The sequence below is a fragment of the Cupressus sempervirens genome, chromosome 5, assembly GCF_028749045.1.
Source record: "Cupressus sempervirens isolate cs-2001-9-10 chromosome 5, ASM2874904v1, whole genome shotgun sequence".
Classification (NCBI taxonomy): Eukaryota; Viridiplantae; Streptophyta; class Pinopsida; order Cupressales; family Cupressaceae; genus Cupressus; species Cupressus sempervirens.
In genome coordinates, this window is record NC_143122.1 from 625,194,178 (window position 1) to 625,338,356 (window position 144,179).

Below are 144,179 nucleotides of genomic sequence, written 5' to 3' on the forward strand. Positions count from 1 at the left end.
AATAAACCTATATATTGAACGCTCATGGAAAAATAGTAACTAAGAGAATAAATATTTTGAAAAATAACTACAGTCTCCATATTTGAGTCCTCTTTCATTCGAAAAAAGAAATTTTGAAATTGGATAAATCTATGATAAGTTACATGTGTCAAAATCCACATATGTCCAAATTAGTGTTAGGTCAACTTTAAACTCTAATAAAATATGAAATACTAAGGATAAAGACATCAGATCACCTCTACAGTTTTGCTATGGATGTTAACAAGCTAAATTTGAAAGAATCACATTGATATCTATTGTAGAAAAAAAGTTATGAAAAAAAGTTATGTGTGTCAAAAACAATGTCACTTTTTAAAAATCAGGTTTTTTATAACATAGCAATTTTCGTGGGAGAAAAATTAATTCAATCAAATAAATTCAAAACTAAAAATAAAAAATATATTTAGAATCTAAACATAAAATCCTAAAAGACTCTAATTTACTTCATCTTCAAATTCCTTACCTTTAAATGGAAATTTGCATCTAAAAGTGAAAGTTTTTTGGAAAATTCACAGTTTAGTGTTAGTTTAGGCAAAAAAGTGTAACCCATTTTTGTGGGTCCACCCAACTTATCAAAGACAATATACATTTGATCAAAGATCTCCCTCTTTGGCATTGATGGCAACACAACATGTCATAATACAATGAAATTTTAGAGCAAAATAAAATAAGGAAAATGTACTTAGTTTAATTATGATTCTCATCCATGAGAACTCCCTTTATCAATGTGAACTCCCTCTATCAACAAACTCTATCTTCCAGAACTTCTTCTGATAGAAAACTCTCCCTTTTGATATAAGACCAAGTTCTTCCACTTTGACATCTTCAAACAAAATTCCTTTGATGTATACTCTTTGTCTTTAAAAAAAATATGTGATATGACAACCAAACTCTCCTTCTTTGACATCGTATGCCAAAGGCAATATTTAGTGAATATCATTGTACCTCATGTATTGTTTCATATAGGGGAATGACCCCTAACTTACTTCTTAGATGCAGAAATGCATCCTTAGGTAATGGCTTTGTGAATATGTTTGCAATTTGTTCTTTAGTATTCACATATTCCAATCTCACCTCTTTGTCTTGCACCAATTCTCTTAGAAAATGATATTTTATTGCAATGTGCTTGGTCTTGGCATGCATCATAAGATTCATTGATATATTAATTGCACTATTGTTATCACAGAAGATAACCATTGGATCCTTGATTTCTACTTTCATACCTGCCAACAGTTGCTTGAACCAAACAACATTGGAACAATTAACTGCTTCTGCAACATACTTTGCCTCTGATGTAGACTGGGAAATGCAATTTTGCTTCTTACTTGTCCAAGACACTAGTCTTTTACCAAGAAAAAATGCTCCATCACTGGTGCTCTTTCGATCATCAACACTTCCTGCCCAATCTACATCAGTGAAGGTTTTCAAATCCATATTGTTTCATTTCTTGTACCATAATCCATAGACTTTAGTATCCTTCAGATACCTCATGATTCTCTTGATTTTCATCATATGGTTTTCTTTTGGATTTGTCGATAATCTTGCCACCATAGCAACTGTTAATGCAATACCAAGCCTTGTATGCATTACATATTGCATTTTTCCAATCATTGATCTATATGTGGTCTAATCTACCTCCTTGGAATCATCATTTTTTGAAATCTTATGTCCAATAGACATAGGTGTTCCAACTGGTCTTGAATCCTCCATTCCAAACTTCTTTAGTATCTCCTTGATATACTTAGATTGAGGAATGTAGATACCATCTTTCTTTTGTTGAATTTTTAATCCAACAAAGAATTTTATCTCTCCAAATATGGACATCTCAAATTCCTTACTCATTTCCTCTAAAAAAGCTTTGCACAAGTCATCATTTTCAATAAACAATGTGTCATCCACAAAGATTTCTGCCAACACAATCTTCTTGTCTTGTCCTTCTTTGATGTATAGGTTGCAGTTATCATTTGTCCTTTTAAAACCAATCTTCATAAGATAATTATGAAGTCTTTCATACCAAATTCTGGGAGCTTTCTTGAGACCATACAATGTTTTGTGCAACTTACAAACCATATCCTTTTTGGTCGGATCTACAAAACCTTTAGGTTTCTCTATGAAGACTTCCTCTTCAAGAATTCCATTCAAGAATGCAAATTTCACATCCATCTAATAAACTTTAAATCCATTATGTGCAACATAAGCATTTAAGGTCCTAACACCTTCTAATCTTGCAACAAGAGAAAAAGTTTCACCATAATCAATACCTTCTTCTTGAGAATAACCTTTGCATACTAACCTTGCTTTGTTTCTTGAAACTTCTCCATTTTCATTCATCTTATTTATGAAACCCCACTTTGTGCTAATTAAATTCTTATCCTTAGGTCTAGGAACAAGAGTCCAGGTCTTATTCCTTTCTATTTTTTCTATCTCTTCATTCATTGCTTCAATCCAACTTTCATTATCCAAAGCATCTTTAACTAATCTAAGTTCAAATTTAGTAAGAAAACATGTACCTTTCAATTTGTTTCTTGTCATTGTACCAGTTGACTTGTCTCCAATGATTTGATCAAGTGCATGGTGCTTTCTAACATATCTTGCTAACACAAGTACTTTGGATTTAGAACTTTTTCCACTTGCTTCACCATGATCTTCTACATAATGCTCAGGTCCCACTGTCTGTGACTCGGGTCCTTCAAATTCTGACTGCACTGGTTGCAACTTGGTAGCCTCTAACTGTGACTCAGGTTACACTTGTTACAACTTGGTAGCTTCTAGAGATTTTGGGGACTCAGGAGGTGAAATCTGTTGACTTCCAATTGGATTTGGAAATGTATCAGGTTCAAAGTAAATAAACTTTTTGTAATCTTCAAGTTCTTTTTTGCTCTTTTCTTCACTCTGTTCTGCAAATTCATCAATTCTCACATGTGCACTTTCTATGATCTTATGAGTTGTCAGATTCAAACATTTATATTCTTTACTTCTACTGTAATATCCTAGGAATATGTATTCATCACCTTTCACATCAAAATTACCTTTCCTAGTCTCTTTCAAAATATAAAATTTGCTACCAAATACTTTCAAGTAACTTACATTAGGTTTATATCCATACCATAGTTCATAAGGAGTTTGATTTGATTCTTTCTTCAGTTGTACTCTATTCAAGGTATGCATTGTTGTACTGATAGCTTCCTTCTAGTATTTGATTGCAACATTCTTTTTTGTCAACAAGATTCTCACACAATCCATGATTGATGTAATGCCCTGATCGAAGATCCTTGGAACAAGGATAAATAAAAGCCAAGATTTTTTTTTTAAACAAGTATGGATGCACACACATGAAAATAAACATACGAGGATCACAAAGATTGCAACAGAAGACTTAACCACAATCTCGGCAACTAAGGAATCTCCAAACGCCACAACCAAACTAACACACTCAAATAGAAAATAAAATCCAAAGATGACAACAAAACTTAAAATCTTAGATCTTCCAAAGAAAGGAAATACAAGCAATCCCAAAGGGTACTCAAAACACCAAATTACGTTATCTAAAGAATAGTGGAGAGGCCTCCTATTTTTTGCGCAAGAAAACACAATTGATAGTTTTGTGTGAGGAAGTGTGCTAAGCCACACGAGGAACTACCTTCCTGCATGAAGGGATGCTTGGCCCAACCACCAAAACCTTTGTATTGGTTTCAAGTCTTGCACAAGGAAGTACCAGGAAGCACACGAAGAAATGCAATCTTGTAGGTAAGGAAATGCCAATCTCGCAAATGAGAGTGTACAATCTCATGTAGGAGAGAGTACAATCTCGCATAGGAGAGAGTACAATCGCATGTAGGAGAGAATACAATCTCACATGAGGACTTAAATGGTTAGCAAGGGAAAAACAATAGATGAGAAGATAAAAAGGTAGGGAAAACAATTCCTCCACACTGGGGAGTACCGGATCCACAAATTGAGGCGTAGACACTCGAACACAATAACTGCAAGATGGAAACTGCATATAACCATCCGAAACATATTAGTAAAGGAATGTGTTGAAAGAAACATCACAATGAACAAAAATAGAAAAACTCATGTGCGGTTCCTCCCAACCATAATAGCATCATGAGACCTTAAGGGCCCTTGCCATCCCCCGCGCGTAACATCTGAAACTACCAACTAGATAGTTGGAGTTGTCTTATGAGGATGTCACTACTAAAACATAATAACATCATAACAATAGGAAATATAACTTTCTAAACCAATAAGCAATAGATACTCCAACTAAGAAAATCTCATCATCTAATCATAAGCTAAACATCATGATATAGGAAATCTAACATGATAAACCAATAAGCAATATATACTCCAACTCAGTAAATCTTATCATCTAATTATATGCTAAACATCATAATATAGGAATGCATCAAATAAACTAGCATCATCTAAACATGATATCCAAGCATTCCAATGAAAGCATAAATCACAAGGAAGCATACTCTGGAATCCTAGATATACCAAGTGAGCATCAAGCACTAGTCGCACTAGAACAATAGACTATCATTGTATTCCGGTCCCCAGCAGTGGTATAGGTAGCTATGCCTCCAAACCACATGAAACTCGTAGGTCCACTCCCATCATGATGATGGAGATAATGATCCAACCACAAACACACATAAAGAAAATGTCCATGGCTAACACTCACGCTAGATAGTAAGGATGACAGGAACCAAGATCATGAGACAATGCAAGTACAACAAGTCCTGGTCAAACACTCAATGGGTTACTATGTAGGAACTTTCCTGGAGGGGAAATAGCTTGGCATCAAGTTGCCCAAGCTAGCATGGTGTGGAATCAACTTCCTAATGGAAGGGTCATGCACTGTGTCCTCAAACTTAATCGGGTGCTCACACATTTTATTATCTTAAGTTTTATTACCACCCAATATTTTATTTAGTTATCGCTTAATTAATCCTTTCGCCTGTCAACCTGGGAGTGGTCACCAGGGATGCAGTAGAAGCCCCTCCATGAAGCTATCCTACGCTACCCATACTCATCCAACGATGAGCACCTATAGGCATGCATATTTCCAACCCAACCCCAAAAGACATAACTCAACCGCATTAACACTGGGAGTTCAAGCCTCGCAAGTCACTTGATAAATGCATGCACATGTGCTCGTGAGTGGGCACACCACTATCACAAAAGTCAAAACACAAGGGCTAGATGATAACACAAGAAAAAATACACTCAGCTGAAAACAAGCTCAAGAGAATGGATTCTACATGAATCCCAAAGAACAATAAAACCATACATCATAAACTCACTCAACCGGCCTCAATCCGAGAGTATGGATTCTACATGAATCCCAATGATGCAACAAGACCAAACATCATGAACTCACTCAACCAGCCTCAATCCAAGAGAACAGATTCTACATGAGTTCTACTGTCCACGAAATAATAACAAGGGTCCAAAAGAAACATTAACACTAGGTAAAAAATCACTCAACCAAACACAATACCAGGAGTACGGATGTGGCATGCATCCCAATACAAACATAAAGATGTAACAATGCTCTAACTGACATCGTACGGATGATCCAGTTCCATGACCAACATCATGCCAAGAAAACCCGAGAAAATTGGGTGGTATGCAAATCAAGGTAAAAACTCCAAAACTCAAAAACTTTGAAATTAAAACCCATTTCATCAAATTAGGGCACAAAAGCCACAAATATCAAATAAAAAAAGGGTTTGGAGTTTATATGCAAAAATGGCCAGCATAACAGTGTAAAACTCCAAACCCTCATCCTAAAAAATAGGGAAATGCTCATACCTACCCAATCGAGTAGAGCTAGCATACGAAAATGGAGGGGAACACTAGTTCTCAGCCTCCTAACAAATAGCTACCAAAAACAAAGTAGAAATAGAGTTGAAATAATAAAATAGGAGAGCCCTACCTCACAGCCAAAAGGGCAAAACAAGAATCTGAACCATAAAATAAAAATCTCGTAGAAGTAGCCGAGAACCACATCAATCCAAGGTCTCCCCGAGTTAGATCTAACGAGATTGATCTCACAATGATCTCATGCTTGTATCTCCCATAACGAACAGAATAGTTACTCTCAAAATTTCTAATTCAAAAGTGAGAAGTGAGGAATTAAATTCCTCTTTGGATACTTATTCACTTTTCGAGTGAATAATCGATTAGGGTAAATAACTAGCCAACCTAGTTAAACCCCAAATCAACCCAAATGAAAATAGATTATCCCAAGTAATTGGAATTCATTTATGGCAAAGTTGCCAAAAATTAAAATCAATTAAAATTAAGCCTGAAAAACCCTTAAACCAAAATCACAGAAGACCTTAATAACTTCACAACAATGTGAACCTCTAAATGCACAGACACTCTTACATTTCAAATCACATAATTCAAATGAGTTTGGATTTACTCAAATCACCAAAAGGTTTAATTTAAACAATTAAATAAGATACATCAACCATATAGGGATGACATTGGTAAATATGAATAGTTGAATCACTAACTCCATGTGTCACTTTCAGGGATATAAATTTTGCACACTAAACAACATGATCAAGTGCAATTGTATATAATAACATATCCAAAGCAATAAATGTATTAAATAACCTAATTTAACCATTTATTTAAGTATACTAAAATAATATATTTACATCACTCACTTTCACATAAAGCATCTCAAAGCAAGAATAAGGTAAATAACCATAACATTAAATACAACCTATAAACATAATCAGAGGATATGTCCAAATACCAGATAACCAAATATCATCATAAACATATTGTCATCTCAAACAAAAGGCATCATCATGTAGATATGATCAATTGAACAACATAGTAATCTAACATGGACAATTCATTTCTAATTATTGAAGTATTTAATAATGGTTGATTAAACAACATGAAAAGGCACTTAAAACACATAAGTGAACATAGTCATATACATGACTAACCACTGCTACAAGAACCTAGTCCAATGTAGTAGAATAATAATACACAATACAATCTTTGCACACATCTCAGGGTAATCATGGAACAACATCATGATACCACATCGATCCTAGTAACCACTAGCACAAACCTCAGTGAACCATCTAAGACGTCATAGTCTCGTAAATCAGCCATAAGCATAATCAAAGTAACTAATATAGTAACATAAATCCAATCACCTCAAGGGTGTATACCGTACATGGTCCCAATCATGATCACTCACCAAGTAAGATCATCAAGGTTGCATCCATTAGGATGACTTACAGAAATCAAATAGGAGGCACACTACAATTGATTTGTTCCTTCTTTCTACTATACCATTATGTTATGGTGTACCAGAGGTTAATACTTGTCTTTTGATTCCTCTTTCAGTGTAGAATTCATTGAATTAATTAGAAATGAATTCACCATCTCTATCTGATCTCAAATATTTTAGTTTCTTTCATGTTTCCTTCTGTACTCTTCCCAGATACCACTTAAACTTTTGAAAAGCTTCAAACTTATCTTTCAGATACATTACAGTCATCATTCTAGAATAATCGTCAAAAAAAAGAATAAAGTACTTATCTCCACTATAGCTTTCAATTCCAATACATCCACAAAGGTCTTTATGATCTAGCTCCAAGACTTCTTCAGAATGATAATCCTTTCTCTTGAAACTTGTCTTGCCCATCTTACCAATTTGACAATTTTTGCATAGGCCCATATCAGGTTTCCTCAAACTAGCAATACCACTCATTCTTTTGTTTTTGCTTATCTTGATTAGATTATAAAAGTTCACATGACACAACCTCTGATGTCATAACCAACTTTCTTCTACTTGACCAATGAAACATGAACTTTCACTAAGATCTAGGTAGAAAAAGTTACCTTTTGTTTGGTTACCAGACCCAACTAGATTTCCTTTTCCATCTAGCAGCTTGGCCTTCTCATTGATGAATTCCACCTTGAATCAAATGTTATTCAATTGTGTCACACTCAGTAGATTATGCTGTAGTCCTTTAACCCAATAAGCATTATCACATCTAAGTTCAATGGTTAGTGAGATATAACCTTTTCCCTTTATGTAACATGGTTCATTGTTTCCAAATCTTACACTTCCACCATCATAGTGTTCCATATGTTCAAACTTTTTTTTATCACCAGTCATATGATGTAAACAACCACTATCAATAATCCATGTATTATTTTTGCTAACATGAGAGATAAGTGTCATTTTATCTTCTTCATCATCATATTCATCTTTTATAAAAATATACCATTTCATCATCTTCATTACTCTCTGAATCTTTAGCCATAGAACAAGACTTCTCACATTTGTCCTTGTAGTCTTTGTAGCTTTTGAAATCCTTCTTTCCTTTGTACTTCTTGTCCTTTTTTTCATCTTTGTCTTCTCTGTTTAGACACCTTGCAGCAATGTGACCAACTTCTTCACAAGAAAAATAGATTAAAGGAATTTTACCTTTGTACTTTCCTTTTCCTTTGAGATACCTTCTAGCAAGTAATGCTTCAATGGCTTCAAGATCACTATCACAACTATCTTCTTCTTCACTTTTAGATTGTTTTCCTTTAGAAATTTTGTCTTTCTTCTTGAGTGACAACTTGGCTTCAAATGCAAACTCAAGATTGCTAGAACTAGGAACATAATAATCATAGTTATCTAACTCAAATGTTTGTCAATCTTCCAACTATTGCATCCAATATTATATCATTCTTTGGATTACATCTCATCTCTTGAATTACTGACACTCTGATTGCATATATAAGAAGAAGTTTTTTGAGAAACTTGCTAACCACTATTTCATCTTCAATCTTTCCTCCTAAGGCTTTGATTGCACAAACATTGGCTTTGATTTTGTCACTGTACTTTGCAATTTTCTCATCTTCTCTCATCTTTATTTAATCAAATTATCCTCTGAGAATTTTAGCTTTGGCTTTTCTTACATTATCATCTCCTCCATAGATGCCTTTTAGCTTGATCCACATCTCATAAGCAGTACCACAGTCTTTGACTTCATCAAATTCAGCATAGTTGAGAGTTGAAGCAATATCAATCATCATAATGTTATGATTCTTCTTCTCTGCAATTTCTTCAATAGTCATGGTTCCAGTAGGTGCCACATACTTAGCATTCAAATATTTCATACCTAAATCACTGATGGTTGCCCAATGTAACTTCATAAGTTCCTGCCATATATTGAAGTTATCTATGTTCAACTTGAGGATCTCTCTTCTATAAGACATCGTGATCTTTAGCTGAGGTCCTTGAAACCTTCTCTGCAAAAACCAAAAGCTTTGATACTAATTTTTGGAAATATAAGAGGAGTAATTGAGAGGGGAGGGGTGAATCAGTTACCACAAAAATAAATCTCAGATCCCTTAGATGTCAATACAAAACATAAATTCTGATGAAATTGTTGTTAACACATAAGCACTCAATTAACACTAACAATATGTTGTAACTCGGTAACCACTGGAATAACAACTATTACTAGACAAATATTGAACATGCAGAACTTAATATATTATCTGTGATTAACCTTAATTAACTTAGTTGCATACACATAAAAGTAGCATGAACACAAGTGACACCAATATTTAACATGGAAACCTAATTTGGAAAAAACCACCAATTGCAACTAGTTACTATTTTTTACTCTTCTAAAGTGTTAGGATCTAACCCTATTAAAGATTACAAAACACACTGTTAGGTACAATCATGTTAGAGGATTTAATCACCCTATTAGGAGTGGCCTTGTTAGAGGTCTTTAGACACTTCAATCTAGAAATGTCACCTTGTTAGAGGATTTACAAATAGTTGTTAAGCCAAATCTATTAAGAGATTTGATACATTGCTACAATGGTTAGAGAGTAACAATGATATGACTTGATTGTTGATGCAATTGTATTGCTGATTTCAGATCTCAATTATGGCTCAAATACCTGATCCTCTAAGAATCTCTTATTCTTTCATCCACTTACACACCTCCAATCCTCAACTTGACCTTATACTTATATCATACACAATGTCAAGTCAGCTTGAATACATCTTAGAATAATTAATATTCATCTCCTAAGTCAGCTAGAACCAACAAACAAATCTATTAAACTCAATATGCTAAAACAAGAAAATCCTTTATTAGTCAACCCTTCTCGGTAGACACTAACTCAAAAATAATTTTCATGTGTTAACCAAGTGAACTCGGTTAACACTACATCTTCACAAACTTCCTTTGGTAATCGAGTGAGCTTGATTAGCATTGGTTCCATCCAACTTTCCTTCGTTATAACCAAGTGAGCTCGGTTAACACTCAAATTCTACTAACTTCTCTTCGATGCTCGAGTGAACTTGGCATACACTATCTTCTGAACTTGTCAAACACTGGAATGCTCGGCAAACATAGAAAACTGTCTTCATCACCCAAGTGAGCTCAGCATACACTGACTAGTAAAGATATGATATTTTGTGTAACATCAAAGATAATATACATTTGATCAATAGTTGAGGTATTCATAATATTTTATGTTCTATTAGGATAATTGATCTAAATGGTTATTATAGAAAAATGATTCAACATTCACCCTTATGAGTGGTTATTAATAATGTAAGCGGAGGTAGTTATTGAAATTGGATAAGTGTCTACCTGGTAGGACTAGGTATGATGTAAATGAATTGAGTCAATAATTATGCGAGTAGTGTTATGAGGATATGTTGTTATGGTATGATAAATTAATATTATGGTGTTCATGGGGTTAAGTTATAGTGACAAATAGGATGTACTAGTTTTATCTAATGATTGATTTTTTAACTTAAAATGCATGCATCTTGATTAATCGACATTATTTATCTTATCTTATGATGTGATACCTCCTAATGATATTTGAATAGTATTATTGATTTCCCTTATGTTCAATTAAATTGAAAGGATATTAGTTGTGATAATGTGATGTTATGTTAATTGGAGTTTAGCTTGGTCAAAACTTATAGATGGATTACATCTTGAAAACTATAAATTTTAGAATGTTCTAAATGATTTCCAAATAACTTATATGTTATTTGAATCATGGAAGTGTTTTGGAAGTGAAGGATTATTTAAAATTAGAGTATGTCAATGTTTAATTTAATCATATAACATTATTTTGAATATATGATTTCCTTGGATTACTAACGCTCGAGTTTAGTGTGTAGGGAATTGAACCATGGAATTTAATTGGAGAACCAAGGCCCAAACTTATGTGAACATGATATAGCCAAGGTGAATCTTTGGAAGATTCAAAACCTCATTTTTATGTATTTTATTTCATAGACATGAATTGTATGTGTCTAATAGATTTAAATTCATGTGTAATTAGAGACATGTCATTGTGATGTGTAATATGCTTTAATGTGTCACTTGACACTTGTATTGTCCATGTGTAGATGACATGTCATTTAGGGTTTTTGGGAATGAAGTCACTTAACCTAAATTTAATCCCCATTAAGTATTCAAGTTAAACCAACTTGGGAGAGTGTTAGGATGGGTACCATCATGTTGGATTTCAAATTCAAACTTGGTAGGGACTAAATGTGGTCCCAAGGTTCCATTTTAGTGAAAATAAGTCACCCACGTGATAGTATAACATGTTAGAGGTCTAAATTTCACCATTTAAGTACCAAGATATCTTTGGAGACCCTCTAAACAATCCATTCTTCAACCAATTAGAAAATGAAGATGTCCCATGAAATTTTGCCTCACCCTCACACTTGGTCAAGGTTCTATTTTTAGTAGGGACAAGAGTGTAAGAGATAGTGGGCTTTATGTTTTTGCCAAAAGTGAGTTAGTGGGTGGGATAGTGAGTTGAGGCCTTTTTAGAGGGCTTTTGAAAAACTAGTTGGGTGTTCACCCACTCTCTAAGTTTAGAGACAATTAGGGTTATTGGAGGAGAGAAAGCTAATGGAAAAGGGAGCTCTACAACAACTTGCATTGCCATTGCTTTGGACCAAGGTTGGTGCTTCATGCCTTGAATTGTTCTTCCATTGGAGCTTGCATATTGGTGTTTCATCCATGTTAAGTAGGAATGTAAATGTATAATGTTCTTAATGTTGTAGTTTATTGTGTAGGATTCATGTGGATGAATTGTTGCGTTTTGCTTATTTTTTTGGTTATCTTTTGCTTGCATTGAATATTTTTCTTGGGGTGTGAAGGCTTCACTCACCCTTGGAAGGGAAGAGAAGCCTTGGGTGAAGGGGTTAGTTGGGCTCAACAATGTAGTTGAAAACCTCTTCTCTTGGAGAGAAGAGAGATTTCATGGATTATGGGCTCCATTGAAGCCACTGTCTTGATATTTTTCTTTGTGGGTGATAATGAGAAACTGATGGAGAGATGAATGTGTTGGGAAGGCCTTCTAGAGCCATGATAAATTTTCAATGTATGTGATTGGTATTGACATGGAACTTCGCCTCATGGAGAGCCCACCTTCACCCAACGTTCATGATTACATTTATGAATCATCGTGAATACCTTGGTTGGGGTTGTTAAATGTTGTGTGTTGTGGTGTTCATGCATTAGAAGCTTGTTTGATTGTCACTCATTTGAGCCTTGGTTCTCCTAGCTCGATGGGTGGCCTCTATGAGGCCTAGGATGGGAGTTGAGCCTCCATGGTTCTTGTTTAAAATGCATTGCAGGTTATGTGCTCAATATTTTCATAGGAGAATCTTGAAGATGCTCATTGTGATGATGTAACATAAAGGAGAACTTGTCATTTGTACATTGCATTGTATGGATGAATCTCCATCGTGAAGCATGATTTCATATTAGCAATGTAGGGTTGTGGAGATGTAAATTGACTCATTGTTTAGAGATGTTTATTCATGTAGAGATGAATGTATTTGAAGAAAGAGTTGGACTATAGAAGAAAAAATTTCAATAGATAGTTCCTTGTTCTCAATCCTCTTAGGAATGATTAGACATTGGTTGAATCACGTTCATTCACGAATTATAGATGGAAAATGCATTTAAATATGATTGTACATGTAAAGGTTTCAATAATAAACTTAGTTCAATTAGTAATCTCTTTGAGGTTTTAACATATGAATCAAGCTCATAGATGTTATAATTGATCTTGTTCAAATGTAAGAGATGAAAATGATATAGTGTAGCAAGTAACTTGTTTGAGAAAACTTTAGGATGCAAGTTTATATTCCCATGTTTTCAAGTGATTTTAATAGCATTGTCAATCTTGACATACTCATTAGAGTGTTAAATAATAACATCAAACTAAATGTCAAAATAAAGATTCATGTCATTCTAATGAATAGAGAAAATCAACTAAGTAGAAAACATAGCACCAAAGAAAATGCATAAGAAAACCAGCCTGTAAGTGGACATCCAATTCTCTAGATTTTGTATGATGATCCACTACCTATTACAGACCAATAAAACATTCAGAAAGAATATGCCTTAGAATCTTCTATATAGTGTATTAATTAAATAATATACCCAACTAAGAGGCAAGACTGAAAAATGCTAAACAAATATCTAGGATATTAAGACATGGCTAGTACACAAAAATAATAATCCAAGTGAAATGTATTTAGTAAATCACATGACTAGAGGAGGGTTAAGTCACTTCATCCAAAAAGAAATTTAAAAATAAAAAATAAAAAAAACCTTATAGTTTCCCCCCAAGAAAATCTACCCACCTTTATAATAAGATTAAACTTTAAGATATATATATATATATATAAACACTAGAAGGGACCCCTTTGGGTTGGTGGTCCCATCCATACCTCTTCCCCACGTTAACCAAGAGGAAGTCAATGGTCAGTTGTGATTGATGGCATCCAACCATTGAATGAGGTGGGCCCTTCTCATTGAATGTGTCATCTAAGTGCTCTATCTAAGGTAAGGGAGCTCCCCACCCAATAACACACCTGGCCTCCATCATGTCATGTGAGGGCCAATGAAGGGGGAAGAAAGAACATTTGGATGAAGTGCCCAGCCTAGGCCTTCATGCATGAAAAGGGTTGCATGGAGAAATTAAACGAAATTGGGGATCGGTATTAGGGACACATGACATTGATGGGTTGGAGAGTATGTAAGGTAAGGGACGGGTAGATGATTAGTGGGAGATGGGTGTGGAAATGTGTGCATACAAATTTTATTTGGGACAAGCTAATCTCCAGATAAAATGCACTAAAGACAAAGCAAAGTCAAACTTTTTTTTTCTAGATTCACAAAAACGTAGTGATTTTTTTCCAAATTTTTTGTTGTTTTCGACTACAAACTATGCAGATAATGAAGATCAAATGCTGAAATTTTTAGAAAAATCCATGATGTTTTCATTTTTTTGAAAATCAGTCAACTCTACAATTTGTAGGGAGGATAGCCACGTCCATTTTATTTTCTTGCCAATCATTAATGAGTAGATGGTAAGAAATAGGATAGAGGGATTAGTAATTTCAGTAAGATATTTAGTAGGTAGTCGACTTCATAAATATGCATGTTAGTTAGTAATAATTAGTTGGTAGGTTTTTATTTAGTTTTAAATGAGATGGTATTTTTTGAAGGATAGCAACTAGTTAGGTGAGTAGGTTAGTTAAATTATATTATAATTATAAATTGTTTTGATTAAGTAAAAACAGGTTTTGAAAGGACCTAAAACCTTGTATAAAGGGACAAGAAAGATATAACAATGAGAATCTTAGAACAATTGTAGAAAACTACCCGAAAAACTAGAGGGACACACCAAAGTTTCCAACAAGAGGGGCAAACAACCCAAGAGTCCATAGACCATCAAGATTTACATTTTGGTCCAGTCTATTAATTTTCTTATTAGTAATGAAGATTAGTGTAGTCACATAATAATAATCATTTAGACATTTTTATATATATGGTAACTAGTGAGTGGTAGGGTAAACTAATTAACTAGTATGAAGTTAGTTATGAGGTTACACATATGTTAGTTATCAAAAGGGATTAGTTTAATGGGTAGTGTAGATGTGATTTAAATATATCAAAGAGTACTTATGGGATAGTTTTAGTATGGTTAATTTATATTTAAACTAATTAGATCTAAATAGTAACAAGTAATCTTCTAGATAATATTTATGTGCTAATGATCATATGCAATATTATAGAAAACACAAGGTGTATAAATATAAAAGGGGTTAATTAGGTATGCATACATATATGTATGTATTGTATTGTGAAACCTAATATTATTATTAGCTAAAGTAGTATAGATGAACATACCTTTGTATCATTCAATAACTAGTGAATAAATAAGGGTGTATCATATGATGTAGATATAAATGGACAGAGGAAATGATAAGTTGTTTTCACAAATGACCTTCCAAACATGTCATTGATATTGTCCAAAATGACCTATTTGGCAAGTAAGTTGTAGATTAATCACTTCATGTTATTAGATATGTTATCTTGAAAGTATTGTCTTTCATAGTTGCAAGAGCATTTAGGCAGTGGGTCTATTTGTTTCCTTTCATCCTTTAATAGGATTATAAACTTCTTATAAGGGTTCAAAGGTCTCCTAACACAGTAATACCCTTCATGATCATAATCCTCATAAAGATCAGGTAACCCCTATCCAATCTAATAATGAACCCCTTACATGTCAACTTGGTTCATCAACTTTCATTTAGGTAGGTATACTTTGTGATCCTATTACTTCTTACATACCTCTCACACCTCAAAATAGACGATTATCCTTCTTTTAAAGTCACAAATATCCCTTTGCTACAAATGTATTCCAAAATATGAATTGTGAAGGGAAAGGGTTGGGCATTCATGAACAATGTATATTGAATCGCCTTTAAATAATAGTAATTCATAATTATCATAGCCTTGGCTACATAGATCATTCCTCTATCTAAGGCCAAACATGCACCTTCCCTATCCTCAAATCCAATCTAGGTATTTACATCTTAAAACTAAAACCTTCAACTCTTCCATGCATATAAGGTCCTTATATCACTCCTAATTCATGATCCACTTTTCCTATGATATGTAAAGAGAATAAAAGGAACACATCTTTAAACCATCTATTTAGATGAACTTCTCCAAAGACCTCCACATAATTCTTATCCACTCATTTCATTTCCCTAAGAATCAGTTTGGATGTTAAGAATATAATTTATACATCTAAAAATTTGTATGCATCCCAAAATCAACATGTCTTATCTAATACACATGGGAAAATAAACAAAATATGATCCAAAATCAAAAATAGATAGCAAAAAAGCCACAAACATCCATCAAAAAAAAGGAAAAAGAAAAATAATGTGGGCACCTAAATCCTTCCTTGACAAAGTGCATTCTAAAATATTACAAGGAAAAGTAAAATCATAAACTACGCAGATCACCAAGTCACTTGTACGAGACCTAGACATTAAAGAAAAATCAAAATTGGCATTCAACCTTCCTACCACAAGGATTTTTCCTCTATTCCCCCATCCAAACATCATTTATCATCCCCTTCCTCCATTTGGATCCTTGTGTCTTAAAATATTTTTCTCCATCACAATCTAAAACTTCAAAATTCACTTTTCCTCCATCACTCTACCACCCTTCAAGGTTTGTTCCAATGTTGATATTTGCACCCTTTTCATCTAATTCTACACAAGTCTTCTGATTTCCTATTCATTATTCAATGTTTTTTTATATTAATTCATCCCTCTTATTCAATCATTTGAATAAAGCTTCGTCATCATTTATCTTATCATTCATTTCATCTCCCATTATCCTATCAACATCTTTTAGCATACTTCAAATAGTCATAGTTTATTATAGAAGAGGGGGCCTATCTAAAGAGAAGGATGCTTGAGTTCTTCATTTCCTTTCATGTATTTAAGGCAAAAAAATGAAAGAAAAAGAGAAAAAAAAAGCCAAAATTTTCAAAAGCAATTAATTTTTTTATAAAAGGAAAGAGAAATATTTTTTTCTAGATGTGTGAAAACCATTTGGGTAGTGCCTTAAATAATTATCATATGAAACCTTCGCTAATATGCATCATGCATAAATTGACCATTCTCTTACACACTACACTAGAGGTGATTTTGAGACACATGATCCTATCCACCATTTCTTTTGCTATCCTTCATTTACCCTATCTTTATTGATACCTCTTTTTTACCTTTGATATTGACAAGGTTGAGTACCTTCATTAGCATCAAGCAACCTATATATTTAACCGCATCCACACTCTTTGTTCCTTATCTAAAACTTTATCCATTATATATTTTTTGGCCATCTATTATCACGTTTTGGTCTTCCTTGTCCTATCTCCCTACTATTCATATTGACCATTTGATCTTTGATCAACTAAGGGCCAAAAAATTTAAAACAAGTTTTAAAAGCCTCTTGACATGTTCATTACTTTAGAGTATGTTCCTTTAATTGTGTCATTTCATTACTTTGGAGTGTGTTCCTTACATTTTGTCATTCCATTACCTTTCATTTCCATATCTAATCCCTTAACTTGGAAAATATGTAATCTTATCTTGAGATAGTCCTTGACGATCACATATGCTTGTTCCATCATTCACTTACATGTTTCTAGCCTACTATATCATTCATTATTTCCTAACGTTTTATGCCTTGGTAGACATTAGGGAAAACATCTATGACCTTTGTAAGATTTAGTTGTCAACAATCCTTAAAAATTTACAAAAATCTTTAAAAGTCCAAAAGAATCATAAAAATCTTGCAAAGTCCTAAAAAATTAATGAATTTTTTTTAATATCTTATAAAGTTTTTAAAAAATATTTTAAAGTCCTAAAGAAGTTGTAAAAACTTAAAAGGTCCTCGTAAATTCATAAAAAAATTAACAAGTCTAGGAAGAATCATTAAAGACTTTAAAAGTCCTAGAAAAGATAATCATAAAAATCTTTAAGAAGTTCTAAAAACAATTATAAAAACATAAATCTTAAAATTTCAAATAATTTCAAAACATGTGATAAATTGTCCCAAAGACAAACATTTGAGTAACTATGACAACATTGTGCATAACAAATTTTTGACTCAACCAATACCTAACAAGCTAGCTTGTAATCATGTGATCATTAACCATTTATTTTGTATCTTCATCAAATACTTCCATGGTTTATCAATTATTTTTGGCATGATGAATCCTTTCTAAAACTAGGCATCTTGATCATTATCAACTCTTGAGAATATATACATAAACTGTGACAAGGATCATTTTTACATGAAGTAGGATGGCTATTGTTGATGTAGTAATTCACTCGGATAAAATGTATTGAAAATACAAATAAATACAAATTTATATTAAAACTTGATATTCCAAATTACATTATATAATAATAATTATAAGCCAAATCGTCGAATGACACGATGGACATTACTCCACAGTGGAGTCACTACCATCGAGCACATGACTCCTCATTTTATATTTATGTGGAGTCATATATGCATTGGCCACAAACTTCATATATATTAATCTATTAAAAGGGTTAAGAACTCAATGAGTTAAATTAAATATGATCACCAAATTTAACAGTTATTTGTTTTATGTCTTTGATTGTTTTTTATTTTATCTTTGGTTACACATGTTTTAGCTTTTTTGAGATGTCTCTAACAATTGATACTATCTCTAGGATCTTGATTAGGACTAGGATGGGGCTTGGTTAGTTGTTTATTTGTGGATTGTTCCTTACTAATATGATGACTCATATTAGTACATGATTGTCTAAGATTGTTTAGGATGTATGGGCCTCATGCAAACTAGGACATTCCTTGACTATCTAATTTGTTTCATCATACAATATGTATGTTTATTCATTTGGTCTTTCCATGTCTAGATAAGTTCATTTCATTGTCATAATAAACTTAATGATGATACTAGCACTCAAAAGCACAAGAAATGTTATCACTTTCTTCTTATCATCATATCATTTTCATCTCATTTCCTAAATTCCATTTCTCTCGTTCACCTTCTTTGTTTCAATTCAATTTTCTTCATCTCACTTTTTCATTCATTTTTCTTCATTTCATCTCCCTTCTTTCACATTCATATTTATACTCTTATCATCCATTCCTTCATTATTTCTTTCTTTCACTATATTTTTATCATATTCATTCTTCTTGCTCATCCCAAAGATCAATAGTATGATTTATCCTATTGATGCATGCATCTTCATTTCAATTTCAAATCAACTTGCTCCTAGCTCAATCAACCAATCATTATACCAAATTATCTAGTGATAACATCAATTTCATTATAAATCAAATTAATCATCTCACTAACTTGGCTATACTAATCATCTTCACCACTTGTGTAGCTACACTTATCCATTTTGCATTTTAATCAAATGTACATTTCAGCTTAATCACTTGCACAATATTAATCATGAAATCATTTCCTTGAAATCTATCAATAGATCGATCTTATCATACTTCAGCTTATCAATATTTCAAGGGGGCATATCACATCCATCATTACCCTCACCAAGATATCTCAAGAGCATATATCAACTACCAATTTTTTCTTCGAAACAATGTGACAAACTACATTGTCTCAAAGAGAGGAAAAATATACACATACAAATGTTGTCATTACTAGCTTAATTTGTCTATTAATTAAATATGTAATTATATTTATTTAATTAATTCATTAAATATTTCTTCTATTCTTTAAATGAAATTCTATATTTATTTAAATAAAATAATAATAACTTTCTATCTACCTTGTATTCTATAATAACAAGAGCTCTTTGGAGCTGGAGTCCCTACCTTTGGACATTATAGCGTGTTAATAATAACAAGCCTTCACAATTTTTTTGTCAAATTGTCTTTAAATCAATAATTAATTTTTTTATGGCCAATAGTGGCATGTTGTGATGGTTAAGTTATTGAGCTGTTATCCTTGCCATCAAGGTTCAAATCTTGCGGGGATGAGGTCCCCTGTTTGTGGCCTCACTAGTTCATAGCTCCAGGTCAAAGCGTTTACCCCTCTATAAGAAAATAATAATTAAATTTTTTATAACAAATTTTGTTTCTGAAATACAATGTTCGATTATAGTTATAATTTTCCATCCTCTTCTTCTTTTTTTAACCAACAATAGACAAGTTTTTTCTATCCAATATGACAAAACTTTTTAAATTTTATTTAATATCTTTATACAACACACTTTATTAATTTTTCATGTTTTCTTATTCTTTTTTCATCTAGCAAATACCAAAATAATTCATTAATTTTTGTAAATTTTAAAAATATATACACAAATTTAAAAGTTAGAGAACAAATCTTAATATTTTAATATAGTAAAATAATGTTGGTTGAATTAATTGTACTTATGCACAAAACAAAACAAAAATTAGATTGCTATCCCATTGGCAAAAGCTTTAAGAAACATTGTAATTTAAGAATTATACATATATAACCTCTTTGTCAAATGTCGAACACGTTAAATATTTTGTTTATATTATAAAAATTTATCATGTAATTTGATATTCCAATACCTAAATAAAATTGTATGCTATTAAGAACTTCTCCTCTAATCCTTTTAATAAAATATTCTTCCTTTAAGAAAATTAAATAAAAATATATAAAATATTATATATATTTACAGTTTACTTTAAAAATAATCCAAAATATTTAAATTATTCAATATTATCTTTTAAAATATTATACTAGGCCTAAAAAGTCTTTTAAAAGGTTGTAAAACCAATTGAATATTATTTTTACAGCCTAAATATAATCATTCGGAGCAACTTTAAAGCTAAACATCTCACGATTATGTTCCTCATTTATATTTTCTTGATTCATAAAAACTTTATGGTATATGGAAGCGGCCGAATATTTTTCTAATTTAATGTCTCCATTCACATTCACACCCTGCTTACGTGTAGAGATGGAATTTGTGAAGGACATTTTGCTTTATTTTAAACCCGACAACAAAGATCTGATTTCTCAATCCGCGATGGGCCAAAAATTTGTTCACGCCGCCTAAAAACATTAAATAGCCTCTGCCAACACCACCTTTAAATTCCTGAATTTTGATTGACGTAAATACTCATAAATCCTAGGAAATTATCCTTTGGCGAATCAGAAATTCAGAATTTGTATTCTATAATTGATTTTTGAAATCAAACTTTAGAAAATATCAAATCATGCATTGGTTTTTGGCATAAATTAATTGAAGTGGGAGGGGGTAAACGATTACATAAGTTCCCTGCCTTTTACCAAGGCAGGGACTAATAATACGATTAACATTACTCTTTCAATTTCCATCTCATAAAGCTTCTCCATTTATAACTCTTCCACTGACTAATCAAATGTTGGATAAAAAGCCTCAAAGTACATTCAACCACTTTCTTTATTGCACATCTCCTTCAATTTTTTCTTCTTTTTGAGGGCGGTCATTAATACTTTTCCCCTCTCGTGTTAAGGCCCTTAGATATTTTGATATCATTTTACATGTTGGTTGTCTTATAATCCTTTTAGATTCATAATTTTGTATTAAAAAAAAATCCATTCTCCATTAGCTATCTTTTGCATTATGCTTCTAAGAGCACTAGAAAACTAATTACAAGATATATAGTAGAAAGGGGGTTGATGGAGTAGGTTGTCATTTACTACATTAGTTTGTGTTTAGAGTTTATGTGAGTTGCTTTTATGAAAGGATTCCATTGTTCGAGGTTTGAAGAGGTTTGAATTTTTTATTCATGCTTTTGTTTATTCCATCTGCAACAAAATGTGTGTGGGTGGCTAATTTAAGATCCCAAAATTCTCTCTAGATCAAGTGGCACAACATGTCTTTTGATACAAGAGAAAGAGAAAGGATATGCATTCAAATCCTTCACTAAATAAGAAGCAAAAGATCTAACAAATTTTTAATTATATATAAATTGCACAACTCTTCAAGAACAATTATATAGAGCGAGGAATACAAGAGACAAAACTTAAATAATTTACAATGTTTCTGACCACTTCACAACTACTAGCCTTCAAATCTTCTTGCATTTTCTCCTTAACACTTCGTTTGAAGCATAATACCTTTCTTCATCCAAAATCTTGCATGGTTTACTTAAAAACCACAAACACACATACAAATTCTTATTTCTGTTCTTTCTCAACTCCTCTCCTTTTAACAAACTAATTGCCTACACTCTTCTCTATGCAATTCTCTAGATCAACCTACAAGTTCTCTCAACAACTATATTGATGTGGTTGTTGCTTCTTGTAAACATTGAAGGTTGCATCTTATTGAGATTAAAACACTTGTAAGGCATAAAAAAAAATGCATATAAGTATTTCCTTTCATTTTCCTACAATTGTCTTCTAAATTCCTATGAAAATGTTTGAAATTTGATGTAGCACCTAGATATCTATACACAATAATACATGTTGTAGAATGAAATCAGATGAAAAACCACATATCAATTACACATATTTCAAAACTCTCATGTTTTTTCATTCACCAACCATCCTTTTACAAAGTTTAGTAGCTTGTTAAATAGCTAAAAAATCTTCTAAAATAGGGGGGGGGGGAAAAGGAAATTACCCTTTTTAGTAGATTTTTACAAATTTTGGAATTTGTCATTTTAGGTAACCTTCGTAAGCAACTCCTAGAAAGCTGAAAATTAAATTACACTTTCCTTAAACTACAACAACTAGAACTGCCAACTAGGCTTCAAATTTGGTAACAGCCATCCGAAGTTATTACAATAAACAAACTACCAAAAAAAATGGAAAGTGAGTTTTAGGGGTCTAAATGGATTTTTTGGCACTAAAAAATTAAATTTTCCTAGACATTGTAGAACAGAGCTGAATTGGTAGACCACCTAACTCCTCCTAAAGAAGTTGTAAAAATTTGAGAAAAATCCCACATCCAAATCAAAAGTTATGACCCCTAAAAGTACCTGCATCAAAATTTCTCATTAAGTGCTTCCAGATATGGCACCCAAGCTTATTAAACTTCATCCTACAAATTCATTATTGTAAATACCTTTGAAAAGTGAAAAGAAAAAACAAGAACCAATTTCACCTCTTCCAAAATTTGAAGAATCGTCAATTATTTTTTTAGAAATCTCTCATTTTTTCCTTCATTTTGAAACCCAAATTGAAAGAATTTAATAAGAATAAAATGTCAAAGATTACATTTTAATGAAAATTTTTAACACTCTTCAAGATTCTCTTAAAACTTCAACCTACACCAAGAATGCAAAACATCAACTTGAAAGAGAATATATGATGCAAGACAGATTGAACCCAAATACTCCATCTTGTCTTAACAAATTATGAATTGATTATTTTTCACTTCAAATTATATTTTCATCTACATGTTTTGAATTGCCTTAATAAGATACTCTGAAACTTGCTTTCTAGCTTTTGGAAATCATTTGTAATTAACTTTTGTTTAACTTGTTATATATGAAAGAAAATCAAATTGTAGACCCAAACACTTTTGCATCGCCTAGTAATCAATAAGTGGTAAAATGAGTTCTAACCATTTTGCATGTAGTAAAGCCCAAGATGGAAGTGGCATTTATGAGTTAGAATCAAATTTTAGTTGTCCATTCTCCACCTCCTTCCTCAAATACCACTAACACTAATATTCATAACTTAATCAAAAGAAAATTAATAAAACAATAAATCTCTCAACCACGTGAAAATTGAAATACCCATTCTATAAAAAATTGGAGACATGTCTTTATAGATTATTATAAAAATTAAATATTGAAATATCGTAACACCTAACTCAAATTTTCTTTTGTGTCATTCTTATTTTTGCCTTTCTCTTCTTTTCCATATTTTACCTTCATATATTAGTACATATTAGTGTGCTTTGACAAATCAAATCTACAGGTACCAACACATAGAGAATACAATTTATTTGATCTATCTTTTTATAAACAAACATAATTCAAGGTTTTATAAGATTACAAATCAGTATTGAACATCAACACTTCTTCTTGATTATTAAAATAGTTTTCTTCAACAAAACTACATATTTTCATGGCTTCGTTTCATATGATTATTTAGTGTGTATAAATAATAATCATGATATGATCTATACCTTGATTTAGGAAAGAACTGTGAGGCCTCGCCCCGACCCATCGTAGCATAGTGATACATTATTATTATTTTGATACTCACGACTTGAGATGTCGAGACATTATCAGATACTTGAACATATTATATTATTTCATGTTGTGTGATGTTTACTTTCAGATATTTGAGTTTGTCATTTAACGTTTTATGAACATGTATGTTGATGAAGTAAGTAAATGCAGGATTAACACTTTGATTATGAAATTGTAATGATTAAGAATATGAGCAGGACGAGAGAAACCCTGATTGATTTGAAAGATGTATTTTTTAATTTATGTGATTTCCTGATACGTATATACATATGTGCATGTGATTTTATGAGACTATTGATGTGTGCAATGAGTGTCCAGGATATTTTAGCCGAGAAACCCAACGAAGGAACGAAACTGACCCCTATGTGCCATTCGTGGAAACCTTGTTGTTCCTAACTTAATTATATTGTGAGCTGTATGAATGTATCTTTTTGTGATCAGTAAATGTTAATTTTTTGTAACTGTGTTCTTATAGTGTCACTTGACACTCGTGAATTGCTTATGCATTCCAGCATGCTAGTTAGGGTTATCTGTGTAACCTTTGGACCTAAGTCGGACTAAGTTAGTGACCTTTTCGCTAAATTTTTTTTAATCAAGTTTAGTTACCCCTAATCCGGATTAGTGCTTAATCTATATTTTGGAGTTGTTAGATGGTCCTAAATATTCCTAGCATTTGTTTGGTTCCAAATCTTTTCCTAAGGCCTTAAAAACATGAAATCTTTATACCCAAGGGGTATGGGTATGGGTTGGGGGCATTATCCACCCCCTTAGCCCCCTTTGTTGACTTTTGAGGTCACTCAAAAAGTTTATTTTTGCCTTAGTGCGAAAATTGAAAGTTGTTACCATGAGTTGAATAACCTCAACTCCACTTAGAGGTTAACCTTAGGTTTGGTTGAGTTAGAAACTTCTAGATTTTTTAGGTGAGTGGGGGAAGTTATTGCCCTTTTTGGTGGTTGAGATTGGATCTTATTTAGAGGCCCTTTTTGGAGTAGTTTTGGTTGTTACCCAATCTCTAGTTTTAGAGAGGAGTCTTGGAAGATTGAAGGCAAGGAAGGAAAAGATCTTCTCAAATTGTCCATTTTACCATAACTTCTTTGTGAAGGTAGGATTTCTTCATCTCCTTTGTTCATGTTGTTCATGTTGTTCATTTTCTCATGATGTTTCATGCTTATGCTATTGTGTTTCTTATTGGTATGCTTGTATGTATGTTGGGTATGCTTGGGAAGGATTGAAACCATGTTTTCTTGAATGCTTTTCTTTCATGTTTTTGTTTGAATTTCAAAGTTTTATTGTATGGGTGTTTTGGCATTACTCACCCTTGGATAGGGTAGAAGTGGCCAATTTCGAAAAAGGTATTCAGTTGAACTCCAACAGTGTAGAGTCTCTTCTCAGGACGAGAAGAGGAAGAGAGGGTAGGGTGTTATGGGCCCCTACCTGTCAGCACAAACCACGTATGAGTTTTGGCATGTAAGAATGGAAGAATGGAAGTTCTTGAGTTATAGCCCCGATTGGGCATCTATTTTGGTGTTGTGTCTGACATCTCCTGTTGAAAAAATCCACCTTTCCCTAGTTTTGATTCAATGTTGAATCCTGTTGTGAAAACCTAGTATGGATATGAATGTCTGATTTTGTCTCCTTGTATGTTTGTTTGTCACCTGGTCAGTTTACGTTCCCTCCACAACCTCAGCAATGTATTACAGAAAATGAAATAGGTCCCTTGTTAAGGGCCATGAAGAAAATTTAATTTGATTGTTGTAATTTCGGGATTGGAATCCTATGAAATTTGTATTTAAAACCTTTGTTGTAATGGCAACGATGCCAGGTTTTCTTCCTGGTTCTTTCCCGGTTGAGCCTTTGAATCAAGTTGTCAATAAAATAGTGATTCATTAACATTGCTTCTCATGAGATCTTCATATTTTTCTTTTCAGTTATAGGAATGAATATCAAAATGAGATAAATGATGATGTTCAATTATGCAAAAATTCACTTTTCAAAAATGTTAGGAAAAATTTTGTTAAAATGGGAACTTGATTTGGCTTCGTACTTATTAGGAGAAAATTTGATCTTGTTTTATTATGTTGGCAAATCATTAGACTCTATGATTAATCTAACTTTTTTTTTTTAAATCATATCCCCCGTGGCAATTTTTAGCATTAGCAATTCTAACACTTAGAAAAAAAATTATTCCAAGAGTAAAAACTCTCTTTAGTTTTTGTATGGGAAACAAATTTATTCCCCCTTTGGTAACAAAGAATTTTTAAAGATTCCCCTATTTATTCTTGTTGAATAATATAAATAAATTATCAAATGGATGAATAAATATAAAATAAATAAAAATAAAATATTTAACATATTAAACAAACAAATATCCATCTTACCAACTTAACTTTAGCATTTACGCCTCCTTTCCCTTAGCGCCAGCTCTTGGAATGGGCTTGACAAAGTTTTAAAGCAAAGTCAAATAAATAATGCTTAGGGTAACATCACCTTGGTACTCCATAGGAATTCGCAGCCTTAGCAAATCCTAGGATTTGACATATATTGTGAATGTATTGTGAAAGCAGGTTATTTTGATTAAAACCTCCTCCCACCATTATTAGTCTTGGTTGCCACATCACTGCAGGTTTGGGTCAGCACTTAGTACGTTTGGGGTAGAGCGCCTCATCCTTGGAAAGCACTTGGGAAGCGCCTGGACTTAAGGGATAAGCGCATGGGGTTTGGATAGGGTATTTAATGTGTTAGTTGGGTGCCACATGGAGAATATGACGGTAGGGGGTGTTAGGAATATGGGATGGGAATCACGTGGGTAGATTTAGGATAGTTTAGTTTAATTTAATGTTAGTTTAGTTGTTATTTGTTTTAAGGGTTTTTAATTTTAAAATATATTTAGTAGTTTTAGTTTAAGTTAGTAAAGTTGTACTAATGAAATTTAGTTTAGTTTATTTTCTTTTAGTTTTGATTTAAGTTAGTTTTAGAGTTAAGTAATCTTAGTATCATTAAATAGTATTATTTGGTAATTTTATTAATTGCAAATTATTTTATTATATTAGTTTAAGTTTTAATTAGGAGTAGTAATTAATGACATTTAGATTTAGTTTAATTCATTAGTATTAGATTTGTTTAATATTAAGTTAGTAGTGTAAATGTCTTAATTTTCTATTTTTAATTTCTATTCAATTTAGTTTACATTTTTTAATGGCAATTTTCAATAAATCGATTAGATTGTCAATCGATGTTCGTCTAGAGGTTAATAATTGATCAAAGCTAAATAAAGTATATTTGTGTGTATGATTAAATGTGACATTTCTTTTAATTAGTTCTTGATTGGATATTTCAAATAAATTAAACCCGAATTCATTTAAATTGTTATTCCAATAATTTTAAATATATATTGTAAAAATAATGTAATAACGAAACAAATGTCAATATCGATTTTATAACGAGAGTATAAATTTATCGATTTATCCTAATCATGGTTATAAACCTAGGATGTATTGTAGTGAACCTTTACTTTTCTTTTGAATCAACTTTTAAACCCTAGTGAACCTTATCATTATTAAAAAAAAATTGTGTTGTTGCCCTCGTATTTTGGGCATGACAAGAACATGTATAGGATTCACATAATTCTTATTTGTTTCATTGTTTTTTTGGCATATCTAGCAACTTCTATTAAAATACAAACTTTGTGATGAAATTTTTCTTATGAAGTTTCTCCATGAAATGTGTTTAGCTATGTGATACGGAATCACGAACCTTACATCTGAACCTCTTCAACTAAGACCCAAGGACTACGGGGTATACATTCTGCCAAATTTGCGTAGGAGCGTTCTTAGCATCATCCCTTTTCAATATCGGAGCCTTACATTTAGCAAGACTTTATCCCTTGTTGGTTCATTAAGAACCTTCCAATTTCATCCATAAACCAAAGGCCCATTGACATAATGCATGATTTTAAATAAACTAACAATACAAAAAATAAAGGATAAATTGTGGGATCAAAACAAAATTGATATTGTTGATGTATATAAAGATAGGGGATATTTCCAATGATAAATAGTTAGAGGAGTATATATATATATATATATATATATATATACTAAAACTCAAACATCCACCATATTCCTATAAGAAAATGATATAGAGGACAATTAATTTTCCTCTAGCATGGCCTTTTACAGCACATCCATCATACATGTGCAATGTATACATTTTGACCTTATAGCCCATCATTGAGGAGGCCTACCACCACTCGGCGAAAGTTTACTGCTATTTTGTTGACTTTCGCAAAGCCTTCGACTATGTTCCTCGGGCGGCTCTCTTTCAGCATCTTAGGGACATCGGGATCTCAGAGATTCTCCTTACAACTATTATGAGGTTATATGAGTGCATTGTGGGCAGATTCAAGACTCAACAGGGCTTCTTGGATCCTATCCAAAGCACTATCGAGGTGAAACAGGGCTGCCCTCTCTCTCCCACTCTCTTTGGCATCTACATCGACGAGCTTGAGGCATTTCTCTATGCTTGCTTGCTCCTTGGTGATGGTTGTTATTTACATCAGGTGTTGATCTCTATTCTCCTATTTGTTGATGCTATGATTTTTCTAGCATCTTCCCCTAATGGTCTTTAGCGGCTCCTTGATGGCTTGGCCTCTTTTTGCGACTCACATGAGCTAATTGTCAATTTGAGTAAGACTCAGGTTATGGTCTTCAATTGTTTGAGGACATCACACCTACATTTTTACTTCTAGGGTGCCAGGATCGAGATTGCATCTTCATATACTTATTTGGGGATTAAGTTTTATGGACCTCGGTTCAGCCTAAACCAGCCATGCAGCCCAAAGTCAACAAGGGGCTCGGCTCCCTCGCTATTCTTGAGCGACAGTGCTTTCGACGCCACTTCCAGGACACCATGACTAAGATGTCCCTTCTTGATTCTGTGGTCAAGCTGACTGTCCTTTATGGCTCTACTATTTGGGGCCCCTCCCTCTTGGTGTCTGACTAGGCCTCTATTGAGAGAGTCCAAACTCTTTTCCTTCGGCACATTATTAGATGTCACCGATCCACACCACACAACATCATTATGGCAAAGTTTGGTGCTCACCCTTTTAGATTGGCAGCCATCTTTGATTTGGTTTGGCTTCTTCACCAACTCCGGAGCTTCGCTGATTCCTTCGATGGTCATCACAAACATTCCTACTTGGCTTATTGTTCCTCTATGGAGATTGTGGGTTCGAACTTTGGTCACAAGTCTCATTGTTGGCACACCCAGGTCTCTGCCCTCTTAGGCTCAATCAGTATTAGTTTGGATCGTCTTCCCCCCTTTGAGTTTTCTTTGGACGCTCCAGCCCATCTTCTTCCACCTCAACAAGAGTTTAATGAGCATGTTAGACTTGACATCTACAGATAGTATGTTATCGCGAACTAGAGGAATCCCCCAGGTGGGCTCTGTCCGTGTATGGCATTCTATGGTGAGCACTTCCTTGATATCTAGGACGGGATCATCTTGCGCCCCTACTACTTCACTCGTTGGACTCATGCTCTTCGCATCTCCTTGGGATCTCTTAGTGTGGGATCTCATCGGCTACATATTCAAACTGATCACTAGATCGGCAAGGAGGATAGGATCTATCGACTTTGTCACCTCAGGGAGGTTGAGATCGAGTCTCATTTTATTTTTCGTTGTCCCATTTACTATGAGATTCAAGGGAGATTCTACTGTTTGTTCAGAGTGTCAGTCTCTTACCTCATTTTTCAAATATATTGACCAACATTGTCTTACACTCTACCTTCAGGAGACCATGCGACTTTGCGAGCACACTATACAACTCCAACTTTGCTCGACTTTGACCCCTACGCAACTCATCACCTCTTTCTTCAGTCCCACAATTCTTGCCCATGGATTGAAGCGGCCTCTCTGCACTATCTCAGTTCACACCAGATATGTGAGACCCGGTGAAGATCGCACTTGGCAGCGTCCCTCTAGTAGACCTCAAAGGCAACCTTTCAGAGTACATGATTGCTCTAATGTCCACCTATGAGTTACTTCTCACCTATGAGTTCTTAGCTGTTGTTATTCTTTTTCTAGGTTTTTTTGTTATTTTGCTTTCACGTTCTTTCTGCGAAAACTGTTTGGTGCTTCCCCCTACTAGTATTTGCCCTTTGTACTGTTTCCAGTCCCTTAGACCCTCATTGGTCTCCTGTTGGACATTAATAAATTTATCTTATCTTATCTTATCTTTGCAAGGTCCTTCAAAGCAGTTTGGTCTGAGTCTGTTAGCCTTAATTTGAGTCACCATATTTTAAGCTTTCTCTGGTTTCCTTTAGAGCCCAAAGTCATACATTGAACAAGCCTTTCTCAATATCATGTCTTGCAAATACCATCAAGCCTTGCATCAAGACATTAATCCTATGATGTTCATCGTCCCTCTCATGTCTTGAACCTCTTTGAAACCCTTCGAACCTCAGTTCGAAGTAGTTTATAATAGTTCTACCAAAGGTTTTTTATACTATTTTTTTTGCAGGTGGGACCCACTGAGCATAATGAAGATGTTTGTTTGAACCTCTTTGAACCCCTTCAAACCTCGGTTCAAAGTAGTTCAAAGTAGTTCAATTGTGCAAGATTTTTGAACAAGCATTAATGATTCTCCAAGGACGACCAATTCCTAAGAAACTAATTGAAATGTCAGGAGTAATGATTAGAGATCGTGTCAAATTTAATTCTTGATTGAGATATGGGATCGTTTGTTATCATGATTCAAAAAGGAAAATCTTTCGCCCGAGAGTTGGATTATTTGTTAGAAATTTGTAATCATTGCAAGGACACCCACAGAGGGCGATCATTTAATGAAGGTCTCTCATCATAGTTTCAAGTGTGCAAATCAAGCCGCAACAAAAATCACCATGAATACCTCATAATGAGGCGATACTTTCACCAATATGTCTCCTTTCCTTTTAAAGTATGAGTTTCCTGTTTCATTTGTTTTATCATGCGAAAGGGCGAATTGAAGGAGAAGTAGCAATAAGTGAAGAAAAGAGGTCTAGTTCTTTCTCAGTAGATTACAAGTGAGGATACAAGAAATCCCTTGATCTTCCATCTCTGTGTGTTTCAAAGAACAAAGTAGTATTGGGCTTTTGTTTCCTTTTCTTAAAATGAAATCTGTTCTACATTTCTCCGGGAACATTTCCAGTTTAGAGTGTAGGAAGCCTGTTATTTCTGATACTAATTTGGAAGGAGTTAAACTTGAGAAGTTGCCAGAAAATATTCTTGAACTAGCTAACGAAGTTAATGGTTGTCTAGAGATTTTAACAAGTGGTTTGATTGAAGTTGCGGCTTTTCCCCCTGCCCTTTTCAGTCCTGAGTTGCTCCAGTTATGTATTGACCACTATGATGTGAGGACTAAGAGCATTTTGAATAAAGATGGAGAACCAATGTCATCTATCTCTAGAGAGACTATTTCATTAGTCTTGTGTTTGCTTGAGTCTACCTTTGTTGCCTTTAGCCCTACTCAGTCTCTAGTTGAGTATCAAGAGAGTCCAGACAAATATTGTAACATGATAGCCAAGAAGTGGACAGAAACAAACTATAAAGATAGTTCTAGACTTCCCAAAATAGTCACCAAGGATCATATGAAACCTCATATTCATGACCTCATGGTCTTATTGCACCGGGTTAAGGGTTCTTTGGATGTTTTTCTTTTTGAAGATTAGATGTACTGTTATGTAGAATTCATTCTGAAAGGAAAACAAATGCTAGATTGGGCAAAATTGATAGCTAGTTCAATGAGAAATCAGCTAAAACATGCTAAAGTGTCAAGAGATGATTTCTACATCTCTTCCTATCTAACCTATTGTGTTGCATGTATCAGCAATATTACCTCTCCCTCATGAGACTTGGAATGAAGACGTAACTGTTTACCAGTATTGTCCTTTGCTCCAAAGGGATAGAGTGTTGGAGGATTTTAGAAAAACGCATGATGTGTTAATAAAGAGTGTGCACTTGAATCTTGAGAAGACACCAATGCCGAGGATATCCTCAGAAGCCCAAAGGCTATTTCAAACTTATGGCAGCTATTTTATTCAATTTCCTAAGTTCACATACTTAAGGATAGGGGGATTTCAAGAAGAACCAATAAAACTGCCTCGGTATGCCCTTGATTGTTTTATCATAGCTAAAATTTGTAGACAATTGTTTTAAGTAATTAAAGACAATCTGTCTCAAGAATCCTGGGAGTCAGTTTTCCCTGTTAAACTTGGTCACCTAACCTGTAGCAACATGATTAATGCCTCAGTCATTGGAAGCAATTTGCTAAGTTTCAATCTTGGATCCTACCAAGGAAGGAGGAATTTCAACAACAAAGGTTTCGCGGCTAAAGTACTTGGTTTGAAAGGTCAATCACCCACGATTCCACATTTAGAAGATTTATGACAAGATTGTAATGATGAAGAAGAAGTAATAAAGAAGGATCATTCAAGATTAACACTCCAGCAAATTAGTTCTCTCAAATTGAAGTTTCAGTTGGAAGGGGTGGTTGAGGATGGTTCAGATATTGTTGAACCAGGATGGGAAGAAGCTAGTGAGTTAAAACAATTGGAGGTAGAGTGGAATCAAGAGGAAGAAGATGATATAAATTTGAGGACCAAATCCATTCTTACTCACACAGATAATTGATTGAGAAGAAGGAACATGAAAGTTGTCAATGAAAAACAAGCTGGAAAATCTCCAAAGAAAGTTTCCTTCTCTGAAACATTGACCTTTGACATACCTATTTCGTCTCATGTTGCAGGTGATACTTCAACTCCCAATAAGCGAAAAAGAACATTGTCCCCTAAATGAAGTACACCCCCTAGAACCAGGTCAAAAAGAAAATCCGAGGCACTCATACAGCAAGAGATCCAAAAAGAGAAAATGTTGGCTCAAGAGCAAGGTTTGGGAGAAGAACTCAGCTTCTTAGATACATAGGATGGTGATGTGCAGTTAGTGGAAGCTCCTAGGTTGGATCAACTTAAGTTCATGACTCCTCCCAAAGGAAGTCAAGGGATAACCGCTACTCCTACTATTCTATCATGGCTGTCTAGTTCAGTCAGTAAGAAGCGAACCCTACAGCTTGTGTCTACACCTGTTAAAGACATTATCACTAAATATGCGGCTCGTGGTTCTAAGAGTAAAAAGATGAAGAGTGATGCTCGCCTAATCAAAGATCTAGTGATCGGAAGAGTAATAGTAGAGGTGGCTACATACAAACAAAAAGATGAATCCGGAGAAATCGATGCTAAAGGATTCAAGGTAACCACTATAGAATTAGGAGCCATTAACAGAGATATTGGTAATCATTTCTTCAAATTCTCTATGGACCATATGCTAACTCAATCAGAAAAGGATAGCAAAGAGAAGAAAGAGTTAAAGGCACTGGTAATCACCATGGTGACTTATATAGATTTGCTGATGAATTTAGGCGCCCTTCCTTTGGTCCAGACCCCACAGTCTTTTGACCCTAATTCCTCAGACAGCCAACAGTTGGTCAAACAAATGCAAAGGGGCAAACTACTCTTGGACGCAGTACAGGAATGGGTGACATCCATTATAAAAAGAAGGCGGTAAGTTCATTTTGGATTTCACTACCACATACGCTGAAGGGGAAGTGTTGTTGGGTGAAATTCAAACCCTCGTGTTGGTATGGGAAGCTGATCAGAATCGCTGTTAGGCCATTGTGTTTCAAGTTCACGAAGTTGAGAAGTATGGAGTATTGAAGTTCCTAAATGAAAATCCCATGAAAATTGTGGACTCATGCATGCTTTTCATTCTTAAGAGCAATATGGGATGGAAGGAATCAACTTACAAAGGTGCCAGTGAAGAAATGCAATCAGTAGAAACCAAAATTGCGAGAATGCACAAAGAACTCCTAAAGGAAATGCAAGTTGTTAACCCCACTGGAATCCTACAATTCGAAGATTGCAACATGGACTCCGAGTCTTGATCAAGAACTTCAATAATGCTATGACAAAAATTAAAGACAATGACACACGTACCCCTGGAGACTTCACCACAGTGGCAATCATCGAATCGATGTTATACCTAAACAAGAATCTCATACCGAGACAAAGTCTAAGGATCAAAGAGCTAAAATGGCAAAAGGATGCTTGCAAGTCAAAGGTACTCAGCCTGAAGAATCCTCACTCCCAGGCAATGCAAGAATTCACAAGTGCCTTTAGGAAATAGAAACTGGTGAAGCGGACTATGGTGGATGGAGGGATGTTTGGCGATGGTGTTTAGTTGGAAGCAATTATTTTCTATTTTATTTTTCAAGTTGTTCCCAAACTATTTCTTGTTATCGTAATTGTTTCCAACCGAAAGGCTGGGCTTTGATGGAGGCCTTTTCGAGTTTGTAATGAACTATAAATGCTAGAGCATTTAACTAGTTAGGGGTTAGATTTTTAGAAGCCAAAGTATACTTTGATAAAAGCTAGTACTATCTTAAGTTAATTTTTTGGAAGTAGCGATAGATAGACATTCATATATTTGGGAATGCTTTCTTAAATGACTTGGTGCTAAAGAAGCTATTTTGGATATATATATATATATATATATATATATATATATATATATATATATATATATATATATATATATATATATATATATATATATATATCACTTTTTGTTGTGCTATAAAACATGGTGTTTAAAGCGGATTCAGGCATAGTTACTTCGTGAACTGTGGTGATTAGTTCTATGTGATATCTACTGCTATTTCTTTGTTGTTCATTTCCATTTATCTTCCTCCAAAATTAGTCTAAATTATTGTAAAGTTCAATTTCCTTAGTTAAATTTTGCTCGTTTGTGGAAAGGCTATGAGCTTTTCATTCATTGAATATAAGTATGTAAATGATTACCTCAGTACCCAAGAGTACATGAGCGTTTCTCATACACTTTATGGCAAAAGTGTGCATTTAGTTAATTTTGATCTTTTGAATTCATTGATAAATCTTTTGTAAAGGGAGCTGTACCTGTAAAATTCAGAGGGACAAAAATAATTCAGCGTTTACCCAACTGTTATGAATTGTGTTGGATTTTCCAAGCCTCGGAAATAGATTAAATTGTTATTTTAATAAGAAAAATTCATAACTCAACAAAGTACTAGTTTGTATGTAAAAGCTAAAATAGCAACTGATTCAATCCAAGGTAACCTGTAAATAATTTAATTCATATTCATTCTTTACACTCCAAGCTTCGAAAGCCATTATTACAATTTTTTGCATTCATAAATATATAAAATGATTTAACTTATATTCACTATTTACACTCAAACCTCCAAAACCCATTAATACCATTCGTAAATATATCAAATGTTGTCATACCATGTTACCAGGTTATTACTCTCCGTTGACATCCTGAACTTTTCCCACCAGTTGATAGCCAGCTCTTTAATTGTATCTACAATCCTGAAAATATATCACGCACTGCAAAAGTGGGAGATTCTATCGTCAGTACACATACACATAAATTGGTCTGCAGGTAAATGTGCTTCTAGGCATGATTTTATGGCCAGATTACTGTTTTTATATACCTCGAATACTTCAACCCACTGATATGTAAAGTGCTAATAGCCTAGCATTGTACCTGTCAACATGCAACCATTATTTAGCTAGATTTATTCATTACTTTATTTTTTAAGCAGTTAAAGGGTATTTTTACCCTGGAACATAAATGGGTGAGGCCACAAACAAGGACCTCATCCCCAATAACAGCAGCACAACAGGCTAGCCCGCACAGTAACATAGCAGAGGCATAAAGCCCATGAGCACACTAGCCTGAATCTAGCACAGGCATGAACACCTATCAACCACCCAGCATAAACACTGCATCAGTTTACAATCTGCAAACACAATGGTTTAATGAAGGCACAAAACTGTGATGGCAGAAGCCCTGCGGAGATTGGAACCTCGGTAGCTATAGCAACAATAGTACAACTTAACAAAGAAACCCCATTTACTTGTACATTTTATCCAAATAAAGAAATTGAAAATTTTGTATGGATAGTTATATTATGGAAAATGCACTCCAATTAGTAACACACCTATGACAGTAAAGTTGTAAACCATTGCTTTAGCTCATCCAAGGCAAACTGGTGATGCCATTGCATTGCAGAAAGTAACCTTCACTTTGCAAATGTAAACGAAATTTAAAAACAGAAGGGCACAAGAAAATTAGGGTTGTAGTGGGTAACACCACCAGAAGGCTGATGACGTGTCTTACTAGGAAGAACTGGGGTTATAATTACTATTTACAATGGCATGAAGATGATTAATAAAGTCAAAAAGACATGACAGTTTAAATGTAGGGGTGACACTGGTACAGAAATTTATACTGAAAGAAGCTAATTTAAAGAGAAGGTGAACAAAGTGAATGAACGTGCAATCTTGGCACCGTAGGAGGAATAGAAAAAAAGAAATATGAATTTGCAATAACAACAAATGAGTGTCGACTTAAGTGGGTAGGTTGTACGCAACGTATTCCCGATTTTAGGCTCTGTAAGATACAGAATCCCAATCATTTGCAGTCCACCATCTGGTATTAAAATTTGAATATCTAATGATAAGCTCAGCGATTATTAATCTGATAGGATGCTGATCATATGCAATATTCAGGTATATGACTATGAGATACAATAATATGATTATGTTAGTTTTGAACTATTTGACTCTATATTAATCTGACATTACTATTAGTAGCTACTTTAGTCTTTAAGTACAGTTTTACTATTTTATATTTAGTATTATTTAAACCATTAAAAAATTGCTTCTCTAAATTCCCCTATTTCCTCTTTTCGAATTGAAGTTGTACCACTACCAGTACCAATACCGGAGACCTCCAAGTCTCCCCATCTCCCAGTAACCTTGAATCTATTATACAAGATCTTTACAATATCTAGAAGTCACCATTAAATATAAAAATAATCTAACATCAGAGATATTACTTTAAAATGGAGTGCAGACTAGGTGGATTGCATGTGGTGGTATTTGAAAAGAAAAAAAATCTGATTTCTGCAAATAAGTTCAATCTTCCATATAATTTTTTCCAAGTTGCTCTCATGCTAGCTTAATTAATAAAAACTTAATTCTCTAATAATTTATTGGGCACGCCAACTCTTCATTCACAACAAAGCATTGGATAATTTTGATAAGATAAAATAATCTTCACCCAGATTTGTAATATTAACATGAAGCCCAAATTATTTTTTGCCATGAATAGTTTTCTGTATAAATTGAAATGGTCTGATCCATAAAATCAATCAAGTATGAAGAAGAAAATACTCAATCACCAAATCAACACCCAAAGGTTTCTTGACATACATTTACCTACAATCTTTCTGTTTTGCTCTACAGGAGGACAAGAAGATAGTCAGAAAAAAGGGACAATACTTTCTAATTTACTTCCAAAAGTTACGTATACAACACTATTTCTTGGTGATCTCCCAGATAAGATATTCTACAGAATAGCCAGAAAATAGAGAGATTCACCTAGAAAAAAATTACATCCCATTGGCTAAAAGGAATCATCAATGGCATGCAAACCAAATTAAGATGTTTATGAATAGAACATTTTCATATATCCTCTACTCCCCTATGTTCAAGATCAGTTATTAAATATGCCTGCACTTCTTGACATTTTAGATAGCATTGACTACCAGTTAAGAGTGCACAAAAGGAATCAGCAGATCAGTCACCTGTTACAACAGATGGGCCCACAGATCCATTGCCCATATCAAGCTTGTACTGTTTGTTTAATCATATGCAGACCACTGCTATGCATGCATAAAAAATTAATATTCTCTTCATAGGTTATTGTTTCTTTTCTTTCCAAGAATTTCTATGTTGGAAAAATATTCAGGTGGTACAACACCATTGCGACCTTCAGCCAAAATCACTCCATTTTCAGAACGGTAGAGCTTCATTTTATCTGCAAAAGGAATCATAAATGAATTAAATGCAAAGATTGAACTTAAGTACAACTAGCATTTAAAGCTGATAGAACATCCAAGGAAACTAGAAACTTTACCATTTAAATACTTTGATACATTCATATGTATTGCAACTTCACAATCCTGCCGCACTCCTATCATTACAAATTCACACATTAGCTGAATACATGAAAATAATTGATTGAATGTGCTGAAGAAATTTAAAATATAAAATTTGATAACTTTCATGCCAGAGTATCATCCAATGCTAAAATGCAGATAAAATGGGAGTTGATGTATTTAAACTAAGTTGCTGGTTCGGATTCTAGTACAGATGCAGGTTCGAGATTCGGGTTTGAAATTTGTCCAAATATTTTTGGGGTTGGGTTTGGAGTCATTTTGGGTTCGTCCGTACCAAAACATGTTTTTTAAATGTGTGTGTGTGTGTGTGTGTGTGTGTGTGTGTGTGTGTGCAACAACAAATAAGTCCATCACCACTCTGCTAACAGTAAAACAAAATAGAAAAATACACCACCATATCAATGTCTCATTTCAATAGGATATTAATTGCATCATTTAGCCATACATACAACATCATATACTTGCTTGGTCGCATGCATGGGACATATTTCCATATCAAGTGACAGTTTGAGAATAAAAGGAATCATCAAAAGATAAGTGCAGTTATTTGAAATTTTTTTAAATTGGTTAAAGGATTTCTAACCAAGATAGATCAAAAATTGGGATTCAGATTTTAAGCCCTGGATTCAAAGAATATATCATTGCTTTTTTTAAAAAATTCCTCTATAATCGTCAATTTGGACTTCAGCAATTGTCAATTTGGATTTCCTCTATAAGCCAGTTTTCATTCTCACTCACAAATGCATATATATTCAATAGATATAAACCATCTTTTTTGGCCTTTCAAGTGGTCACTTTTAGGATTGCGGGGATCGAATAGACAAATTAGGCAAATTCAAATTGAAACCAATTTTGGCTCAGGTTCAGCTGCTGGGCAGAAAATTCTTCAAAATTCATTCCTCTGACAGAATTTGCAGTGAATCTGTGGCTATGTACATGAATTTGGGGAGAACTAACAAGGACCATACTTTGTACAGATTTGAACCAGATTTTGAGGGTTGCTGGAGAGAATCTGGTAACTTAGCATTTAAATATCATAAGCAATAAAACCATCATAGCATAATCTGAGAAAAGATCACAAGCAATCCAGACTTGAGAATTTTCCATGCCAAACAACTCACAAATCAAGGGCAAGATTTGCAGTCAAACTCTCACAATTTCAAAAAAAATCCTAATAGTTTTTAAAAATCAGGTTTTAAATGTGTGCTAAGCATATGCAACAATTTTTAGTTATTATCATAAATGATGCCATTTGTCTTTTGAGATTAGCAGTAAAAGTTTCATACATTCAAACCTGCAGTCAAGGGGCGGCTGGAAGGTCCCCAAGCACTGTCCCGCCGCACCCAAGTTTCGCAGCATCCAAAGGGCTGGGAGAGGTGTGTCCACGGTGCAGGGGACCTCCAGGGGCGGCATCAATACACGGGTACACGGAGTACCCGTCCCTCAGGCATCCCCACACCCAGTACTCTGGGCTTTTAGGCCAGGTGTACGTCCATGGTTTTCACTGGTTTATCTCTATGACATGTGCAGAATAAATAAAGGAGTTCGACAAAATAGAAGGATTGAATATTTCACATATGTTGTATGTTTACTATCAACTTTATCAGTTCAAATTCATTGAAGTATTATAGCAGGTCCTGTAGTTGGTGAGATAAGTAATTTTGGCAAATAATATCATGGAGTCGCTGCTTTAAAGAAAATTATCATGCAAAATATTTCTGGGTTGTGTTTTAGTGTTACTGAAGCCAATATATATTAAGTCATTTTATCCTGAATAATCACTTTGGGCCCCAATTCATTGCTTCTTGTGTTTCCTCTAAAGATTGGAGCACGTATTATTGTTGTCAGCATTTTTTCTCACAGCAGAGCTTACTTGGACATTGAAGGCACTTGCGGATTTCATTAGCTATCTAATATTATTATGCCATTTGTGAGCTCCACTAATCTTTATCACGTATACTTAGGATTGTTTTGCCAGTAAGGCCCGCTACTGAAGCTTGTGGATATTGGGACTGGTGGAAGTGCTCACTGTCTTCAATTAAGATTGGTCACTGTTTGTTAAAATGGTTGAAGCTTATTTGGAGCAGGTAGAACAGCAATTTGGCAACAAAGTAGTATTAGCTTTCTAGACTATCTGTGTGGGAAGTTTGTAATTCTGGGCAAACTCCAAGTGAGATAGTCAATTAGCCACAGCAATAAGGTCATGTTGATGTCAGTTTTATTCCCCTACAATTCGCACGATGAAAACATTTAGTATTCTAGGATGAAACCCCAAATACCAAATCATCTCTTGAATAAGGAAGCTCATATGCTAAGCAATGTATCTGGATTGTGTGATCAAATAAGACAATCCCAAAATTCCTTCTTATTGTGGACGGTCACTCAATTTTTATGATGTGATATGTTGGTTATGACAAAAGGACTTACGATGTTGAATCAATGGATATCAACTACTTCAACTTCTTCCAACCAAACACATTACAAAGGGATAAGGGTTTAAAGAATCTAAAATAACTCTCAGAATGTAAACAGTAAGACAATGTTGATGATGGGGTGACCCTCTAACTCGTCATTGTTTTGCTATGTCAACTAAGCATAGCAGGGTGCTATCTTCTAAGGGTGCAAGAATTATTTGCATATCATCAATACAACATGTCCATTTGTCAATGATTTTAGTTGAATGACCTTGGAATATCAACTTGGAGCGCTCTAATTGGTTGAATGATGATTGGACATCACCTCATCTTGCTCACCTTTGATTCTTATTTCAATTCTTCATTATCTTTCTTTTTTAAGAAATTCTCAAATTGAACATGTCCAAATTGCTCTTGATATCTCAATTTTCTTGAAGTGGTCAATTTCCCTCTATTGATCATGGACTTGTAAGTCTTCATATCCTTGAGCCCTTGATGATGGCTATCTTTCTCATTTGTTGACCTTTCTTCCATGTACAATTTGATCAATCCTCGTGTGGTGAAGTCTTCTTCTTTGTCTAGGACAAATTGGAGTCCTTGACGACTTGTCCTTGGATTAAATCCTATTTAATCCTTATGGAAAATTGATGTGAATAGGGACAAGTTGATCTCCCTATAAGATAGTCCTTATTCTTCAAGCATTTAATCAAGCGGAAAGTTGCCTTGCACAGGTACACATGAATGTCCTTGAGTTTGAACTTGAACTTGTCTGTGGCCTCCTTTTTTTTAAGTTCGGACTTATCCACATCCCTACTTGATGAAGGCTTGATCTTGAATCCTCTAAGTCTTCTTATTGAACATATCAAGTTCCCTTTTCTTTGTTGTGGAATTATCCATAATGTAATTGCATTGTTTAATCCTTCCTCTTTCCTCATTTGCTTCCCTGCATGTAATCACCTATGGTGGAAATTTACCTGTCATAGGGATTAATTGATTTCATGTTCCTTATTCAATCCTTGCTTTGATTCTTGCTCATCCTCTTGGTGCAAAACTAATAGGGACAACGATAAAAGTCACTATAAAATGTCCTTTGGACAACTTTCAAGCAAAGCTCTTCAAGTACGATGCTATCATCTTGTGTCTAATCCAACCTCTTCAATCAAGTGGTCTTCTTGGGGTTTACACCCTCTTATTCTCATCACATTATCCATCCGATCCACAACCTGGGCCCTATTTCTGACCCAATAACTATAGAACTATTATGGTCAGTCATTCTTTCCCAATGCTTTATGCCACAATCGTCAACATTTTCCTATCTCGGGAGCTGGATCAGCATCGCATTCATGCTAGGGGCTAGGATGGTTTCAGACAAGACTACCAGACTATGGATCACACATTGACTCTGCACCATCATTGAGGAGGCTCATTTTCACTCCTCGAAGATTTATTGATGCTTCGCTGACTTCTACAAAGCCTTCAACATGGTTCCTCGATGGGCCCTTTTTCAAAGGCTTTGCAATATTAGTATTCCACTTATTCTCTTGACCATCATCATAAGACTTTACGAGGAGGTTCTAGGCATCGTAGAACTCTCATTGGTTTCTCTAGCTTCATCAATAGAAACAATGGTGAGAAGAGTGCCCCTTGACTCCTACTTTGTTTGGTCGAGATTCAGGAGTTTCTTCGTAGTCATCTTTTGGATGGTGATGGGAGCCTTCTTCACTAGATTTTGTTTTCTTTTGGAATCTTCTCCGAAAGGCTTACAAACATAAATTGTCTAGCTTCCTTAAAATTAGTCCTCAGAATTTTATTAGTCGTGTATTTTGTAAATTTTCTGAAGACACGTCTAAAGAGGTGGTCTGAGGAGATGGTCAGCAAACAAGTCATAAACAGATGGATCAGATGTTAAAATCATGACTAAATCGACCCATTTAGACTTCAACATGTAAAGACCAAACCTTTTCATTAATGCATGAATTCTGATTTTTGTAAAGACAAATACACAACATACTTACCTCGGGCATTTTCCTCTTAAAATCAGTTGGTTTCTTTGTCAAAATGCACCCCACATACCCCGCAATGAATTCTGATACAAATTAATCGCTCGAGAATTTTTCACTATTTTTCATAAAATCATACCATTCAGGAAGTTTCCAGACAAAGTCTGAAAACAATGACGACCTTACATGCTTAAGACACTTAGATTTTGGTTTTGAATTTCATTCTCAAACACTCTAATCACTGATCTTTGAAAAATCTTAGTTTCACCTGCAAAATCACAGCTCCCAGGACAAAGTTTTCAGACAAGTGTCTGAAGTCCCACAAGTTTATAGCCTTTAAAGGTTGTGGATTTTGTTACTAAATCAACTCTGAAATTGGTATTGCACTTTGTATACCCTTCTCACTTGTCCTTGGGACTTCTGATTTTTCTCCCTTGCAAATCACAAACTCTTGAAAATTTTCCATACTCGAGTCTGTGGACTTTTCTCCTTACAATCACCTATGTTCTCTTGACCCTTGCAAACCGAGCCTCTTGAGAATATCCAGACTTGAATCTGTGGACCTTACTCCTCACAATCGCCCATGTTGTCTTGAATTCGGATTTCATTTTGTCCGCAGCAATTCCACGTTGGAATTCCTGATTTCTACCTCCTATGCTGGCAACCTTGATCATGGCTGTAGCCACATCCTTTTTCTCACACTTGGGTAAATCTGATTGCTTCTCTCTTAACTTCTTTTCAGCTTCTTCCACCACCCTTCAAATCGTTCTTCTTCATCTCACTAAAGTTCAACTTTCAGCCTTGGATGATTTCTACCAACCTTCAAAGCCCCTTTGAAGTCACCACCTTTGATCACTTAGCCAGCCCTTTGTGTTTTCATGTGCCTGCAGCTTGCCTTTTTTAAGAAAATTTTGCTTGAGTTTCACCCACACAAGCAATGTGGGAAAGAACTCCTACCTTGAAGCTCATACAACTAATTTGTTTCCCTTTATTTAATTAATTTTAATTTTAGTGTCTCTAAAGGAAAATAGATCCATGTAGGGATTCAAATTATTTCATTGAGTTCGCCCTTTACCCTCCCCAAAAGGGGAAATTTGAACTCCATAAGGAGTATCCATTTTTATTTCCTTTCATCCAAGTGGAGGAATTCAACCCATGCAGGGATTAATTTCAACATTTATACTAAGAAAAAATCATTTTCACTTTCCCACCAGTGGGGAAAATCAACCCATGTAGGGATAAATCGAATCCCATACAGAGTTTTCCTTTCTCATCCTTAAGTAGACTCAAGGGCAAATCGACCCATGGCTGGATTGATTCATGTTTTGTTGGGATATCCCTGACTTTAGGACTCAAAATTTGTCTAAGCCCAAGGGAAAAATCACCCTAGAATGGGTTTTCATCATTTTAAGTGGGGAAATTCATGCCTTGTAAGAATTTTATGCATTTTGTTTAAGAAAAAAAAAAGATTTTCCTGAAGAGTTTAAGAAAAACGGCATCAGCAAAGACTGTCGTTTGTCCATGGTCGTGATCTAAAGCAAACTATTGCATTTTTTAAGACGTTTTTTAATAGCAACGTTTTCGTGTCATTTTTCTTTAAAAACGTGCCTGAAACACCATTTTTTGGTGTCTATTTCTTCATAATTTGTGACATTTTGGCAGGAAACCAATCTTTACAGAAGAAATCGGCCATTTTGCTGCCTCCAAATGTTTTTTTCTGCCATTTTTTTGCCTCCATTGCTGCCGACTAGGGTTTTTTCCGAAACCCTAATTTCTGAGCTCAAAAAATATTTTGATTTCAGATTCTTGGTGGGTTTTTCGAGAGCTCAACTGGGTTGTCGTCTATTTTTCTGGGTACCTCAATTTTCAAGCTAGTGGATCCAAAAAAACGACAGCGTATTCCTTTTGGGTTTTCCAAGCTTTCTTCTAGGTCACTCCGAATTTTTTGGGTCTTTGATTTTTTTGCCTCAAACGTGCCCTCACAGCTTTTCACATTTTTCATTGAAAAATGTGCCATGGCATCTTTGACAAACATTCTGCTTGAGTACAACTCCAAATTCAACAATCGAAATTATGGCACATGGAAGCGGCGGATCATCCCAATTTTTGAATATCACAACACTGATCAACTTGTTTTAGGTGTTACTAAGTGTCTGACTTCTCCCGGTCCTAATCAAGATAGATGGGATCTGTATGATCGAGAGGCAGTGATGCTTCTCAAATTATCCGTGGCTGATGATTAGCTTTCTCAGATTCCATCCGACAAGACAGCTGTCGAGATCTGGACACACTCAAAGGTCTTCATGAGAAATCTGACAAAAGTAGAGCTTTCTTTCTGAAGAACACTCTATTTTCTATTGTCATGGATGAGCAAACCTCACTCCAGGCACACCTAAATCAAGAAATCCGTGATCAGTTGCTTGCCAATGGTTGCAAGATGAAGGAAGACGATATTGTGGTTATCACTCTTCAAAGTTTACCAAAGTTCTATGAGCATTTTATCGAGACTCTCAACATCACATCTACTAGTGTTGATTTGAAGTTCACTGATCTCTGCACACTGTTGCTTCAGCAAAATAGGTGGAAGCAACAATTCAGTAGCAACTCCAGTTCCACCTCCACAAAGCAAGCCTTTGCTATGAAATCCTTTTAGAAGGATAAAGGCAAGCTTCAACAACCATCTCACCAAAAGTCTTATGCTCCAGCATCAAATGGTTCCCAAAAGAACATTCAATGCCACTACTCCCACAAGTTTGGACACATGAAGGTTGAATGTCGAAAATGCTTAGCTACACAGTCTAAGCAATCAGGTTCGCAGCCCAAAGCGAACAGTGCAGAGGACACTGATCAGGCAGAATATTCCTTTTACACTTTCATGGCTAAAAGACCTGCAAATCATGTGAAATGGTCTGCCTGGTACATTGATTTAGGTGCCTCTCATCATTTCACTCACCGCAGAGACTAGTTTACTAACTACCAACCTTATTCACACTGTTATTTTTGGTGGCAGAGAGGAGTACACGATTGTTGGCAAAGGCAACATTCAGATTCAGTGTGCTAGGAGGAATATCATATTCCTTGATGTGTACTACGTTCTAGGGATGGAACTAAATCTATTCTCGGTTAGTCAGTTCCTATGACATTCTCCACACTTGGCAATCACCTTCAATTCACATCAATGCACCATCACTGTCGAGCAACTTAGTCTACTGTTGCAGTGGGTCTTGAGGATCATGGTCTTTTCAGACTTACTGATTCTAGTGATTCTTAGGACTTAGCTATGGTTGCTCGGGGGGTCTTTTATCAACACACTTTGGCATCAGCGATATGGACACTTAAATGTGCATTATCTCTCACAGCTTGCTCAGGATGAGCTTGTTCTTGGATTGCCAGAGATTCAGACTCAACAGCTTGGAGTTTGTGATGCATGTCAAGCTAAGAAGCAACATCGCACACCTTTCACCATCGGTGATTCATGGCGAGCTTCTCAGGTACTTCAACTTGTTCATGCTGATACCTGTGGCCCTATGGCCACTCCTCCTGTTCTTGGGTCCAGGTATTTTCTGTTGTTTGTTGATGATTTTAGTAGAAAAATATGGGTGTATTTCCTTAAAAAGAAATTAGATGCATTTCCTGTCTTTCAAAAGTTTACACCTTTAGTTGAAAAAGAGTCTAAGAAATCTCTATTATTACTCTTAGATCAAACAATGGGGGGGAATTTTGCTCTAATGTTTTCTCTAGCTTCTTGGATGCACATGGCATCAAACGCTAGTTAACCACACCCCACATGCCACAACAGAACAGTGTAGTTGAACATTGGAACCAGACAATCACTGAGATGGCTCGATCCATGCTCAAACACAGACATGTTCCGAAGAAGTTTTGGGCAAAAGCAATTAACACTACAGTTTATCTATTGAACCGGTCACCCATAGTGACGGTCAAAGGTACAACTCTGGAAGAGGCCTGGTCAAGTTGCACGCCCAGAATCAATCACCTGAAGATTTTTAGCTCCCTTGCTTTTGTTTGGATCCCTGATGCATCACCCACCAAGTTGGATGCCAAGAGTCAGAAACTCATGCTTGTTGGATATAGCAGTCTTCATAAAGCCTACTGCCTGATCAATGTTGAGACATCTCATCTCATCTACAGTCGTAGCAATCTTTGATGAGCAGCAAGGACCTTTTATGCCTATTTCTCTTGTTCTTGATCCAACAAACCAGCCTATGAAGGCTCGTGATTTGGGAATTCGGCTTCCATTAGGTCCACCTGATGGGAGGGCTCCAATAGCTCTGCAGCTCCAGTTATACCAGTGATACCTGTACAGACACCTCTGACTTCTACAAGATCACCTCGCTTTGTAGATGCTTCACCTGAGTTTGATCCAAATTGTTCTGATGAGGAACCTGATCATCAAGCATCTCCTGATAGTACTGTTGGTCATTCTCTTATCCGGCCTAAGTGGTGGGCTAAGACACTTGTTCTTCTTCATGATGATGAGCTCATAAATGGGAGAACTGGTTGGAAAAAGAGCAAAACTACAAAGTTTGTTAACTTTGCTCTCATGGCCAACACTCAGTGTGTTTGAACCTCAAACATATTCCGAAGCTAAAGGAATTCTAGAGTGGGAACAGGCCATGACATCTGAACACCAGAGCCTGCTAAAGAACAACACCTAGCTCCTTTCTGATCTTCCACCAAGGAAGAAACCCATTGGTTGCAAATGGGTTTACAAAATCAAATACAAATTGGATGGTACTTTGGATTAGTACAAAGCTCGTTTAGTGGCGTAGGGCTTTTCTCAGCATCAGGGCATTGATTATGAGGAGACCTTTGCTCCTACTGCAAAGATGAGCACCATCAGATTAGTCCTAGCCATGGCAGAACAGTTTGGCTAGAAGGTCCATCAGATGGATGTCAAGAGTGCTTTCCTAAATGGTGATCTCCATGAAGAGGTCTACATGACACAACCTCTTGGTTTCAAGGTTGCTAGTAAAGACCATCAAGCTCTTACATTGGTAAAAGCTCTCTATGGCTTGAAACAAGCCCCTCAGGCATGGTACATAAAAATTGATAAGTACCTCAGTGATCAAGGCTTCAAGAGGAGTTCTTCAGACTCAAATCTATACATCAAGACTACTGCCAGTGACATCATCCTTCTGGTTATTTATGTGGATGATCTGATCATCACTGGCAGTTCGACATCTTTGATTTAGGGAATCAAACAAAATTTATGCCAGTCTTTTGATATGACTAACCTTGGGCTCATGCATTATTGCCTAGGTGTTGAAGTTTGACAACAGTCTTCTAGTATATTCATATCTCAATCTAGATATGCCAGGCCCCTGTTAGACAAATTCCGTATGCAAGATTGCAACCTTGCATCTACCCCTATGGAGAAAAGTCTCAAGTTATCAGCAAAGTCCGATTCTCCTTCCGTTGATGGTACTACATACACGCAACTAGTAGACAGCCTCATCTACCTCTCTCCTACTAGGCCTGATATCAACTTTGCAGTTTGCTATATTTCATGCTTTACGATAGCTTCTAAGGCTGATCATTGGATGGCAGCAAAGCGTGTGCTTTGTTATGTGAAGGGCACTTCAAATTATCAACTTTTGTACTCTCGAAGTTCTAATCCTAAACTCAGTGGATTCACAGATTCAGATCGGGCAAGCTCTGTTGATGATAAAAAGTCAACTTCTAGATATGTGTTCAATTTGGGATCTGATGCAGTCACATGGACCAGTAAGAAGCGACAGGCAGTTTCTCTCTCCTTTACAGGGGCCGAATACAGAAAGACTGTTAAGGTAGGATGTGAAGTTGTTTGGCTTTGTCGGATGCTTGGAGATATGCAAATGTCACCAATAGGACCGACTACTCTATTTGTTGATAACGAAGGCGTTATCAAATTAGCACGAAATCCAATCTTCCATGAACAAACCAAGCATGTGGATGTTCATTGTCATTACATACGACAGCTAGTTGAAGACGGGACTATAGATTTGCAACATGTTCCTACCACAGACCAGCCTGCAGAGATTCTCACGAAGCCTCTTGGTCTTGATAAGTTTGTCAAATTCAGAGTGCAGCTTGGTGTTCTAGATAGATTAACCATTAAGGGAGGGTATTACGATAATAGATAGTCATCTATTATTAGTTAATGGTTATCTATTGTAAATATTTACTTAACTTTAGTTTGCTTTCGCTTTTTTAGCTTTCTCTGTTAAAATAGAATATTTCTATTCTTTACGATCGTTTCCTAAAAAAACATCGTTTTATTCTTTTGTATAAATTGACCTTTCGGTCTCTGTTAATAACAAGCAAGTATTTTACCAATTACTTCTGTAATAAAAGGCAACACTAAAAAGTGTAAACTTAATCCTTACGAAAGGTGGTGACCCTCCCACCAATAAAGTACAAAGGAGGATTCATTCCAAATATTAAAGGGAATTTATCAATCATCACTCACCCATACCTTTGGTGAAGATTGTAGCTGTGATAGATATCTTTGTCTCTAATTTTAAGAAATAGAAATATAACAGTTATGATCTTTATGGTCATCTTCAGCTGGAGAAGACATTTGTAATAATATTTGAGATGATATTTAATAACATGTGTCATGTGAAGAGGCATGTGTATGGAAATATTAAGTGTTGAATATTGGGAAATATGAAGTCTTGTATTTGGAATTTGATGAGGCTTTCGTGTGTAATATGAAGAGCCTCAATTCAATCTAACATGTGAAGACGCATGCATATGGAAATACAAAGTGTTGAATATTGGGAAATATGAAAAGTCTTGTATTTGAAATTTGAAGAGACTTTCATGTATATGAAGAGCCTTAATTCAATTTATTTTAGTGATTACTTGGTGTTTTGTAATGCAGTAAGGTGAAAAGCTTTGTACTTGAACATTTCTATATCAATAAAAGAGATATTTTGCTGGTGTGGCTGGGTTTTTCCCTTCAAGTGGAAGGGTTTTCCTAGGATAATTTCTTGTGCCTTTTGTGCCTTCTTTCTCTATTTTCCTTAAGTTTATTTATCTACTTTTCTGGGCAAAACATTAACATAGTATCAAAGCCAAGTTTGGTAACAACAATATAGGAATGTTCCGAGTTTTTCAGAGTGCTATGTGTCAGATCCTACCTTGTGATTACCTCTGTAGTAAAAAAATTTCACATCTCATCATTGATGTTCATTCTTCATCGTACTGCTGCTCCATTATGTTTAGTGTTATATCTCTATTGTCTTGAGATTGCATCACTATCTTCTGTGTATTTGCACTGATAAACTCTTTGTAATGGCTGATGTCAGGAATATTTATTTGAATTAAAATCTGAGACCGTCATCGATACCTCCTTTGTCGCCATTTCATTTGGGGTTAGCGCTAGGAGTTGTTGGTGACGATTCCAATGACAGGATTTCGATAGGGGAGGATATCTTTTAAAAAGTGCTTGTGCCGACAGTCATTAGGGGATTTCGCAGTGAGATCTTGTGGTCATGTACTTATTAACAACCTTTCGTTCATTCTGTCTCAAAGGATTGTCCTGTACATAACAGGGAGGAAGTTGATAACAAATCTGAGTTCCTTCTTTCAGGTAGGTAGATTTGTTTATTATACCAGAGCTACAGCGACATCTATGGAAGAAATGGGCATTTCACATAGCAACTTTGATCGTCTTTTATCCTTTGAAACATCATGAAAGTTTGTGTAGTTCACCTTTGTCTAAATCCTTTTGATTGATGTGGAAGAGCACTTTTGAGCTATCTCAGTTTCAAAAGGGTGCAAGTATGTGAAAATGGTCAAAGATGTAGTCGTTCTTGTTATTACTCTTCACCACTTGAAACAGAATTCATCATGGTTGCTCGATCTGTAGTTTTTCTTAATATCCTTGAATATTGATATTGATTTGTTACTGGTAATAGTGTATGCTATGTAATAATTTTATGAAACTGCAAAAAGAGAATGATGGATTGCTATCAGCTCAGAGATAAATATTCTATATATTTCTTGTAGAGATCATGAATTATTTGAAAATAGTATGCTTTTAGCATTGATTTCTATATTTGATCTCTCCTAGTTGCAGGACTGATCGATGGGATAATGAGAGATTATTTGCAAAATTATGTAGAGTCTTGGACTGAATTCATAATACAGATAACTCAGAAAGTATCATCAGCTTTAAAGGGAGCTTATGTGACAGAGGGAGATGACTAACCCTTTGCAAGCTTATTGGAATCAACTATCTTTTTTGGTGATCAAAGTTGTCCCTGCTGAGAGGGAGTCTTTATTGAGAGAGAATCTCAGCTACTCTTACATGTTGTAAATACGTTCTTGTCTGGGAAAAGTTTGAGGTGAAAACCCTCACTCCATCCTCTGTAAGTAGGCATGGTGGAAATGCATTCTTCTCTAGGAGAAGTCTAAGGTGAAAGCCCTCGTTCCACCCTCTGCGAGTAGGTATGGCAAACCACCTTCTGCAAAAATAGCCATGTTACAAATGTATTCTTCTCTAGAAGAAGTCTAAGGTGAAAACCCTCGTTCCACCCTCTGCAAGTAGGTATAGTGGACCACCCTTCATAAATAGGCATGGTGGAAGTCATTTTATGTGCTAACTAAGGTGAATTATGTTATGCTGAGATAACATATTTTATGTGATGAGAATTTATTATCAACATCTTTGGTTGCAGCTGTGTACCTCTATACTAAAGATCTCTCCCTTGCTAAGAGGGAGTGTTGAAGATTGTAGCTGCGATAGAGATCTTTATCTCTGATTTTATGAAATAGAAATATGACAGTTATGATCGTTATGGTCATCTTCAGATGAAGAAGTTATTTGTAATAATATTTGAGATAATATTTAATAACATGTGTCATGCGAAGAGGCGTGCGTATGGAAATATGAAGTATTATTTAATAATATGCGAAGAGGCATGCATATGGAAATATAAAGTGTTGAATATTGGGAAATTTGAAAAGTCTTGTATTTGGAATTTGATGACACATTCGCATGTAACATGAAGAGTCTCAATTCAATCTATTTATGTGATTGATTAGTGTGTCATAATGCAATCAAGTGAAAAGCTTGGTACTTGAACATTTTTATGTCAATAAAAGAGATATTTTGCTAGTGTCATTGGGTGTTTTCCTTCAAGTGGAAGCGTTTTCCCAGGATAATTTATTGCGTCTTTTGTGCCTCCTTCCTCTATTTCTCTTTTAGTTATTTATCTAATATTCTGGGCAAAACATTAACAACCTTACGACATCAATCAAGGAAGATCGAACCACTAAGTAATAACACTCATCCGAGAGAGCAGCAATCGACATCCAACAAGAGAAAGGAGACTCGATATTTACAAGGTGCCTAGGAGTAATCCCAAAAAGGGGAACATTGCAATTGGTATGAGAGCTAAGACAAGATGACGTATGACAAGATTTAATGGACAGTCATAAGGATGTTTTATATAGTTATGAGAGTATTATAAGTGATCTAAATCATGAAGTTAGCAGTGGCTGATTGAAGCAAATTCAGAAGACATGTAAAGACATTGGAGAGCATATGAAGAAAGCATTATAAAAGTGAAATACAAACTAAAACAATTAGGAAGACAAGACTGTGATAGGTTTAGAAAAGCATTGCAATGTGAGGTGTACAATAAAAAGGGTAAGAAAAGGATAGCTGGTTGGAGGTCCCCGCCATACTCATTTGAATGTCAAGTTCATTGATATGTAGTTGTATGATACAGGTGACAGGAAAAGATAGCAGCCTGTATGAGTATGAAGCCAGTCGTCTCCTCATTCATGAAAAGGAAGACCATATAATGTATGAAAGAGACAAATGTTGTGGAGCCCAACAATGAAGAATTGTCGTTGCATTTGCATCTTCAAGGTATCAAGATATTCAAGGCAAAAATATAAACTAATTGCCTTTGTTGTGTATCATGGTGGGCCTTGCTTTTGTTGTAGTAATAAAGTTGTTGAAAGCTTTCATAACATTGTCCTTCTAGCCGGAAAAAAATGATAAACAAATGCATAACACGTGCAGAAAATACCACTTGAGACTTAAAATTCTTTAATTTATTTTGCATTTTTTATTTTTAAGTTTTGTTGGTCATCAACAGGTTGCAAGTTCTTCTTCTGCTGACAGAATTGGAGTACATACTCTTTTATCACCTAAGTGAGGCATAACTGGTTGGCTGCTAAAAAAGGCAAAAAACTTGGTTTATATTTACTGCAATTTGCATCTTCCATCACATAGGGAACACCACTACAAGGATGGGTCAATGAAGCATTAAAATGTAACCCCTAAGTGTACCACCTTGAATGAAATTATTGAAGATTTTGCTATGGGTTATGTTAGCGAGATACTTACACATGATGCACCTAGTAGCACTGCTTTGGGTTCAAATGATCTTGAATTTGAAGCAAATAATGATGATCATGATCGAACATAAATATCATTTTTAGTTGTCAATTTCGCAACTGTAGTGATTCTCATTTGAATCATGACCCTAAACATATATGATATATAGTATATGGCATATGGCATAATATTGAAATCACAAACAATCAAATGGCATTTGTCATTGATCAATGATGAAGTATTATACTATTATGTGTATTTAGCTTTAGAATTTTGCATATTTCTATAACTAATGTATATAATTATATGTGACATGTGTGTGTATACAAACATGTATGAATGTACCCAAGGGTAAAGTTGCCTGTACCCTCATAACAAGTTCTCATACATGTACCCATGCCCATACCAGTACCAGTAATTTAGTCATTTTCCTTTCACTTTTCACTACTCTGTTTATTAAAAGTTAACTGGAAGAATCTAGCAAACTTCAAAGGTTACAATTAAAAACGGCAATTTGGGAACATAAGACAAACTTCACTCAAACCTGTGAGGTAGCTAATATACATCCCAAAAAATAGATAGCATAATAAAGAATACATACCACTGATTACACCATCCTGCCCATAGTAACCTGTTGCAAAGTGGATATGATTCCTCGTCATACGGTTGAGGCCCTCCCTTTTTATTGACTCCAAATATTCCATGTAGGTCCCATGTATGCAGACTGCATTTTGTAAAAGCAAGGAGCAGCAAAATAAGGAGTTGAATAATTGAGAATGAACATAATAATTCACAGTATTTTGCATAGTCATCAGATCCTACTCAAGTATACCATATGTTATAGGTATTTTGAATTTTCTTGGTGAAAAGAAATCACAATTGCATTCCATAGGGCTTACAGGGCTTTTCTTAAGGTCTCATCCATAGGGAATGTGTTACTAGATTTGTGCAAAGAGTTTGCGTAAACAGAAATGAAAAAATTGTCTAAGCTTGCAGACAAAGTCATAAAGAAGCTGTCACGGTACTGTTCAATATTCAATTGTCCTAATCATCTCTTTCACCCTTTCAAATAGGATGCTCTTTTCTACCATATTATTTTAAAATAGATTTTTATCATATGTCAGAACCCTGATCTTATACAAAATAGTTCACTCAAATAAAATAGAGTCCAATTGTGCATAACCACAACACAAAACAGTGTCAGACAGCTTGAATGCAGACCTCTCCTCAAATTACCTAATAAGGCAGTCGGTAAAGCTTTGAAAGATTTAAGAAACAAGAAAAGCAAAACACAAAACTTTGGTAGAAATAAAGTGTGTTATCTTTAAAATTGCCTCTAGAGAAATAAGTGTAATAGAATCATACCTGGAACTTCTTCAGCTGAACGGACTTCTTCTAACAACTCCACCGAATTTATTGTCTGAGCCATAAAACAATAAATACAAATCAAAACATTTGAAATTAAGAAGTTAATGAAGAACATAAATATGACTAATGTTTACCAGTGTTAAAAGACTCTGGGTATTAAGTTGAACAATAGCAATACATCACAAAACATCAAAAACCTGGTAGAATTAAATCAAAAGCTGTAAAGAAAGTTGACAATTCAAGTATGATAAGAACCAATAAGAGACTAAGGTTAAATTATACCGCCAGGCTATGGCCTTGGTTTGCCCTGATCAATAGTTTGCCATTTTCTTGAAGCAATCCAAATCGTTGCTTATTGTCCCTCTTAACTGCCTGTAAGATCCATTGCCATCATACACATTAAAACCATATTAAAATAATAAAATAAACATAAATCCTAAAGTTTAACTCATTTATGTCAAATGGGATGAGTTGAGATGCTATGTCATTGGAATTTCCTATTACAAGTTTGTTTAATTGAGCAACTCTAAGCTACAACATCCAATGAAGGTGAGTAGGTGACTTTGTTGGAAGAGATACCCCAGTAATGGCATCTAGGCTAAGCTACAATACGAAGGGAATTTATGAATTTTGAAGAATAACAGTTAATACATGTCAAACAAAAATGTACAATATTCTACATAAACACAGCTGATGAATCCATCTCAACCAAATAAAACATTCCAGTGCTAATAGTTTGAGTAGAGAGAGAAAGAACCCTCCAAAGTTGTATGCATAAAAATGTAGTGCAAATAGCAAAAAGCATAGTTATCGAAAAACATGATGTACTCTAACTACAAAATGGAAAACAGAAAAAACTTGATCTAATCTCTATGAAGCTCCAAAATATAAGTTTGACATCCTCTAATCTCTAAACAATGGAGTCTTGAGGCCAAGTTGAGATCTAGTAAATCAATACGTCTTCAAACATAATGGCCAAACCACAACACGTAATAGCATCTATCATTCTTCAATTTTACTTAAGTCACCCAAAATGATAAGAAAAGTTTCTCTATGGTTGTCACTAGTTAAAAGAGAGTTAATATAATGCATATGCTTAATATGAATGCTTATTCACCTCTCTTAAATCATCAACAGAGTGAGCCTTGAGAGGCAGTCCCGCAAAAGTCTTTGTATTCAAACTTAACAAATCTTTTACTACCACATATCCATCACTTCTAACTTTCAATCCCAACTGAGGAGCCCTGTGTCGTAAAACACTTGATCTGTAAACATAACAAAGTATGAGCAAACCCTGCTGATTATGAAAGAGTAATCATAGAAAACTTCAGCTCCAAGACACAAAGAGCAACATTCTTGAGCAACAGCCAGATCAATAAATAAACTACATATGCATGACATAATCAATTTCAATTTCAATTAGCATTCTTTAACATCAATTACAGACTTCCAAAGGAAAATGAATTCTAAAACACATCCTAAAACTCCAAGTAGGAAGCATAAAACCCCAAAGAAACTGAATTCCAAAACCCAGCCTACAGAAGCTTGGAGGCCTCCAGAATTCTTAGAGAAGCAAAGGAAAGCATTCTTTTGGAGAAATCATCGTAAGTTCTTTACAGATATAATGTGGAAATAAGTCCAAAAAAAAGAAACAGAAAAAAAATCCAAATTCAGAGGAAAATTCAAGAAAACTCACAAGAGCAAAAGCAGAACTCCAAACAAGATTGATGATACAGCATTGTAAAATGAAATAAAAAAATAATCCATCCGGAAGGGAATTCAGCTGCAGGAATTGGAATAGACTGAATGAGGTGAATCTCAGAAAAACAGTCAATAATTCAAAAACAAAAGAATTATCTGGGTTATGGAGCTTATAGTCCTAAAAGAAGATAAAAAGAAGATAGAAAGAAGATACAAGCTTTAAAAAAGGAAATCTCAAAGGAGTTTTAACCAGCATTACAACAAAACCAGCCCCTGAGATAAAATGTATTTTATATCCTAATAAAACAGTAGGGAAAGAAACTAGCAGCTCTAGCCAAAATAAGTAATAAAAAAAGAGAATGAGCAGCTAAAAACTATCACAGCTTTTCTTGGCAGTGTAGGAATCAAAACCCCCAATAAGAAATATAACAAACTTCAGAGGAAGTGTTGTGAGAATGGACAAATGGAGCTAATATTTATTTTTATATGCAAAGATCTTTCATTACAGTTGAGGGTTTTCTGGTTTGGCCCTGTGGGGAGGTACAAAAAATGGAGAATCAGCAGTTAAAATGTCAACTCATATTGTCACCCAGCATTTGGCTAGTCCAGCTATGTAATCCTGCACAACAGTGTCTTTTCTGGCACATACATATGAATATTAAACTTTTGGTAAATAGTTTGTTGCTCAATTGTTTGCTGCATCTAGAGTCACTAACTCCAAGCAAGTATAGCCAAAAACCTATCCTAGTCTAAAATTAATAATATTAAACCATTATAGTTATTTTCTTTATGTTTTTTTAATTAACGCCTGGTAAACTTCTTAACATGATCAGTGACACTAGCATGACATGCCCTTTGGCTCCACAAAATGCTTGACTTGGAGCTATGAATTGGTGAGGCCACAGACAGACAAACTCAACGGTCCAGGGAAGGTACAAGGCCTGCAAGCACAGTAACCCAACAGGGGTTTGAACCTTGTCGCTGCTTTGCTGAATACTTAAAGCACGACACCATGCGTCCAAAGACAGCCATTAAACTAAATCACTATTTACATAGCCATATGATAATTTTAAAGTTAGTATTGAATAAGAGCAGATTGGGCACCATTTCTCTACAACTCACCCCCAATTTTTTTGCAACTCGCATCCAAATTTGTTTTTTAAAGTGATCGTTTTTGCCTATTTGGAGTCTTCTAGGTGTTTTACAAACCTTTGTTGTTTATTCACACCCAGATTCTGCAATTTTCTCTGGAAATCTGTCATTTTCTAAGCTTTTTTGTAACTAGGCCGCTTTTCTTTGAAACTCTAAATTTTTGTACTAGATCAAGATAATAAATTACAAATTCTTGGTGAGTTTTTTGAGAGCTCAACTAGGTTGTCTTGTTTTTTCTAGGTGCCTCGATTTTCGAGCCACCGGATCTAGAAACCAACAACATATTCCATTTGGATTTTTCGAGCTCTCTTCTGGGTAGCTCTTCTTCTGCTTTTTGCCTCAAAGTACATGCCTTCACAAATTTCCATGCTTGTTCACTGGAAAACATGCTATGGCATCTCTAACTAATATTTTGTTCGAGGGAAATCAGAAATTCAACGGTTGCAATTATGCCATGTGGAGACAGCAGATGCTAACCATCTTCAAATATTGCGACAGCGATAAGGTGGTTTTGGTTCACAGCAGTCTTCTCAGCAAAGGTCCTCTACTCCAACTTTGGACAGCTCCGGGAAAAAGAACATTCAATGCAACTATTGCCACAAGTATGGGCACATGAAGGTTGAATGTCGAAAGTGCTTAGCTGCCCTATCTAAGCAATCTGGTTCCCAGCCCATAGCAAAAAGTGCGGAGCAAACTGAGCAGACAAAATTTGTTTTTTACGGCTTTTGACAGCTTCATACTCTGGATAGATTAACCATTAAGGGAGGGTATTACGATAATAGATAGTTTCTATTATCTTTGTTTAGTATCTAATGGTTATCTATTGTATTCTCTTGTATATATTAGAAAGTTTCTAATATTTAGTTTCTTGTTTTTAGAATAGAATGTATCTATTCTTTACAATTGTTTCCTAAGGAAACATCGTTTAGTCGCTTGTATAAATTGATCTCTTGATCACTGTTAATATCAAGCAAATATTTTCCAATTACTTCATAATAGTGCGAGCAATCCGAGTCACCAAGCCCAGCAGACTTAGGCGAGTTCTTTTATCTCGATCAAGGCCATGGAATATGATATATAATTTCACATATATGTAATTATCATTTCAAGGATTATTTCATTTTGCCGAGTATTCCCAAGTCGTTGCCAAGTTGTAGACGAGTCGTAATTTGAGTTGGACTTGCCGAGTTCGAATTTGGAACTCTGCTTAAGATGTTTCTCGTGTGTTACAACTAAAATGAAGATTCAAATTTCCTCGTCTTTTACAAAAATTTGCTAAAGGAAAGCTCTTTGTTGTTTCTTTTGTTTATTTTTTCTTCTTCAATACACCCACCTACCTCTCACAAGTGCAAACCTAATTCACTTGTATCCATTTCCTCAATAGTTGATTGTTTTGGATAACTGCCTCAATTAAAAGCTTGCTAGTAAGCACAACCTTATATCATTTTTTTGCAAAAAAATCTTCCCATCTTGAGTCCCAAACACAACCTTATGCCAATTTGAAAACAAAATATCCCTAATCAACAAGGACGTCACAAAAATGCCACGAGGACAACCGCCCATCCTTAAGACATTGAGACATCTAGATGCCCCTACACTGTCTTAGACAGAAGATCACCCTCGTAGGGGTAACAAGAACTTATTGCATACAAACAAAAAGAAGGTATTCAACCCAAAATATATCGAGAAATCATAGCATTTTATTGATCACCATATACAAGAATTTATGACTAAGAAGAAGAAGGGGGCATAGGATGTCGATCGGTCTACAGTACAAGAGACGGGTTGCAACATGGAAGGTCCCAATTAAGTACATAGCTCTATAAAATTGTGCACTCCTCGCCTCCAACTTACTCTCAGCAACCATTTGAAGATCCAGGGCGAACTTCACCATCATTGCAACCTCTCAAAGTTCTTTTTCCTTCTCATCGACATCCTTCCTAACTCGAACTAGGCTAATCTCTAAAGTTTGTCTCTTAGTACCAGTCGCTGCCAACTACTGCTCAAATGAAGTTGTCTCTCTAGCCAATCTATCCTCAATAGCCACGTGTGTTGCCTTCTCGGCCTCTATCTACTGGGTACGCTGACTGCTCACTCCACTACCTCCAATCTGGTGGTTACCTCCTCTCGAGCTCTCTAATTATTCACCAATGCAACCTCATGTCCAATCGAAACATACTTTGAATGCCTCAAGGCTTAGTACCCCTCACGGAAAGCCTGCTCTGTTTGGCAGATAAGAGCCTGTACCTCACTCTCAGCCACTGTCATGGGGGCAGCCCATGTCTGCAACATCTTTGGCATCTCCTCAGCAAGCCATGACCCCTACTCAAAACATTTCGCAAAAGATATGGTACAATCCTGTCACACAAAGGTAAGTCCACAGTCACACCTCTCAAGGCCGAAGTCTTTGTGCTAGCCACTATCCAACATCCTCTGGTAACCAAGTCTCCCAAAGATGCCTCTACCTCATCTTCCTCCAACCGCATCCATGTCGCGACCAAGTGCACAACCATACCCCTCACCAGGATCTCATTTGCCTCATGCACTTCTGATTCGGTGACCAACTCTTCTATCTTGTCCTCCTTCTCCATAGGCAAGTGCGCAACCTATTTCCCACCTGGTGGGTTTATGGCCTCTATGTCCATTATTGTTGGAGATTCCCCTTGTCGTGGTGAAAGACTTGTTGCGTTGACTAGTTCTAAAAGTGACATCATGAACCATTGTTTAAGCCAAGAGCTCATGGTCACCTTCGATGGACCTACTGGAGATGGGAGATCATCTAAAAGCTCAATATCAATAGTGACTACAGCATCGGACCGTACTACCTCTAGCTGAACTTGGCCCTCTAGAATATCCTGGTTGCTCTATTGCTCTCTACCCATCACATTCCCCTTCCCAATCCTGCTACTCCAGACTCCTCTACCACCTCTGTCGCAGACACCTCAAAAGGTCCCACAGCAACCCCTTGTGTAGGTGGTGCCTCGCCCTCAACGGCCTCAGGTACTCCTGAAGGTGTGACAACCTCTGCTCCAAACACTGAGACAGACATGTATGTACTTGTCACCCTTGTGGAAGTCAAGTGTGTCGAGGACAATAGAAGAGGCAGTGCGAAATGAACTAATGGGGTAGCTTTCATCTACGTGGAATCTGCCATAGACTCATCCTTTGTTGTATCACTATCTTTTTGTCCCTATCACTATCAATGTCTTCGGGGTTGAATTCTTCTACTACTTGCCTATGCCTCTTTTGACTTGTCATCATCCCTCGAGTATCCAAATACCACTACTAGAAGATTGGAAGCTCATCGACTGCCAATTTGCTCTAGGGCACCAATTTCAACTCATCCACCAGAATTTGCCACAATGTAGCCTCCAGGAAATAAGCCAATGGTGTGGTGGGGCATGTAAAATGTGTGATGTTGCGGGATAATAAATTCGTACATCCTATCTACTAGCATAGATGCCTAGTCATATACAACTCCTTTCATGAGGCCATTCATATGAACTATCTGTTGTAAAGCAATATCTCAAGCCCGACTTGCTCCAACATCACCACAGACCCTCTGCAACAAATTCCTTTTGGATGCCTCGACCCTTGGTTGCCTTCACTATGGACTCTAACTCTACCACATGCATTAATGAACTCCAACATTCCTCAAGAATTTTTTCACCTCATCAGTTCCAAAGGGTTTCTTGCCACCACTTCCGGCAATCTAGTCGGTTAAGTCCTTGAAATGTAACGGTCTGATACGTAACATGTTCCTTTTGTTTCCCTCTTGCAATGGCAAAAATAATGTTACCAAACTTTCGATGCCACTTTCTCCCTAATTTGTACCATTGTGCACCGAACACCATGCTACTCCCATCTATCTCACATTTCCAACTGTCATCTCTAAGATGTCGTCCCTTCATTAAAATTGTTTCAAGAACTTCAATTGTCTCTCGGTTGTGCCCTAGCTCAAGGACCTAAGTTTGGGGTTCATAATGAATTTCAAAAATAATTTGATATAATGTTAATATATCAAATATCAATAACATTGGCATCATTTCAGTAAGCACTTTGGTGCTTTACTAATGTTTTTATAACATTATTCAAGTTCATTTGCCTTACACATTGTACAATGCTGACCAAAAGGTATTTGCCTTAAAACATAAACTTTGATGCATGTTTGAACATACAATATGATCCCTTTTTAAGTTTCAAATCCATGGAACTCCTTAGTCACATATAGTGACTAATAAATTTCAAATGTAATTAAATACAAATAGCATATAACGAATTAAAATACATTGAAGATTTAATTCAATTGACGAACCACTATCAACCTGATATTTTCCATGTTACTCTGCCATATCAAGTTCAAATTGACTGTGTATGTGAACTGATTATGTATCAAACTATCTTGTAAGTTATTCACAGTCACATAAGGTCATACCCATTTTCCATGTCATATCCATATCATCAATTAAACTCAAACTAAGATCATATCCATTATCCATAGTAAGTGTTATGTCATCAAGGACAAGAAAGTCAAGTAACAAAGACAACATTAAAAGGAAACCTCACCAATTAAAATCATAGGTGTGTGTCATGCTTCTAATCCTCATCTTTGGATTCAAAAAGTACACCCTTGCTCTAATTCAAAGAAATCTTCATAATGTCATTTAAGCAAAATGAAATGTCTTAGGATTACAAAACTTATGATGTTGAGCATTAGTACAAGAACTAGTATCAGAATAGAACAGCAGATGCTAATAACATTACAATTCAAAAGGGTTAAATTGTTATTTGTTGTTACCTGTTGTGAGGTTTTCACACCATTACCCCATTAGGAATAGGGACCACCACTTTTTGTTGTTGTTGTCATTGTTGTTAGTAGGTGTAGGGTTTAGATTAGATTGGCGACATTTTGAAGTCTTACAGGTCTCTTGAAATTGAAGTTTTGGAAGGGGAATCTTAAGGAAGGGTGGTATTTATAGCTGAAACCTCAAGTCAAACCTTCATTTCAAAGATTTTGAAGTATCCAAGTCGTAGGAAGGGAAAAGCAATTGATTTTCAAATTTGATTCAAGCACAAACAAAGACCATCAGATTTTGTTAAGTTTATAAGTCTAGTCAAGGAAGAGCTAGAGGTTTTACGAAGTTGGGTGACGATTATCTTGACTTAGCCATTAATGAAAATATTTATGCCAAACCCTTGTGCTCTCAAGTCAAACCTTCATTTCAAAGATTTTGAAGTATCCAAGTCGTAGGAAGGGAAAAGCAATTGATTTTCAAATTTGATTCAAGCACAAACAAAGACCACCAGATTTTGTTTAGTTTATAAGTCTAGTCAAGGAAGAGCTAAAGTTTTTACGAAGTTGGGTGAGGATTATCTTGACTTAGCCATTAATGAAAATATTTATGCCAAGCCCTTGTGCTCAATAAATTGAACTAAGTAAAGAATTAGAGGGCCCAAACTTAATCCATGTGAACCATCAAGATTTGATCCAATTTGTAAACATCATATTTGAACATGAGGAACAAGCCAAGTACTATGAAATGCATTGTATTTTGCCCCATATAGGGGTGATTTCCAAAAGTTCTAAGGGACTTTGCCCATTCCTTAAGCTATTTCTCAGTTGCATCCAAGTGTCCTTGCCACAAGATCATGGTAATTCCAACCTACCTTCATGGACTTGCCATGTGACCTTACAAGATACAACTTGATCTTGAGGGGCTTACCACATAAGTTTGTGAATTCTGATCTGACTTTGCCATACAAACTAGCAGATTTCAACTTGCTTTGCCTCAGAAGTCATTTATTTCTGAGCATGACCTTGAGGACTTGCCACATACCCCCATGATTTCCAATAATGATCATAGAGATCTTGTCAAATGTGAGTCAAATCCTTGGCGCCTTTCCACATGACCTTGTCAATTCTGACCTTGATATTATACCTTAGCCACATGACCTTGCTAAATCCGGAAGTCTTCATGAGATCTTGCCACACAAACAATGGATTTCCACAACTCCCAAAAAGGCCTACAATTTCGATGATAAGTGGCTAAGTTGGCTATGGGCAAAAATGAAACCATTTAGTGCTGATGTATAATCATTAATATGAATGCAAACCATTAGTTGACAAAGTCAGCCTGCTTATCATAATAAAGAGGTGCAAACTTAATTAATTTTGTTTTGTTTATTTAAGGCCAAGTCAAGCTACATGAAGAGATACACCCCCTTGGAATTATTGCAAATATAAGTTGTGTATTGAAATCATTTCAACATCCAACTCAAACTCAGTTACACGAGCTGGTCGAATTGGAACAACTGCAGATCGAATTCCTTCAACAAGTCAGCAAATTTAGCAAGACAAAATTGAGGGTTGGGGATATATCCAAGTGCAGATCAAATTCTGACTTGCTGGACATCAAAGAGGTAAACCAAAATATCAAAATAAGCACAGATTTTGTTATTAGAAATCAAAATTCCAAAGATAATTGAATTACAAAGCAGAAAATCAGACGTTTGTTAGCGCAAACCACTTCCAGATCTGAATTTTAGGCTCGGATTTTTATCACAAACTGCCAAGTAAGTAGAAACTTTTATGGCATTTCATGATTGATAGGGGCTGCAAATACATCTTAGATGAGGCATTCAAGTAAAAATCAAGTGATGGTCAAATTGTTTGAATCTTAAGTCTTCATTTCATTTGAACATGATCTAGTCATTACAATAGAAAATTCATAGCCCATTTAGAATTAAGGGATAGGTGTAATCATGAGTAAGATTATTATCACTAACATCACCTTTGATTTAAGATAAAATTAAAAAATCCAAATGTGTAATTGGTGATGTTGTATGGCAGGTTAGATATTGTGGGTATCACATCCCTCTTGTTTACCATCACTTTATCATTATTTGGGTTTGATACTATAGATTTTATATTCCATGCATTTCATTATAACAATGTTTATGTTTTGGTTTGTTATTACAGCTGTTCATATTTTGTGTACGTTATTGGAACAGTGGTCCAGAATTGTTAAAATGAAATGATATTAAGTTATGTTCTTAATCTTGTGTTCTGATGTGATTTACTACACATTTAATACGAACGAAGATGATTATGGACTAACTAATTTTCTTTGAGTGAGTGGTTGCAAGAGATGCTCTATTACGAAGTAATTGGCAAATATTTATTTGATATTAACAGAGAACGAGATGTCAATATATACAATAGAATAAAACGATGTTTCCTTAGGAAACGATCATAAAGAATAGAGACATTCTATTCTAACTAAAAGAAACCTAAAGAAGCTAACAGGTAACTACAGACTAATTAATATTAGAAACATTCTTATTTACAATAGATTACAAATAGATAGCCATTAACTAATTATGGAAGCGATAATCTATTTTCTATGAACTTTATTCAATGTCCATTCTTCGAGTGATGAGGGTTTTTTGAGTGGCACAGAACTTGTAATTTGTTTTGAGAAACTTAATAAGGGAACTGTCTTTTGGTGGATTGGGTTGTTTCCCTTGGTGAAGAGGGTTTTTCCAAGGATATATGTTGTGTATTCTGATCGTTTTGTAATTTGTAATTTTTTTGCTGCTATATTTATTTCTAGATCCTAAATATAACATGGTATCAAAATAATGCTGAGGAATTGATCCAGAACCAAAAGTATAGTTATACTCACAAGGTTTGGCGATATTGCCGAATGTGAAACTTGCCCAAAAAAATCATTAAAATCCTCTGTTGATTCGGCTGCTACAAACGGACTTTCTAATCAGAGTCGAATGCATTTAGAAATTTCCGTTTGCAGAGTTTGTAGGGTTTTGGCGTGCAGAAAAAACTATAAAACGCGGTTCGAACCCTCAAACAAAACACCATGCGAATGAATTTTCCTAAGCGGCGAATGAACCAAAACACCCTCTCTCGGCCCTTTGTCATGCGCAACGCGTTCTTTGGTCTTTGTCGTGCTCGGCAGTCGGCAACACCTGTGCTCTTTGTCGTGCTCAGCAGTCGGCAACGCCTGTGTAAAGCTACAACGATTTTTTTTTTCCATTCGTATAGTTTAGAACTCCAATTTTATATTACATATTATAAAGTATAAACTGCGATTCATTTTGTAATAAGCTTTTGACACGATTCAGTTTTTTTGAGATTCATTTTGTAATATGTAAAAACTTTTCTATAGTTTGACTTTGTATTTACATATTACCTAGTTTGTTTGTATTTTCTATAATTTTAACTTTTCAATATGTATTAATTTTATATTTTGTAATCAATTTAATTTTTTAATAATTCTTTGTAATCTATTTTGTAATAGTTAATTAAATATTAGATTTATTTTTTAAAATTGATTTAAAATAGTGATATATTAATTTTTAATTAACATAGTTCAGAAAACTTTTAAAATATTAGAGTCCATTAGATATATATTAATATGTCTATTTTGCTTTGTAAGTTTATAATTTTTATTATAATTTAATAAATAAATAGATATATTATATCATGTTTAATAAATTATAATTTTATATTTCAATTTTTAAATAATAGAATTATTAGTTTAAAAAGTTGACATTTAACATGCTTAATTTTCAATTAACATTTTTAAATTATTTATTGAATTATTTTGTTTTAAAGTTTGAAATAATAATATATTATTTTGTTTTTAATTCTATAGATTGTAATATGGCTCCCAACAAATCAACTTCAGAGGCGTGGAAACATGTGACTAAAAATGGTCCTAATAAAGCTCAGTGTAACTTGTGTCCAAAAGTTATTACTGGAAGTTTAACAAGGGTCATGGATCACCTGCTTGGTATTAAGGCAAGTAAAGGTGGAGGTGTTACTACATGTCCAGGTGCGACCCAAGAGCTTAGAGAGATTTTAGAGAAAGAGCATTCATCTTCTATTGCTCAAAAGATGAAGAATGCATAAAAAAAACAAAGAATTGAAAATGTGTCTAGATTCACATCCACTATACCTACATCTTCAAGTCTACCCCAAGTTGTAAAGCCAACAAAAGAGAGCGGAACTCTGAATAGCTTTTGGAAACCATGTGAGAAACAAGTAGTTGATGATTTACTAGCTGATTTATTCGATACTAGTGCAATTCCATTCAATGTAACTAGAAATCCACTTTATCGTGTTGTATTTCAAAACGCTGGAGAGTTTGGCAAAGGGTACATACCTCCTCCTTCTGAGGCTTTGAGAACAACTCTCTTAGAGAGGTCAAAAGATAGAGTGACTGATAAATTAGCTGTGGTCAAAGCCTCTTGGAAGGCAACAGGATGCACTATATTGAGTGATGGATGGTCAGATATCTATCAAAGACTATTGATTAATGTTTTAGTGTCTTGTCCTGAAGGTGTTGTATTCTTAAAGATTATTGACACTATGAATCATAAAAAAACTTCTGAATATATATTTCAGATATTAGAGGAAGCAATTCTTGAAGTAGGGGTTGCAAATGTGGTTCAAGTGGTTACTGATAGTGCAGCAAATTGTGTGGGAGTTGGCAAGCTGATTATAGAGAAGTACCCAGAAATTTATTGGAGTCCATGTGCAACTCATTGTTTGGATTTGTTGCTAAATGATTTGGCAAAATTCCCTTGGATACACGAAGTAATTCATAGAGGAAGAGAAGTTGTGAATTTCATACGAAATCATCGTCTCACATTGAGCCTTTACAAGCAACATGCATCTAGAGAGTTGTTGAGGCCTTGCGATACAAGATTTGCTTTATTTTATATCACTTTGAGAAGAGTGGTTGAAGAGAAAGCAACTTTAAGATTTGTAATTTGTTCCAATGAGTGGGAAAATTCAACTCTCTCAAAAAGTGGTAAGGGGAAGATCATAGAGCAAATTGTTTTAAATAGTAGCTTTTGGGAAAGTGGGGCAAAGGTTTTAAATATATGCGGTCCAATTGTCGATGTGCTCCGCATGGTTGATGGTGACACTGCTTGCCTTGGAATGCTTTATGAAAGCATGGACCATTGCAAGGAAGCAATTTAGAGAGCACTAAATAATGTGGACGCAGAGTACATAGAGATATGGGAGACTGTTGATTGAAGATGGAAAATGATGCACACTCCTTTACATGCAGCAGCTTGCTATTTGGAGCCTAAACTGTTTCACATTGATAGACAAAGTGATGCTAAAATTATGGCAGGGTTTTATGAAGCCATTAGTAGATTTGAACCAGATCCAACAATTGCATCTCTAATTAGAGAACAATGTTGGAAATACAGAAAAGCGGATGAGATGTTTGGAATAGGAGCAGCCAAATATGATATGACACGAAATGAGGTACCTGGTTATAGATGGTGGATGAGCTATGGGGCAGAAACTCCTGAACTTCAGCGATTTTCCATTTGAATTTTGAGTCAAGGAACAAGTTCATCAACTTGTGAGAGAAATTGGAGTTGCTTTGACTACATCCATTCCAAAAAGAGGAACAAGTCGTTGTCTGGAAAGTTGGGAGATCTTGCCTATGTTTGCAGCAATTTAAAATTGCTTATGAAGAAATCAACAAATGAGTCATCTTGACAACAACAGACTTTAGAAGACACAACACTACCACACACAAATGAGCTTGACTTTTTTGAGGAAGAATTGGGTAGTGATACTCATGATGATGCTACACCATCTAAGCCAAGTGCTCTTGATGACTTCGAGCTTTCTTGAAGCTATGAAGTCTTGACTTTTGATTGTACCTTTGCAATAAAATAATATCTTTGCTATTGTGATTTCACATGTTTCTTATGTTTTGTACTTAATAAATGTCTCATCAAGCTTATGAAGTTGTGAGATCTATTTAGCAATTTTTACTATTTTGATAAGATATATTACATACATCTAGAAAATAATTAAAATTGTATAAGGCAAATTTAATTCGAATTATTCCCCGAATTTTTACTCTTTCCCGAACTTCATTCGAATTTTATAGTTGCCGAACTCGAATTCAAATTCGAACCTTGTGACTTAGGTTATACTTTTTTATTTGCTCTGCCTTCAGTTAAAAGTTTGCAGCTATCATCTTGGTGAATGGTTTGAAAGTTGATATAGATTAGATGGCTCCTCAAACTTGTCTTAATGGAAGTTTAAGATTTTGATTGCACTTGAAGAAAGTGACCTTCAGTTCTAAAGAAGCTGAGAAAGGTTGATGGAAAAAGAATAAGATCATGGCCAAGAAGATTCTGATTGGTTTGGTTAAGGATCATTTGGTTCCCACTATCTCTAAGTTGAGTTCAACCAAAGAGATGTTTCAGAATTTGTAGGATTTGTATGAATTCAACAACACTAGCAGAGCTCTAGCCTTGAGGGAACAACCTCTGCATGTTAAAATAGCTACTAGTGAATCAGCAGTTTCATATTTTATAAGGATTACAGAGTTAAAGGATCAGCTTAGTGCAATTGGAGAATCATTTACAGATAAGGATTTCATCATGCTTGTCATGAATTGACTTCCCCACTCTTGGAAATCCTTTATTCAAAGTGTCAGTGGGATAGATGATCTTCCTAAATTTGATAGGTTAAGAGCTAATTACATTTGAGAAGAATGTAGTCTTCAAGTTAGAGGAAGTGGGCGTAAAAATCATCATAAAGATGATCATATACTTATTACGATAATCTAAGTTGCACGGGTACCTCCCCCCCCTCCGGACCACGTACCGGTTCGAACCAGTTCGTGGTTCTGGGCCGGTTCGACCTGGGTTCGTTTTTGGAGGCCTGGTTTTCCACATTACAGCATGTTTTAATTTAATTTATGTTGATACATCTTGGGTCTAGGTTGGTAGGCATTACAATGCCACAGTTTTTAGTGTTGAGTAATCCCTAGCTGTAAAACACTTTCTATTTGAATCAAAATGCTACTAAATTTGAGACACCCACAAGAGAAGATGCTCAACATGTGGCGACCACCATGACCAATTTCGAGGAATTTCAGGGCCTATTTGAGTAGCAATATGAATTTTTCAAACACTAAACAATAAACAACGTTTTATTGGGAAATGTTGCCCTGCAAAAGAAAGTTACGGTCACATGAATATGGTCAGGTGGGGCAGCTACTTACCACATTGTCTATCACTGTTTGGCTGATTATTTCTCCTCTAAGTATATTAAAAATTATATTAAAGAATATTGAATCTGGGACGTCAGACTGTGTTATCCAAAGGCCTCCATGAATGGTCTTTTTCCAGTTTACTGTTGTTGATCAGTGCTTGGGAGATTGTGCCCAAAGAGATTGAAGAATATTCAGCTGGTCAAAGGGATTTACCTTCTGCAAGCTAGACCTAATTAGTTTTTAACCACGTTCAATCGATTATGTTAATCATAATAAGAGTTTGGTAAATAAATTTATGAAAAGAAGAAATTTTTATTAAAACTTACTGTTGATCTGCATAAACTAATCAGATACAGTTATGAATTTTTTAAATGAAAGGGAAGAGATCTAGTCGCTAGGGGTTCCAATGATCACTGTGGTTTGCTACTATATTGTTTATGCTGTTTTAAAGTTTTTTGTTGTTCAAATGTGTTTATGCTACTATGCTACATTCTAATTCTAACTCATGCTTCGTAAAGATGTATATATATATATATATATATATTTTTTTTTTTTTTTTTAAATTTTACATGTTTTTGTACTAACGAACCCAAACGAACCCCAACCCCTTTTCAAAATTTTGTCGAACCAGCGAACCGGTTCTCATACCCGAACCCGGAACCGAATCGCGAACCGGCAACTTAGACGATAATAGATAAGCTTCTAGCATTAGTTAATGGTTATTTGTTTGTAATCTATTGTAAATATTAGAATGTTTCTAATATTTAGTTAGTTGTAGTTATTTGTTAACTTTCTTTAGCTTTCTTTTAGCTAGAATAGAACATCTCTGTTCTTTACGATCATTTCCTAAGGAAACATTGCTTTATTCTTTTGTATATATAGGCCTCTCGGTCTCTATTAATAACAAGCAAGTATTTCCCCAATTACTTCATAATACAGTATCAGAACCAATACTCTAAATTTTTTCGAAAATAATTATAATTTCTTGGTTGAAATTATCTGCCTTTTTTTTTTAAATTAATTACATGCATATTTGCTTCCAACTCTCTCTATAATCCAACTAGGGTTTCTGTTCTAAGAGATATGAATCGGCCGACTTCTAGTTCAGTTCTGCAACCCAATTCCGTCCAGATCCGTCTGTTTTTTCTGCACATTTCCACCATTTTTTGTGGTTTTTTGCAGCAGACCGTTTTTGTTCAAGACCCTAATTTTCAGTTTTTTCGTAACGGATTCTTGATGGGTTTTTTGAGATTTCAACTGGATTGTCGTCTGTTTCTTCTGGGTACCTTGATTTCGAGCCAACCGATCCAAAAATCGAAAACATATTCTTTTTGGGTTTTTCGAGCTCTCTTTTGAGTCACCCTTCAAATTTTCTAAGTCTCTACTTCTTGAGGGTTGCATGTACTTGCATGTTGTTTGCATGTGCTGCTTTACCATGCAAAGTCTCGTGTTTTGCCTCCCTTAAAAATTCTAGTGGGTTTTCATAATTTTTTCCCTCAAAAGAAAAAATTCTGATGGGTTTTCATTTTTTTTATGGGTTTCTATAAATTTTTCCTTAAAAATTTCTGATTTTGTAAATCACAAAGTTGTGTGGGATTTTTCTTTGTGAGTTTATAATTCTTTCTTCAAAAATTATCTATTGGGTTTTATCGTTTTTCTTAGAAAACAAAGCTTTGTATTATCAAGTTTTGATTGATTTTTCACCTCAAAAATCATGTTGAGTTTTGATTGATTTTTCACCCCAAAAATCGTGTTCGGTTCTTTTGATTTCCTCCTTAAAATCATGGCTTGTTGTGGTTTGTTTTGGAACATTATGCTCATCTGAAGAATTTTGCAGCGTTATCCAAAGTACCATCAACAGTCTTCTCAGTAAAAGTCCTCTACTCTAGCTTCAGATGGCTCCAGGAAAAAAAAAAATTCATTGCAACTATTGCCACAAGTATGGGAACTTCAAAGTTGAATGTCGGAAGCACTTAGCTGCTCTATCTAAGCAATTTGGTTCACAGCCCACGGCAAATAGTACGAAGTACTTTAAGCAAACAAAATCTATCTTTTATGCTTTTTGACGAGTTTGTGGTCTGGATAGATTAACTATTAAGGGACGATAATAGATAAGCTTCTATTATTAGCTAACGGTTATCTATTTGTAATCTATTGTAAATATTAGAATGTTTCTAATATTTAGTTAGCTATAGTTATTTGTTAGCCTTCTTTAGCTTTCTTTTAGCTATAATAGAATATTTCTATTTTTTACGATCGTTTCCTAAGGAAACATTGCTTTATTCTTTTGTATATATAGACCTCTCAGTCTCTGTTAATAACAAGCAAGTATTTTACCAATTACTTCATAATAATACTTGCTGCTCACACTTCATAATAAAAAGGGAAGAAAGGGAGTTTCAAAAGATTCAAAGAAAAGAAGAGGGATCTTTCTAAGATCCAACACTTCAGATGCCACAAATTTGGACACTTTGATAGAGATTGTACTTCCAAGCCAAAGCCTTAAGAAGCTACTACAAATGTTGAGAACTCTTCTCCTCAAAGAGAGTCAAGTGAAAACTTTTAAGGATTATTATTTCTTTTTGCACCCTCTAGCAATTTACCTACCAAGAGTGATACTTTGTTGATGGATACTGGAGCAACTCGTCATATTATTGGTTACCGAGAGAACCTCTTCAACTTGAAAGAAAAAAATTATCATCTACAAGCCAGTATTGGTGATGATGCAAGTTATTCTGTTAAGGGTGTTGGTTCTACTTCCTTCCAATCCGATTCTGTTATTCTGAGTGATTTTTTTCTCTTTATTCCTAGCATTAAGAGCAATCTAATTTCTATATCAACATTAGAAGACAAAGGTTATCGTGTTGTCTTTGTTGATGGAAACGTTCTTGCATGGAAGAAGAACTCCAAGATTCAATCAGCCCGTGAGATTAGAGTTCGTCATGACAGTCTTCACAAGCTTTCAGCCCGTCCTATTCAAGCTTTAGCTCATGATACTTTATGTTCAAGTGAGCTTTGGCACAAAAGATTTGGACATCTAAATTTCATAACTTTATCTTCTATGGAGAAGCGTGTAGTTAGTCTTCCGAAGCTGAACCAAAACCATGAAGGAATTTGCAAGGGATGTGCTCTCTAGGTAAGAATATTAAGAGTAGTTTTCAATATGGTGAAAGGAGCAAAAGAAATTCTACAATTAATTCATTCTAATTTATGTGATCCTACGTTAGTTGCTTCTCTTAGTTAGTTCATTCTAATTTATGTGATCCTCGTCATATTCTAGACAACATGATTCTAGAAGAAGCTTTTACAAGTACTAAACCAGGTATAAGTTATTTCATAAACCTTAGATGCCCTGTTTAAATTCATGTTTCAAAAGAGAAAAAAACAAAGTTAAAACCATTAGGAAAGAGAGGCATCTTCGTTGGGTACAGTGAATCTTTGAAAGCATATATAATCTACATTCTAGGTCAAAAGCAACTTGATATCAGCAAGGATGTTTCTTTTGATGAATATGTCATTTGTAAGAAATCCAATAAAGAAGACTTTGAGCGTCCTCAACATATACATATGGCTGATTTGGATCCACCTTCAAAGATTTAGAAGGAAGAATACAAAATTAGTAGACCCTGCTGATGCAGTTGATTCTAGAGACACTTCAGCACGTCCAAATAACAGTTTAGCTAATGAGAAAAGACCTTTGTGGGTCAGGCACACTATAGAAGAGGGTCAAAAAAATGCAGCCCCTCGTTGTACTTTTAGAGAGAGCAAAAGGTCGCATAAGTTTTCTAGTTATGTAGCTTTGATGACTCACATTACAGCATGTGAGCCTTCCAGTGTTGAAGAGGCTTCAATTCAGAAGTGTGAAAAGATGTCGTGATGGAGGAGTATCATTCCTTCATAAAATATGATGTATGCAACATCATTGCAAGGCCTAAGAATAAATTTATTGTTTCTTCTACGTGGCTATTCAAAATCAAACATGCAGCTGATGGGAGTGTATTAAAATACAAGGCTAGATTTGTAGCTAGAGGTCTTTTACAAAAGGAAAGCACAAACTATGAGGAGACTTTTGCACCTATAGCATGCTACATTTCCATCAGTATCAAAGTTGTTGCAGCAGTCAAGAGTTGAAGTTTCATTAAATGGATGTGAAAACAGTATTCTCAAATGGTATTATTGGAAAGGAAGTATACATTGAAAAGCCAAAGGGCTATGTAAGTCATGAGAGACACTCACATGTATGTAGTCTAAAGAAAGCATTGTATGGCCTTAAACGAGTCCCTCGTGCTTGGTGTGCGGGGATAGACTGTTATCTTTTGAGCTTGGTCTTCCTAAAGAATGAAGCTGATCCAAATTTATACTTCAAGGTATGTGTTAACGAAGTGCTTTATTTTAGTGTTGTATGTTGATGATTTGTTTCTCACTAGTAATGATGATTTAATTGTTAAATGTAAGGAGTTAGCCTCTTATTTTAAGATGAAAAAAATCTTGGTTTGTTGTATTATTTCTTGGGGCTTGAGGTATGTCAGAGACCAAATGAAATCATATTGAGTTAAGAAAAATATGGAATTTATATTCTGAAGAGATTTGGCATGTTAGAGTGTAAACCTCTGGTGACCTATGGAAGAAAATTTGAAAAAGCTACATGAGGATGCAACTTCTTCGGATTTAGTGGATCCTACAATGTACAGGAAGAAGGCATTATATATGTTATGCAGATAATACCTTGAATCAATTCATGTGTAAACCAAGGCAAATTCACTTTATAGCAGCCAAACACATATTGAGATTGTTTGAGGTATAGTGGGATATGGCTTGATATATTCTTCATGTGTAGTGTTGAACTTGCACGGATTCCCTGATTCAGATTGGGCAGGGTGTATGCCTGATAGGAAGAGTACTTCAAGATGTTGTTTCAACCTAGGTTCAGCCATGATTTCCTAGTGCAACAAGAAATAATCTTGTGCCGCTCAGAGTACAGCTGAAGCAGAGTATGTGGCAGCTTGTGTGGCTGCATGAGAAGTTGTGTAGCTTCGGAAATTGCTTAGAGTTTGTTTGGACATCCTTTTGAACCTATAGCGATTATGTGCAATAACCAAAGTGGTGCGAAGCTTTCAGTTAATCCAGTTTTTCATGATAGAAACAAAAAAGTGAAAATTAAATATCATTACTTGAGAGATACAGTTCAACAAAAAGCAGTCGAACTCAAGTACATTTCTTCAGAGATGAAAACTACAAACATTTTCACCAAGCCACTTCCGAGAGTTTTATTATTTCATTGGATATTGCTAAAGAGTTCTTCTCAATGAGAGAAGTTTGAGGTGCAATCCCTTGTTAATGAGTTCTCCTTTGTGAGATAAATTTGAAGTGCAATCCCTAATTAATGAGTTTTTCCTTGTGAGAGAAGTTCAAGGTGAGATCCTTTGTTCCACCCTCTAGGAATAGCTATGGTGAATCAAGCCTCTAGGAGTACCCATGGCGGAAGGCATTTGTGTGATTCCATAACTTCATTTTTTTTGTTGATCCAACCTCTAGGAGTAGCTATGGTGAATATTGTTATGCAGAGATAACAATTTTTTATTGAGAAAATCTATGATGAGAAATTTTTTGTTGATATTATTTTCAGATGCAGTTATGTGCACTTACCATGAGATGGTACTCTAAAGATCTCTCTCTTGCTAACAGGGAGTGTTGAATTTAGTAGTAGTTGCAAGACAGATCCTACCTATTTTGAACAACTCTGCTTCTTTTTTGGTTTCTCTCTATGTCATCAGTTTCTCTCTCCAAGTTCTTCATGTTTTTTCTCAGTTTGGATGATTCTCCTAAATCTTTCGAAGGCTTCTATGTTCATCTATATTATTATTCATGTATTACAGTTATGTGTTGTGAGTTGGAGGCTACCTATGTAAGTGACTTCATTATTCTAATTGGCTTCGTCTGTCTTGGCATCATACTTCTGATCATCATGATTACTAGTCAGTTTCACTCTACAAGTTCTTCATGTTGTTGATGTTCATTGCCTATGTTCAGCTGCTCCTGTTCATTCTCAGTTTGGATGATTCTCCTAAATCTTGTGAAGGCTTTTATGTTCATCTCTATTATTATTTGTGTGTTACAGTTATGTGTTGTGAGTTGGAGGCTACCTGTGTAAGTAACTTCATTTTACTGGCTTTCTGTCTTGGCATCATAATCCTGGTCATCGTGATTACTTGGCATCCACGTCCTTCTTGATGTTCAATTCATCACTTGTGTTGCTCATTTACATGTTGTATGTACTGTTAATGCTCGTTGTGTAACAGCTGATTGTTGATCTTTGTATTCACCTCTTCTTTGTCAAGAGGTGATAACGATTACAGAGAAAATAGTGTCTTCCGCTAATGATTATCGGGTTCTTAATTACCACACTGTAAAAAGAGTTAGGAGATGCTACATTATGGAAGAGTTGAACAATTCATTCTTCCTGTATATCGCCATTGTCATGGACAAGATGGATATGCATTTAATGTCTCAAGCTTGTTGAATTTTCTATCATTGTATCATACTTAATATTGAGCATTGTGAATGGTCTCAAGTACCATGATTATTTATATTGTTCTGACTGTTGTTCCTATGTGTGTATAAGTTCAACCAGAGATTTTGTTTTGGCGTGCCGTGAGCTGCTTGAAGCTATACTCTATTTTCTATGAACTTTGATCAATGTGTGTTCTTTAAGCAGTGAAGTTTTTGAAAGTGACAGAATTTGTAATTTGTTTTGAGAAAATAAGGGAACTGTCTTTTGGTGGGCTGGGTTGTTTCCCTCAGTGAGAAGGGTTTTTCCCAGGATATATGTTGTCTGTGTTCTACTTGTTTTGTAATTTTGGATTTCTTTAGCTGCTAAATTTATTCTGGTACCTAAACTTAACAGTCTCTATATTCTTCAATCCTCGGACTCTGTATTCTAAACAGGATAAATAAATGCTTTCAACTTCAATGGCCTTGACATATGATTAGGCTTGTTAAGGGTCAGTTGGATTAATCTAGGAAAAAGAGATGTTGAAAAAGTTAAGTGGATAAGGCCACGAAAAGGATGGATAAAGATAAGTTTTAAATGGGCTTCGAAAGGAAACCCAGGACCCTTTGGGATAGGGTTTGTGGTTAGGGATTGTAGAGGAAATATATTGATGATGGGGACAAAAAGGATCAAAGAGGGAACTAATATTGAAGCTGAAGCCATGGCAGCACTTCATGTTGTCGCGTTAGGGAAAAACATGGGTGTGAAAAATTTACACCTTGAAAGTGATTTCCTCATTATAGTAGAGGCAATTATTTTAGATGCATCACAAGCATGGCATTTGTATAAGTTTGTCCTCACCATCCAAAAGGAGCTAACCTCTTTTGAGAGGTTTAAATTGACCCGCATTCAGAGTCAGGGTAATGAGGTGGCCAACACTTTGTCAGAATGGGCATTTGTGTTTGCATCTATGGAGATAGGGTTGGAAGATTTTGGTAATCTATCATTTGAGAATTGACATCATTTCAGATTGTGGTGGCTGAATAAAAATTAAGTGCAAGGAATGGAATGTGTTGATAATTGGATGGGAGTTTGTGTGTTTCACTTTTAAAAAGGTGGCAGGTGTCTTTGGAGTTACTACAAGTTTGGCAAGATTAATGGTAGACTAGTAAATATGGAGGCGACCTTCACTCTGCAAATTACTGGACAGCAGCAGGGATTTTTTGGTTCAGTGACTACCAACTATGAAACGGCTCCTCATCAGTAAAAGGGAGGATGTGGTACTAAGTATGATGGACTTATTGGGGCAGGAGTTTGTAAGAGCAATACACAGGTATCAAGTGGGTACTAATTTGTTTGGTGGAATATACAATGCTTTACGGGCTCAACTGTGTGATTGAATATGTGGTCCCAGGAATGGGGTTCGATGTATTAGAAGGCACTGGAGGCTCAATGATAGCAAGGGAGGACAAGATCATCTCGTTTGTTTAATGGCCAAGCAGAACGAACAAAGATGAATACAGGAGGCAAGTGCTCACGGCCTAGGAGGACTTGAAGTTGGCTCTACAACAACAAGAAATTAAGGACAGTCAGACCATGGTAGCAATATCATGCAGACAAAGGATGAAGAAGGCAAGACAGATTGCCCCTGAAAAATGCGAAGGTACAGGATTAATAAAAGAGGATAGAATAGAGAGTTTTGGTGGGTAGGAAGAGTATTTGTTTCTTTTTTGTCATTAGGCACTAGTTTCTCTGATTTTTTTTCATAGGGAGGGTGTTCAAATTTTGATGTGTGCCTCTGGTTGGGTGGTGTCAAATTGGATGTTCGAACTGTGACATGGTAGTCAAAAGGAATTGTGGATGGGGATTAGTGATTCGGATGGGTTTTGGTCTGTGAAATATGGGTATAGATTGTGATTTTTTTGATGGAACTCACCATTTTGGGTGGTAATATGGGGATGTTTGGGTGCTGGTTGGAAGCACTTTTGTCAATTATTAACATTTCTCAATTATAAAGATGTATATTGTAATCTCTTTTAAATGATAAATAAAATACAAACTATTACCAACCAAAAAAAATAACCATATGTAACTTTTAAAAGCAATATTTTAATATACTATATTCTTATACTTTCATTGGAATCGAATTTCATTTGGGATGCATATGAAATATGAATATGAGTAAATATTACATCTACCGCAATAAGGAAGTGGCATTCAAGGAACCAATGATATAAACCAATTCCTTGAGTTGTTATCAATTTGGCTAAGAAGACATTAATGAACAAATCTGCTTTGGTAACTGTTGCAACCTCTTCACACCATTGCCCCATTACAAATGGGGACCTCCTCTTTTTGCTTGTAGTCATTAGGTTATGGCAGTTGGACTGACAATTTGGAGCTTTAAAAGACTAAGGGATGATTGAGAAATCAAGTTGTCAAATTGCAAGTAAAATTTGGAATGTTCAAATTGGGGTTCCTCTCAACCAAGTTGTAATAGGTTGGGGTAAAAATTCTAAGTGCATCAAAATTTCAACTATTCAAATAGTCCAAAGCATAGATGGAAGACTCGCCGGTTAGTCGACGAGTTTTAAACACTCGCCGAGTATTTTGGGACAGCGAGTAAATCGCCCAAAAACTCGCCTGTCGAAAAACTCGGCATGAGTCCAAAAACTCGGCAAGTTAATGTTAAAAACTTGCAATTCAAGGAACCCACAGCCAGTGACGCCTAAATAGGTCAAAATGCATTGTTTTTTGCATTGTTTTTTTCATTTGTGTGGAACAAAGAAGGTTTTAGCTGATTGCAAGTGATTCAAAGCAGATTGGAGTGAATTTTGGAAGATTCTAACCGGATTTAGAAGAGAAATTTCTTTCTAGATATGTTCATCTTATCATTGTTTGAAATCTTTTTATAGTTTTAAGCAAAGTTTTTATTGTTTTTGTTGTTGTTTGTAAATGATTTCAAATCATTTGAAAGTTGAAACCCTAGTTGTTCTAAACTTCTAGCTTCTAAGTTCTAACTTTGTTTATTCATTTTTCTATAAATTTAATTATTTATGTGTAGGGCAGCAAACAAGCATTAAGAAAACATGACAAACCTGCAAGAAGAGTGGCCACAAACACCATACCCATCTAGATATATAAGCACTCGGCCTGAAAATGCAAGAGATAAGACATGGCGATATGCCTATGAAGCTCCAAATGATGTTGGGAAAGTGATATGCATTCCATGTGAGAGAATTATTTCTAGAGGCATAAACCGCCTCAAATACCACCTTTTAGGTATAAAGAAACATGATACAAATCCTTGTCTCAAGGTAACTGATGAAGAAAAAAGATTCATCAATGCCCTACTTGCAGCTGCTGAAGAGAAAAAATTGAATAGAGAGAGGACAAAATTAGCTATGAGGGCAGCCATAGCTGAATCTGAAGGAGCTCCTTTTGATATGCAAGAGGAAGAAGAAGCACTTGAGAACATACCAGGATCTCTTCGTGGCCCACGGATCCGCAAACAAAATATCTCTTTAACCGGTTCCACTTCTTGTACATTTCCTACTTTTTCATCACCATCCACATCAGGGATAGGGGGTTATTTTGTGCCCAGGAACACACCTGGAGCACAGCGATCATTAGAGGCCACTGCATGGTTCAAGGAGGTGCATGAGCAAACTGATATTGCAGCATCTGATTTTTGGTTTTTCAACAATATCCCAATGAATGTAGCTGATAGTCCCTATTGGGTCAATATGGTGAATGCAATGACAATATCGGGCAAAGGGTACAAGCCGCCTAATCGCAAGGATATGAGTGGAAGGTTAGTATTTTACTATTTACTTATTGTAAATAATTGTGATTCACTTTGGTTCATTGTTATATTTTAAATCTTAATTGTTATAACTTATTTCATATTTTTTATTAACACTTTATTTAATATTACACCTAAATTTTGTAGGTTGCTTGACAAAGCGGTTGGTAGGGCAACCGTATTGATAGAAGACCAAAAGAAAGAGTGGAAGAAGTATGGCTGCACCATTTTATCTGATGGGAGGGCAGATGGAAGAAGTAGAACCATCATTAATTTCTTGGTTGCTTGCAAAGATGATGTGGTGTTTTGGAAATCTGTTGACGCCTCCAACAAAGTGAAAAATGCAGCCACATTGGCTTTAATGTTGGAGAATGTTGTCATGGAGTTGGGAATAAAGAATGTGGTGCAAATAATCACAGATAATGCAGCAGCATATGTGGCAACAGGTAAATTTAATTTTTTATGTTCGAATCAATATGAATCATGAATGTAATGCTATGGTATTATTCAATTTAGATTTGATGTAATTTGTAAATACTAAATATGGAAAGTTCGTAACTAATTATTGATTTTTTGCTAATCTTTTAGGTAGAATCCTCCAAGAGAGGCATCCCACACTTTTTTGGTCACCTTGTGCAGCACATGTGCTTGACTTTCTTTTGGAGGGCATAGAAAAACTTGATTGGATGAGTCCAATTGTGGAAGATGCTAGACGGGTCACCAAATATATCTATAATCACCCATGGGTTCTCAGTTTGATGAGAAAGGCCACTAAAGGCAAAGATTTGATCAGACCTGCTATGACAAGGTTTACAACGGTCTTCTTGACGTTGCAAAGTATTCTTGACCACATATTGGCTTTGAAACAAATGTTTGTGTGTGCTGATTGGGTTGCTTCACCTTATTCGAAGAAGCCCGAAGGAGAGTCTGTGGCACGAATAGTCTTTGCTGATAGTTTTTTTGCAAAGGCTATGGAGATTGTGGAGGTAACTTCAACTTCAAGAATCAAAACATTATATTTTTAGTTTATTCAAGTTTCATTATTATTTCATAACTTACTATGTTATTAACTAATTTGTATTTTTCAATTTCAAATATAGATGTCTCTGTCCCTAGTTCTAGTCTTGCGCATATGTGATGGGCAGCAATCCCCAATGGAAGGTCTTTATGAGGCCATGGATAGGGCGAAAGAGGCTGTTAGAAGTCACTATCATGGGGACAGTCTCAGATTTGACCCCATTTGGGAAATAACTAATAGGAGGTGGAACAATATGCTCCACCAACCCATTCATGCAACAGGCTACTTCCTCAACCCCAAATTCAGGTACTATGATTGTCTTTGAAGTTGGGATTTTACTAAGACTTTATTTTACTCTACTTTTTAAGGTTGTGTAGTAAGACTTGATATCATTTTTTATTTGTTTTAAAGCTAATGATTCCTACTCAGATCCTAATGGAGAGGTCATGGAAGGGCTCTCTAAATGCATTGAGAGAATGATATCCAGTGAAGCGGAGAGAGACCTTATTGTGACCGAACAACAAATCTTTATGGAATCGAGGTGTCCTTTGTTCTCTTCTATGTTAGCAAAGAGAGCAAGATCTACTCAAGCACCAAGTAAAGCATCAAACTTTAATACTTTTGCTAATTGATAAGTTGTGCTTCTAATTATCTTTTTTTATTGCTTTATAACTTTTTATATTTTGTTTTGCAAATTCTTGGTGGGCAAGTTGGGGTGGCAATACCCCCAATTTAAAGAAATTTGCTCTCAGAGTCCTATCCCAACCTTGTAGCTCATCCCATTGTGAGCGCAATTGGAGCTTATTTGAGTCCATCCACACAAAGAAAAGAAACAGAATGCCTCAAAAACGGCTTAATGACCTTGTTTATGTGCACTATAATCTTAAGTTGCACATAAAAAAGGCACAGATCTCAAAACTACCTGGTCCACTTGATCTAGATGAGATAGATCCTTATTCTGATTTGGACAGCACAGGAGCCAGGTCCATTGTTTACACCAGATGAGATCATTAATTTGGAGAGGCAGGCCATGGAGGGGGATGCTGAAACTGATTTTTAGTTCACAATGGATGACATTGAGGATGAAGACGAGGAGGATGATGATTCAAGCTCAGAGGATGAGGCATTACCATTAAGAGGAGATGCATCCTCGTCCAAGACCCCGAGCCAATCGAGCGAGAGGGCACAGCCACAGAGTTCACAGTCACGCAGCTCACGCCCTATCCCAGTGCGGGGCACTTCTTCTAGGACTAGACCCCCTCGCTTTCTTGCTAGTGCAAGTGGAAAGAGGAAGATGTGATTGTATTGATCATTGATGTATTTAGACTTTTAGTATTTACTTCTAGTTTGACAGATTGAAACTATTTACTATTTTGCTTCCTACCATGAGCATTCCGCATGAGAATGCAATTTTGTACGTACTATGCATTTATATATATCTAAAATATGCTTGTTTCTTTTGGATTGTCTTTAATTAACCTATTATATGCATCTTCTCATTTAATTTTGCAAAATAAATATATTTTTAATTAAATTTCAGCGGTTTTTTAGGTTCCCGAGTTTTTCCTGAGTTTTTTTTAAAAATCGCCGAGTTTTTCCCAATTAAACTTTTGGGGGGCTTGGCGAGTTTTTGCCTTTGGCGAGTTTTCCAACTATGGTCCAAAGTATATTATAAACTTAAAGGCATATTTTAAGCATTAAGGTCTTAGAATCCTTATAAAATTTGATTTTTCAAACTTAAAACATGAATATTCTAAATTCTAATAAAAAATCATTTTTCTTTATAAAATGATGAAAATTCAGATGGAAATGGAATTTCCCCACTTAAATGATGAAAATTGGAATGGAAATAGAGTTTCCCAACTAAAATGATGAAAATCTAGATGGAAATAGAATTTCCCCACTTGAAATGATAAAATCTGGATGGAAATAGAATTGCCCCACTTTAAACAGATGTTTGTGATGAAAAAACTAAGTGTTGGAACATGTCTTTATGCAATTCGGAGATGTAAAGACATGTGTTATAGGTTTAAGTTGCCGAGTTTTTTGCTGAAAACTGGCCAAGTTTTCCCCGAATTTATTTTTCAGACCTTGGCAAGTTTTCAAACAATGGTGTTGATTATGTGGAAATATGAAGGGTCTTATTTTTGAGACTCAAAGAGACCTTTGTGTGAACGATGAAGAGTCTTATGCACTCTGTTTATGTGATTGCTTGGTATATTGTAAATCAATCAAATGAAAAAGCCTTGTACTTGAACATTTTTCATTATTAATAATAGAGATATTTTGCTGGTGTGATTGGGTGTTTCCCTTCAAATGGAAGGGTTTTCCTAGGATAAATCTTTTGTTTCTTTTGTGCATTTTATTTACTTTTCTTGTGCTATTTACCTAATATCTGGACATAAACTTACCATGGTATCAGAGCCAAGGTTAGATAACAGTAAATAAAAGTTTCTGACATTATTGTAACCTCTTATAGCTGAGTCATCTCTACTTGTTCATGAGCACTTTTCTGTGTGCAATTGTAGCTGATTGAAGGGCCAAAGATTATTGGTTGGCCCATTTGGTCTCGTCTGAAACCTTCACATGGATTTTTTATGATTGTTGTTCTGAGTTGTCAAGATTTCTCAGTAGATCGAATGTGGCAGAAGCTCCTGCCTTGTTAAGGTTTTTAGATATTAGAGGAGTTTGTAATGATGCAGAGTAGATTGGATGGTTCATGAGACTATCTACATATATTGGAGTATTTGAATATTTCAATCAGTTTGTGTTTCACAATCTCCATTCTATTTCTGACAGTGGCATAGGCGCTCTAAAAACACAGTGCCAGAGACTATGTTTATGCATTAGATATATGATGAGGATTGTCCACATGTCAAGGCCAATCATTTGCAGGAGCTCCATAATCCTGTCCGCTCATCTCATTGACAAATCTAAGGACTCCTGAACGATGGAAACATTTGCTGACATGCACAAGTGATCAAATTTATTTTTCTTGAATGTATATGTCGATGCTGAATAACATTTCACTATTCATAATGGCAAAGGATGTAATATATGCATTAATTTGTTGCTCACAAAGAGTTAATTTGTTTCTACTAGAACATCATTTCAGGTGTCACATTCGCAATTCTCTGCCACCATGTCAGGGACTCTTCTTCCTCGCCTCTCTCTTGGACGAAAAAAGAGGCATGTTTTAAATGGAAGAAGAAAATCTAGTATGCTCATCTCCCCAGCAATCTCTTCCAATATTTTGAGAAGAGAAAGAGGAATCTGTCTTTTACAGCTTCACAATATCACCTGTACTTAGTCTTTGGAGGAAGCACAATGTCTCTGGAGGCTCCGCTGCGTACACTTGTCTCTAACAGTCAAGCTTCATCAAAATCAGATTTGAGGAAGTAGGACAGGAGATATCCTGTAATAGTCGAGTTAGATCTCATGTCAGAAGTTTTTAAGAGCAACATCAGAGTCGTCATGGTGAGTTTTTCAATTAATAGACGACTTAGATTATTATATTTTTCTTTTGTAAAGTGGTCAAATTGCTCTCAGATCTGTTGTAATCTCTCTGTGTTGTGATGACCTGGCTTTGTCATCTCTTTTCTCTTCATTTTCTTCCATCGTCAGTTTCGTCTTTATATCATTGGCATTGAAGCTTTATTTGGGTGCTTGCGTGATCAAACTCTTCATTTTTACTGTGAAGAAGTCTTCACACGACATTATTAGTTTATCTATGATGTGAAATCTTAGGTGGCATCGAGATATGATATCAGGAAATTTCATGAACTGTTGATGATTTTTGGTTACAACCAAATTGGATTATAAATATTTATAGAGTCAGAGATAAATATAGAGACAGTTTACACAGCTGGTTTCAGAAATAAATTGGTCAAAGGAACATGACTATGATGCTTCAGTTTTTAGCCGCTGCTAAAGTAACAGTTTGGAGTTAATGCTAATGTATTACAGAGGAATGCTTCTGAGGATTACACTTGTTACAGTTTCAGCAGCACTGATTCAGTGCATGTGTCCTCTTCCCGTTTATTTTGTGATTTCTTCAAACATTGATCATCATTATGTGTCGCAGAATATATATTTTTTCTTGCATAGTTTTATTTTGGCAGAGTGATACAGGAAGATATCTGCGTGATTGGTGGACAGTGATTCTACAATCATTCATCCAAGTGCATTCTTGTAGTTATTGACCTCAAGGTTATTTAATTATGCATCAAAAGATTGTATCTTGTTAATAGCAGAGTATTGTCACATATTTATAATAAATTCATGAGATTAATCTATCTACGTGTGATCAAATCTCTTCATTATTCTGAGCATCTGGGGAGCATACATTGGTTCTGTAAGAGATTCAGCTTTTATTTTCCTTTGACTGCCACTGTCAGGCGTGGATTGGGAGAGAAGAGCTTACCCAATGCACTCTGTTGAATATGTTTAACATGCTGTCTTTAAAGGGGATGAGCTTGATGGAATGAGCAGAGGCGCAAAGCTGTTTGATTATCGTGGAGGGATGAGAACCTTGTTTTTTTTCTCAGGGGGGCATTTTAGATGAGCTAAATAGTAGATGAAGGATTTAATTTGCATGTGTCATGCTTCTCATATTGAAGGAAGAATTCTCAAGGAGTTGTTTTTTCATAATACTTTCATTTTACAATTATTTTATAGTATGAGATAAATTCTTGATTCAGTCAATGTAGTTTTACTAGTTGCAGAGGTAGCTCGTTCATAGCACTACTCTCAAATACTTTTGGAATCTACGCATTGTGTGCAATTAGGTATTTCAGTTATTGAAGGACTTGTTTTGTCAACTGGGCATATTTCTCCAGTTATCGGCATATATTATTTTTAATTCTCCTCGTTCTTGCATGGAAGCAAAAGAGTTTCTTACAGAGTTTCTTTTGAGCAATTTCTTTTCTTTTCGGGAGTGTAAAAGGTGGGATTCTAACGAGCTGTATAGTTTGGTGCTAGAAATTGGCTATTGTGGAAGAGCGTGAAGATACGCCTCAGTTTGAGAATTTTGTATGAAGTGATTGCTACAGGATATATTCTGAGCTGAAAGCATTGGTCCCTTAAGATTGTCACTTCTTGGTATCAATTTGGTGTTCTGGCTCTTGATTACTGATTGGAGATTGGTGCTTATGGAGAAGTTTTCATATGATAAGTATGTTCTACTAGATAGAGCCCATAACATTCAACAAAATTATGCGCGGTAAGGTGTCAGGTCAGATCCGAGATTTGTTTTCAGCTTTGGTTGATTGTTTCTGTTCTCTTCCTGTTAAGAGGTATGTATATTCTTTTATGTTCTTGCTATGTTAAATTTACATTTGCAAGCTAATAGTTTGTCAGTATGTCTGGGAATAAAAATGATCATTGAAGAGTGAAAATGTTTGGAATGTTTCTGTTAGGAAGTCTTTTATCTGCAAGACATTATTGTTGGTTAAGGTCTGATGTTTGAAGTTTATGGGAAGAACAATTATTAAAACAGAAAGTAACGTTGTAACATTTTGGTGCCGTGTGTTCTCTTATCCAGTTACAGCTAAAGAAGGCTATTTGAGTCCTGTTTGTGTATGTAATTAAAGAAATAAATTTTCTGCAAATTCAGGTTAGACCTTTTGTATTATCTTCTTAAGTATGTTATACTGTATAAGATTCATAAGGTTTTGTTCGGTCATCTATATTGCTTTATATATTCTGGAAATACTTGGGTCATGTGAGTCAAGAAGATCAATGTTGCCTAGCTATCTGTTCAGTCATTTCATATATGTGCATACTTCTTTTGACTGTTAAGAGTTATCAGCTGGAACAGTTTGACTAACAGTGTTTTGGGGTCGACAACATTCTGAAGAGTTCCAAAGGGAACTTCGCAACACTACAGACATCTACAGATATTCAGGTTCTGTTTTCTGCATGATGTGCTTTGTAAATAATAGTCTATTTTATATTTTGATTATCTTAGAGTCCTTTTTATTCTTAGCCTCTTTCATATTGGTATTAAAAACTCCTCTTATTGTAGAACTCTAAATTTTTCAGTAGCAAAGCCTCTATGAGTTGGCTCGATTTCTTGGTTGGCCTTGTGTTTGCAATCGGGAACTATTTTTTGAAGAGATAATACCTCTATTTGCCTGTTCTTGGTATGGTTTAACAGTCGGTATTATAATGTGAACTGCTAACATGTGTGAGTACCAGGAGTTTTTGTATTTTTTATATATACCTGATCAACACCCTTGAGGATCATTACTCTTGTGTTAGGATCATTAATCTTCTATACTGAAGGAGGATCAGACTTCGAAGAGATAACTATTCTATGATTTTTGTATCTAATTGGTAAGAGAGTGTATCTTTGCATTGATCTCTACAATAAATGGATCTTATGGGTCATTATAAATTTTGTGGTTGTAGGGTGCAATGGGATAGTGAAAGATTTTGCAACATTGTTTTCAGTCTTGATACTAAACTGGTGGCACATTACCTTCATTAAAAGAGGAAGGTCATGTTTAGAGAAAGACTATTCAGCTTCAGAGGGAGGTTACGTGATAGAGGGAGATGTCCAACCCTTTGCAAAACTTGTGTGACAGTAAAATAGTTAGAATCAACTTCATTTTATGGTGATTAAAGTTTTCCCTACTGAGAGGGAGTCTCTATAAAGAAAAAATCGTAGTTATTAATGCATTGTTCTCTGGGAGAAGTTTTGTGGTGAAAGCCCTCATTCCACCCTCTACGAGTGCCCACCCTCTGCGAGTAGACATGGTGGAAGACATGATGGAAGTTTATTCTTCTCTGAGAGAAGTATGAGGTGAAAGCCCTCGTTCCACCCTCTCTGAGTAGGTCCAGTGGACCACCATCTGCAAGTAAGCATGGTGAAAATGTATCCTTCTCTGGGAGAAGTTTTGAGATGAAAGTCTTTGTTCTACCCTTTACAAGTAGGCATGGTGAAAGTCATGGGTGTGACTCCATTCTATGTGCTTATGAAGTAACCTTGGTGGACTATGTTATGCTGGGATAACATATGTTATGTGAATTAATCATCTTTGGTTGCAGCTATGTGTGGATCCCTGACTAAAGATCTCCCTCTTGCTAAGAGGGAGTGTTGAAGATTGTAGCTGCAATAGAGATCTTTATCCCTCTAATTTTATGACATAAAAATATGTGTGTTATGACTATTACGGTCATCTTCAACTGAAAGAGATATTTGTGATTATTCTTAAGTATATATTATGCAAAAATACATGAGCATATGTTATGTGAACAGACATACGTATGCAAATATGAAGTGTTGATTATGTGGAAATATGAAGGGCCTCATTTTTGAGACTCAAAGAGACCTTTGTCTAAAAAATGAAGAGTCTTATGCACTCTATTTACATGATTGCTTGGTATATTGTAAATCAATCAAGTGAAAAAGCCTTGTACTTGAAAAAATTTCATTATTAATAAAAGAGATATTTTGCTAGTGTGATTGGGTTTTTCCCTTCAAATGGAAGGATTTTCCTAGGATAGATCTTTTGTGTCTTCAGTGCATTTTATTGATTTTTCTTATGCTATTTATCTAATTTCTGGACATAAACTTAACCAGATGAATGTAATTGCAAATCAAACTTTGTTAAACTCACATAAACCATACCACTAACAGCTTGTTAAATAGCATATTTATAAGCTTAACTTCAATTATTGCTTACACATTGATATGCATTTATGGATGGTGTTTGTGTTATAGTAATAGTTCGAAAACCTTTAATTTAACTTAGAAGAATGCACTAGTTTGGTGGAGTTGATGACAACACCAAGTCTAGTATAGTCACAAAGACATTCATTATTCCTTGGATTCTAGTAGTTATTTAGATTCATAAACCCTTATTCTTGTTTGCACTTTATTTCTTAACCTATCAGAAATAGTTCATTGCACTCATATTGCCATATCATTCACATGTTAAGTTGACAAACCCAAGTGAACTAGCATAAGTCCCTTTGTGATACCAGCATATCACATCAATAAATAAGTGAAAGTCCACAAATAGAAGGAACCTTGAAGTTGATATATATATTATTTGCAATCTTTAACATACATAGTGTCTTTATTCAAGAGAGGATCTAATATTTAGTATCCTATACTAGGATACCAAGTGTTCATCCTGCATGTGTGGTGACACAACCAACATCAACAAGATTCTCAAAGCAGGAAAAGATTCAATGGACAAAATAAACCATCATTGCTTGAGGACGAGCAATCTTGAGAGGAGTGGACTATCATGTCCTCACCACTTTATGAGGAACTGTTTTCATAAATCTTATTAATAGGCATTTTTTCCCTTAGCAGCCTACTTATTGCAAGAAGGGGCAGCAATTAAAAGATTATAAGTAGCACTGATTATGAATGGAATAGTTGACTTATGAACTGGCAGCAACCAAGCAATCTGTATGTACAAAACAGTGAGCGGCAATCTAATAAATGAAAAACAATTTAAACAACTTATGATGATGCCATATGCCGAAGTAAAAGACCATTTAAGGATGCATGTTGACTTCTTTAAAAGGTAGATATAGCAATAGTGAAATGACATATTAAAGAAGCACCCAAGATAAGATTGGGATTTGCATATATTTTTCAGCAATTTCATTATGATGAGTGATTAGATAAATAAAAGACAATAACTCAAAAGGTATCCAATAAAAGAAGTGATCCAATAGATATATTATTAATACAATAGTTAAAGTACGGCAGATATGGAATATAAGTCATCAATGTTTATCATTGACAAAGTGCAGCAATTCATTATAAAAAGGAAGTGATTGTCATCCTAAAGGCAGTGAAGGAGATTAAAAGACAACAAGTACAGCAGTCATTATCACTGACTGATAGTGATCTTTATTAGTAAGGGCCAGCAATTACTAATTTACTACTAAAAGGCAGTAGCTACGTTGGGAAAGGCTACGATCAGTTTTGAAGGTGCAATAGTTAATCATAAGGAGTCATAATTGTTTTGAAAAGACATCACTCTTCCAAAGCATGTCCCTCTTCATTAGAGAAATAATGCATAAATAGTGAATGGTTTGTGAAGGACAGAAATTGGGTGGAGAAGTAGAAGATCATATAGTCACTAGAAAATTTGTATATGAAGAGAATATGATAGATCATTCAAGAGGATAGTGTTGAGTATGGAGTTACGAGATCATCATCCAGCAATTAAATACATTCAGCAGTTCATTGCAACAGCACATATAATCATCAAGGATTATCTAAGCAATCAGCATGAAGAGTACACAAACAACTAGGATCGATTCATAAAGATTGATCAGCATTTACATCCAAGACATTATCTTCAGATCGACAGGCAGATATTTATTAGATTGGCCATCTTCAGCATCTTTTCTTCATACAAGTAACTTTGGTATAATTAAATCCACGTGCATATCAATAATAGGTGATACTTAAATGAATGCTCATATAGAATATAGGATGTGCTTGGCTGTCTGCAACGGATCTCATAGGAAGGATCTGAAGTGTAAAAGGAGGGTAAAGAGGGTCATGTAAGGAGGCCAAGAAGGTATTACATAGGACCAATAAACCACCTTACAAGATCAGTTCAACTCCAAAAGATGGTGTGTGACTTTGGCAGGATAAGACATTGATAGGGAAGGCAGGTACAAGGAAACCTCTAAGCAAGGAAAGAAGAGGGCTTTGGAAGATATACACTCTTCAGCTTAGTGTAGAAATGGCTTTTGCCGGACCTATCATGCTTCTTCCTCCAATCTTTAATATGATTACATGATGTCATTCATAGAATTAGTAAATGATTATAATGTGATCTAACCCTGGTCATTGAATAGATAGGTCCGGCAAAAAGGTCATGTAAGGAGGCCAAGAAGGTATTACATAGGACCAAGAAACCACCTTACAACCTCTGCCCAACTCCACAAGGCGGCGTGTGTCTTTGGAAGGATAAGACATTGATAGGGATAGCAGATGCAAGGAAACAACTAAGCAAGCGAAGAGGAGGGTTTTGAAAGATATACACTCTTCGGCTTAGTGTAGAAATGGTTTTTGCCAAAGATATCATGCTTCTTCCTCCAATCTTTAATATGATTACATGATGTTATTGATAGTATAAGTATATGATTATGATGTGATCTAACCCTAGTCATTGAATAAATATGCAGATACATAATTGCATATATTGTACTTGTTTATGTTATGATACCAGGATTCAAATCAAGGATCACAATATTCATTTGCAAAGATAAAGCCCTAACCCTAATTTGTTGCAATTGCGACTCTAGGGCAAATTCTGGGGCAAATTAGGAAGGGGACACCACATCAGATAATGTTGTATGTAGGGCTGTGCAGCCCAGGGATATCAACTTTGAGAAAGAAATCTTTATGTCCTCCATTTCAAGTTTGGGTTTGAATATATTTTCTAAGGGATTTTAATCCTCTTGTATTTATCTTTTGATTAATATTGTGGCTACCATATATATTGAGTGTACAGCCCAGGCTTAATAGCGTACATTCAAGTATGTCTAGTTTACTCATATGCTGGAAAATATACCAAGTTGCTTAAGCACAGTGGAAAATGCAGAGGACAGCAGCCAATGTTAAAACTGTAAAGGAACTTTAAGATTTATTTATTTTAAGAATGTGGACCAAGGTTTCCTCAAGCTATACTGAAAGCTTCCTGAAACCGGCACTAGATGAACAAATCCACACAAAAGACAAAGACAGTGTACACAAGCAACAGAAAACAAAATACACCTGACTTGGAGCATTTGATGGTAACGAGATGTTTTTGAAAGAGAGAAACTGATGTTCAAATCCCAGTCTGTGTTGAAACTTGAGACTACCTACAACCCAATGGACTCCCAATTGATAATATGGTTAAATCTGTGGGCACATCCCAAAAGAGCCCAGAGTCGAGCTAGGGCTCAATGATTTCAGTAGGTAACCATGACCAAAAAATGGATGATCAGGCCCATCCCAGAAGAGCCCTGTTCCAAGCTAGGTTCCATGATTTCTGTAGGTAATCTCAACCAAGAAAAAAGGATGATCAGAAGCCCCAGAATCACGAAAGTACAGAATCAAATCTGAGGTCACCACCTAGTTACGCTCAGCAGATTTTCTTTTTAATCATAAGATACCTCAGAAACAGGAGAACGCGCAATCAAAACAAAGGGCACTCTCAATTGCGAAGAAAAGCATACTAAATTTCAAAGCAAAGCCCCAAGTCGAAACAAAAAACGTAAAACATGGACCAATTGTGTGAACTTTGGCATCAGCCACTCAAGCAACAGTCAACACTTGTTTAATTTTTGCAATGAAAACCCCTCACTCGGGTCAAAGGAAGCCAAATCTTAGAGAAATGAGAACTGGGAGGATAAAACGATATCACTAAATGCAGTTTAAAATGAAGCCAATGATTCTAAAAACAAAACGGAACAAAAAATTACAAATGAAAACCCCTTACAAGGCTCTTCCAAGGGCATCGATGCGTTTGCTGTCGCTTTCATTATATCCTCCCAGACCACTCGAGTGGTTTTGATAATACCCAGGTCGCCCTCCTTGTCTAGAATCGTATCCTCCGTAATTTTGCGATGCAGTTGAATTTCTGCCATTAAAATCCTGTCTAAAACCCTTGTTCCCAGCAAAGCTCGAACTTTCATCCCTTTGTTTCTGCTTCGACTCTAGCTGCGACGGCCGCAAGCTTACGGTTTCTTTTTCCCCAGAGTTGCGCGAAGGTCCCCTCTCTCCACCATCTGATCTATCCTTGGCTATTTCAGCCGTACTCTTCTCAGCTCTTATATCCTGCACCACTGTAAAAGAATTAACTTCAGTTACCTTCTGGTGTTTGTGTTCTCCCGGCCCCCTCTCGCCGCCATCTAATCTCTCCTTCCCAATTTCAGCCGTACTCTTCTCAGGTCCCTTGTCTTCGATTAGCTTCTGGTGTTTGCGTTCTCCCGGCCCCCTTTCCCCGCCATCTGATCTCTCTTTCCCAAGTTCAGCCGTACTATTTTCAGGTCTCTTGTCCTGCACTACCTCCGAAGCATTACTTTTGGTCACATTTTCATGGTTGGTTTTTCCCGCCGCTAAAACCCTCGTTTCTCCTCCGCTGGCTACAAGGTGAGAGCTTGGGCCGCAAGCAGCGGAATTCGAAGTAGAAGCAGCATTATCATTATTAGCACCATTAGTGCTCGCCTTAGACGCTTTCAAGGCCAACGCCTCGGCCTCGTCTTTGGCTTTCCGTGCATCTTTCTGTGCCCTGGTACGCCTCGGCATGGCTCGTTGTACTCTGCACAGATTGACAACTCTGAAAACCGAAATTTTGGAAACTGAAAATTTTGGAACTGAATTTTTTTGTGTAGATCTGAATAAAGTTGCAGATACAGCAGAGTACAACTGATGTTTCAAAACGTTTCAAAGTTGAAGGCTCTTAGGGCCCGTTTGGTTTGGTTGCTCCAATACAACCTGAATAGGAATAGGAAATTAGAATATAATTTGTATTTCTTGTTTGGTGCGTGGAATAGGAATGGAGAATAGGATTTTAACTCTAAAATGAGCTTTTGTCCATTCCAAAAAATACTTGTTATTGGAATGGGCCATTTCCATTCCTAATTCGATAAATCCAAAATTTATAAATCCGTCGGATCCAGGGATGAAAATACTGTCGCTCATAAAAAAATTCTCCGCTTCAAAACTGCCTGAATTCTATGACATCAAATATTGCGGGGAAATATTCGAGACGTTTGAGAAAAGTTCAGGTGGAAAAAGGTTGTCATCGAATTCTATTCGCTGTCATCAAAATAGCTATTTGAATAAGCCAATCGACCACAGTGGGAGTCGAACCCATGACCTTTTGATCCAAAGTCAAACGCGGACCCTTTTGTTGAGCTCTCCATTGTTTCCCACTCTCTGCAGCAACGAGATTGAGGGGCCGATAAAAATAATTGGATGAGGCAAAAAAACCCCCAAATTGATGGAGTGACAGGAAAAGAACATAATAACTTGTCCACAACAGACCCAAATTCATATCAAATCTTCTTCACAAACGATGCAAAGTACATGGATCCAAATCTAGGCCACTCATTCGAAGTAATTGCAGAGAAAGTGTTCAGATCTAACACAAATTTCAGCTGCCCAACAATGTCTGGATTCACACGTGGATTTTATTTTTAGTGTTGTTTATCATTTTCATGAGGATTTATTTATTTGGTCTCAGTGTAGTAGGATTTGAGAGGTTTTGAATGAAAAAATTAGTTGTTTTGATGAGTTTCATCATCTGGGTCTCATAGTAGTAGGATTTGATAGTTTCTGAATCAAAATTTCCAGTTGATTTTATGAACTTAACCTTATTCTAATTTCAAGTTTGTATAACCAAACAAGGGATCAACATATTCCCAACCAAATTCTAGGTGAACCAAACGAGATCAGGATTGTCATTTTCCATTCCCATTCCCCATTTCTATTCCTATGCCCATTTTCTATTCTAATTTTCAATTCCTATGCCTGCAACCAAATGGGCCCTTAGAGAAATTTTGACTGCGCTTTGTTCGTGTGAAGGTCGTTTCCCAAACCAATGATGAAAAACGTTGGCACATATGCTTTTCACAAAGTCTCTTTATAAAGGGTTTATGCATCAATTAGGGGAGAGGATCCACTAGTTGTGCACCCTAACTTCGTGCTTCTCAAAATCTTATGTGGAAATTTCAAATCACTCATTTTTTGGTAGTAGCTTACTTGGCAAGTCCTTTGCTTATAACTAAGGTTTCGGAGTCACATCATCAAATATGATGCCACATCAGCATGCTTTTTGTCAAAGTGTCCAAAACAGCCCCAAAAAAAAAAGTGAGACCAGTCATAGTGCATTGGAGACCCCCATACTTGTGTGATGGGGCATCACACTATTGGTTGTTTTTTGGGAAAAGGGACACTTTTTATTCACTTATGGGTAATTATCATTAACAAGAACAACTTTAAAGTCACATCTATTGGTACAATCTTGTCAAAAATGTTGGAGGTTAAATCAACTACTGTCACAACCATTGGTACGCGCTCAAGTACTGGGTCCTCTCCCTTATGTTTGTTTTTATTTTTATTTTTTATGGAAACAACCGAATTACGTAGATATCGGCATCTCTACTATTACATAGCTTATTATAACATTATGAGTAGGGGTATATCTAAACCAGAAGTAGTCCATTTGTTAAGCTGCCACGTGCAAGGGGATCCAGTCCGTCAAAGTCACCCAAGGGTCGAACTTGGCCCAAACACGCCTTTGGGGGTTTGAACCTTGGTGGATGGCAATGTCATTCGTACCATCATCCTCAACAATTGTATTATGTGTTTTTTTAATAATAGGAAGGACGTTTAAATTTTTTAAATGTCAGTCTTTAATTAATTGACAAGTAATTATTAATGCGTTCATGAAATGCAATATATTATTTAAATTAGCTAGCTAATCATTATTCATATATATGTATATGTGTGAGATTTCAGAAAAAATAAATATTAGCTTTCTCCTTGGCTGTCAAAGGCAATGAAGGAGAAAAAGTAGAAAAAAGTAGGTTATTGACCAAAAAATAATAAAATTATAATTATTTTAGAAATGTACATACATTGTATACAAGTTACATTAAATGCATATTAATTTTACGAACTTTCTTGATTTTGATATGTGCTTCTTTCTAGATGTCACGTTGTCAAAATTTGTGCTTGACGACAGTACTATAACTATTATTTTGAAAGTTTCGTACAAAATTGCTCAGCCCAACAATTTTTAGGTTTTTTGGATCATTTCTAAATAATATTTCAAACCTAGGCCCTCATGCCCACCTTTGTCACAATATTATTTCAAATATTTTTTTAACTCATTCCAGCATATCAAGTATGTCATTATAAATAAGCATTTATAATTTTAAATATATAATATAACTTTTTTTTAATCCTGACATAAGAATCCTAGAATACATCAAGATAATTCATCTTACATAAAATCAAAGACATCAAGTATGCCATACATCAAGAGAAATAAAGGATGTCAACCTGCACATCAAACATAAAATAAAACATAGATTAATGAGTTCATCAATAAAGCACAAGATCATAAAGATTGAATTGTTTTACTTGAAACAAATATGTCATCAGACCTTTGTCCATCTACATATTCCACACAACCATTAATTGTTATTCTACCTACTCATAGAAATCCCAACCCTGCAACCATATATATATATATATGTCCATCTATTATCTTCAGACAGAAGTAGGGCTCAGGTACTTTTCCACACAACCATTAATCCTTACACTTCCTTGGGATTCTACCCACTCATAGAAATCCCAACACTGCAACCTTATATATGAAGTAGGGCTCAGGTACTTTTCCACACAACCATTAATCCTTACACTTCCTTGGGATTCTACCTACTCGTAGAAATCCCAACCCTGCAACCTTATATATATATAGAACATATTCACGAATGTGGTAGGGAGATGAAACATAGGCAACACTTTAAAATATATATATGAAAATAGCTTTGGCCAAAGCATTTAATAATAGACTTCTATTGGGAACTATAGTGAATCTTTTACCCTTCCCTATTTTCCCCACATTGAGCACCCCTCACAGAAAGGTAACCTTTCCAATGCTCGTACATAGTAATTAATGATGCTATCTTATGCATACCTTTTATTATTTTCTATATTATAATGTATTAAAAAGAGCATTGAAGTCATGCAACGAATCAACTAATCAAAGAAATATGCCTTATGTTAGGATTAAACCATAGACAGAAATAACAATTACATGCAAATATAAACAATATCAGAAAATATGCAATCGCACAAAAGAAAACACAAGACACCAAGATTTAATGTGGTTCACCAAATCCCTGGGCTATATCCACCAAATAGCAAGTCCAATATTATTATGATCCAGTGATTACAACCTGATTACAATCTGTAATCCCTTACAACTCAATACATAGCGCCACAAGAAACAATAATCACATCACACTCTATTAAAGATACCTAACCCTAAGCCCTTTTATACAAGTATTTTTGTTGATTTAGGGTTATAATTAATTACAACATGTCGGCCCAAAATTCTTGATTAATTACCCCAAAGAATTATGAAGTATGTACAATACTTCCCTGATCAGTCATCAACACCTTCATCATGAGAATTCTCATTCATGATAGGAAATCACATAATTTGAGTTATCTAGTCAAATAAACATACACATAAGAAGGAGATGTCAACCACTCTGTCAAGAATCCTAATGGTGCATCATTACAAAAATATGTTTTTTTAATCTATTTTCAACAAGAGGTTATGATCTACTTGTTGGGCATCCATGCAATACGTAGATCATAACATCAAGCGCACATCCCTGGCATATTTATCAATGAACGTTATTTCACGCACTACACATCTATTATGCACAATCATATTTATGATGAACTACTTGATCATTTCATAATTGATAAAACATATTTCAAGAAAACTATGAATGCAAGAGTTTGAATGGTTTGTTCTTCACAATGTAGTGTTGGAAACTACATGTCACTGATGTCCAACCTATTGGTAAGGCAGAGTGTCAAACCTACTAGAGAGGCATTTTGCTAATAATGTAGAGTGGCATATCATTTGATTGATGAAGATGATTTGAAAAGAAGAGATCATGAGATGATCCAGTGAAAGGTTGAGTTGAGATGTATTAACTATAATGGAAATACAATGGGCACTTGATAAGTTAGTCCTTGACAAGATAATGTGTTGTTCAATCAATAAATAGAGTGAAGAAGATAGTTGGATGAAGCTAAGAGTTGAAACGATCCAAAAGGATAAGCTTGATCAAGTATCAACTTTACACGATCAATAAATCAATTGAAGCAGAAGATTAAGGAACTTATATAGAAGTCGAGTGTTAGTTATTTTCGAGCAAATGCATGAAGAAATATAGTTGCAACCGAGCATAGTATTGGTTGAGTGAGCATGTTGATGTCGAGTGAGACAATACAGTGATTGCTAAGTTACACAATGATGACCAAGCTGAAGAACACACAGTGATTGTCGAGTGACAGAAAATTTTACAGTTTGAGAAATATTTGATTTAGAGGCCAACACAATTGGGATTTTGAAATAGTCAAAATGCATGGAAGATAAGGATTGACGACTTGGCATATTCAATGCATGAGGAGAGTTTGTTATGCAATCAAAGGTAAGGATTTGATCAGAAGTTTCTAGAAGAAGAATAGAACAAAAAGATGGAAGGATTTGATGAATTTGACCTAACTTTAAGATGAACAATGATGTTTAAGTAGAAAAGGATCTAAATTACCTATTTAAGGAGGCATGGGGAATGAATTTTAAGGTTGGTTCATTGTTGATTGGTGATCTTAAGGAGTAGTTGTGAAGAGGTGAACAATAGAGGTGAAGTGTGGAGAGTTTGTGAAGTGTGATTGCTTGAGGAGATGTCAAGCAAATCAATGATGGAGATGTCAATGAAGTCCAATCAATGAACCAACATATGAGCAAATGGAGATCTAAATTTGCAAAGTGAGTTGTACTCTATAGATCAAACCTATTGTTACATTCTAACCATTGTATCGGTCCAAAATCCTTTAATCAAGGTTGACCTAACAATTATTTTGTAAATTCTTTAATAAAGGTGACATTCTAATGGAATGTTCTGAAGTGCTCTAACAAGGCCACTCCTAACAGGTTGATTAAATCATTTAACAGGGTCACATTTAACAGTGTGTTGTATAACCTTTAACAGGGTTGGCTCTTAATTGAGCTCACTTTAGAAGAGTGAAAATTTGGTAGCATACTACTTGGTGGTTTTACCCAAATTGGGTTTTCACATTAAATCATGGTATCAAAGTGTTATTTTTATGTGTGGATGTTATTATTTTGTATGTTATATTTTATAGTAGTTTATTTACCAACAAACGACACATATAGAGATAGTGAGTTAAGATATTGCATGAAATGTTAAATTGTTGATGATATGACCAAGTGGGTATCTCAATTTATTTAAGTTGTTTGAAGTTATTAAAGGTTGAATTGGTACATATGGACCTGGGGATAACTAATTCACCCCCTACCTCACCCCCCCCCCCCCAAACCCCCTCAGTTATTCTAAATCTTTATAATAATTGGTATCAAAGCCTAAGTGCTTGTTAGGAAAGTTTGAAGGACTCAAGCCAAAGATCAAGATGTACAAAACAGAGATACCTAAGTTGAACAAGGAGAACTTCCCAGCATGGAAAAGGCTGATGAAATTGCACTTATCTAGTATTGGAGATTCCACATCTTACTACTTGGAAAATGGATACATTAAGGTGCCTAGACCAATGACAATTGAACTAATGAAAGAGAAGCATGAGCATAACCATATCATGATTGAACTTGCAACAACCCTCAATTATGCAAAATTTGATGATGTGAAGGAATGCACCACTGCAAAGTGAATGTGGGACAAGTTGGCAAAAATCCACGGTGGAGGAAAGAATGTGTTGAGCTAAGGAAAAAGCTTAAGAGGAAAATTTGATGACATGAGAATGTAAGAAGGTGAGCATATTGTATAGTATTGTGGTTGAATCAAAGAAGTGGTGAAAGCCATCAAAGGATTTGAAGGACATATAACTAATAAGACTATGATAAGTAAGGTACTGAGGACTTTACTTCATATCTATGCAATCAGAGTATTTGGAATTCAAGAATTGAGATGCACACTTGGTAATGATTTGACCTTGGATAGTCTAATTGGAAGACTTACTGCATTTGAATTATCAAATTTTGATAATTACTCTTTGTTAATGTTGAATTTGAATTCAAAGCTCCACTAACTCTTAATGGATCTAAGAAAAAGAAGAAAATAAAGTCTATAGGAAGTGGCAGTGGATCTGATGATGACCTTGATGAACTTGAAGCATTGTTGGCAAGAAGACTTATTTGAGGGAAAGGCAAATACAAAGGTAAACTTCTTATTATATGTTTTACATGTAACAAAGTTGTTAATATTGCAATTAGATGCCCTGACATAGATGACAAAGAGGAAAGGAAAGACTTCAAGTACAAAGGAAGGAGAGATGATATAAGAAAAAAAGATAATAGAGACTACAAAGACAAAGTTAATAAATCTTGTTATATTGCTAAAGAAGATGATTCTGATAGTAATTATGATGGTCATGATGAAAAGGTAGTTTATGTTATAATGAAAGATAATTCTGATGAAGATGAGAAACGTACTTTGGTCTCACATGCGAGTAAAAATGATAGATGGATAATTTATAGTGGTTTCTCACATCATATGACCAGTGATACAAGTAAGTTTGATAAGTTAGAACATTATAATGGAAGTAGTGTTAAGTTTGGCAGTGATGCACCATGTTATGTGAAGGGTAAGGGATCGATCAAACTGAATGAAAAGATCAAGTGTGACAATACATATTGGGTTGATAGTTTGAAATATGACATGTTGAGTGTGGCACAGTTGATAAGTTCAAGCTGCAAAGTTATTTTCTAGAACAAAAAGGCAAAGATCTATGATGCTACTGGTAAACTAGTTGGAAGTGGAGAGCAAACAAGAGGTAACGTGTTCTATCTAGCCATATCTGAAGATACTTGTCTATTTGCACAATGTGAAGATTTTTGGTTATGGCATAAGAGGCTATGTCATGCGAATTTTGACAACTCAGTAAGCATTAGTAAAATGAAAAGAGTTAGAGGGTTACCAAGACTAAGCAAACTTGATAAATTGATGCGCAAACAATGTCAAATGGATAAAATGACAAAATTTAGTTTCAAGAGCAAGACCTATTCTTCTGATGATATTTTGAAGTTGGTTCATACTAACTTGTGTGGTCCTACTGGAATACATAACTATTATGGTGATAAGTACTTTATTATATTTTTTGATGCTTTTTCTAGAATGATGACTGCAATGTTTCTTAAGGAGAAATCTCATGCATTTAAAATGTTTAAGAGATATCTTGCTAGAGTTGAGAAAGAAACATGAAAGAGTCTAAAATGTTTTAGATCAAACAGAGGTCATGAATTCATATAAGATGAGCTCTACATATTTTGCAATGATAAATGAATCAAAATGCAAGTGAGTGCACTAAGGACACCACCACAAAATGGTATAGTTGAAAGAAGGAACATATCAATAATGGTTTGTGCAAGAACACTAATGATGGAGAAAAAATTTCAGCGTAAGTACTGGAGAGAGGTTGTTAGTATTATAGTCTACACTTTGAACCGAGTTCAAGTGAAGAAAGTAACAAACAAAACACCTTTTGGAATATGGTCTGGATATGCACCAAGTGTGAATTATTTAAATATTTTGGAAGCAAATGTTATATATTTAAAGATGCAAGAAAAGGTAAACTTGATGGTAAGAGTGATGAAGGCATATTCCTAAGTTATCCCACTAAGAGCAAAGCTTATAAGTATTTGAATTCTAACACTAATAAAATTGTGTGGGAAGTGAAAATGTTAGAGTTGCTGAATTTGTAGAGAAAAATGAAGAATAATGCAAGAAAGAGCCTAAAGATTATAGAAAGTTTGTCTATATCTATGAAGGTGAACCTAACACCTTACCTAAACCAGAAAGGGTTGTTGTCAAGCATTAGCAACCAGGCACTACCAATCTTTTGCAAAAAAAAAATGTTGAGCATGAGGCTACAGGAGCCAAGTAAGTCACAGACTATGATTGTTGACCAACAGACAGAGGAAACTGGGTTGTAGTCAAAGACTACAGAGGATGTTTAACATGTAGAATCCAGTGAACAACAACAAGAGGAACCAAGACATGAACCTATATTGACACAGTATGTAAGGAGACATCATGCACCAGATCAAATTATTGGAGATAAAGATTCAGAAGTCATGACAAGAAGAAGATTGAAGAATGACACATGCTTACTATGTGAGTTTGAGCCCAAATCTACGAAAGATGCTTTAGAGAATAAAGATTGGATCAAGGCAATGAATGAAGAAATTGAGAAAATTGAGAAAAAGAAAAACATGGACATTGGTACCCAGACCTAAAGATAAAAGTGTGATTGTTACTAAGTGGGTGTTCAAAAACAAGTTGAATGAGAAAGGTGGAGTCATAAGGAACAAAGCAAGACTGGTTTATAAGGGATATGCACAAGAGGAAGGGGTTGATTATGGTGAAACTATTTCCCCAGTTGCAAGGTTGGAAGGAGTGTGAACTTTGATTGCATATGTTACTTAAAAAAGATTCAAAGTGTGCCAAATGGATGTAAAATCTACATTTTTTAATGGAATTATGGAGGAAGAAGTCTACATTGAACAACTTGAAGGATTTGTTGATCCAAACAAAAGGAATATGGTATGTAAGTTACACAAAGCTCTATATGGTTTAAAGCAAGCCCCTAGAGCATGATATGAAAGGTTACATAATTACTTGGCAAAAATTAGTTTTGCAAGAACTAATGACAACAACAATCTATATCTAAAATGTGAAGCTGAAAACAAGATATTGTAGCTGATTTTTTGTTTTATGAGATCATATTTGGAGGAAATGATTCGTTGAGCAAGTCATTTGTTGATCAAATAAAAATAAAGTTTGAATGGTCGATATTTGGAGAGATTAAATTATTTGTTGGTTTACAAGTTTATCAGATGAACAAAGGTATTTTCATCACTCAATCAAACTATATCAAAGAAATCTTGAAGACTTTTGGTATGGAAGACTCAAGACCAATTGGCATAGCTATGGTGACTACACACAAATGATCAAAGAATGATGATTCTGCTAAGGTGAATCAAACGTTGTACATGTCTGTGATTGGGAAACTACAATATGTTGTAAATATCATACCTGACATTGCATTAGTTGTTGGAATTGTTGCTAGATTCTTTACTAATGCCAAAAAAAATCATATGATGATAGTAAAGAGGATATTGAGATGCCTGAAAGGAACATAAGAGTATGGTTTATGGTATAAGAAAAGTGATAAGTTTGAACTAAAGGTGTACATAGATATTGGTTGGGAAGGAAATGTTGATAATAGAAAGAGAACAAGTCGAGGAGCTTTCTTGTTGGGTAGAAGATTGATTTCATGGACAACTAAGAAGAAGAATTGTATTTCACAATCAACAACATAGGCTAAATATGTTGTTGCAACAACGAGTTGTTCAAATATTGTATGGATAAAGCAATTATTAAAAGGTATGAGGAAGAGATCACTAAACCTATTGTGATTTATTGTGATAGCACAAGTATTATAAAAATATCAAAGAACTCTATGATGCATACAAAGAATAAGTATATTGAGATCATCATTACTTGAGAGAGATGGTACAAGAGAAAGAAGTGAAATTGAAATACGTGAACACAAAAGAGCAGTTGGCTACCATATTCACTAAGGTATGACTACCTAAGTATTATTTTGAGTATCTAAGAGGTAAGTTATGGGTCACCCCCCTACCTGGAGAAAACTAAGCAAAGATGTTTCACTTCATCAATTGTTATGAGCAGAATATCTTACATATTGATGCATGGAGGTCACACCTTAGGACCTTCCTAGAGTTGTGAAAAGGAAAAGAAAAGAATTGACATATCATTAGTTGAAGCTACAAGGAGTTAATGTTTGTGAGGACATTGTTGTATCAGTTAGATTAGTGATGTGACAATGTGGTATGGTAAATCTATGACATTGTTGTCAAATAGGGAGATGATGTGTATTATCAAGTTACCATACAAATATTTATAAAGAGGGAGAGTATAACTAAGTATTATTGATGCATGAGTAAGACAGAGAAGTTACATAGAGAGAATGATTGTTTACATATGTATTAAGTTGATAGAAGAAGCATCCTCAGATTAAATGGATGAGAATCAGGATGAAACTAAGAAAGAGAGAACACAAAACAAAGAAGGAGAAGACAATACAATATTGAATCTTTTTGGATTGCATGGTAACCAGTGAAGTATGAATGGTGTTGCCATCAATGCCAAAGAGAGAGATTGTTGGAAACTACAATTGGAGCAATTGTTATGTTGTCATTGATGTCCAATCTATTGGTAAGGCAGAGTGTCAAATCTACTAGAGAGACATTTTACTAACAATGTAGAGTGCCATATCATTTTATTGATGAAGAGGATTTGAAAAGAAGAGATCATGAGATGATCTAGTGAAAGGTTGAGTTGATATGTGTTAAGTATCATGGAAATACAATGGACATTTGATAAGTTAGTCCTTGACGAGATAATGTTTTGTTCAATCTATACATGAAGTGAAGAAGACAAATGGATGAAGCTAAGAGTTGAAACAGAACAAAAGGATAAGCTTGACCGAGTATCAGTTTTGCATGGTCAATGAAGGAGTTGAAGCAAAAGATTAAAGAACATAAAAAGAAGTTGAGTGTTAGTTGTTGCCAAGCAAATGTATGAAGAAGTTTAGTTGTGATCAAGTGTACTATTGGCTAAGCAAGAATGTTGATGTCAAGTGAGACAGTATAGTGCTTGTTGAGTTACACAATGATGACCGAGATGAAGAGCATAGTGATTGCCAAGTGAGAACAAAAGTTACAGTTTGAGAAAGATTTAATTTTGAGGCCAACATAGTTGAAATTTTGAAATTAAAAAAGCACATGGAAGGTCAGGATTGATGAGTTGGCATACTCAATGCACGACGATAGTTTGTTACGTGATCAAAGGCAAGGATTTGATCAAAAGTTTCTAAAAGAAGAAAGATAATAAAAAGATGGAAGGATTCAATGAATCTGACCTAATCCTAAGATCAACGGTGATGTTTAAGTGGCAAAATATCTAAATTAGCTATTTAAGGAGGCATAAGGAATTGATTTTAAGGTTGGTTCATTGTTGATTGGCAATCCTAACAAGAAGTTGTGAAGAGGTGAACAAAAGAGGTGAAGTGTGAAGAGTTTGTGAAGTGTGATTGCTTGAGGAGATGCCAAGCAAATCAGTGATGGAGATGTTAATGAAGGTGAGTCAATTAACTAACAGATGAGTGAATGCAAATCTGAATTTTAAAAGTGAGTTATACTTTACAGATCAAACCTACTATTATATTTCTAACCATTATATAAGTCCAAAATCCTTTAATCAAGGTTGACCTAACAACCATTTTGTAAATCCTTTAATCAAGGTGACATTCTAATGGAATGTTATAAAGTCCTCTAACAAGGCCACTCTTAACAAGGTCACATTTAACATTGTGTTGTCTAACCTTTAACAAAATTGGCTCTTAATTGAGCTCACTTTAGAAGAGTGAAATATTGGTAGCATGTTACTTGGTGGTTTTTTTCCAAATTGGGTTTCCACATTAAATCATGGTATTGAAGTGTTATTTTTATGTGTGGGTGTTATTATTTTGCATGCTATATTTTACAGTAGTTTAGTTACTGATAGACGACACATATAGAGATAGTGAGTTAATATATTGCATGAAATGTTAAATTGTTGATTATATGCTATAGAGACAGAGTGGATATCTGACTTTGTTAAGTTGTTTCAAGTTATTAAAAGTTGAATTGGTATATCTAGATTTGAGAATAACCGATTCACCCTCCCCTCTCAATTATTCTAAATTTTTATAGCATGTACTCCCTCACACAATCTATGAATATTTCACATTGAATATAATAGATGACATCACTTCATATCACATGAATAGTGACATATAACACAAATCCTAGCCACCTCAAGATTGTAGGAAGTCTCAAAAAATGAAGTTCACAAATTGCAATTCAATATCCTAAAGTGATGCAAAACCAATAGAAAAAAAAAGAACAAGAACTCCAATTGATAAATAAACCAAAAATTTGGTGGCTAAATGGTCACTAGAAAACTTTAACAATTCAAGTTATCCCTTCATTACATTTAGAGTTCATCAAAGCTAAGAATAACATAATCATATGAAAAATCAAATTGCATATATAAAGTGACTAACACAAGCCATGATGAAACTCCAGAAAAACACCTATCTCAATATTACACCACTATGCAATGACATGACATTGGTTCATGCAACATATACTTGATAAACCTATATTTATTTTTTTGTAATCTCATGCATCCAAAGTGAAAATAAAACACACAAGCATTTTTGACAAAACTCCATATATTTTTGTTAGAGTAATAAAGTTTTTTCTTAATAACTAAATCATATTAATTTAATTATTAAGTCACTTATTATCTCTAGTTTACTTAAGCTATACATTGGCCATATAATAATTAATTCTTTTATTAATTATTATCATGCAACCTAGGTTAGTTACCTGTTAGAGTTTTGATCTCCTTTATAAGGACAGTCTCTCTTTGTAATTATACAATTGATTCACTTTTGATCATAGCAGTCTCTCTTTTTGCTCATCAAGAATGTCTCATTTATGGATCTAGAAATCAAAGCCTCTGTAGCTTTTGCTTCTCTCTTTATGTGATAGGTGTTTGCATGTAGGTGATTCTTGGGAGTTGTGGGGTTCATCTTTCATCAACTTCAACATGGTATTAGAGCACTAGATCTTCATGCCCCTATTCATTTTGTAAGAGATTTGGCATCAATTTTTAGATCTGTGGCTTTCAGAGGATTTTGTATTGGATCTAGGGGAGACCTATTTTTTGGAGCACTTTGAGCCCAAACAAACATCATCGTCAAGCTTAGAGCGCTTGAAAACCCCTAGTTCCATATAAAATACATCCAGTTTGGACCCTATTGAAATCTGTGGCAATTTTTTTTGCACCCAGGCCATATTGACTAGGGCATGCAAAATGAAGCAACAACTATTTTTTAATTTTATTTATCAAAAAAATTTCTCCCAATGAAAGGAAGATGGAATTTTCTTCTAAAATCTTATTGCATGTGGCTTGTTTTAGGAAAGGTGTAGACAATTTTGGGCCCCCCGCCCTTATACCTTATGATGACCTCGTATCAACCCCTGTGCATTCTTCAAAGCAATTTGAAGGTGCGAATTTATTTGGAAGAAGAAGGGCCATTTTTTGGCCACATTGGCCTCCAACTCAAGACACAGAAGACCCCATGCCCATTTTTTTCTCTTGACTTGGCATTTTTTGATGGAGTTGGCAGCTCTTTATTTTTGGTGATTGCTGCCAAGATTGGTGGACCAACACCCATGCACTTTGCTACTATTGTTTATGCATCTCTTTTGCAGATTTGGAGGATACTTAACAGTTTTGCCGATTTAGAAGTGATTTTCTTGCACAATGTTTTTTGGAAAATATTGGAAATTTGACCTGCGGTTTGGAGGGTTGGCATGAGTGTGGCTCCCTGCCACGTTGAACCTGGGCTATCTCCTATGTAGGCCCCTTTGTCTGTAGGCCCCTTTGTCTTTCATGCGTTGCATTTTTAAAGAAATTTTGTGAGTCATTTGGAGAACACACTTGGTGTTTTGGCACCTCCAACACATTTTTCCATTGGGCATACCTACTGCATCAACGCCTTCAATAAGTCAACGCATTTGATTTCCAATACAGTCAACAAATTTTGGGACTTTTTTTGGGGCATGATCAGTGATTCTTAGTGATCTCTAACGAATTTCCTATTTAGCACCATTTTGGAGACCCCATTGCATGGTTTTTGGTGCCTTTGTTGGCATGTCTATGTCAATGATGTCAGACCCGTGCATCTCGGGCTGCTCGTCACTTCTAAGTGATTTTTTAGAAAACCCCTATTCAAAGGCACCTTTTTTTTTGGAAATCACACTCATCATTTCTTTTGTGAAAGCATAGATTTCATTGGAGGCCAATTTTTCCTTGGTTAGCATGCGCTTTTTGAGGCGGTTGTTTGGTGACCCCATCACCTCTCCTCGGACCCCCACACCTTGCCACGCGGCCCTCTCAGCATTTTGCATACAGATATGGTGTTCTTTTTTGGCACATGCACTTTTTGACTTTCTTCATTGGCCACTACATTTGTTTTTTCAACACCGACCCTTTGATCTGGCACTTGTTTCTGGCAAGTGGATTTTTTTTTTCAATAGAGGTCATTTTTATGGCATTTTTTTGCCTTGACATCCATTTGACCATCAAACTTATGCTTGTCACTTGATGGTGTCAACATTGCATCAGCACTCATGTCACCCCTGTAGGCCTTGTTTGGACCTACCTTCAGTTGTTTGCTCATATCTCGAGCATACAGACTCCATTTTCTACAAATGAGATAACACCAAAAAGATGGTTCTAAGCCGTCATAGTAGTATAGGTAATTTTCAGTTTTGATGCTTTTTAATGGTGTTTTTTGTTGTCAAAATTAGGGGTATAGTTTTGCACTCCTAGAGACATATCAACATCCAATCTTTGATTTGAGAATTTTTTATCTCATTGGAAAGGTATTTTAGAGCTCTTTCTAGTGATGTTAGTTATTTTTTCAGATTCTACTCTAGGCACATTCTATTCAATTTTTTGCATTTTTGCATTCTAGTGGATGTCTTGGTTGTTTCAAGTCTGGGGATTGATTCCATTGCTTCAAATGATTTCTCATGGATTATACTATCTTTTATATCGGCCCTTATGTCTCTTTTGGTCTGTTTAGACATCATTTGTATGCATTCCTTCAAACGTACTGAGATAAAATGTCATATTCCATATGTATTTTCATTTCAGTTGTTTTGCCTTGGTTTGCCTTCTTATTCGAGCAGTGTCATCTGAAGACACTTGTACAAGTTATTATATTCTTAGGATTTACCATATCTTATGTCGTGTTGTACATGCACTACTCTGATTAAAGTGCCATTGGGGGTTGATGTTTTGCCTTTGTTTTCCATCTTCCTTTGTCCAGTGAGTTTCCATTCTTTGACATTAACCACATGACATCTTTGAGATTGATCACATTGGTACACACATATGTACTATTTTTTGCATCTTGATCGTGGTTCCTTGACATGCAATTCTTTTGGCCCACTTTTCTAGTTTCTTGTCACCTCACCCTTGTCTGCATTAAGGAGGGTTCTTATGTTTTTTCTCATGCTTCCTTGGTTTGATGGAGTGAGCCATGTATTAAGTATTTGTTCCTATGTACTAGGTAGATGTAGTGGCTAGGTATCTATGCATTTCAGTGAGATGGATCATTCACCATATAGAGACTCTTCTTTTTGTTCCTACTTTATATGCAACCTTCCATGTTTAATTGATCAACTCTTCAAGTTTTGGTGTTCCATGCCATTGGTATCTTCGAGTTTAGTTGTTTGCCTTTGTGTGCCTCCTATTTTGATGCAACTTATAGTCTTCTTTACCTAGTCAAGTTCTATTTCAGTGGAGGTTCTTTAGATCAACAGTTACTTTTGACAGAGCTTTGCAGCTTCTACATGCTTCACTAGTGTTCTTCATGATCATCATTTGTTCCTATCTTTTGGGACATTCCCTAGTTTGGAGGCTTCTTCAGTCCTTCACTAGTTCTTTTCAACATTATTTCCATCTCTTTTTAGAGTAGGATTTTTCCCATGTGGTTTTCTCTATTTCTCCTCTTTTCAAAGATTTGGTTGTCCTTGGGTACCTCATCAGGCCTTTTTTTTAGGGCCCAATTCCACTTTCAATAGTAGTTTTTATGTTTTTAGCTACTCCCTAAGTTTATCTTAAAAGGGGGTGTTAGAGTAATAAAGTTTTTTCTTATTAATTAAATCATACTGATTTAATTATTAAGTCACTTATTATCTCTAATTTACTTAAACTAAACTTTGGGCATATAATAATTATTTATTTTATTAATTATTATCATGCAACCTAGGTTAGTTACCTATTAGGGTTTTGATCTCCTTTATAAGGATGATATCTCTTTGTAATCATACAATTGATTCATTTTTTATTACATTATATCTCTTTTTGCTCATCAAGAATGTCTTGTCTATGGATTTGGGAATTCCAACCTCCATAGCTTTTGCTTCTCTCTTCTGTGATAGGTGCTTGCATACAGGTGATTCTTGGGAGCTATGGGGTTGATCTTTCATCAACTTCAATAATTTTCTTTTCTTACATGACATGGTAGATTCTTTTCCCAAGAACCTAATGAAGATCTATTATCATAGTCCTCATATCACACATGCAAAATGCATCACTTGCACAGTAGAAAACATAATTCCATCATTTATGACAAGTGACGTCTTCGTTTATGGAAAGTAGTCATATCCTTAGTGTCAATTAAATTAAATACACAACTAAATCATGGAAAATTTTCTTATTTTTTGCTTCACACATGCAAAAAAATAAGGCATTTAAATTCAAGTGAATCATACTCATACTATATATCATAGTTCTAGTTTTGAGAAATATAATTATACCAATATGAGGTACACAATTTTCCAAGAAATTCAAAAATAAGAGGATAACCAAGATGCCTTACACACATAAGAGATAATTCCTTGGAAATGATAATTCTCACTTCTTTAACTCAAAGCAAGAAACATTCTCTCCTTTGTTATCAAGAGTATAATAACTAGGAAACACAACATTCAACCACATAGCCAACACAAATACACATAGACTAAGCATATTTGAGTTATAATGTATGCAACCAAAGGCCACAACTAAGCATGGTGAACTCATGACCCTAGAGTGGAACCTAGAGTTCTAATACCATATGTAAAGACCACACTCTCGACAACGCATACCACATCAACAATATGGAAAAGAGGAGGGAGTCAGTCAACTCAATCAAAATTCCAAATCTAAATATAGACAAAACCAAATGATTTCTATTACAAATTAAATGAAAAAGGTACATGGTTTGACCAAACTTGTTGAATAGAATATATGTATCTACAACATAGAAGAATTTTGACCATATTTTGGGTGCACTAATAGAACATCAACATGAGATATTATATGCAAAGTCAATTATAGCTTTCGACTAGTTTGTCAAAAGTGTTAATGTATGATAACAACGATAGACTAATCAATAATTGATTATATATGCAACACAATAGAACACTGGGTTGATTACACAATTATTAGTATTTTAAATGAAGATGATATATGCTAAGTGGAGGAACTTTGTAGGCTTCACGAAGAAAATTTTAAGAAATAATTTATTTAAATGAAGGAGATTTACAAAGCTCTTTTTCAAATGATAGTAGAGATCCCCATGTTTATACCGAAATCATTTGCAAGTTATGAAAATCTTAAAAAAATGGAAGAAAAATTTCAACATTGAAAGGTGTTGTTAAGTCGAGTACTCACCAATGACCCCAATCCAATACATAAATCTATGGAAGAAATGGCAAGGACAAAGAAACATTTACAACAAATGCACTAAAGAAATGACATAATAATGCCAAGAAAAATAGGAAGAAATACTAAATTTTTGGGATCTATGGACTTTGAAGTGGTGAAACAACTCCAAGTTGTGGGTTATCACCAATCCACTTGCTCCATAAGTACAAAACAATGGGCAATATTGAAAGTAGAGGAATCCTTGGAAGAAATTACGATGAAGCATTATACTACGAGTCAAAAAACTCAACCAGTTTGTAAAACATAAAAGAATGTTTGTAATTTCTCATGATGTTGTAGTTTCTGCTCATTGATGGACTGCGAGCTTCAAGAATTCCATAATTTGGACACAAAAACCTATGAGAAATGGTTAATCCATTATCTTCAGAGCTACATCATTCTAACTATAGATGTTGCTTCAAGATTCCTCACATTTTTGCTGTCAATTCCCGTAATCTTCATAGGCATATGGCTAGTTGTCTAAGAAAGCACTGACTATGAATATTTCTTATTGTGGCTAGTCATTTATTTAGGGATCTTTTTAATGTTCATCTCTGTGATAGAATTTGGTGCAACATGCTTTAGGGTTAAATGGATGCCTAACATTTTAACTTGTTTGTATGCTTTTCCTCATAGTTTTGTTGCTTTGCTTCACTGATGTGGCATTTGTGGTCACCAGAAAAGGGGTTGAACATTCTATAGAAAATAATTTAAAGAATACTAATTGGCGGGATTACTCAAAGTGGTTACAGAAGCATGTGGAGAAGAGCGACAATTGGAACAAGACCAAGATCTGCATTTGAGATTCGAAAGTATGCAAGAACTTTGCAGTGGATTCCAAGAGAAAATTATCGTCAATTCAGGTAATTTCTGGTCTGAAATGATTTAAATTTTACTAATGTACATTATTCTGTAGAAGTCATTTCTTCTGCCCCTTCCGTTTCTCCTTCACTGCCCCCAAACCTTTGTTGGTGTCACTAACTACGGTGGAGCTTTGGAAAACAAGTTGCAGAGGCTTGTGGAACTTTCTAAAGACTTATAGATTATTTTTTAAAACATTTTTTCATGCAAAAAAATCATAATAAACCCTAGGAAAATTAAGATCCATCAATCAAAAAAAGAAATTGTAGATTAGAAATTAATTTAAAAATAATTCAATTTTTAAACTTTAGGAGTGAAGTAATTTTGGTAGTGAAAATTAATTGTTGAGGGACAACTGAAAACATTAGTTCCTTACCTATAAATAGGTAGGGACTAATAATATTATGATTCTAAAGCAATAAAAAGCAGACACACATCTATTTATACCCCAAAAACAAACTCACAATAGGTGAAGAAATTAATTTAAGAATAAAACCCTTGAATATGCAATACTTTTGCATAAATAGCCAACACAGTGTGAAATCCTCACGGATGTGACAAGTCAATTAAATTATTAATTTGTATTGAAGTTCATCTTAGTTTATCTTCACAGACACATAATGATAGAGTTGAAAACATTGGTAGGAGAATTAAAGTTGACAATCATCTTTATTTCTTGTCTTTTATGTGGGGCATGTCCCAACTATATAATTTTGACTTCTCTTTTAACAATGGCAGAAAATGTTCACTCAATGATTATTACTATGTATTATCATTGATAACAATAAGGGTCATGACTTTGTCTCAATTTCCTTGACAATATTCAAATTATCATACCCACCTGATCAATAAATGTATAGCTTCAATTTGAAAGAGAATATCAATAACGACTATGTAGTTAAATGTTGATTGGATAAGAGTAAATGTTGATATTGTCACTCTAAAGACCTTTGAAACTTGGTCTGAAGGTGCAGATTAATTTCCTCTTTCTTGACACCACTTTCTTATTTTGTGGTGCAAGGCTATCGAGAAATCTATAAAATATGGTGGGCATCTTACAAGGAGTAAACCTATTGGATTAATTATACATCTCATCTAATTTTAACATGTCTATGTATTTATTCAATAAAGAAACTATACATGCACTCCCATATCTAAATAAACCACAAAATGGAGTCATGTTATAAACTATACCTGCACTCCCATATCTAAATAAAGTCATGTTGGTGCCCAACTTGAGCATAAGAATCTTTGTCATCAAATCAAATCTTACTAAATTCAAAAAATAAAATTGTATGGTGTATTTTGAGGATTTGGGTGATTTGGTTCTTAGCTAATAAATATCAAAGATCAGTTTGGTTTGAATGACAATATCTTCACGTTCTCTTTTTATGGTTTCTCATATTTTATTGTTGTATATTGGTTTTGAGGCCCCACTATGTAATTGGGTATGAGGAGGGTTGTTTCTATACTTGAAGATTTTATTATTGGATTCTATGTTTGATGATGAGTTGGCTTTGTTAGTGATGATTAGATCCAAAGGGGCCATATGCATGTGTTGTATTGAGTTATGGTTTATGTTTTGGAATGTAGAGAGGTTCTTATGAAATTATCAACACAAAGCATTCATGATTTGATTTTCATGTCTCTTCAATTATGATGGATTTTATGAATTCTATTTATAATTTTGTGTTTATTCTCCAAACTAGATAGTTTTGAGACTTCTCTCGAAAAGACATATCTATGAGGACATCTTTATGATTATTTAGTCTATGATGTTTTCTTTAGGTTTTTAATTTGAAACATAGTGGAAAAGTGCTTATATTTTGAAATCATGTGTACTATGTTAAATATTACTCGTGTTAAGGAGTACACAATTAACTTAATGTAGGAGAATATAATTCACTCTTTGTTACACTTTACAAACACCACAAATCCAATTTTGTAGTTTTTTTTCAAGTTATTAGAAAAATCTTCCTCTTGCTTTGTAATCTCTTCTTAGAAAATTCCTTTGGAGACAATATTTTCCATGGAGCAATCCTTTCTCACTATTTTGTTGTGGATTTCTTTTGAGACAATGCTTTCTTAGGGGAAATCTATTTGCACCATTTTTTAGTAGGATGTAATTGCATTCAATCTTTTTCTTAGTTATTCTTGGGATGGGTTGACTAACACAACAAAACATTTTGCACCATCAATTATATCATTTGCATCTATCTCTCTATTCACATGACTCATAGCTTATTCAACCTTACTAGACTAGTATTGTCATTTTATTTTTCTCTCTTTGTGTGTGGATATTTTTTTGTCTTGGTTTCATATTGGTAAGGACCTAAGTTATTTAAGGGCTTGGTTTTTCCTTATCTCGTTACTTCGATAAAAGTATGAACTATGCTTCATGCTTTGATCTACTTGTCTAGACACATAGTCCTACTAAAGTGGGCATCTCTCTCTCTCTCTCTCTCTCTCTCTCTCTCTCTCTCTCTCTCTCTCTCTCTCTCTCTCTCTCTCTCTCTCTCTCTCTCTCTCTCTCTCTCTCTCTCTCTCTGGATATTCTTTTATCTCAATTTTATATTGCTAAGGACTTAAATCATTTAGGGGCTTGGTGTTTCCTTATCTCGTTACTTCGATAAAAATTTATGAACTATGCTTCATGTTTTGATCTACTTGTGTAGATGCATAGTCCTACTAAAGTGGGTAATAAATGTAGTCTCATAAATTTTACACGCTTCTTAAAGTGGTACAATTTCATGCTTACAGAAAACCCATTTTAGAGTGTGTTTTCCTGTTCATGAATTACATTCCTATCCTATGCACTTAAATAATAGATATTTAAATAGGAATCTCATCTTGATTTAATTTCTATAAGGGCCCTTAATTATAGTTTCATCCCTTTATTTATTTCACCTCATTCATTGCGACTCACTTACATAGGTCCTGTTTTATTACGGATATCCTTTTGTATTTTTTGTATATTAAAGTTCACTTTCATGCACATTTATGGAATCCCCATATTCTAATTAAGCAGTGACTCAAATATAAACCTAATATTGTCAGTATAGGATGAGTTAAATAGTATAGGGTGAGTTAAATTCACCCATACTTAGGGAATCACTTTATACTTTGTAGTTTGGACCCAAATTTGAATTCGAGAAAGGCCCTGCGATCTTAATAGGATTCTTAAATCCTCGTCAATGTTTTTAGAGCTCTAAAATAGCTAGGTGGGTTATAAAATCAAGGCTAACTCCCTTATTCTAGAATCCATTATCAATCCATTCATTTGATTAGGCATTTGTGGTCTCAAGAGAAAATGATTAAATTTAAGGATTAATCAAGCTAATATATTCCTATTGATATTCAAGAATGGAGAATGGGAAAAAATGAATAATATCTAGAGAAAATCATATATATAAGCATCAATGTTCTTCCTATCCTAGATCAAAGATTGCCTTCAACCATCTTCATGATCAATTCAACAATACAAAGGTTAATGAATGTATTGCATCTTATCAAGCCTCTACTAATATAAACACACTTCTAATTTTCAAGAATTTTCAATTAAATTTAAAAGTTAATTCCTAAATAGGTACAAACTTCTTAAAGTGGTACAATTTCATGCTTACACAAAACCCATTTTAGAGTGTGTTTTCTTGTTCATAAATTACATTCCTATCCTATGCACTTAAATAATAGATATTTAAATAGGAATCTCATCTTGATTTAGTTCTATAAGGGCCCTTAATTATAGTTTCATCCTTTTATTTATTTCACCTCATTCATCATCACTCACTTACATAGGTCCTGTTTTACTACGGATATCCTTTTGTATTTTTTGGATATTAAAGTTCACTTTCATGCACATTTATGGAATCCCCATATTCTAATTAAGCAGTGACTCAAATATAAACCTAATATTGTCAGTATAGGATGAGTTAGATAGTATAGGGTGAGTTAAATTCACCCATACTTAGGGAATCACTTTATACTTTGTAGTTTGGACCCAAATTTGAATTCGAGAAAGGCATTGCGATCTTAATAGGATTCTTAAATCCTCGTCAACATTTTTAAAGCTCTAAAATAGCTAGATGGGTTATAAAATCAAGTCTACCTCACTTATTCTAGAATCCATTATCAATCCATTCATTTGATTAGGCATTTGTGGTCTCAAGAGAAAATGATTAAATTTAAGGATTAATCAAGGTAATATATGTTAGAATCTGAAAAGATTAATAACCCAGAAAACTAGTACAAAGAGTAAATATCTAAACTATGAATGCAAATGATACAAAATCAAAATAACATCATAGAGTTAGTCTCCAAGAGAGTAATGCAAATGTTGGAAGCAAAATAGCATTAAGAGGATGCAAAAACAAGAGATGCAAATACAAGCCAGGTAGCATGCTTATATAGGCTAGGAAGAGGGAGGAGGTGGCAACACCAACCAATGAGGAGCAACCATCTATCGGACTAAAGATAGCAAAGTATCTTCCCAAGATAGCTAATGGATGCTCACATGTAGGAAGGTGACACCTCACAACCATTCTCCTAATAAGACATGCTTTATTAACCTAAGCGAGATTATTAAAAGTGTAGGAAAAACTTAGCAAAATAAGAAAAATAAAAAACTACACTAACACCCCCCATAAGCGAAGCTTAGGTGGATGTAGAAATGGGTCCCGGCAAGTCAAGCCTGATGAGGTACCCATGTACATAAAATTCCCCCAAAAGAGAGAGAAAAGAGACTCCCCAAAGAAAATTAGGATTCCAAGTGAGAGGAAGCGGGCCCCCCAAAAGATGAAGCATCCCATACCCCTAGCAAAGCTTGCAAATTTTGTCCGGTAGATCCACTTACATCGAACAATTTTTCTTCCCTTAGAAAAAGGGACAAGATCACAAGTGTGGTTCCTCATCAAGGAACTATACTCTTCCTGCATAGTTGTATCCCACTCAGAAATACCAGAAGCCTCATGAAAGGACTGTGGATTTGAGGCAGTAGCAATGAAGATATGTAGAGCATCCTGGAATTGTGAACGAATCTGCTTGGTGTCTGATGGATCCCCAACCCAATCACCTGCAAATTGCAAGGTCTGTCTAGCCCAAAGTGGACTAGAAGATGAAGAATCTAGAGGAGAATCATCAACCTGTGAATGATGACTAGGAGAGGAAGGAGGTGAGTCCTCTGAATCACTCTCTACATCAAAAGTGGAGGTAGAAGACTGCTCAAGTGAATCTGACCCATTAGAAGATCTATCATGTATTCCAAGTGACTCCAATGTCAAAGTAGAAGGCAACCCTGTGACCATGCTTTGCTGGTTAAGCTGATGCGAGTAGTGGAAGTTAAGATGGCCAAACCGCTCATGCCATAATCTGCTCACATCATTAGAGTGAGTGAGTGAAACAATCAAAGGAGGATTAGGAACAAAGTGAGAAAACATATAGAGTCGTGACTGATGATCTGCTCTCCCAACTGCAATTGTAGAATCATTGTGCAACTCACATATCTCCACTGAATCAGGAGTGAACTCAACCCGCTTGCCTAAACCTGTGTGAGTGATTTGGTGTACCAATAGGAGATTAGTTGACAATAAGGGTACATAAGGAACATCATGGAATGTGCCATCCCCCACATCAACAGACCCTCTCCCACTCACCTCAACAAGAGTGTTATCACCCATCAAAATAGAAGGCATAGTACACGGCTCCAAGGATGCAAGTTCTTCCTTAGATGAAGCCATGTGGTGTGAAGCACCCGAATCAAGAACCCAAGTGGATGGTGAGGAAGCAACTGCAAAAAGGGCCTTGCCCTTTCCTTTCCCCTTGCTGTTTTCTTTTTCCTTGTTAGACCCTTCATTAGAACTTTGTTTCATAGACTCAGGAACACTGATATTATTCTTCTCAAGAATGTATGTCAAGTGATCAAGTTGTTTCTGCAAACATTTATGTTCATCATGACCAAGTCTTTCACAATAGGCACATTTGACCTTTTCTTTCTTAGGCTTATCGCCCTTGGAAGATGGTGTATCAATAGTTGTTTTTGAAAAAATCGATATCTGATCCTTCTTCTCTTCGCTATTCTTTTGTTTCTTATCCTTACTATTGTTGTTACTACTTTGTCCTTGTTGTTCTTTTGTGCCTTGATTGGCAGCCAAGGCATGTGACTTAGAGGACTTAAGAGTGCCCATCTGGATTAGCTTGTCCTATTCTCAAGTGAGATTGATAGCAAAATCATCTAAAGATAGCATGGTGAATTGAGTACCAAGTGCACCCTTAGTAGCATAGAAGGTAGAGACAAACACAGAATATTCTGAACTTAGCTTAGAGAGAATACTAAGAATCAATTGTTCATCTTTCTTTTCAATTCCACATTGTTTTAACTGCAGCCTTAGTGATTTCAATTTGGTGAAGAAATCTTGGATTGTGTTGAAATTGCCTAGACTCAAACTAATTAATTCATTTTCCAACATATGACCCCTCATTGAATCGTGTGTGCCAAATAGTGTCTTTAGCTTTGTCCATACTTCATTTGGTGTATCCAAAGACTCAATGTGAAATAGCAAGTCAGGAGAAACAAACAAACACAATGTTCCATATGCCTCATCACATTTGTTAAACCACTTAGGCTTGTCTTCATCTTTAATAGGTTCAGTTTCAAGTCCCATAGTTATCCTATTTAATCCAGCTTTCTTTAAGTGAATTGTCATGCGTAATTTCCACTCAAAGTAATTGTATGGAGTTAAGATGGGCATATTTGTTTGATCCATGATGAAGAAATGCAGAGAAGAAATGCTAAAAAGAAGAGAACCCAACCATGACAATGCCCCCCCCCCCCTTTTACTCAATCAAAGAACCCCCCCCAAAGAAATATGATTTGACACTTTATTTTAGTGTGTTTACAACTACCACTAGAAAGAAATACTTAGTGGTCTTGATTTCAATGCATTACAAACCCTCATGAAGAGCATATGCTAGAAGTGAAACTTGGGCACAATAATCAAGGAAACAAATAGCACCACTACGATCTATTCAAAAAATCATGCACTTTCAAAAAAAGAATCGCCTCGATACGAGGTCGTATGAGAAAGTTATGATCCTCCAAAGTTTCCAAAACGAGAACTGTGCATAGGTACGGCTAAGAATCTACAATTTCTGAAGAATTCATGCATGAAAATCAAAAAACAACTCTACTAGTGGATAGAGCACAAAAAAATAGCTAAGTTCATAACAAGAATCATCAAAATCAGAGTCCGTATGAGCAAGAACGAGACATTTGAAAACTGCATTCAAATCTGCGACTGCCAATGGAGAGGGGTATGGCTGTAGCTTTGCATGCTCAATTCTGCAAAATATACAGCTTGCATGCAAAATGTAAAAGATACCCAGATGGTTTTTCGGGGTTGTGAACAAAACCAGAAAGCGTTTTTCTTGCTGATGTACAGAAGATGTTGTTGTAGTGTAAATCAAACGCCTTTAACAGTAAAAAACGGCTCCAAAAATCAAAAAACGACCTCAGCAACCAAAATATGACATGCAAATGTTGGATCATCTTCCTAAGTCCATCAATGGCATGCTGGAACCTGCAAAACTAATTGAAAACTTCAAATATGCAAGTTGGTTGTCAGATTTGAGATTGAAACCCCAGAGAAAAACCGTTTTTGTCAAAAATTTTCTGATTCTCCAGATCATCCAAAGATGCAAGAGAAGAGCATACTTCATTTTTCAAAAAACTACAATAAAGTTTATTTGCCCTCCCCCGAATCTCTCAAATAAGGAAACTAAAATCTACTCTTGCACATAGAAAAGCTTTGATACCATGTTAGAATCTGAAAAGATTAATAACCCAGAAAACTAGTGCAAAGAGTAAATATCTAAACTATGAATGCAAATGATACAAAATCAAAATAACATCATAGAGTTAGTCTCCAAGAGAGTAATGCAAATGCTGGAAGCAAAATAGCATTAAGAGGATGCAAAAACAAGAGATGCAAATACAAGCCAGGTAGCATGCTTATATAGGCTAGGAAGAGGGAGGAGGTGGCAACACCAACCAATGAGGAGAAACCATCTATTGGACTAAAGATAGCAAAGTATCTTCCCAAGATAGCTAATGGATGCTCACATGTAGGAAGGTGACACCTCACAACCATTCTCCTAATAAGACATGCTTTATTAACCTAAGCGAGATTATTAAAAGTGTAGGAAAAACTTAGCAAAATAGGAAAAATAAAAAACTACACTAACAATATATTCCTATTGATATTCAAGAATGGAGAATGGGAAAAAATGAATAATATCTAGAGAAAATCATTTATAAAAGCATCAATGTTCTTCCTATCCTAGATCAAAGATTGCCTTCAACCATCTTCATGATCAATTCAACAATACAAAGGTTAATGAATGTATTGCATCTTATCAAGCCTCTACTAATATAAACACACTTCTAATTTTCAAGAATTTTCAATTAAATTTAAAATTTAATTCCTAAATAGAGTTTTGACCAAGAAAAATCCATTTCCTCCAAAAACTTTCCTTTTTTCTATGTGCAGGTGAAAGGTGGCACAATTACTGAGACAGTTGCAAGAAAATCTAACAAAAGTGGTATCTGGCTAAAGTTTCATCATAATTTGTTTGGTATAAGATGATTCAAGCCTTACTCATCCTTCCTACTCACCCTTAACCCTGAAAGGTTCCCCATACCTACCATTTTGGACTACAATTCAAATCACATGTCAATTATTGTGTTGGATTTTAGATCTTGTTGTAGAATGGGATTTACAGTCTATGTCTATCAATATGCAAGCATATGCAGCAAGATGGTATGCAAAAAAATGGACATCGTGAAAAAAAGTCAAAAGTACACATAATGCAATCGCGCTACGTGTACTTTCAATCAAATTTTAAAATGGGCCTTGGCTCGATAATGAGCCAAGGAAAAAACATTAAATTTTTTGAAGTTTTAAATAACACAACCGTATCATGCTTAACAAAACGTGATCTTGTTATTAAGAACTAGAAGCATTGCTTCTAGTTTTCCATAACTCCATTGGATTATGAAGAATTAGAAGCAATGAGAGAGAGAGAGAGAGAGAGAGAGAGAGAGAGAGAGAGAGAGAAATGATAGAGTTCACATTGCTCTATGGATAATTCCACAACAGTTGTCACTTCTCTATCTGAAAATTTTGTTTTTGAGTGCATGTACATTAAGAGAGAGAGAGAGATGATAGAGTTCACATTTCTCTATGGATAATTCCACAACACTTGTCACTTCTCTATCTAAAAATTTTGTTTTTGAATGCATGTACATTGAAGACCTTCTATCACTACTTGATCTACTAGTAGATGGTGAGTATTCTTCATCATCATCTGACATAGGCTTACATTCATATCTTACTTTTTTCCTTTGTTGATTTCTCCTTTCTAGCTCTTCATGTCATTATATGTAACTTTTGTCATGAGTACAAGAAGTTCTTCCCACTCTTTTCTATTAACCTAGTGAGATTTGTCTTTTTAATCCTGGTTAATTGGTTATTAGTTTCATTCTTAACACAATTCATAACTAGATTCTCCATAGCTAGTTTTCTTCTTGATCACTGCAATATTTTCTCCTTAGCTAAACATTTTGTAATCAGTTGATATACGATCACAATTTTCTCTTGGCCAAACCTTTATGCATAAGATTGAGCCTTTAGATTCACAAAAGAGTTGAAATCTAGATTTGGTAGAAGCATAGTATTAGATCCCGAATTTTAGAACTTCATCACCTAGTAAATTTTCAAGTTTGAATGGCACCATTTGATTGTTTTTGTTGGCACCAAGAACTTCTAAAACAATAAAAATTTTAAGGCATGCATCACCCATCATCCTCATAACATGAAGACCTAAATTACTTTCTTGTTATTATTTATCCAATGATTCTGAATGGAATAACAATCTTACCATAAAATTTAGTTGCCAAGCCCATCTTTTCCTTTTGGTTATGTGGACCAGATTTCAGTATCAAAATGCTCTTGATATCTTTTTTCCAATGTACATGAGAATATACAACCATTGTAATGTGCTTCCTCTTATCATCTTCAGTTATTATTGTTAGAGTGTATATAACTACAAATGTTTTATCAACTTCACAAGCTGTAGACTCCAAAATACCTTTAACAACTTGATGCCTTCTATCTGTCAATAATTTGAATGATAGATAGGAAATATATCCAAGGATAGTCATATACAAACCTTTTTTTGAATAGATCTTCTCCTACTGAAAGCATGTGCAAATAGATGATAGCTTAAATGAACACCTCCTTTTCCTCTACTACTTGTGATAGTTTTTGAGCTCCAAGAGTCTCATACATTGACAGGCTCTTATGATCCCTTAAATTGTTGAGATTGGGAAGACCTAGTTAACATTCACCTTGGTTGCAATTAACACATCATATGCATGTGAGTCTATATGTCAGATGATGATGAATACTCACCGTCTACTAGTAGTTCAAGTAGTGACAAATGGTATATAGTGCACGTGTATTTAGAAATAATATTTTAAGGGATATTATGGGATCTTAAGGGATCTTAAGGGGTCCCAATCTCCCTTTCAACACATTATGACCTCTCATGACCCCTTTCGACACATTAGACCCAACCATTCTATTCTTGTTCTTACTCTTGCCACTCTAAAAAAATTGTGAATTAGGATTCAATGGTTGTACAAAAGATGCATGAGAAATCCAAAATAAATATTTATTTCATAGAAACAACAATATTTACCTCATACTAGATGCATTTCCATGCCCTACAAATCTAGTGGTGGCGGTGGCATATATTGACAAGCTCTGATGATTCCTAAGATTGTTGAGACTGGGAAGACCTAGTTAACATTCACCTTGGTTTAACTTAACACATGAAATGCATGTGATCATATGTTAGATGATGATGATGATGATGAATACTCACCATCTACTAGTAGCTCAAGTAGTGAAAAATACTTGATACCTAGGTAATATATGCAACATGGATCCCAAGGATCACCTAGCTTCATAAAATAAGAAAGAAAACATCTCATAATATAAGTAGCATACAGACCTGTCTACTGATCATATTGTGTTGAAGATGGCTTCTAATGTCAGATGATGATGATGATGAATACTCACCATCTACTAGTAGCTCAAGTAGTGACAAGAAGTCTTCAGTGCACATGTACTTAGAAACAAAATTTAGAGAGATCTTAAGGGGTCTAATGTCTCTTTCAACACATTAGGACCCCTCATGACCCCTTTTGATACATTAGAGCCAACGACTCTTTATAAGCACTTATATTTGTCAATAGAGGAGATACATGCATTTGATCTACAATAATCCTAGATATCTCACCTCAATTGATATCATGTCAGTTTTGAAGCTTTCTCCCAACTAGACCTCCTTGTCCTTTTATAGTACCTACATGAAAATAGAAATATGAAGTTCAATGATAAGCTCTAAAAATACCTTGAAAAAGAAGGTGCACTGAAAAACAACTTAACATGATATTATAAAAAGATATAGGAGGGATGACAACAAATAAAGCATTCTGGTTGTCAAAAACCATATCAAAACTTTCTTGATTCAAAAATGTTATTTTTATCTTGAATTGATACCTCTATCCATCTCTAGTTAGTTCTTGTTCTTGCTCTTTCCACTCTAAAGAATTTTTTGAATTAGGATTCAATGGTTGTATAGAATCTTCATGAGAAATCCAAAAGAAATATTTTTTTCTCAAAAATATTTTTTTCTTAGAAATAACAGTATTTAACCCATACCATATACCCCATTAATAGGCATAGTCATAACTATATACTTAAACCCAAATACTTATACAAACATTTGTTACAATAGAAACAAGCTCATGTTTACAAGTGACAAACTGATTGTAACATATGAAATTAAGTGTACCACATATGATAATGATGGTTACATTTCTTTTCCCTCCAAATTTGGTGGTGCTGGTATATTGATAGGCTCTGATGATTCCTGAGATTGTTGAAACTGGGAAGACCTAGTTGACATTCACCTTGGTTGTACTTAACACATGATATGCATATGAGCCTATGTCAAATGATGATGATGTATAATCACCATCTATGAGTATTTCAAGTAGTGATACAAGGTCTTCAATGCACATGTACTTAAAAAACTTGTGATAAAATGGCACCTAAAACTACTGGACTGTCATGGAAAACTTGCGATGAAGATGACACCTACAACTACTTGACTGTCGTGGAAAACTTGCGATGAAGATGAAACCTCCAACTACTAGTATTTCATGGAAAACTTGTGATGAAGATGACACCTGCACTCACCAAAGTGCTTATCAACATGCTTCATTGTTTCAAGATCTACACTAAACTAGCTATCAATATCGAACATCAATTTTTCTTTCATCTCGATAATGTTGCCCCACTTTTTATCTTGTACCCATTTTGCAAAGTGGAAAATGATCTTGTGTCTTCGTTTGGTCTGGGTATGTCCAAGTCTAGTTCTTTCCCCTCAAGTGAGAAGTTTCTCCATCGGGTTTTTCACCTTTTCCCTTCTCCCACATTACATAACCGGGTGGGTTTTCCTTGTTGTCGTGAATTTGTGGGTAGTCTAGAACCTAATTCGATGGGGATTCTTATGTTTTATAATGATTTTCACAAAGTTATTTCTGAGGATGAACTTGTTCGCGACTTATCATAGTTTGCACATAAAGAAAATGAAGCTTGCGGAGAATCCAACATCGCCTTCTCCTCGACGGATTTTCGACCTGTGAAGGTGATTTCCCACATAGATCAAAAAATGAGGTTTACAGGCTAAAGCAAGAAGGAAATGAGTTGTTTTATGGATAGATCATTCCTACATTACAATACTCCACCTTGGGAGGCACTTAGGATTCATCATAGTGCTCAGAATCACCTCTAGCGGAAAACTCTAAAGTAACTTCTCCATCGCGGGCTTTTGACCCATGAAGTTAGTTTTCCGATAAAGGCATTTTTGAGAGAGAAAAGCAAGTGGATTTCTTTTGCATTTTTGCAGCCCTTTTGAGATTTTTCGAAGCTTAGAGGCACATTGACTTAAAAGGTAAAGTGAGAATAAAGGCAAGGGCAGAAAAATATAAGTTTCTTTCTCCTCGGCGGGTTTCCAACCCTAGAAGGCGATTTTCCACATCTATTGAAAAATCAAATATGCAAGTATGTTGGGCTGATAGATTGATCACAAGATACTTAAAAATGGTAATGGAAACAAGTTAATCATATTTGGGAAGGTATTTTCAGAAAAATATGGCTGAGCGTATATTTCCTTACGGAGTACTCTGTTCTTAATTCTCTAGAACTTGGTGAAAAACAAAAAGTAAGTATGTAATAAAAGAAAGTTACCATTGGGCCAACAAAAATAGTGAAGACATTGAAAAATCTGTTAGAAACTCCCACATTTACTAATCCAATGGATTTATCCTTTAATTCACTCGTGTGGCACATATCTTGAAGATCAATGGGTGAATTGGGATTTCTATATAGAGAGAAACATAATAGATTTTCAAATTACCATTTTCTTTATTGAACTATTATGTTGTTGAATTGTATAGCATTTTCAAAGCTCATATTCTTGCAAAATTCTACTCTCTACATTGCTTCCAATTTTAAGGTGTCAATTAATCTCTATCTTAGATAAAATGGCAACTAGATTCGCTGGTTTCAAATGGGTTGAATGGAATTAAGTCAACATTGCAAAATGTTATAGACACCTCACTCTATTTCTTTGACATGCAAGATTTTCAAAGGAGGCTGAGGACGGAGCCAATTCACCCTATAACAGAGAAACTTTAAGGAAGCGGGCTAGTGGAAGCAGTTGGATTTCTAGTGGTAGTTCAAGCTCCCGAGTTGATTGTCAAATGTATAAATCACTACAACCCAAACACCAAACAAATTTTGTTGCCTGACGATACAGTTTTAATCTCGATTGACAAGCAAACTATAGTAAATTGCTTCTAGGTTGCAGAGCGAGAAGAATTTTTTGAGTTGACAATAGGAGGAGCCATGTTTGAGTTCTCTTTGAAGAAAATGGTGTGGCGAAAGGAAATTATGAGGTCCTGGTTCCAAAAGCCACAGGGAGCTAAAAGTAAGGTTCCTAAGACTCTATTCGGCACTGATCTCAAGCCTGAGATCATAGACATTCTGGTTCTTTTACATCAATTGAAAGGTGAGGTAGAAGCACTCAATTTTGTTGAACAATATTTCTTTTTGGTGCAAATCATCTATTTAGATACACATTATGTTGATTGGGCATATGAGGTAAGCGAACATCTGTCTAGAGCCCTTAGTGCCACAAAGTTTTACAATACCTTCTACATGTCTTCTTTCCTGATTTATATGTTAGCTTCTCTACAATTGTGGCTAGGCCTTCCCAGAATAGAGAACTTCCCTGATGATGTGAAAAGTTATGAATTTTATCCATCCTTGCAATTACAACATAGCTATGCAAAATATGTTAGAGTTAATGACTCGTTTACAATGAAGATTTGCAAGGAACTCCAAGGATGCCCAAAGAGGAGGTTCAACCCAGAAGCAATGGCGACCATGAATCAGTTTGGTAGCTACTTTATTCAGCTCTCATCCTTTTCGTATTTGCATCTTGTAGCTTTCGACGGATTTCCATTGAAGCTGCCTAGATACCCAAGTGATTTGATTGTGTTGATAGAGATTGTGAGAGAAGCGATCTAGGTGAATGTGCTAAGCGCCAGCTTGAAAAGAAAGGGTATGAATTCCCTATGAAGGTTGGAGCTTACAATTGCGAGTCTTGGTCTGATGCCAAAAACATGCTCAAGGCATTTGAGACTAAGTACAAGTTAGAAGAATATAAGGTTGTGAGACCCATGTTTGATCCAAATGGATATGCAAGAGAGGTGTTAAAAATTGAGATTATGATCAAGCATGTTACCACTGTAGAAGATTATTGGGCATATTGCAAAGATGAGTTGGAGAGCTGAGATTGTGCTTTCGCCAGGCTCATAGTGGAACAAGTAAAGACATATGGTATGTTGAAGGATTGAAGGATGATGGTCAAAATATGTATAGAAATAACTATTTGACTAAATTAAGGGGTTTTCCCATCAGTTCCGAGCCATATGTAGATGTGGAAGAGAATCTTGATATCATGATGGCTAAGATCATCAAGAGAATAGGGAAATGGGTTGAGTGGACAACCAGGAAGAGCCAGAGTAAAGGTGCAGCCACTCAAGCTTCTCCAATAGCTGCAATGCCTACTTCATCTTAGAGTGCTACACCAAGTGTGACCATAGTTTCCACTCAGGGGCTAGCTCAACCTTCAGGAAGAGGTGATCAACCTCCGGACAAGAATCTCCCTATAGCTAAGACTTGCCATGATGGTTCCTTACCAATCAGAGGAACCCAAACCGACACTGAAGAGAAGAAGACAGAAGAACCAAAGGACAGTGCCTCCACTTTGGTCCCATCCCCTCATACTACTCCAGTTCCATCTCCTCACACTACCTCAGTTCCTTCCCCTCACACCACTCCAATTACATCTCCTCACCATAGCCCTATTCCATCAGTAAGTGCTTCACTTTTGAGGCCAAGTGGTTCCCTTATATAGATAGTAGACTTAGGGGATGGAAAGAGTAGCAGTAGCTAGACTACTTAGTTAGATGAGGTGGCAAAGAAAACTTCAGAAGTGGAGAAGGGCCAGACTTCCTCTAGTTTCATCTCTAAAGATTCAAAAAATCTTTTCTCTTCAACTCCTGTAACAATAACTCTAGTTAAGAAAAAGATGTTCAGCATATAGTCGCTTGGAATGGCTTCCAAAGTGATAGGAACAAATTCCTGGTTGGAAGATACTTTGGAAAGGAAGAGAAAGAGAAAGGATGAAAGTGTTTCCACAAAAGATGTTGTATCTCTCGCAGTTCATTCCAGGACTACATTAACAAAAGTAAAGAAGCAAACAACTTTGTCAATACTTGCACAAGATCTAGAAACATGGCATTTGACAAGGAAATAGCCAAGCCAAATAAAGGAGGGAGAATCGAGAACATGATGGCTGATGATTTCACTCTGCATTCAATTGATCTTGGAGAGCCCAGACATGGCACAAAGGTTGGCTTGTGGAGGTCAAGTAATGAAGTAATAGAAGGACAATTGGAAAGCTTTAAGTTATCAAAGATCAGAATGAAAACCAAGATAGAAGAGTTGAACAAATTCATTAGGCAACTAGTCATCCCACTGGCAACTATCTCTGGTGTGTTAGTAACCTAGAATCCTACTCCTACTAAAGTACAAGCTCTCATTTCTCAACTTCAGGAAGATAGACACTTTGGTCAGATTGGAAAAGAATGGATTGAGAAACTCAAATCAGAAGGAGTTTCTCTCATAGATCAAATCCGTAATGTTATCCTCAGATTGGAAACAGAAAAGGAAAACATCATGTCTAATAGCAATACTCTAGCCGAAGAAAGGGTCAAGTGTGATGACTACATCTCTCTTCTAAAGATGATCATCTAGATGAAAGCAAAAGAAGCAATTGAAGCGAAGATTTTGAAGAAGGGAAATGAACCTCTATTTGAATGGCTCCAAAGTATGCAGTTCAAGCTAGAGATGATCCAACTAGCTGAGAAGCAACTCAAGGAAATAGAGGATACAACAAAGAAGACTCAAGATCGAGGATTCAAACTTATGAAAGGGTTACACACTAATTCACAAACCAATGGTTAAGGGAAGGCTCTCATTGGAGTAGATATAATGAAAAATAACTTTTCTACATTTTTGGATAATCTGTTCGGAGTGACTTCCAGTAGTCAAAATAGAATTGCGAAACTCCAAACACTCAGTGTTTGTATACACATGTTCATGGAGGAGTTGCCAAATCAGTTGAATGTCATGAAGGAGCTAGCAAGGGAACATTCAAAATGGCCCTTGAGATTCACCAATACACATGTGCCCAACCATGAGGAGCTAATTCTAGTAATAGTTTCTACTAAGGCATATAGGGTGAAAACAAAAAAGGGGAAGAAGTCTAAATGATTCATATTATGCCCTCTTTTCATTTTCTTTTGCAATTTTGTAATATGACAAACTGACATCTTGCCATTTGTCATTTTTAGAAGATGAACTGATTAAGCTTCCACTGTAACGGTCATCTCAAAACTCTATATGCATGAAATTGAAAGATTAATGAAAGGTCGACAAATTTTTGGTGTGAAGTACTTTTTGTTGTAGAGACAATTGAATGATATTTTATGTCAATCATTTTCTATTCCAGTAGTTGTTAAATTTAGTTTTACATGTTCTCTTTTGTTTGAGTTGAAACGAGGAAAGAACAGAGTTTCACTTCCCCTATTTTGAAACAATGAATGAATGTAATAGGTGTTCTTATTGTTCATTCAAAGAGAAATCCCTTCAGCATTTTCAATTTATTAATTACAATTCAGATTCAAATTCTCTTAGTTCAGAATTAGCTATTGTTTAGATAAGTTTTATGAATTCATAAGATGTGTGAATGTGTAAAACTAGTTTTGGTATTCAAAAACTTCTATTTGCCTAAGTTAGATTTATTTAGGTCTAGCTTGGTTATACCTCTTCTGTTCTCAGGTCAAGAACATACCCCCAAATTAATTTAGGAAGAAAACATAATTCATTGCAAATCCATTTTAGGGAGTTGTACTTACTAATTTAGAGGGAAGCCAATTTATCCACAAGTTGCTTTCCAACTGTTTGTGATCAGATATTGTTTTGAGTTGGGCATTAAAGAGTTATAATTTGAAACAATAAATTTGTTTACCAACAGATAAGAGTTCTAATAATTTATCTGGCCATTCGAGAAGAATATTTTATAGGTTTCCAAGTTTGTCACGGTGATTCACCCTTGGCTTAATTTTAGACCCTTCTTCTTCCTTGTCACTAAATTTTCCTACATGATAAAAATCAAAGAAAAATTTGAGTAAGATTAATCGATGTACCTTAGATTCTTCACAAGAAGTCTCCACCATTTCTTTAGAAGATGATTTATCTTCTACTTCAACCATAAGAATCTCTCTCCTCTATCATGACCTTACATTGTGTTGTTGCATTGCAATTAGGTTTGCTCTATAAGGGTTGCTATTTGGATGAAAAACAATTGAATGGTTCCAAGACCCATAGTCTAAGTTCTAGAAGCTAAACTTTCCTTGATAGAATTGGAATTTGAATCTTTGTATAAATCTCGGTGTGCATTGTCCCTCCACCACACTCTTTCGTTGTATAAAACCCACTGTACATCGTCCCTCCAATCATTTATTTAATGAAATTAATCCATTTTTAGGTAGTTGCTTCATTGACAAGGCCTAATTAGGCTGATTAGGCCTTTGGACAATTGACTATACTTTTACATAGACATAACACAATCGTGTTATGTCTAGTAAACTCATACTAGACATAATGTGATCGTGTTATGTCTATTAGACATAACACGATCACATTATGTCTAGTATGATAGTTTCATCATAGGAAGAATAATGCGATTGTATTTTGTTAACAAAAAAATGCGATCCTATTTAGGCTTGATAATATGCTTGTTTAACTACCCAAAGGCTTGGGTTGATGTTTTCCCTTCATTTTCATTGGTTTAGACATTTTCAACTTCTAAGATCAATTCTCGTCTTTGACTTCACCAGGTTTGCAAATGGTAAAGTGGGTATCTCTAAAATTACCACCTTAATCTCACACATTTTCTTACATTTCTAACCGTATTTTTTTTTAAATTTTTGGACAAGATTAGCATTGTGAAGTTGACTTTTCTATATCAGTGTCTTGACAATCCTGTCATACCTATGTCTACCATTTTTTTAATAACCATTTATCTACTTACCAAAATGGAAAATAAATTACATATTATTGTTCTAGACTTGATTCTATACACTTTTTTTTTTTAAAGTGTTGATTTTAGATTATTTTGATACAAGTTATGCCCAACACACGAACAAGTACCAGCATTTCAAGATGGATTCACTTCAAAAAATCATAGAAAAAAAAGTACTTGTCAAAAAATAATCAAAAAATACACATCTTCTAGATCTCACTCTTATATATCATCCTACGATTTTTTTTTTCAAAATACTAAATATACCTATATGTTTTTTTTGAGCCCACGGAAACAACTATGTTATGTTTTTCAATAAAAAATAGGAATAGTTTTTCGTGCACATAGATTTTGACCCTATTAATGATATCCATTTTTTTAAAGACCTTAGTAGTTTAGAAACTAGATTCAAAGTACAATTTTTTTTGTGTTTTACACATTTTCTCATTTTGAGTGCATGACCCTTAAATGGGTCTTCCAAGATAAGGTTTATATGATTTCAGAAGAAAAAAAAAGGTGTCCGCTTATACCCCCATTTTTGCACCCCATCTTGGTGCACTTACCCATGTTTAAATAAATCCTTTTCCTTCCATTCTTCCATTTTTCCTTTTCTACTTTTCATAGTCATCCTTCAACTCAGTAGAAACCATACATCCTCTTAGTGCTTGATCCTCCTTAGGCATAGTATATTATTATTCCTTCCACTGTGATGAAAGAAGATAGGTATGATCTTCCTTGTTTGTCCATAATACTAGTAATACATCCTCACATTCAACATATTAATTTATTTTCCTTTTATTGCACAAGACATCCATATTATCCACCCTTGACTTTAGGCAAAAAGGATGCTTCCACATTTCCTACATAGTTGATGCTTATAGATTTAGTTTGCCAGTCTTCGACTTAAAGTTTCAGGATAGAAAGATGATAGATTCAAGTTATTACAATCCAAATCCATATTGGTGTGGGTCAAATCAAAGTAGGGCATTTAATTATTTTATTAAACAATAGATAGGACCCATTTTAAGTTTAGGATTGACAAAAGATATAGGGAACACTTAAATAAGTATCCAAAGAGGAGTGCATTGAGATTTAAAATATAATAGTAATCATGTTCTTGAGTTAAGTATTAATTAAATAAGAAATATTCAAAATTAATGCATGTATGAATGCAAAATCCAAAATAAATGTTAGAAGAGTGTGGAATGGGAATCACCTGTTAATGGAGTACAATGTATGATGCTATATTTACTCCTCACTTTTGCTATCATTTAAAATAATGTGTAAATTTAAGCTATAATACAATAACCTAAGAATTTAGAAAAAGGGTATCCCTAGTTTGTCAAACAGAGCCCGTAGAGTACCGAGTGCCTACAACACAATGTTAGGAGTTGCATTATAAAAAACTACTTTCTCAATACAAATTGGAATTTCATAGGATGCTTGTTATAAGTGAAAAAATTTAATGTTATCCATGTGCTCCCAAGTTTTAGGTTACTAACCAAACAGATAAATAGGGTATCAAGTTTACCACATCAAACTGTGAAAGGGAAGTGATGAGAAAATGTATTTGGTAGTTTTTTTCCATCACACTAATGATATGAATATGATTATATCATGCTTCCAAAATAATAAATAACATGGAAATATGAGTTCTCTTGCTCAAGCTATGACTAAAATATTAAAGTAACCAGATTAGGACTTAAAAATTTTCCATTATAAAATATAAATTAAAATATATTCACCTTTTCTCAATCTTATTTTGTATCAAGTATAGAATGATTGACATCAAAGAAGATTCCATGTAAATAAGAGTTACAACCAATAAGAATTGAGATACTATGGCTAGTGGTCAAATAGGGTCACCAAACTCATGATGTAGACCATTTCTTACTTTCTTTGTTATCAATTTTTTTCATTCCTTTCTTGCCATGGTATAATTGATCAAGGTGTGGTATCTTCCTATTTTGTTGTGAATTTTCCCCATGGATGTCATGGTCACCATAAGGTGCCATGGTCTCCTTAATACACCATAGTCCCATATAGGATCCATGTTCCCCTTATAATTTCATGGTCTTATATAGGTGTCATGGGTTCATACAGGTTCCATGTAGTCCCAATATAGGGTCTCATGTCCCAATTAGGGTAGGTCACATGCATATTGAAACAAGGTGACAAAAGAAGGATATTTATGAGAACGCACTCCTTTTAAATTTCAAGCACCTCTAACTATGAAATAACACACTACTAGTTTCATTTACATTGACTTTTGGGTAAATAAAGGAAGCTTCCTCCCAATACATAGGTTCATATGGATGTGTACCATCTTAAACTAGATGCACTGCAATTTAATGAAGGTTTAGCATCTATTTAATGTGAGATCATCGATCTCCTTCCGCCTTTCACACCTTCTTCCCTTTTCTGTCCTTCCTCCTAGGTGGAATTGGGGTAAAACCTAATAGATCCCTTTTAAAGTTCCTAAATTCATAGTGTTAAGCTTGAGGTAGGATCTATCGTCCTAGGTCCTCCTTGTCATTCATCTATCCACTTGGAATCTACTCTTTGCACTATAACAACATCTCAGACTCTGCACCTGATTCTGGAGATCCACAACCAGTTTTGGGATCCTGAAAGGATTATGGAGGTCTCTGGACCTGGTTATTGTTAGCATGAATGCTAATGATACTAAATTGAGGGAGTATCCTAAGCATTGAAGAGTATTGATATGTTGCATTCATGACTATATTTATCATTGATGTCAACACAGCAGTAATTATGTAAAGACTGGAAGAATAACAACCAGAGATCTTATGATGTCTAGAAGCTAAGGAAGTTTTAGATGATGCACAGTGGATGACATGTTCCTGAGGTTGTCCTAATGATGTGGTTAAGAGGACTAAGTTTGAGTCAATGGTATACAGAAGTTACACTTGATTTACTGGAAGCAATATAGAAACAGAGTACTGGAAAATAGAGATTCGATGATCTATCACTATCTTTCATCTGAGATGTAATGATGGGATGCACAATTACACAATGATAGAGGATAATCATGTGGTGATGCCAACGTGTACGCAAGATGTGGTTTCACATGTGTGAAGTTTTTTATAGATTGTGACCAGACAATGCTATTGTAATTGTGAATTAATTAACTATCTTATTTTAATTAATCGGGAAAGCCTCAAGGCCAACTCAAGGAATTATTATGAAGATACGGTATAAAGGAAAGTTGTTTTCCTTTCTTGTGATGAGAACTTTGATAAGAGGATCAAGTGGAACGTGAAGTATTAGCGCATAGTGCTAAAAGCAGCAGAATGCTTATTGAATGCGTGTAAGCGATCCAAGGGATCATTGGATGTGCAATATGAGTTCTAGTTACAAGATCTGAAGGAGTAGAAGTCTGGTTGATAGGATAGAGATAGAGGAAGGAAGCAGATTTAAGCTCTATTATTCTACAAGGAATAATACATAGATCATTTGGACAGTGGGTTCTTTGATCTTAACCTTGAAGTTGTTTGGGTAGTGGAACCAACTATCTTCCACAACTCCTACCAGGGTTGGCACAACTCCTAATAGGGTTGGAATCTCCTAACAGGGACTCATATGTATTGAATTTTGTAACATACTCCTAACAGGGTCTATCCTCTAATAAGAAATATTTGTATTAGTACATTATCTTGTGGGTACCATCCCCATTGGGGTTTTTCCTCTGATCAAGGGTTTCCCTAGTTAACATATATGGTGTTAATTGTGTATGAGTATCTTGTTGTGGTTTTAGTTAACATTACTCAAATGGTTAAGATTGTTTAAAGTTAATGACTGTGATAATAGTTGGATAACTGAATCACCCCCCTTCTTTGTTATATTAGTGGACTATATATTCTAAAAATTGGTATTAGAGCTCAGGTCCTTGAAGATAAGGCTTAACAACTTTGGGAGATCAATGGTGAATATGTTCATGAAGGATAGTGCAAGATTTGATGGGGTCAACTATAATAGTTGGAAGGAAACGATGAAGACTCATCTTCTATGCATAGGTCTAGGATATTAACCTTTGATGAAAGCTAAGAAGGCAATTGTTGACGAATCAAAGCTAAAGCAATGTAGTGAGGGAGAAAGAGATTTGTTCATGTGTAACATGAGAGCCAAAGAAGCCCTACTGTCAGCTCTTCCAAAGAATGAATACAATCAGGTAAAGACATTTCAAAATTCTCATGAAATTTGGAAAACATTAGAAGTTACTTTTGAAGGTGATGATCATGCAAAAAGAATGAGATTGCAAAATTGGATTTGCACATTTCAAGATGCTAAGATGATGGAAGATGAATACATGAGAAGTTATGTAGGAAGAATATCAAAAATTGTTGCAGGACTCCAATCTCTTGGTGGAACTAAAGAAGATGATGAGGTTATGTGGAAGATCTTGAAAAGTTTAACACCACTATTCAAGCAAACAACTCAGATGATTCAACTAGTATTGCCCTGCACCAAAGATTTGACAAAGGAAACTTTGCTTGGAAGATTAGAATCTGTAGAAGTAGAAATGAGATAGTCTGGAGAACTAGCTAGAGTTGAGACAATATTTAGTGCTCTAAACATTCGACCTAATCTATCAAGAAGTATAAGTGCAAGAGAAGACTTGCCAATAGTAGCAGATCTAAAGAAGATAAAAAGATTGAAGAAGGAATAGCCCATCTGGTAAGAAAAGAGAAAGATGGTATGAAAATCTTTAAGTGTTGGACTTGTGATGAATATGGTCATTATGCATCTAAATGTCCTAAAAGAGAAAAAGTTTAGAGGAAAATTTAAGCCTAGAAGAGATAAGGATAGATATTGTTTATATGCTATTGAGGATGAAGAATTTGATGAAAGAGATCTGAGTGAAAGTGATGATGAATTAGGATGTGTGGCTATCAAGGAAGATGATCTTGATAGAGAAATTAGAGAAGAGAGAGCTCTAGTTGCCCAAGTTGAGAATAAATTAGATTGGATAATTGATAGTGGATGTTCACATCACATGACTGGTGATATGAATAAATTTGTTAAGTTCAAAAATCGTGATGGAGGTATTCTTAGAGTTGGTGACAATGCATCTTGTCATATCACATGGATTGGATCTATCACTCTTGATGGTAAAACTAACACTGATGATGTTTACTTTGTTGATGGTTTGAAACATAATTTGTTAAGTGTTGGACAATTGGTAGACAAGGGATATCTATTGCAATTCATAGAGAAGACTTGCATTATCAAAGACAAAGATGGTAAGCTAATTGGTATTGGAACCAGATCTAGAGGTAATGTATTTTAGTTGAATCCTATTGAAATAACATGTTTGGTTGCAAAGGTTGAAAACAGTTGGTTATGGCATAAAAGGTTCTGTCATATAAACTTTGATAACATTGTGAAGGTTAGCAGTACATTTGTAGTGAGATATCTGCCTAAGATTATTAAGCCTACTAATGTTATTTTCAAGGAATGTATTTTGGCTAAGTAGAGGAAAGTGTCTTTTCCTAGCAAGAAGTTCTCTACTACAGAGAAACTGGAGATTGTTCACACATATCTAAGTGGTCTTGCAAGAACCAAAGGATTCTATGGTGAAAGGTACTTTATGATTTTTGTTGATGATTTCACTAGGATGATGTGGGTAGCATTTCTTAAATAGAAGTCTAAAGCTTTTGAGAAATTTAAGATATTGAAGAATAGAGTTGAAAATGAATCTAGTGTCAAGATTAAATGTTTGAGATCAGATAGAGGAGGAGAGTTTACTTCTAGAGAGTTCAACATGTTCTGTGAAGAGAATGGAATCAAAAGAAAGTTATCTTCACCTAGAACACCTGAACAAAATCGGATTTTTGAAAGAAGGAATAAGTTAGTAGCAAAAGCAGCAAGAGTGATGTTATTTGAGAATGACATCTCACAGACATTTTGGAGAGATGCAATGAACACTAAAGTATATACTCTCAATAGAGTATAAGTCAGAAAAGGTATGAGCAAGACATCCTATGAGTTATGGTTTGGTCACTCACCATCAATCAAGTATTTTACAATACTTGGAAGTAAGTGTTACACAAAGAGAGATGATAATATTGGTAAGTTTGATCCTAGAAGCTAGGAAGGTATGTTTTATTTACTCATTGAAAAGTAAAGCATATAGATGTTTCAACTATAGAACTAAGACAATAGTTGAGTGCCAAAATGTAAGGATTGATGAAAACTTTGGTACTAAAGCTCGAAGATGGTAGATTATAATTTTGATGAAGAAGAGGATAACTCTAGAATTGTTAGACAAAATGTTGAAGTTATTTTTGAGACTAACAATGACTTGCAGAATGATGTATATGTTGAACATAGAGAAGAACAAAGATCTGAACCTAGAGAAGAGATAAGAGTTGAGATGTCAACTCCTATTTCTAGTAGAAACATGAAAAAGAATCACCCTCCAGAGAAAATAATTGGGAGCAAGGATAAAGGTGTGATGACAAGGAACAGAGAGAATGAGGAGTTATGTCTAATTTCTCAAGTGGAACCTAAGAGCACAGATGAGGCATGCAAGGCTGATCACTAGATGCAAGCAATGAAAGAAGAACTAGATTAGATTGTGAAGAATGAGACATGAGAATTAGTTCCTAGACCTAAAGACAAAAATGTTATAGGAACCAAGTGGGTATTTAGAAATAAGATGAATGAGTAAGGAGAGGTTGTGAGAAACAAGGCCGGACTTGTTTGCAAAGGCTACTCACAACAAGAAGGCATACATTATGAAGAGACATATGTCCTTGTGGAAAGAATGGAAGCAATAAGCATGTTCTTGGCTTATGCAGCAAGCAAGAATTTCAAGGTTTATCAGATGGATGTCAAGTCAGCTTTTCTGAATGGAGAACTTCAAGAAGAAGTCTACATAAAGCAACCTAATGGATTCCCTTTGACAAAAGAAAAAGAATTTGTATGTAGATTAAAGAAAGCATTGTATGGTTTGAAGCAAGCACCTAGAACCTGGTATGCAAGGTTGGACAAGTATTTGTCTAAGCTTGGATTTATCAAAGGTATGATAGATGGTAATTTGTATTTAAGAAAAATTGATGATGGTTTATTTATCATTGTAATATTTGTGGATGACATAATATTTGGAGGAAATGATAAAGAAAGTGATAAGTTTGCTGAAGAGATGAAAAATGAATTTGAAATGAGCATGATAGGAGAAATGAAGTTTTTCCTAGGATTGCGGATTGCACATAATAGAGATGGGATATTTATTTCACAAACCACGTATTTGAAAGACTTGTTGAAATATTTGGCTTAGAAAGTTGCAAACCTGTTGGTACACCCATGATAACTGGTCACGAGTTATCTAGTAAAGATGAAACACCTACAATTGAACATAAGAAGTATAGATCTATGATTGGAGGATTGCAATATCTAACTCACACTAGACTAGACATAACAAATGCAATTGAGATTGTAGTAAGATTTCAAGCTGATCTTAAAGAGTATCATTATGCAATAGTAAAATGATATTCAGATATTTGAAGGGTACATCTGATTATGAAATTTGGTATGATAGGTCAAATGATTTCACCTTGTGCGCATATACTGATGCAGATTGTGTAGGCAGTATGGAAGACAAAAAGAGGACCAGTGGTGGAACTTTCTTTCTTAGAGGAAGATTGGTTTCTTGGTTTAGCAAGAAATAGGACTATATATGTTAGAGTACAACTGAGGCAGAGTATGTTACAACAACAAATAATTGTAATCAAGTTATGTGGATGAAATAAATGTTGAAGGATATTGGGATTGAGTTCATAGAACATGTTATCATTTACTATGACAACACAAGTACAATAAGTATGTCTAAAAATCTAGTATTGCATTCTAAGACAAAGCACATATCCATTAAGTATCATGTTTTGAGAGAAAAGGTAGCTGAAAAAGAGATAAGGTTGGAGTATGTAAGTACTAAAGATTAGATTGCAGATATCTTTATGAAACCTTTGCCTAAAGATACTTTTTACTACTTAAGAGGTATGCTAGGGGTTATGTCCCTACCTACTTCAAAGTAGATGATGCAAGGAGTGCATCAATCCAGTGGTATAGAGCACTATGGTTAGACTGGACTGAATGTTGATGTTTCCTATATGGGGGAGTATCTGGTATTTACTGAGTCATTAAGGACTCTTGGTATTTTAGTATTTTGTATTAAATAATGTCTTTAGACACTTGAACTAATTGAAAGAGTTGGAAGATGTATATTCTAACAATTGGTATTGGTATTGTGTACTTGTATTGATACCTTTGACATTGATGTCAATGGGGGAGAGAGTGTGTACATGAAAAAAATCTCCTAGGCAATGGGGAGAGAAAATATGAAAGAAGCACCTGCTGAGATGTCAATAGGGGAGTTTTATCTCTTTAGGGAGATTTAGAAAGATTTGTGTAAATACTTAGAAGAAAATGTCAGTGTGCAAAACAATATGTTAGTACTCAGAAGGATATCTCAATGAGGAAGATATACAACTAGAAAAGTGTTGTAAGTTGTTCACCATGAACAACTCATGACCAACATCCAGAAGATCTCAGATTAATGAAGAGGATTTGAGAAGATGACAATAACAACAATAGCAGTGTACAGTTTGGTATTCCTGGAACTTAGATATTTTTCATCTATGTTGCGATCAATGCCAAAGGGGGAGATTGTTAGCATGAATGCTGATGATACTACATTAAGGAGTATCCTAAGCATTGAAGAGTATTGATATACTCTTCATATGTTGCATTCATGTTTGTATTTTCCATTCATGTCAACATAACAATAATTCTTTAAAGATTGGAAGAATAGCAGTCAAAGATCTTATGATGCACATAAGCTAAGGAAGTTTTAGATGATGCTCAGTAGAGGACATGTTCCTGAGGTTGTCCTAATGATGTGGTTAAGAGGACTAAGTCTGAGTCAATGGTGTACAAAAGTTACACTTGATTTACTGGAAGTAGTGCAGAAATAGAGTACTGGAAAATAGAGTTCTAATGTTCTATCACTATCTTTCAATTGAGATGTAATGATGAGATGCGTAGTTACATAGTGATAGAGGATAATCATGTGGTGATGCCAGCATATGCATAAGACTTGGTTTCACACGTGTGAAGTTTTGTATAGATTGTGAGCCAACAATGCTATTGTAATTGTGAATTTATTAACTATCTTATTTTAATTAATTGGGAAAAGCTCAAGGCCAACTTAAGGAACTATTATGAAGATATGGTATAAAGGAAAAAAAAATTCCTTGCTTGTGATGAGAGCTTGAATAAGAGGATAAAGTGAAATGCCAAGTATTCATGAGCAGTGTGAAAAGGAGCATAATGCTTACCAAGGGATCATTGGATGCAAAGTATGAGATTTGGTAACAACATCTAAAGGAGAAAAAGTCTAGTTAACAGGATAGAGACAGAGGAAGGAAGTACATTTCAATTCTATTAATCTATAAGGAATAATATAGAGATCATTTGGACAGTGGGTTCTTTGATCTTAACCTTGAAGTTGTTTGGGCAGTGGGTCTAGCTATCTTCCACAACTCCTAATAGGGTCGGCACAACTCCTAATAGGGATTCAAAGTCTCCTAATAGGGACTCATATGTATTGAATGTTGTAACAGACTCCTAACAGGGTCTATCCTCTAATAAGGAATAATTATATTAGTACATCATCTTGTGGGTACCATCCCCACCGGGGTTTTCCCTCTGATCAAGGGTTTCCCTAGTTAACATATCTGGTGTTAATTGTGTATGAGTATATTTTTGTGGTTTTAGTTAACATTACTCATATGATTAAGATTGTTTAAAGTTAATGATTGTGATAATAGTTGGATAACTGATTCACCCCCCTTCTTAGTTATATCAGTGAACTATATTCTCTAACAGTTATCAAGGGTGCAATGTGCCCTTAACCAGTTAGGGGCACAATGCACCCTTGATTTGGACCTATTTTGGGTCTCCTGTTTGGGTCATGTGTCCAAATGCATTTGGAGTGTTAATTCCTATGTAGTTCGACCTCTAGAAGTAGTCAATTATGAGCTCTATATAAACCCTTCCCTTTGCTCCATTTTCATATCTCATCTTGAAGTGTTCAACCACTCAATATTTCAAGTTCTCAAGCATTCAAGGCATTCAAGCTTTCTTCCATTGAAGATCGAGGATTTATACATTCAAGCCACTAAAGGAGTCTATGCTAGATCTTCTATTATGTTTTCAAATTCAAGATCTCTCTACATAAATTCAAAATCCTTTGTTGCATCTTATACATTCATCCTTTCAAGATCTACAATGCGTATTTCAAGCACATACATTCATGAAGGTTTTGGTTTTACTTTGATTTCCTTTCTAGGGTGTTGAAGTTGAGTCAAAACTAATATATCTACATACTTGATTATATTCTAAATTCAAGAGCACATTCATAGATTTTCATTGCTTCATGTTAGATCTACTACTACTACTTGCTAGTATTCTATTTAAATTATTCCAATTCAAGGTTAATTCCTAACTAGGGATTGACAAAGGGAACCCCTGTCTACTACTACTTTCTAGTATTCTATTTAAATTATTCCAATTCAAGGTTAATTCCTAACTAGGGATTGACAAAGGCAACCCCTGTTTCCCCCCGCTCCTCCCCACCCCCCCCACCCCAAACAAAAAAAAAAAAAAAAAACTCTTGGTTTTGCAGGTTTCAGATCTTGGATTGACAAATAAGTTATAGATTTGGATACCCTTTTCAAATTTCTTTGGAACTGTGAAATTAGAATCAACATCACACACCATCAGTCAGGGGTGCACTGCACCTTGATTATCCATTATTTCATCCTTGAAGATCCAGTTCACCCCTGAAAGATCGCCAAAAGATTTATGGGTTTTGTCTACTTCACAGATTTCAGCCTAGATCTCGGGTTACAACAACTTTTGACAACAAATTTTTGGGTTTATATCTTACAAGTTATATGATCTCCTTTATATTTCCATACTTTCCATTATAATATTACTTCATTTATCCTTTCATTTATATCCTCTTAAGGTGGGGGTGAGAGGGAAATAAACCCAAGTTATTCATTCTTCTTTACATTAGATTTGGATTGATACTTCTCTTGGTGTTAATCTAATCTAATCAAAAGGGGTGGATCTTAGTCTTCCCCCTTTCATTTATGTATGGTAGGATTGCTTCCATTTATATACCTTTCATTTATTGGTGAACTCAACGTGCTCTCTTCTTTAATCTTGGAGTTTCATCCTTTTATTCCCCTTTTCACCTTTATACATTTATTGGTGAACCTGACTTGTGTCTTATTTTCTTAAGAGTTATATCCTTTTATCCTTCTCCTTGTTTATTCTTCTTTTGGTTAGCATACATCTTGCATCATCAATATGTTTTGGTGTATGCTTATCTTTTTCAATAGTCTCTTTCTTACTTCTCTTTATAACACTTATGATGTTTATGAGAGCTTTATGCATTTCATTGTGTTTATGTCTCTTCATGATCTTCTTGCTTATACTATTATGAAGTTAACAAATACATCGATTCTTTCTCTTAAGATTATGATTGCTTCTTTATGTGGTTGGCTTATTTCTTACTTGGATTTTGTGAGAACCTTAGTTGGGGATGCTCCTAATCATCCCCCTAACTCTCCTAATACTTTTCATAACCCTCTTAATCCTCCTTATCCTTCTTCCTCTCCTAGAACTTCTCAATCATATGTTCAAGCTCAAACTTTCCACATTACTTGATGAGCTATTTCTCCTCATGTTAATTGTAATAAGTGGAAACATAAGGTTTATTTTGTTCCCCTTGTTGTTGTCATGCCTTACACTACTTTTGCACATGATTCTAATAAAAAAATCTCATCCTATTGAAGATTTGATGAGTAATTATCCTAAGATTTATTACTTGATTGTTAAACAGGGTTATACTAGCTTAGGACTTGGTATTAATGAATAGGGTCTTAAAAATCCTATTCATGTATCTCCTTAGATAAATAAACACAATATTGGATATTTTCCTTCTAATATAGTGCAAGAATATTCTGGATGACCTCCTCTTCATCTTCTCTTACCTACACTTGATCTTGACTATCCCAATACTTGTAGGGATTTGACTTCAAAGGTGTATATTCAAGTAGTTGTTGCCGAACCAAAGAAATCTAGCATACCTCTTGAAGATTCTCTTTTAGTCTATTCTTGTCCTTTCCACTTTGATGATTTCCAATTATTTTCATTTTTATTTGTATGTTAAGGAATGGGATTCAATGGGTATTATTCCTTATATGTAAGAGGTGTTATAATTTCTACATAATTTCACTTAGTCTTTACTTATCACCTATTGGAGTAGAATCCTTATTATCTCATATTGTGTAAATCTCCAAATAAGTCTCTTTTCTCTTGTCTCTTTCACTGGGGAGAAAGGCTTCCTTCTATTCCTTATTAGAGATTCTTTCCTTCTTCCTATACACGAGAATTTTAAAAAAATTATATGAGAAGAGGACTTCTTTATCTCTTCTTGATTCTCTTTTTGCATGATGTGTTATATCTAAATGTTATATCTCTTTGCATGGAATGGGTATTTATTTCTTTCTTCCTCATGTTGTTGTTTAGATGTTATAATAACATCTTTTCTTCCTATAGGTATGTTTTACTTTTTTTCTTAACAAAGTATATTTCATATATTTGATCTTTTTTTCCCCCTTTTCTAGCACAGATTACCTCCTCTATATTATGGTATTATATTCCTCTTGTTGGATATAAGATGTTTACATTTTTCAAATGGCTATTAGTTTTTTCTTATGACTCATCTTTAAATTCTTCAAGATTTGGTTATATATCCACTGTATATTTCCTTTCTCATCTCATGCTTGGGGGGCAAGATCCTTTGTGCATTCCTTGTCTTTTTCTACATATCTATTTTCTTCTAGCTTATATCACATTTGTTTATTATGTGACATTTTTCTTTTCTTTATGAAGAATTGAATCTTAACTATGGATTCTCTATTTTGCAACAAGGTATTAAAATTCTACGGGGCTTGGGAACATGCTGTTGAAATGAGATTGTTGAAGTGGAGAAGATTAATCAAACCTATCATGGAACAATCATTACTAATGTCAGACCTACTACTTGTTGGTAAGACAATTGCTTACTTTGGTTTGAATGCTATCAATTGATTGATTGATGAAGAGGATTTGAAAAGAAATGATAACAAGAGAACCTAGAGAAGGGTTGAGTTATATGGTGTATAAAAGCAGCACTAAGACCAAGCAAGACATTGATGATATAGTGTATTATTTATCTACTTAAGGCTATAATAAAATGATACTTGAGAAAAGACTTAAAGAAGGCTAAGTAAAGAAATGTGTCTACCAAGCCTAACTGAGCAAACAAAGTAAGCCAAGCAAAGTTAGTGCAGGCCAAATAAAAAATTAGTTGAAGTTGAGCAGTAAGTTTAGTATGAGCCAAGCAAGAGAAATCTAGTTGGTATTGAGTGAAGAAAGTTAGTATGTGCCAAGCACCAATAAAGACTTAGTGGATGTTGAGCAACCGAGTGTTGGTCAAGCATTAGAAGACAATGTTTGCCAAACAAACATAGTGTTATTGCCG

At 35.1% G+C, this 144,179-nt stretch overlaps 2 protein-coding genes and 1 long non-coding RNA gene across 3 annotated transcripts; 1 reads left to right on the top strand and 2 right to left on the bottom strand.

The window, feature by feature from the left end:
* Positions 1-35,325: 35,325 nt before the first annotated feature.
* Positions 35,326-35,817, bottom strand: LOC149557448 (uncharacterized). The gene is made up of 2 exons (XR_016364880.1): positions 35,722-35,817; positions 35,326-35,614 (listed from the first exon to the last, which is right to left on the bottom strand). It is a non-coding gene; the product is annotated as an uncharacterized LOC149557448 (long non-coding RNA).
* A 1,736-nt stretch (positions 35,818-37,553) lies between these two features.
* On the bottom strand, positions 37,554-93,094 carry LOC149557449 (uncharacterized). The gene is made up of 7 exons (XM_089832107.1): positions 92,095-93,094; positions 55,519-55,666; positions 54,684-54,773; positions 54,399-54,453; positions 53,635-53,757; positions 38,214-38,270; positions 37,554-38,114 (listed from the first exon to the last, which is right to left on the bottom strand). The coding sequence occupies exons 1-7, from the start codon at positions 92,901-92,903 to the stop codon at positions 37,990-37,992; spliced, it is 1,407 nt and encodes a 468-aa protein (XP_089688233.1). The 5' UTR covers positions 92,904-93,094; the 3' UTR covers positions 37,554-37,989.
* Positions 76,841-86,549, top strand: LOC149557450 (uncharacterized). The gene is made up of 6 exons (XM_089786009.1): positions 76,841-79,617; positions 79,756-79,909; positions 85,607-85,657; positions 85,814-85,920; positions 86,107-86,203; positions 86,457-86,549. The coding sequence occupies exons 1-6, from the start codon at positions 78,893-78,895 to the stop codon at positions 86,547-86,549; spliced, it is 1,227 nt and encodes a 408-aa protein (XP_089642135.1). The 5' UTR covers positions 76,841-78,892.
* Positions 93,095-144,179: the final 51,085 nt, after the last annotated feature.

What these genes read in the sequence shown, in the direction of transcription:
- LOC149557450 (XM_089786009.1), top strand. Translation starts at nt 78,893, where the DNA reads ATGACAAACCTGCAAGAAGAGTGGCCACAAACACCATACCCATCTAGA. An exon ending in TTGCTTGCAAAGATGATGTG is followed by an intron (nt 79,910 to 85,606) that starts GTGTTTTGGAAA and finishes GTTTGGTGCTAG; the next exon opens with AAATTGGCTATTGTGGAAGA. An exon ending in GCTATTTGAGTCCTGTTTGT is followed by an intron (nt 86,204 to 86,456) that starts GTATGTAATTAA and finishes TTTGACTAACAG; the next exon opens with TGTTTTGGGGTCGACAACAT.
- LOC149557449 (XM_089832107.1), bottom strand. Translation starts at nt 92,903, where the DNA reads ATGCCGAGGCGTACCAGGGCACAGAAAGATGCACGGAAAGCCAAAGAC. An exon ending in TTCAGCTGAAGAAGTTCCAG is followed by an intron (nt 53,758 to 54,398) that starts GTATGATTCTAT and finishes TACAAAATGCAG; the next exon opens with TCTGCATACATGGGACCTAC. An exon ending in GCAGGATGGTGTAATCAGTG is followed by an intron (nt 38,271 to 53,634) that starts GTATGTATTCTT and finishes TTGTAATGATAG; the next exon opens with GAGTGCGGCAGGATTGTGAA.